We start from the raw sequence: 144,179 nt of genomic DNA, 5'->3' as shown, positions 1-144,179 counted from the left end.
CCGAATGTGCACATTTTCAGCTGACCTCCTAGGTAAGTAAACAGGATCATTTTGTTTGTTTACAAACTGCTGGACAACGAATGTTTTCTCTTCAGAGAAAACCAAATTCGGCAGTTCATCACTTTCGGCCAAGCGAAGCAGATTAAGTTCGTAAATGGGTCACGGCAACTCCCCTTTATCGGTGTTTGGATGATATTAGCGTCATTATTCAACGGAATTGTTTCAAATTTCGTATTTGATTTTTGGAATGGGTACTACAACCTATGACAAAAAAATTAAAAATTCGTGTAGCCTCTACATAACGGTATCTCCTAACATTCGATATTTTTATGGTATTAGAGACATTATACACCGGAATTGTTTAATTGTTTGTATTTAAAGTTCGTAACGGATACTACAGCCTAATACAGAGAATTGGCTGTCCAGGTCCACGTCTTCGTATATCCCCCATATAATGGTACCTCCCGATATTCGATATTTTGATGATTTTAGTTACACTATTCATTTTTTTCAAGTTTCGCATTTGAATATTGTAATGGCTTATGACAAAAGTCGCCTATGCAGGTCCAGGTCGTCGTATATACCCTAATATAACGGCTACATTCGGAATTTTTAAGATTTTAACGGTTTTATTATTGTTACTTTTTTTGAAAATGTCCAAATTCGTTCCAAATGGTGGAGGGTATTTAAAGCTCGGCCAGTCCGAACTTACAGCTTTTTTACTTGTTTCTGTTTTCAATTTGAAACCTTAATCATTAGTTATGCTATCTAAAAGTTCTAAATTTCAAAAAGAAAATAACTTAGAATTGGACTGCGGTCGTGATAAAAATATTTTTAAGAAATATTTTTGATACTTATATGAATCAGGAACAGATTTTGGAAAGGGTCTTCTTGGATCTTTTAGAACTGTTTTTGAAGGACTGGGTTTGTGTATTTTTGAAGGGATAATTGTGGATGCTTGATATAGGTTATAAAGTGACTAGGTGTGGGTCTTTTAGTACTGTTATTGAAGGTCACAGCGAGGATCTTTCAGGACTATTTTTTATTGAAGTAGTTTTTAAAGTACATATTAAGTATAACAATTTCTTAAACGCCAGGAATTCATATATACAGGTTGAGATGAAAAAACTGCAACTTTAAGAACCTACAAAGCAGCAGAAAAAAAAACAGACTCAAAAGAGCTAAAGAGTTGCTTCGCTTGACCGTAAGTGGTGAACTGCAGTTTGTAAACAAACAAAATGATCTTGCTTACTTGTCAAAGAGGTCAGCTGAAAATGTGCACCTTCGGTTGGCCACCAGAACTCAAGCGCCACCCATGGTGATGGTGTGGGCTGCCATAACAGCCGATGGTTGCTCTCAGCTCGTATTAATCGACCGTGGCATCCGAATAAATGCAGAATATTCCGGAATATTCTGGAGGGTGTATTAAAGCCTTGGGCACGCCGTCTAAAGAGACGCCCTTGTTGTCTCCCTCGAGGGTTAAAATTTTCGGCCAACATATTAAATGTATTTTTATTTGCAATATTGCCGAATTACTACATACCTAAAATGCACCAATTTCAAGGAATCTTACTTCGCAAATTTCCAAAAGTGTGAAAAAGTGGAGCTAAATCGTTCCTCTTTTTGACATAGTACCTATGCAAGGGACATTTAATCATATTTAACATAAAATTTATCCAGTTTTTTTAGTTTGAATATAGATTCACGTTTTGGTCTTATCTGATCTTACATAAATATACCCCTGATTTTAATGATTGCAGGGGTTTCTGTGAAGTAATAAAGATGTTTGCAAAAATGAAGAAAACTAAACATCATGTATAGCGTGCGAATTTCTTTCTGAGAAAAGCTTTGCGAAAGCTTTGACTTTTGAATGCATGTAATAGAGTTTGCGCCCAAGAGCATATCCTGAAAACGAAAGCTTTTCACATTGAAACCTACTGACACATTTGGTCAGTTAACAGATAAGCATACAGTTCCTTTAAAGCTGTACAACAAACAAGTTTATATTATTAAAGGTAGGTCCTGAACAAGTGTAGCTACGTGTGTGTGTTTGTGTGTGTGAAGAACAAAAGTGAAAATAGAATGGAAGTTACTATATAAAAATGCAATAATAATTAAGATTATCTTAAAAACCATACAAAATAACAGAGAAATAATATATTCTGTAAAAGTTATAATAAAACCTATGGAAACAAACAAATTTCTTGGAAGTTTCTGAGTTGCAAGTTACGAGCGAAGTAAAAAAAGAACATTGTGTGTGTATCCTTAGTTTTTCCATTTCTTCATGTGGAGTATACACATGACCCTATTGCACTGAAATTAGACTAATGTAAAGAGTTTTTTTATGCAAACAAGGAAATGTCCTTTGTGTGAATGCAAACCAGAAATTAGTTAATTTTTGCCATGTAATCTACTCAAGATTTTTTCTTAAGTGCTGACCCTTTATCTTTTTGTGTGAAAAGGACATAACATTGGATTGCCCTTTGCATTTCCTTTATTCTTAGATTCACAAATTTAACATTGAACTTGGAAATGAAATGAAAATTGCATTGTTGGAAGAAATTTACAAATATGCATATTACATGTGTCCAAACAGACAAACACACATACACTAAAAATAGAATACATTTCAGAGGTGTATGCAAAATGCGTGTGTGTGTCGATGTGTACTACAAACTCATTGTCTATTGTTCACCGTTCACCATTCACCTTTTGCTTGATTTCCATTTGGTCTTCAGATTTACATTGGTTTTTTTTTATTCCTTCTTTTAGATTGCTTTGCCGGTTGTCTGCCTGCCATAATTCTGAGGACCACTTAAAAGGCCCTTCTGCTGCCTCCCTCTCGCTTGCTCGGTGTGGGTTAAGTACCCTGTAGACTGTGCGACAATGGCCTGTCCTTACTTTCGCCGTGCCGATTCACTGTCACGCCAACCATCAGTGGTTACAGAACCTTCAGGCAATTGGACCTTGGAAGATGAGGAACAATCCGGTGATGCTCTGACGCTGACTCATTTGCAAATGGCAATACAGCTGTTGACAGCGCCATCGGTAAAATTCAATGAGAAAATCATGGATCTGAATTGTGTTACAAATTGCACTGTATTTATTTGCAGAATGAAGATTTAAATACTGCCGTAACAGCACTTATACTGAAGTATCGCAAAAACTGGCCAAATATATCCAAGCTGTAAGTATAACTCGACAATTTAAATCAGACCTAAGCAAAATTGAGATATTTTGATATTTTTTTCGAGTTGCACCGGGCCGAATTTTGAATACCCTCCACCATTAGGAACGAATTAGGAAAATTTCAAATTTGTTTAGAATTTCAGACAATTCCGTTGAAATATGTGGCTAAAATCATAAAAAATGCATAATATCGGAGGATACAGTTATATGGGAGCTATACGATATAGTCAACTTATCTACATAATTATCTTCCAGGGAATAAAGTAGTCAGAAGGAACTCCTTGTGTGGATTTTTCAGACAATTTCATTGGAAAATGTGGCTAAGATCATCAAAATACCGAATATCGGGGGGTACCATTATATTTAGGACATAGGATATCGTGGACCTATATAGACAATTCCCTTTTAGGGGATAAAGTACTCACAAGGAACTTCTTGCGTGGATTTGCAGACAATTCTATTGGAAAATGTAGCTAAAATCATCAAAATACCTAATATCGGGGGGTACCGTTATACGGGGGCTATACGGACGGACGGACGGACAGGGTTAAATCGTCATAGAATTTTACGCCGATCAAGAATATTTATATATACCTAGTTAGGTCTAAAATTATTATTTCGATGAGTTACAAATGGAATGGCGAACTTAATATACCCTCCTTACTATGTATGGTGGAGGGAATAAAAATTGGAAAATACCTTCAAAATATCGAAAATATTGTGATTCCGCTATGAGCGTATAAAACAATATAATATTTAGGGATGTTACAAACGGAATGACCAAGGTGGAGGGTATAATAATTTAATCAAAAATTTTGAAGATTGGTCCACACATAACGATACCCTCCGACTTAAAGAAAGAATTACAGACGATATGACTGAAATTCGACATCTGGTGTTCTTAATGTGTCATTTCTTCTTGATGTCATTGCAAAATAATGTTAATATGGGTTCACAATTTGTTATAGCTCCCATAAAAGCCAACCCCCGATTTTAAATCTTTGGAGGATACTTAACATATTTTTAATAGATTTTGATGACATTTAACATTCATGATTGGAATAGGGTAACAAATTGATGAAGCTAAAATTGTCGACATTGAACGTGTTTTGGATATAGCTCCTATAGATCGTACCCCGAAAAAAATGGCATAATTTAATGTTTGAACTTTTTTAAACAAATGCACATTCCCTCCTTTGGGTTAAATGCGGTTTAAAATTAAAAAAAAATATGTTTGCATGACTAGAGTTAACATTTTTATACCCTACACCACAAGGTGGTCAGGGTATTATGTCTTTGTGCATTTGTTTGTAACAGGCAAAAGAAAACGAGATAGACTCATAGTTCCTTTTGATGATCTGCATAGACTCACATTCTGAGTCGATTTATGCATGTCCTTCCGCCCGTCTGTCCGTCTGTCCATGTATTTTTGTAAACAAAGTACAGTTCGCATTTATTGCCCTATTCAGATGAAATTTTGCACAAATCATTTGTTTGGCCCAAGGACGAACCCTATTGAAATTTGAGATAATCGGTAAAAATTTAGATATAGCTCCCATATATATCTTCGTCCGATTTGCCTTTTATTGTCACCAAACGTATAATATCAGCCCGTATAGTATGCAAATTTGCACGTACGATCAGATTGGACCTGAAAATAAGTATGCCAAAGTTGATCGAAATCGGTTCAGATATAGCTATAGCTCCTATATATATTGTTCATCCGATTTGTTATTTTTGTCCTCCGCAGCCGTAATATGCACTCTGTAACAACAATATTTGGGGAAATTTATCAAATACACCTCAGAAATACATTTGCTAAATTTTATCGAGATCGGTTCAGATTTGGATATAGCTCCCATATATAACTTCGTCCGATTTACCTTGGATTGCGCACCAAACGTATCACTTACGACCGAATTGAGTCTAGAAGCTAGTATGTCAAATTTGGTGAAGATCGGTTCAGATATAGCTTTAGCTCCCATATATACTGTTCATCCGATTTGTCATATTTGTTACCCACAACCGTAATATGCACTCCTTAACAACGATATTCAGGGAAATATATCAAATACAGCTCAGAAATATCTTTGCCAAATTTTATCGAGATCGGTTCCGATTTGGATATAGCTCCCATGTATATTTTTATCCGATTTCAAATTAGTTGTGCACCAAATGGGCAATACAAGTCCGAATTTCAAAGATACAAATGCTTCGGCATATTTAGTTCTTTGAACTTTAAATAATAATTATAATCATAGCGTTTATGATTGAATTCTCCCATAAAAACTTTTAATTGTTATGCGTAGCTCTACTAAATTAGCAAAGTGGTGTAAGGTATCATAAAGTCGGCCCCGCCCGACTTTAAGATTTTCTTTACTGGTTTGTGTTGAGGTTTTTCATATTTGTCACGGTTTCGGGCCACTGTGCAGTCTTCTCTTTATCCACTTTAGATTTCGCTATTGTCCTCATCCAAAAAAAAAAACCTTTTTTTTGTCAACCATGTGGTCCATATTCTCAATTGTTCTAATCTTGGAGAGTGTGAGGTTAGAAGACAATACTATGACAGTCATGTGTTCCAGTGAAATTTGCGGAAATAAGATTTTGCATTTTTGTGCCTAGTCTTACTTTAAAAGGAAAATAAGCTAATCCCCCAATTTTTGGACTTTCAACTCAATTCCTTACACAAAAATCACATTTAGTACTTTTTAGTATATATTTCCAAAACCACATCTCAAGTCAACAAACTAACAGTGATGCTAATGCCAAATTTTAGATTCCAAGTAGTATCCAAATTTAATACTACTCAGTACCTTTCGTGCACATAAGTACAAATTTCTGCTCTACATACCCCAATCCTACAGTCCAGCATTAATTTTATTTCCAAATTTTAGTATTCAGCTCTATCAATTCATCCAAATCCAAATTGTACCAAATTTAATACATTTTAGTACATATAAGTACAAATTTTCAAAACTAACTCCATATGCCAATCCTACACTCCGGCAATAATTTTAATAATTTTATTTAATAATTTTATTTCCAAATTTCAGGATATTGGTACATCCAAATCCCAATTGTAGCAAATTTGGTACTCTTTATAAGAACAAATTTCCATACCTACCAACATCATACAATTCAATTTCAGGATTCCAACTCTACCGGTTCTCCCAAAATTTAAATCGTACCAAATTTAGTACAATTTAATACACAAAAGTACGAATTTCCAAAACTTCCTGCATTCCACATTGCAATAGTAAACTAATATCCAATTTTCAGAAGCTTTATCCCTTCTGTCAAAATTACAATTGTACACACAAGTATGAATTTCAAAACTACAAACGTACTTTAGCATTCTGCAGCTCTATCGGTTCACCTAAATCCAAATTGTACCAAATTTAGTACCATTTAGTACTTTTCGTACAAACAGGAATGTATAGGAATATATCATTTGATACGGCCAAAACCTAACTGATCGAAATAACGGTTTTAGACCATAGGTTCTTTAGACCAAATACGTTTCTAAACATTTGGAGTCGATCTAGGGTTGTTCATCTCTCTGTCTGTCTGGCTAGCTGGTGCGAACGAGAACTCTCGTAGGGAGTATCTGATTTGCTCCAAACTTGGTACATCGAAATATTATTGTCAAACTTAGACCGAGTTCGGAGATGGGTAACATCGGTCATTCCTTCTGATGCTTCTCCCCCAAAAGGTCAACATTTTGCATAACTATGATTCTTATAAAATCTGAAATATGGGTCCGATTGTCTATAAGTTTCGCGCATCTCAATATTTTTATTGCAAGAGGTATCGGTGTAATCCTTCTGGTAATTCCCCAAATGTAATCTCTCATATAATGCGAAATTAGCACCCCATTCTCTTCAATTTGTACACATCTCAATGTTTTTTTTACAAATCTTGTGTGAAGATGGGATACATCGGTCTACACCTTCTGGTACCTTCACCACAAAGGGTCACAATTTTTAATATTCATATTTCTCATATCTTGCGAAGCAATTCAGCGATGCTTTTCAAACTTGGTGAATCTTAATATCTCCTAACCAGAGATCTTACGTGAATGTGGAATATATTGGCCAACTCCTTCTGGCACCTCCCCCGCAAAAGTTCATCACTTTTATTATCATTTATTTACATAAAATTGGAAATAAATTTTTGTTTTTCTTTCAATTTTGGCACATTCCAATATTTTGATCAGTATCAGATGAAGTGAGAAAACTTCAATCCGCTATAAATGGTGTCTCCCGCATATTTCCACATTTTACAAAAATTATCACATTTTTCATAAAATAGCACTTGTAATATTTTTATCAGACTTAGGTATGATACGAAATGGATAATATTGTCCTACTCCTTCGGAGCCACACCCATAAAGGATCCACAGTTTTAGCAGTCATAACGCAAAGCTGATAGTTCACATCCATTGGAAGGACCGGCTGATACTTTTTAATTTGTTAATAATACAGATAATGCAGACAATATTATAGCAATTGCAGACTTTTGATTTTCATTCCATTTTTGCCTTTATCATCAATTCCGATCTTCGCGGATATCAGATTCAAACCATTAGTCGACTTCGATTTGTCATTTATCGAGTTCTATCAACAAATAATCTTATCTCACTTCTAAAGTTGCACAAGTTGTGTATTTTCTGTCAAATTTAAAATGTCCTTCTTTTTCCAGGCGAATTGATTTGGAGACCCTAAAGACCTATCCCAACTACGACTACCTGGCTGATATTCAGGAAATCCTTTTGGAAATGGATGAATCCAGTGCCAGTGAAATTCTTGTATTGCTTGGCGAAGAGTTGATAACGTCATGCTGCACGGGTATTATAGAGAGGGCTTTCAGATGTTTGGGTACTGAACTGCAGGAATTTTTGGGTTCATTGGACGGGGTCTATGATGTGCTGAAATTTCAAGAGGTAAGGTATACAGTTATTGGTTTTAGGATAAAATAAATACATTTCTTATAATTTCAGGACGATGATAGCAGTGACACGGGCTTCGTGTGTGCCGGTGATGGTGAATTGATATTTACCTCAGAACGTCCCGTCATTGCCTGGCTTTTGTTGGGTTCGCTGAAAGCTCTCACCAGAATTCTCTTCAATGTCCAGGTCAATATAAAAATTGAACCTGTTGAGGGTGATAATCGCCGTTATCGCTATCTGTTCTCGCTGGCCAAGGATGGCCATGCCCGTGAGATGCGTGTCGTAAGTAAATCTGTGGAGGGACCAGTACAGCGTAGTAATTCGACCAATGCCTCGGATTTGACCATGAATTCCAGTACATTTTGTAAGGCATTCCCATGGCATTTTATTATGAATGAGGACTTGGAATTGGTGCAATTGGGTAAGTGAACGAGGTCCACATATTTCTGATATTTTTTAATATTACATTTGTTTTGGTAGGTCGTGGTTTCAGTAAGCTTTACAAACCCTACATGGCGGAGTTCGGCTGCCACGCCACCACTTATTTTGATTTTAAGCGACCCAAAGGTCTGACTCTTAAATTTCGGGATATAGTGCGCCGCACCTGCACCCCCTTTTTGATTGCCCTGAAAAGTCCTCCGGATGTCCAGGAATTTACAGCCAAGGTAAGCTTAAGCAAAGAAAGGTGTGAAATTTTTAATATTTGAATATTTTCTCTCCTTCCAGGGTCTTGAGATCAAGGGTCAAATGGTCCATTGTCCCGAATCCAATTCATTGCTCTTTATGGGTTCACCTTTCCTTGATGGCTTGGATGGTTTGACATGCAATGGCCTTTTCATTTCCGATATTCCATTGCACGATGCCACTCGTGAGGTAATACTAGTGGGTGAACAGGCCCGTGCCCAAGATGGTCTTCGACGACGCATGGACAAATTGAAAAGCTCCATTGAGGAAGCCAACGCCGCCGTCACCAAGGAGCGTAAGAAAAACGTCAGCCTCTTGCATTTGATTTTCCCAGCGGAGATTGCCGAACGTCTGTGGTTGGGCGCCAGCATTGATGCCAAAACCTATCCAGATGTCACTATACTCTTCAGTGACATTGTGGGCTTTACCAGCATCTGTTCCAGGGCCACACCATTCATGGTCATCAATATGTTGGAGAGCTTGTACAAGGATTTCGATGAGTTTTGTGATATGTTCGATGTCTACAAAGTGGAGACTATTGGTGATGCCTACTGTGTGGCCAGTGGCTTACATCGGGCCTCGATCTACGATGCCCACAAGGTGGCTTGGATGGCTTTGAAAATGATTGATGCCTGTTCCAAACACATTACCCATGATGGCGAACAAATCAAGATGCGTATTGGCCTGCATACTGGAACCGTGTTGGCTGGTGTTGTGGGTCGAAAAATGCCACGTTATTGTCTGTTTGGTCACAATGTTACCATTGCCAATAAGTTTGAGTCCAGCAGTGAGGCCTGTCGGATCAATGTTAGTCCCACGACCAGGGAGTGAGTAAAAGCTATAAAGTAACCACTAGAGTGAAATTAATATCTTCTGTTTTCTTCCAGATGGCTCATAAAATATCCTGGCTATGAATTCGATTTGAAGGCACGAGATCCCTCCTTCTTGCCCAAGGAGTTCCACAATGCCGACAATGGTACCTGTTATTTCATGGATCACTATCGTCACTTTTCCATGGATGAGAGCTTGCCGTTGGATGACCATATTACAGCAGCCATGAAATCCATACAAACCCCAGCAACTGAAACTTAAGTGGAGAACATGGAGACAAGCGAATAGATTATAAATAATGGACATTGAGAATACGATTACCCACAGTCCATATTTACTCAATTTTAAATGTTTAGCGTGATTTGCAAAGGAAATCTGAACTTAAAAGAAGATTGTTGTTTAATTTAATCTAAAATAAAATAGAAATTTATTCAATAAACCTAAATACATTGGATGTTTTGTCTAATATTCCCGTGACACTTCATCTCTTCGTTGGCTGACATATGGAAATTCGGGACTGTATTTCTTTAGACATGTCTGCAATTCAAATACTTCATCTTTTAGATTGTTTTCATGATAGTTGCCATTGGCATGATGGACACACATTTTAATCACTTGTCTGCTGTCTTCATTATTCACCTGGGCTTCCTCATAGCTTAAAATTATTTCAGATTCCTAAATTTAAAAAAAAAAAGTGAAAATAATCTAATTTGTTTACTAGTTTAATTGGAACATTGAATACTTACATCAATTCTCCCATAGCCATCCAAATAATGATAATTCTGAAATAGGCATTCCAATTTACTTTTGTAATGTCCCAAAAAGCTAATTTCAGGTGATTGGGAATTCTCAGTTACAGTTTCCACACCTTCTTCAATGGAATCGCAGAACTCCGACGCGGATTGCCCAATTGATTTGGAAGGCTACACATAATGAAAAAGACTGTTAGTTTTGAATCCCATATAAAAAATTAACATCTCAAATCTATCCATTAAAAGCATAATCGTACCACATTAGTAGGTTTTAGTACTTTTCGTACACTTAAAGTTAGAATATCCTAAAAACACACATATGTATTTGCTATACCAATGACCACTCATACCCAGTTAGAGAATTCCAGCCCCATCCGTCTCTTAAAACGGAGTTGTTTGATATACGAAGTTTTTTTTTTTTTTTTTTTAAATGTGTACTAAGTTTGGGAACTGCACTTAATGCTACTAAATGTAGAACACTTAAATTTTAAAATTTTGTAGTGGGGTCCTGTTTGTGGTAGGTTCTTGATAAAAATATAGTTTTGAAACTTTGTACTACAAGTGCACGAAAAGTACGTAATAGTATAATATTTCGTAGAATTTCGTATTGGGTAAACATATAGTGCTTGCAATTTGAAATGTTGTATTAGGGTCGCTGCTTATGGGTATCCTGGGCATATCGGGGTGGATTTGGAAGTATCGTACGAAATAGTACTTGATTTGGTTTTTGTGGATGAGATAGAGATAAAATTCTGAAATGTGAATTTAGATGACTCTTGTTTCTAAATGGGTCCTATATTGGTACGAAAAGTACTAAATTGGGTATTGAGTGAAGATATAGAGCTGTATCTGTGGTTGAGGTCTAGAGGGGATTTTTTAAATATGTACTAGAATTTTTTAAAAAGTACTAAATGATCTAAGATGGAGGGATGTAAAGTGTGAATGGATAGAGCTGAAATCTTGATATTTAGTATTGAGGTCACTCTTGGTTTCTAAGGTTTAGATATTGGTACGTTAACATAGTTTTGGACAGAAAAATTGGATCATCTCCTGTAAACTTTAAAATGAAAGATATTGAAGACTTTTTGGTATAAGAGGTAAACATTTACCTATTATTCTTTCCGAAAAAGGAAAACCTTGAATCATATATATATATATATATATATATATATATATATATATATATATATATATATATATATATATATATATACATTTTGAGTTCTAAGAATGCCTCACACTGTTGGAACGAATCTAAAAGTTTAAGGTAGATTTTTCGCTGACGAAGTAGCGGGCACTTGCTAGTCTCATACTATTCTTCGTGAGTCCTAATTTGATATTTAAGGATTTCAGGATAGAAAATTATTTTACGAAATTAGTCATTTAATTCGTGTTCGCATAGCTTCCATGTAGCCAATTTAAGATATTTTGAAGGTTTCAAAAGCATTTTCGAGAATTTAAATCATTTTATAACAAAATTATTAAAAAAAAAATAATTTTTTTTTTTTTTTTTTTTTTTTTTTTTTTTTTAAACAACGTTGGTTTATTAGTGGAGAACGGTGGTAATCTTTACCAGGTGGTAAGGCAAGGAATACCTAGGTTTCGGAAAGAGCCACCAATCCTCATCAGTTCCCTTATTTTTTTGTCTGGGGTATTCTCCCCAGGAGTTATTTTTAAATAACTCCTAGGACAAAAAAAAATTTTATTTATCCAAGTGACGAGATCGTATCGAACCAAAGAATTAAATAAAACTAAAATTCTTTGGAAAATCTTCTAAATTTTACAACCGCACTTATAAACATTTACATCTTTTAGAACGAGGTGCTGGAGGTGCTAGAAGGAGTTAACCGACATTTTCCATCTCCGAACTCGATCTAAGTTGAATAATAATATTTCGATGTACCAAGTTTTGATCAAATCAGATATTCCCTTCAAGAGTTATTGCATGCACCAACCAGGCTGACAGACGGCAATTAATGTCATAAGCGATTACAATATTTAAATGCTAAAATCATCAAAATACCGAAATATAGGGAAGCACAGACAAATTTCTGTCATAGGATGTAGTAACCATTACGAACTTCAAATACTATATTTCAAACAATTCCGGTGGATAATGTCGCTAAAATTATCAAAATACCGAAAATCGGGAGGTACCCTTATATGGGGGCTATACGAAGGTGTGGAACTACATGGCCCATTTTTAATACCACAATTCCTGCAGAAATAATATACATTTGAGTAACACTTTATCAACCTACTTCATTTCCTTCGAAAGCTAAAGTAATTTCCAACGGACGGACGGACGGGCATCCCTAGGAGTCTAAGATGTATGTTTCAAGGTGTGACGGAATGAAAAACTTAATATACCCTCCATACTACGGTGGAGAGTATAATAGTAAATTTTTGGTACCACCTGTACTTTTCATACCATCCCTGAGGGCATTGTCGTTCCATAGTAACTCCTCCAAATACCCTCTTTAGACCCTACAAAATATATATAATTCTGATCAGCATAAAATTCTAAGTAGATTAAGCGTTGTATGTCGGTATGCTGTAACGACGTCATCTTTAGAACAATTTGAGCAGAGTTGTCAATTTCGTTACTTGATCATGTCGGTCCACATAGCTGCATCTCCCGATAAAATTTGGTATGTAGGGTAATGGGATCTACCTCCTAGGATAGAAGATTGTATACATTGTTCCCCATTTTTCCACAGTTCGGTATTCTGATGACTTTATCTAAATTATGAGTCTACATTATTATAGTATATCCGCCAAATAGCTCTACCGCTGAATATTCGGCATTTTGATGTTTTTAGACACACCTTCTAACGGATTTCTTTAAAATTCGATATTTTTAGTTCGTTATGGGTTCCACCTTCCGTAGCGGAATATTGTCTATGTTTGTCCATGTTTTCTTATTACACCCATATGACGATATCTCTCGATATTCATGCTTTGATAATTGTTTCGAACTTAATTCGTTCGTTCGCAATAAATGGCAATCCCTATAGCAGTGAATTGTATATGTAGTTTCATGTTTGGGTATAGGCCCAGAACATGGTCAGGGAAATTCTTTTCAGGTATATTAAAGATATCATTATAAGGAGCTTACTTCTTTCGAATTCCATGTACTATTCTGACCGAATGTAAACTCAAACAGTTCCAAACAATGTGAACGGTATTCCATTAGTTTGTGATAGGTATCAGCACAGTTGCCACTCAACGGTTCATCAAACTTAAATTTGTCCATGCACTTTTCCTCAAAGGCCTCATCGATGTCGTCCCATAAATCCAAGAATTTGTTGCTCTAAAAAAAAGATATATATATATATATATATATATATATATATATATATAAATATATATATATAATAATAGAATAAACGTAACGTATCTAAAATCCTCGACTTACGTCCAGACCTCGCGTTGATAAATTCATCAAGCCCATTTTATAGAGAAAACACTGTAAGAAACACTGGGTGTCGTGAGTGTTGGTAAAATTATGAAAATCCGCCTGAGGATATGTTTGTAAGCAACGCAGGCGGGCAAAGCGTTTTAGAGATTCGGGTAAACTAAAGTCTTTGCTTATATTCTGCAAGGGGAGTAAAAAAGGGGGTATACATTTATTCAATCCATGAAAATATATATTGTTTTTCTTACCGAAAATCCATCATAATCTGTATCCCCACATGAGGCTTTCGCACTTATTAATATAATTATTTGGAAAAACACCAATTTATAAATATTCATTGTGTATTATTGAAAACAATGATTCACATTAATTACTTTTAACAATAATTTAAATGGCATTGCTCAAAAAACGTACCCCAACACGTCGGGCAATAAACATTTTTTCTTTAAAATGTAGAAGTTATATTCAACAATGGTTACGAAGTACTGGGTCAACTTTTTTTATTCAGATAAGAACTCTCTGCCAAGACCAAAGAGTTTTTTTTTTTTTAAATAACTGTTGAAGAGCACAGCCATGCAAGAGAGCCAGCGAACTCATATTGAATTGATATTGTTATCAAATGATACGTTACGTTTATTCTATTATTATTTTGTGTAATAAATTTATAGTGGAAGGGACGGACACAGTGGTTGTTGAGGGCCATAAAATGTAAATAAATTTCAAATGTGTATGATATCGGGGTTCATTTTTAAAATAGAACATTTTTTCGCAACTACACTCGGTATTACACAAATATTTAAATATGTAGAATTTTGTCAAAATTACAATGTTCAACACAAAAAAAAGCTGTAAGTTCGGCCGTTGATTACCCACCATCATTTGATACAAATTTGGCAATTTTCAAAAAAAAAAAAAAAAAAACATTAATAATTCTGTCTTAAAAATACCGAATGTAGCCATATATTAGGGTCTATACGACGACGTGGGCCTGCGAAGGCAATTTTTGCACAAGCTATTACAATATTCAAATGCGAAACTTGAAAAAAATCTGTTTATAATGTAGCTAAAATCATCAAAATACCGAAGTACCACGGGGGTTATAAAACGTGGACCTGCACAGACAATTTTCTGTCATAGGCTGTAGTATCCATTACGAACTTCAAATGCGAAATTTAAAATAGTTCTGGTAAATAATGTCGCTAAAATCATCAAAATACCGAACATCGGGGGTTCCGTTATGTGGGGGTTACACAAAGACGTGAACCTACATGGCTCATTTTCTGTCTTAGGCTGTAGTATTCATTACGAACTTCAAATACGGAATTTGAAATAGTTCCGATAAATAATGTCGCTAAAATCATCTAAATTCCGAATATCGGGGGGTTCCGTTATGTAGGGGCTACAGGAAGACTTGAACCTACATGGCCCATTTTCCCTTTTATACTGTAGTATCTATTACGAACTGCAAATACCAATTTTGAAACGATTCCGGTAAATAATATCGCTAAAATCATCAAAATACCAAATATCGGGAGGTACCGTTAAATGGGGGCTATACGAAGTCGTGGATCTACATGACCCATTTTCAATACCAAAAATCCTGCAGACATAATACATATTTGAGTAAAATCTTATCAACCTACTTCAATTCGTTCGGAAGCTAGAGTGATTTCCACAGACGGACAGATGGACGGACATCGCTAAATCGACATAGAATTTTATGCTGATCAAGAATATATATATATACTTTGTGGGGTCTAAAATGTATATTTCAAGGTGTTACAAACGGAATGACAAACTTAATATACCCTCCATACTATGGTGGAGGGTACAAAAAACCGAAAAAACTCGGCATATTATGACGATACGTCTAAGTGACCTAAATAGAGGGTAAGTTCCCCCGCCTTCCACATATTCTTAAAATATTCAGATTAACCGTTTCTGCAGTAGGTAAAGGTGGAAATGAACATATATGGGGAGAGCTGACAAAACTGGAACCAACTTCAAACTGCTGTCATTTCTAAGCCGACTGCTGTTAAAATTATTCCAGTGATAGCTCATTATATTGTTTACAAGCGTACCAAAGCATTTTAATGAGAATTTTCCTGAAAAAAAAAAAAAATATTCGTGATGGAATTCAAGCGTGATAGAGTGATTTCTTTATATTTGGCTGGAAAACCACAAGTGGCTATCGTTAGAGCACTCCAGCATTTAAATGTGAATAAATCGTTTGTGTCTCGTACCATCGCTCGTTACCGTGATACTGGTAGCGTAGCTCGACGTCAAGGAAGTGGACGGAAGGCAACAGCAACATCAACAGAAATGGTTCGAAATGTAAAGAAGCGACTTGATCGAAACCCATGTCGCAGTGGCTGAAAAATGGCTCGTGAGCTGAACAAATCGCAGTATTCCATTCGGCAAATATTGAAAAATGAGCTCGGGGTAAAGCCATTGAAATTCAAAAAAGTGCAAGAACCTACACCGCAACAGAAAGAAAATAGACTCAAAAGAGCTAAAGAATTGCTTCGCTTGGCCGAATGTGGTGATGAGGAAACATTCGTTGTCCAGCAATTTGTAGACAAACAAAATGATCGTGTTTACATGCCAAAGAGGTCAGCTGAATATGTGCACCTTCTGATTGCCAACCCAGAACTCAAGCGCCGGCCATGGTGATGGTGTGGGCCGCCATAACAGCCGATGGTCGCTCTCCGCTCATATTCATCAACCATGGTATCAGAATAAATGTCGAATATTATCGCGAAAATATTCTGGAGGAAGTATTAAAGCCTTGGGCTCGCAAACATTTTGGCTGCAGACATTTGACATTCCAACAGGACTCAGCACCAAAATTAGGTTCCTCGCTTTATTTCCAGCGCACTATGGTCACCAAAATCTCCGGATATCAATCCGTTGGACTATTGTGACTGGAGCATTTTGGAATGCAAGGTTGGCATTAAAAAATACCAAAGTGTCGATCACCTCAAGCAAGCGCTTCGCCGGGAATGGGCCAATATACCGCAGAGCAACATTCGGACAGCGTGTGATGGTTTCATTAGCCGTTTGAAGGCCATAATTCGTGCCGAAATTGACCAATTCGAACAAATCTAAACTTATTCTAAAATTTGATGCTATTTCCGACATTTTTTGCTTTCATTCAATAAAATTTAAAAAAAAAAAATAACAATTATGGCGTTTGACTTTATTGCAGTTTTTTATCTCAACCTGTATACATCCCCTTTTAATACGAGATCTAATGTTGTTAAAATATTGGTATTTGTAATGTGTGTGGATGTGTGATCACCGAGTACTTATAGGATTGTAATCACTCTATCTTCCAAATGAAATGGAGGTAGGGGATTGAAATTCTATTAACATCTGTCTAATTCGGAACAAAAATGTTCGAAGAAAATATTTATCTGCACAGAAAGAATAATCAGATTTTGCTCCAACTTTGCAAATCCCAATATTTGCATCAGTGCTAGATCAGGTGCTATAATGGACGATGTCGGTCCACATTTCACAATTTTAAGTAACTTTAACTCTTATAAAATGTCATGTATGAGTCCGATTGTCTCCAACTTACACACATCACAATATTTTTATTAACCCAAGGTCTGGTGTGAAGATGAAATATATTCTTCTTCTGGTACCTCCCCCACAAAGGGTCAAAAAACTCGAAATTAACATCTGATTTCAACCAGACTTGGCACATATCAATATTTCTATCAATACAATTAAGTTATAAAGAAGGAAGAGATCGACCATACCTTCTGGTACGTCCCCCACAAAGGTTTAAAGATATGAATAACCAAAACGATTTTAAACCGCTTTGAATAACCCCTGTTAACTCCCCCACAAGGTGTCAACAATTTGCACATTTATAACCCTTATAACTTGGGAAACATGTCTGTGATTCTCTTTATTCTAAGTATATCTAAATATTTCATTTAACCAGAGATCTGTTGCGAATATGCAATATTTCGACCCACTCCTTCTGGTGCCTCCGCCACAAGGGATCAACATTTTTAATTATTATAACTCTCATGGTAAGGGAGGATATAGTTATTTTCTTCAAATGCGGAATATGGCCCAATATTTCTGACAACCATAGATGGAATGGAAATATTGGATATTTCGGTCCAATCCTCCGCAAGTTAAAATAATTGATTCACAACTAATTATATAAAAAAAAAATAAGGAAATTGTTAATGAAGTAGTACATTTCCCACAAAAGTTCAACATTTTCAAAAAATATAAGTCGATATGGTCCAAACTTGCCAGGTGGCAATATTAATATGAGACTCATAAATGAGCATACTCTGGAAGTGTACATCTGTCGGCAAAACCGACTGATACTTTCTAACTGTTTTCCTTAAGTTTATAAATTTCAATTTCAAACAGTCCATAATTTTTATCTCAACGTCCTCTCAATTGTAAATGTTAGTAATTTACACACTCGACTTTTTTTAGCGCCTCTGTTTGATCAGAGAACATCAACAAACATTTTTCTTTATCAAAACATTGTAGATATGACTAATGGAAGAAAACAAACGACAACTATCTAAAAAAGTGCCTATGTTCAAAGTCCTACAGCTAGAGTAGCTTTGGCAAAACTATCAAGAGCGGCAAGTATGCTGAAAAGGGCACTTATTGTGTTTTCATTGCAGTTTCATATAAAATTCATACCAAATTTTACATGAACATTTTCAACAAAAAGTCTTCAAAATATTTGATATTTGAAGTCTACGGAGGTGTATATTAGTAAAGCCATTACACAATGCATCCACATCTAAATTTTCTGTCCAAAACTATTTTAACGCTCTGTATGTAAACCATAGAAACCAACGGTGACCTAAACATTAAATTTTAGAATTTCAACACCACTCCGTCAGCGATTCTCATTTCAAAATTTAGGAACTCCGGCTCCACCGATTTATCAAAAGTCCAATGTGTCCGAAATTTATTACACATCGTACACTCCCACTGGAATCTAAATTCCATATATTAAAATTCCACCCCTGTTCGTTCGTCCAAATACAAATTGTACTTTATTTTTACGTACATAAAGTATGAAGTAATTCATGCCTAAACAAGTGATCACGAATAATAGCTAAAATCGCTGAAAACTCAACATTTAAGGAGTTATGGTCATTTTAAAATATTCAATAATTCATTCCTAAAAAAGTGATAACAAATAATAGCTAAAAACGCCGAAAACTCAACATTTATGGAGTTATGGCCATTTTAAAATATTCAATAATTCATTCCTAAAAAAGTGATCACAAATAATAGCTAAAATCTCTGAAAACTCAATATTTACAGAGTTATGGCCATTTTAAAATATTCAATAATTCATGCTTAAAAAATGATCACAAATAAAAGCTAAAAACGCTGAAAACTCAATATTTAAGGAGTTATGGTCATTTTAAAATATTCAATAACAAATAATAGCTAAAAACGCTGAAAACTCAATATTTAAGGAGTTATGGCCATTTTAAGTGTTTAAGTGTTCACAAATAATACCTAAAAACGCTGAAAACTCAATATTTACAGAGTTATGGCCATTTTAAAATATTCAATAATTCATACCTAAAAAAGTGATCACAAATAATGGCTAAAAACGCTGAAAACTCAATATTTAAGGAAAAAGTGCCTAAAAAGTGATCACAAATAATAGCTAAAAACGCTACAAACTCAATATTTAAGGAGTTTTGGCCATTTAAAAATATTTAATAATTCATGCCTAAAAAAGTGATCACAAATAATAGCTAAAAACGCTGAAAACTCAATATTTAAGGAGTTATGGCCATTTTAAAATATTCAATAATTCATTACCTAAAAAAGTGATCACAAATAATAGCTAAAAACGCTGAAAACTCAATATTTAAGGAGCTATGGCCATTTTAAAGTATGGAATAATTCATGCCTAAAAAAGTGATCACAAATAATAGCCAAAAACGCTGAAAACTCAATATTTAAGGAGTTATGGCCATTGAGTTATGGACATTTTAACGTATGGAATAATTCATGCCTAAAAAAGTGATCACAAATAATAGCTAAAAACGCTGAAAACTCAATATTTAAGGAGTTATGGCCATATTAAAATATTCAATAACTCATGCCTAAAAAAGTGATCACTAATAATAGCCAAAAACGCTGAAAACTCAATATTTAAGGAGTTATGACCATTTTAAAGTATGGTATAATTCATGCCTTAAAAAGTGATCACAAATAATAGCTAAAAACGCTGAAAACTCAATATTTAAGGAGTTAGGGCCATTTTAAAATATTCAATAATTCATGCCTTAAAAAGTGATCACAAATAATAGCTAAAAACGCTGAAAGCTCAATACTTAAGGAGTTATGGTCATTTTAAAGTATGGTATAATTCATGCCTTAAAAAGTGATCACAAATAATAGCTAAAAACGCTGAAAACTCAATATTTAAGGAGTTATGGCCATTTTAAAATATTCAATAATTCATGCCTAAAAAATGATCACAAATAATAGCTAAAAACGCTGAAAACTCAATATTTAAGGACTTATGGCCATTTTAAACAAGTAAGCAAAGGCTACAGTCGAGCGGGGCCGACCGTTGAATATCCTACAACACTACAATAAACGATACAGTTTATATAGGCGAGATACTCGAAAGAATTCCACAAGATATTGTGACAAATAATAAAAGAAAACCATCAGGTTTCGTTCTCTAATTTTCGAATAATAGCAACTTAAACTAATTTGCCCATTTCCAATTTATTGGTAGATGTTGCACGTAAATGGTCTTCCTAGATCTGGAACCAATATTTCTCAAAGACCCATAATCTCTCAGAAGTGGCAAAAGATTAACATTTATTATTGGTTTTTGACTGAAACGCATCTATATGAGATACAGACATTTGACTATATTCTTCAATGAAATCAGCGTTAACGAAATAGTCAGAAGTGCGTCTTTCCTGTATTTGTGAATTGTCCAAGAAGTCACCGTAATGGACATTTTCGTATTTTGTCGACAAAAGTTGGCAAACTATTTCACACAGTGAATATTTTTGGATGGCCATCCAAAATTGCTTGGCTTTTGCAATGTCCGGTAACCCCCATACAAATATGCCTGAGGATCTGGCGATAATTACGACCGGCTGACAATTTTGCAGTTTTTTTGGTCCATTTCAACCCCTAAATATATGGCGATCATCTCCAAAAAGAGTAGGCTTCTATTCTGACCCTCATCTTATCCCCATGCAAAATTTTGTAAGGATCGGGCCATAAATGCGATCTGTATATGATATATTGATATCCTAACTACTTAGTTTTGTTAGCTGTAGAAATATTACCAAATGTGTAATTCAAAATGAAAATATGCCAAAAATATGACAAAATTGAAAAAACATGAGAAAATTTACAAAATCAATATTTTCATCTTTAGAGAGATGTTTTTTATGCGATATTTTAGGCGTTTTTTCTTTCCTGCCAAGAGGCCATTCTGAATTAATGAGAACTGTCGAAATCAGTTCAGCATATCTTCTTTGATAGACATATATATCGCACATATTTTGCTATATATTCGATTTGTTGGATCTTAACATCAATGTAAAGATCAGAAGTAACCTTGTCATGGCTTTGTGGTTTCGCCGGGATTTAAAATATTCGCGGTTTAATGAAAAATTTTGAATTTTTTCAACAAAAAAGATATGGTCTATTTTAGCCGCTAATTATTATCCGATGACCATCCAAATTGGTAGGCTTCTTCCCCGTCCTAAACTCTAGCTACATGCGAAATTCCGCGTCGATTGGTCTATAATTGCGACCTGTATAGCTACTGCAAAATACGACATTTTTTCAGTATTTGGTCCATTTCAACCCCTAAACATTTGGCGATCATCTCCAAAAGAAATAGGGTTCTATTCTGACCTTAACCCCACCTACATTTTAAATTTCGTGAAGATCGGGCCATAATTGCGACCTGTAGAGTGATTACAAATTAACATGGACAGACGGACAGACGGACGGACGGACATACATAGCTAGATCGACTCAGCTCGGCGAGCTAGGAAGATCCATATATACTTTCCTATATGGGAAACCAATATTTCGAGGTGTTACATAAATTCTGGCCCAATCAAACTTATAATACCCCCAACACATAGTGTTGTAGGGTATAAATATTCAATAATGCATGCCTAAAAAAGCGATCACAAAAATAGCTTAAAACGCTGAAAACTCAATATTTAGGGAGCTATGGCCATTTCAAATTATGGTATAATTCATGCCTCATGATCACAAATAATAGCTAAAAACGCTGAAAGCTCAATACTTAAGGAGTTATGGCCATTTTAAAGTATGGTATAATTCATCCCTTAAAAAGTGATCACAAATAATAGCTAAAAACGCTGAAAACTCAATATTTAAGGAGTTATGGCCATATTAAAATATTCAATAATTCATGCCTAAAAAATAATCACAAATTATAGCTAAAAACGCTGAAAACTCAATATTTAAGGAGTTATGGCCATTTTAAAGTACGGCCTTAAAAAGTGATCACAAATAATAGCTAAAAACGCTGAAAACTCAATATTTACAGAGTTATGGCCATTTTAAAATATTCAATAATTCATGCTTAAAAAAGTGATCACAAATAATAGCTAAAAACGCTGAAAACTCAATATTTAAGGAGTTATGGCCATTTTAAAATATTCAATAATTCATGCCTAAAAAAGTGATCACAAATAATAGCTAAAAACGCTGAAAACTCAATATTTACAGAGTTATGGCCATTTTAAAATATTCAATAATTCATGCCTAAAAAAGTGATCACAAATAATAGCTAAAAACGCTGAAAACTCAATATTTAAGGAGTTATGGCCATTTTAAAGTATGGAATAATTCATGCCTAGAAAAGTGATCACAAATAATAGCTAAAAACGCTGAAAACTCAATATTTAAGGAGTTATGGCCATTTTAAAGTATGGAATAATTCATGCCTAGAAAAGTGATCACAAATAATAGCTAAAAACGCTGAAAACTCAATATTAAAGGAGTTATGACCATTTTAAAATATTCAATAATTCATGCCTAGAAAAGTGATCACAAATAATAGCTAAAAACGCTGAAAACTCAATATTTAAGGAGTTATGGCCATTATAAAATATTCAATAATTCATGCTTAAAAAAGTGATCACAAATAATAGCTAAAAACGCTGAAAACTCAATATTTAAGGAGTTATGGCCATTTTAAAGTATGGAATAATTCATGCCTAGAAAAGAGATCACAAATAATAGCTAAAAACGGTGAAAACTCAATATTAAAGGAGTTATGACCATTTTAAAATATTCAATAATTCATGCCTAAAAAAGTGATCACAAATAATAGCTAAAAAGACTGAAAACTCAATATTTAGGGAGTTATTGTCATTTTCAAATATTCAATTATTTATGCCTAAAAAAGTGATCACAAATAATAGCTAAACAAGCTAAGAGTTTGCTCCAACTTTGCAAATCCTAATACTTCCATCGGTGCTAGGTCAGCTGCGAAAATGGGCAATATCGGTTCTTTCCATCAAGTATCTCCCCCACAAAGGGAATTATAATCAGAATTGTAATTATAGCTCTTATAAAATTGGATGCAAGAGTCTGATTATCCTCAAATTACATACATCACAATACTTTTATTAAACCAAGGTCTGATATGAAGATGGGACATATCAGTACACTCCTCCTGGTACCTCACCACAAAGGATCAACATTTTGATTATCCATGAAGATCATAAAATTCGAAATTAACATCCGATTCTACTCAGACCTGGCACATCTCAAAGTTTCTATCAATACATGATCTGTTATAAAGATGGTAGAGATCGGACCATTCCTTCTGTTATCTCCCCCAAAAAGGGTCAAACCGGAGATGAATATTTATGGTATCGCATACCATACCAATATTTTTATATGTATTAGATGAAGTATGAAAGTGGAATAATTCGGTCGACTGTACCATAACTGGTACATATCTCATATAGGGTAAAGGAGGTAAAATCAGGTACGTTGCAATATTTATATCATACTTATTCAGGTCCAATACGGTACGGCCAATTCCTTTGGCACCTATTCCATAGAGGGACAACATTTTGAATAATCATAACAGAAGTCAAAATTGGCTGAGCTATACATTTGACGGAAAACCACCTGTAATTATATAAAATATGATATGAAAGCAAATCCAGAGATCGACAATTCCGTTAAATTATATTTAAAAAAACCATAAACCTCATATAATTTTCTTAATGTATACCGGGTGATATAAAAAAACTGCAACCAATTTCAGACTGCTGTCATTTCCAAGCCACTCATCCGACAGCTTTTAAAATTATTCCAGTGATAGCTTATTATATTGTGTACAAGCGTACAAAAGCATTTGGTGAGAATTTGCCGGAAAAAAATATTCGCAATAGAATTCAAGCGTGATGGTGTGATTTCTTTTTTTGGCTAGGACTCCAGCATTTAAATGTGGATAAATTTTTGGTGTCTTGTATCATCGCTCATTGCCGTGATACTGGTAGCGTAGCCCGACGTCAAGGATGTGGGCAGAAGAAAACAGCAACATCAGCAGAAATGCTTCGAAAAGTAAAGAAGCGACTTGATCGAAATCCGCGTCGCAGTGGCCGAAAAATGACTCGTGAGCTGAACATATCGCAATATTCCATTCCGCAAATATTGAAAAATGAGTTCGGGCTAAAGCCATTTAAATTCCAAAAAGTGCAAGAACTTACACCGCAACAGAAGGAAAATAGACTCAAAAGAGCTAAAGAGTTGCTTCGCTTGGCCGAAAGTGGTGAACTGCCGAATTTGGTTTTCTCCGATGAGAAAACATTCGTGGTCCAGCAGTTTTTAAGCAAACAAAATTATCGTGTTTAATTGCCAAAGAGGTCATCTGAAAATGTGCACCTTCGGTTGGCCACCAGAACTTAAGCGCCGGCCATGGTGATGGTATGGGTCGCCATAACAACCGACGGTCGCTCTCCGCTCATATTAATCGACTTTGGCATCAGAATAAATGCCGAATGTTATCGCGAAAATATTCTGGAGTGTGAATTAAAGCCTTGGGCACGCAAACATTTTGGCCGCAGACTTTGGACATTCCAACAGGACTTACAAAATGAGGTTCCTCGCTTCATTTCCAGCACACAATGGCCACTAAAATTTCCGGATACCAATCCGTTGGACTATTGTGTCTGGAGTATTTTGAAAACAAGGTTGGCGCTAAGAAATAACAAAGTGTCGATCACCTCAAGCTAGCGTTTCGCCGGGAATGGGCCAAAATACCGCAGAGCAACATTCGGGCGGCGTGTGACGGTTTCATTGGCCATGACGATTGAAGACTATAATTTGTGCCAAAGGTGGCTAATTCGAACAAATCTAAACTTATTCTAAAATTTGATGCTATTTCCGACATTTTTTTGCTTTCATTCAATAAAATTTAAAAAAAGTAAAAATTACGGCGTTTAACTTTGTAACAGATTTTTTATCTCACCCTGCTGGTTTGCTTTTTCGAAATTTTAATTAAATCAAAAATTTCAAAATTACATTTAGAATAGCATTTTTTCTATCGCATTCTCTCTCAAATCTTCTTATAAGCAAAGAGCCTTAAATCAACTGGCCATCTTTATATTAGAAACCCATTTAAATATAAATCATCCACTCCACATTTTAAAGCTTGCTTAACCATTTATTTACTTGTGCTTTTTAAAAAATAATTAAAAAACATATATATAATAATATTCCACAGTTAGTCTTAGTGTTCTTAGTTTACTTGGTTTGTTTATGAATTAAATTAAAATATTTGGCAAATGAATTGGCGCACATCGGTCACAGAAAGTTTGATGAAGTTTTCAAAATATGGAAATTTAGAATGATCGCCTATATAGATGGAATTGCTGTTCTTGATATATGTGCGTTTTTAAAAAATCTGCAATTGACTGGATTGGATGGTGGTTTTGTCAGGCAGTTATGTAAAAAAATGTTTTGGTCTTTTTTTCGACAATCATTCGAAATAGCCATATTTTGAAAACTAAACCCCACCCGTAAACAATGTGACGCATTCATTATTTTTAATTAAAGATGTATAAACTATAGTTTCCCATAAAAAATCTAATGTATTCTAGATGTATATATATATAACCCAGTGACTCTTTTTTTAAGATATTCATTTTATTTAGGCCTGTTTCGACAATTGTTCTTGACGTTTCTTAATGTAGGTTTTGACTTTTTGGCCAACTTCACTGTCCATAAGACACTTATGAACCTCATAGACATGAACATCATTCTCCTTATCGGCCTTGGGGTATTTGGCAACACAATCATCGGCCAATTTCTTGACATCACTCTCTTCCATGTCCATTTTGAATTGTTTGGCAATACGATCGGGATGCCAACCTTGGTGGGTGCAGAAGATGTCCATCTTCACGGAGGTGCACATCAAGTATTTGCGTACAGCTTCCTCATTGGGGAAATCGAAAGATTTCATGTGATTCATTTGCTCCTCGGTCAGGGGAACTTCTTCCAAGCAAGCAGCGCGGATGGTTTTGATTTCATCGGCGGTCTTGGGTGTCCAATCGTCGGCCGAGACCTGCAAAAAAAAATTAGTTAAGAAATTTTGAAGAAATATATTACTGAGTTTGCTTTAAATATAATTTTATTTCAGAAGAAAAAAAAATTTATGAAACTTCGGAAAGATTTTCTAAAAAAGAAACATAAAATGCAAAAATAAGATATTTTTATTTAGATTTATGATACGGTCCATATACTTTAATGTTCGAAGTTTATTTCTTCTAAATATAGACCGGGACTACACCTCCTCAAATGATCCATTCGCTTAGTGCAATTTTGACATACTTTGGTCAACATTTTTGTCAGATTTTGACCAGATAAAGCGGGCTTGTCCATATAGACATTAAGTTTAATATATCCCCACAAAGATACAAATTCGCACGATCTAGGAGGCCGATAAGTGTATTTTTACACGTACTATGTATACTACGTCACGTCCGTATTGGGTTATCCCCGACGTCAAGTTTTTTTTTTTTTTTTTTTTTTCTCATATTTTCTATTCAACTTCAATAATTTTTATACCCTACAACACTATGTGTTGGGGGTATTATAAGTTTGATTGGGCCAAAAATTATGTAACACCTCGAAATATTGGTTTCCCACATAGGAAAGTATATATGGATCTTCCTAGCTCGCCGAGCTGAGTCGATCTAGCTATGTATGTCCGTCCGTCCGTCTGTCCATGTTAATTTGTAATCACTCTACAGGTCGCAATTATGGCCCGATCTTCACGAAATTTAGAATGTAGGTGGGGCTTGGACCAGAATAGAACCCTATTGCTTTTGGAGATGATCGCCAAATGTTTAGGGGTTGAAATGGACCAAATACTGAAAAAATGTCGGATTTTGCAGTAGCTATACAGGTCGCAATTATAGACCAATCGCATGTAGATAGAGTTTAGTGCGGGGAAGAAGCCTACTAATTTGGGTGGTCATCGGATAATATTTAGCGGCTAAAATATACCATATCATTTTCATCATCATGTTGAAAAAAAAATCAAAATTATTCATTAAACCGTGAATATTTTAAATCCCGGCGAAATCACAAAGCCATCAAAAGGTTACTTCTGACCTTTACATTGATGTTATTATCCAACAAATCGGATATATAGCAAAATATGTGCGATATATATGTCTATCAAAGGAGATATGCTTGAAGAATCTCTTATATATCGAGAACGGCTGAACTGATTTCGACAGTTCTCATTAATTCAGAATGGCCTCTTGGCAGGAAAGAAAAAACGTCTAAAAAATCGCATAAAAATATCTCTCTAAAGATGAAAATATTGATTTTGTAAATTTTTCTCATATTTTTTTCAATTTTGTCATATTTTTGGCATATTTTCATTTTGAATTAAACATTTTGTAATATTTCTACAGCTAACAAAACTAAGTAGTTAGGATATCATATACAGATCTCATTTATGGCCCGATCCTTACGAAATTTTGCATGGGGATAAGATGAGGGTCAGAATAGAAGTCTACTCTTTTTGGAGATGATCGCCATATATTTAGGGGTTGAAATGGACCAACAACTGCAAAATTGTCGGCAGGTCGTAATTATCGCCCGATCCTCACGCACATTTGAATGGGGGTTACCGCACATTGCAAAAGCCAAGCAGTTTTGAATGGCCATCCAAAAATATTCAATGTGTGAAGGAGTTTGCCAACTTTTGTAGACAAAACACGAAAATGTCTATTCCAGTGACTTTTTGGAGAATTCACAAATACAGGAAAGACGCACTTCTGACTATTTCGTTAAGCTGATTTCGTTGAAGAATATAGTCAAATGTCTGTATCTCATATAGATGCGTTTCAGTCAAAAACCAATAATAAATGTTAATCTTTTGCCACTTCTGAGAGATTATAGGTCTTTGGGAAAAATTGGTTCCAGATCTAGGAAGACCATTTACATCTACCAATAAATTGGATATGAGCAAATTGGTTTAAGTTGCTATTATTCGAAAATTAGAGAACGAAACCTGATGGTTTTCTTTTATTTTTTGTCACAATATCTTTTGGAATTCTTTCGAGTATCTCGCCTATATAAACTGTATCGTTTATTGTAGTGTTGTAGGGTATTCAACGGTCGACCCCGCTCGACTGTAGCCTTTGCTTACTTGTTGATATTTGAGATCTTTTAATGCAAAACCTCTCCCCGGTGTGTGAAAAATTTCCACATAAGAGCAAGAAAGGGGTTTTGAATTCCCAGACTGAATGTTGGTTTATATCGAGGTTATACAAAAAAAAAAAAAAAAAAAAAAATAACCGACATGACTGGTTTTTTGAACCAATTGGAGTAATGTTGGAAAATATATTAGCTATTCGGATCAAAACGAATTAAGATAGGAAGCTACAATTTTTCACTGCCATGTTAAGTTCGCACGGAACCCCCCCGATATTCGCTATTTTGATGATTTTAGCCACATTTTTTTTTTTTTCAATTTCAAATTGTCTAAAAATCCGCAAAAGGAGTTCCTTTCGAGTACTTTACGACCTGGAAGAATTATCTATAAAGGTCCATGACAATGTATACCTCATATAACGATACCTCCCTATACATTGGTGTGTATGATGGTTGGTATTACAAATGAGATATATCGGTCCACATTTTGGGATAGCCCCCTTATAACGGTATCTCCCGATATTCGGTATTTTGATAGTTTGAACCACATAATTTCACCAATTTGTACAAAAATTGGTATTTGTAGTACTTTATGGGTTCTAGCTCTAGTGGCGGAATATTGTAGGTCGACATATTCGTATAGCCCCCGTATAATAGATCTCCCGATATTCGGTATTTTAATGATTTTTCTAAATTTTCCACAGGTTTTTTTTTTGTTGTTTGTAATGGCTTCCAGCTTCAGTGACAGAACATTGGCTATATAGGTCCACGTTTTTGTATAGCCCCCCATATAAAACGGTACCTCCCGACATTCGGTATTTTTCCACGGATTTGCCTAAAAATTGGTATTTGTTGTTCGTTATGGTTCTAGCTCCGTTGGCGGAACATTGTATATGCGGCTCCACGTTTTCGTTTAGCCTCCATATAATTGTACACCCCAAAATTCGGTATTTTGAAGGTTTAGCCCACATTTTTCTACGGAGTTGTCTAAAAGATGGGATTGGTAGATCCAGTGGTAGAACATTGAAAACCTAGGTCTATGTTTTCCTATAGCGCACATATAACTGTTCCATTGGATATTCGGCATTTTGACGATTTAAGCCACATTTTCTAATAGATTTGTGTGAAATTTGGTAGTAGTGCTTCAAAATGGGTTCTACAGCCGGCGTCAAAACATTGCCATATTCGTCCTAGTCAAACTAGTTACATTTATCAACGAAATTATGTAAAATTTGGCATTTAAAACTCGCAATAGATAACAAACGTTGTAGTATAAAATTGTCTTGTCGTATTAGTATGGCCCCCAAATAACGGCTCCAACCGATCTTCTGGAGGTTGTACATTAAAGTGGAACACGTTTGAGTCTAGATACTCTTGTATAAAAATGTTTTCTTTACCCAATGATCTTTTCACGTGTTTTTCAAAATACATGATTCGAAATAAATGCACTAAAATACTGTAACTCAGAAGTTAATGCATCGTTTATACATATAAACTCTGGTATTGACCTTTCAAATGTAGTTTACAGAAACATAATCGAGTTCGATGATGGGCAATACAGGTCCACTCCTTCTGGTCCAAAAAAGGTCAAAATTTTCACAGAAAATAATTATTAAATTATCCGATTACCGATTATCTTCAAATTTCACACATCCCAATATTTTTTTTCCAACACAAGATATGGTGTGAAGACGGAGGTATCCCCCTAAAACGTATCAAAATTTTGAACAATTATATCACAAGTAAATATGGAATAAAAATGCAATACAACACAAGTAAATATGGAATATATCGGACCACGCCTTCTGGTACCTCCCCCAGAAAGGGTCAACATTTTGGCTGCTTATACCCTCATAACATGCGATCTCCTTAAACAAAGCCACTCTGCGATTTTCTTTAAACAAATTATGTCTCAATTTGTGGCCAAACTCGAGATTAAATGAAAATAGGGAATTTTTCGATCCTCTCCTTTTGACACACGCTTATGGTGAGGGGTAGTTGCTTAAAATTTGGAAATAAGTCAATTGTCATAAAATTGCAAATAATTATTCGTAGAAATCTTGTAATTCCGCACAATGCAATAACTTTATCTTTATTGCCTCTTATAGTGTAAAAGAGGAACTTATTAGCCTATTCTTTCAGGTACAAAATTTTGAATCACTGCACTAATAACACTAATAACACAAAATAATTTAAAATAATCCATTAAAAACAATGATTACCTCTCAAGAATTTACCTGTTTTTCAAGAGCCTTTATTTTAAAAACAATTAAGCAAAGGCTATAGTCGTGCGGGGCCGACGATGTGATACCCTACAACACCACAATATGTTAGAATTCCTCCTTATGTCTAAATCCATTTTGGAAGACTTGACTTTTGGAATTATGTCATAGAGCAGTGCCCAGATATAACGCTTAGCTTTTTGACCAGGGACATTTGTCCAATATTTACGCACTCCGTCATGTTGTGATCCATTTTACAGCTAAATATAATCCAATGGTCATCCAAAATGCCAGACTTCTTCCCTGCCCTTTACTCTTTTCTTATTCAAAATTTCGTGTGAATTGTAACTTTTTTCTGTTTTTGGCTCATTTGAACTACTAAATATTTTTCGTTCATCTCCAAAAGCAATAGGCCGAATTAGCATAAAAAAGCCAGAAGTTCGTCTTTTGTGTATTTCGGATATCGTCTGTAACTAATGTTGTTATTTTTTTTTCACACAAAAGCAGTGGTCCATTCTACCCGCTGTCCTAAACTCTAACTTCATGCGAGATTTCATGCGAGTGTTGACTTTTGGAATTATGCCATAGAGTAGTGCCCAGATATACCACTTAGCTTTTTGACCGGGGACATTTGTCCAATATTTACGCACTCCGTCGTGTTGTGGTCTATTGTTCAGCTAAATATAATCCAATGGTCATCCAAAATGCTAGACTTCTTCCCTGCCCTTTACTCTTTTCTCATGCAAAATTTCGTGTGGATTGCAAAATTTTTCTGTCATTTGAACTACTAAATATTTTCCGATCATCTCCAAAAGCAATAGGCCGAATCAGCATAAATAGCCAAAAGTTCGCCTTTTGTGTATTTCGGATATCGTCTGTAACTAATGTTGGTATTTTTTTCACACAAAAGCAGTGGTCCATTCTACTCGCTGTCCAAAACTCTAACTTCATGCGAGATTTCGTGTCCTTTGCTTTCTATTTGTGACCTTTATAACGGCTGCAAAATCAGCGATATTTTTAGTTGTTGGTCCATTTCAACCCATAAATATATTGCGGACATCTTGGAAAACAATAGGACTAGCCCTTCTGTGCCTAACCCTACCTTGTGAAGAATCGGACGATAATTGCAATCTGTATATAACAACCTCAATCTGTATTGAAAGGTGAAAAAATATTATAAAATATACACTTTAATATTATAAGTCAAATTGAAAAAATCGCATGCGATAAAAAATATTAAAAAATAAAAAAATGTCACAAAATACTACAAAATCTATATTAACATCATTATTGGCAACTTTTTATTCGATTTTTTTTAGATTTTATGCTTTTATGCCAAGACGACATTCTGAATTAACAAAATTTGTCAAAATCGGTCCAACCATTCTTGAGCTATAAGAATTCTAGCTAACATCCCCTTCCTTTGTATATATACATTGAATATATTTCGATATATATCCGATAAATTTAGTACCGTCATCTACATAACAGTCAGAATTGACCTGTTCTTTTATTTGTGATTTCGCCAGGATAAAAAATATTCGCGGTTTAATGGAAAATTTGACTTTAATTTAACACAAAGGTTATGGTCAATTTCACCTACTAAATATTATCCGATGACCATCAAAATTGGAAGGTTACTGCCCAGCCCTAAGCTCTAGCAACATGCAAACTTCCGCGTCGATTGGTCTATAATTTTGCAAATGCAAAATCAGGAAATTTTTTAGTTTTGGTCCATTTCGACCCCTAAATTTTATTCAATCATCTCCAAAAACAATAAGGTTCTATTCTGACCCTATCCCCACTTCCATTTTCAATTTCGTGATGATCGGGCCATAATTGCGACCTGTAGAGTGATTACAAATTAACATGGACAGACGGAATGACGGATATACATAGCTAGATCGACTCAGCTCGGCGAGATAGGAAGATCGATATATACTTTCCAGTGTGGGAAAATAATATTTCGTGGGGTTACATAATTTTTGGCCCAATCAAACCCCAATAAAAATGCATTTGCTTGACGACAAGGGTCTTTCAATTGCTCTCTTCGAGGTTCTTGAATCTTGCAAGAATACCCACTTATTAATAGGAAAGTTCAGCGGTGTCAACTTTTTTAAATTCTTTGACTTTTATAAAAATCTTACACAGATCATTCACTTATTTCACATTGACTTTTATTTTCTTTTTTTCAATTTCTTTTGTGAATTATATTTTTATGCGTTTTCTATTTTTTTTTTGTCATTGTTCTCACTTACACAGGCAACAATGGCCAACAAAGCCAAAAATAATTTCATTGTGTCTTCAAAATCTTCTGCACTTTCACTCTCGAACTATAACCGTGGCGTTGAATGGTTCCCAATCAACTGATTTAATTCGGAATTGAAGAAATGCTATATAAGCATTTATTCTCCTCATCTACCCCCTGACATTCACACATACATACCCACAGACACACATGCAGAGGCCAGAGACATGTGGTGTACTTTGTTGGTTGACGTTTAAGCTGCAGCCGAGTCTTAAGCTGATAAGACAGAGATCTGAACCTTTTGTGTCATCTTATCTGTGCAAATACGTTTGGTTTTCATTTTTTGTTTTCTTGAGGAGACCTAGCGATAGTTGGTGATAAGCCGGGATACATATTTATTTATTTTTTCTATTATTTGCATTGGATTGCTGTTGTTTGTGTGTTTGTTTTGCTTGGTCTCCCGGTTCTAGGTTTATAAATATTACTGGGAATAGACATAATTTTAAGGATGATGATTTTTTCGAAATGATTGACATTTGCTTGTTGAAATGAAATGAAAACAAAAAACATACAACCTCTGATAAGCATAATCCAACACATAACCTTTGAGGTTGACATAATCATGTTAAACAAAGTATTTGCAGCAATTGTGTGATAAGTTTCTCGAGATATTCAATATTTTGGTACCAATTTTTAAAACTGATAATGAGACATAGTTCTTAGCATGAATAAAAATTACATTTTGAGTTGAAGGGACGATTGGGAAGAGTTCTTAATAACATGGTGGAATCTTAACTCAAACACAACTGAGAAAAAAGGTAACAATTTAGAAATAGAGAGTAAAAATTGGCTTGTCGAAAAATATAAACCCATAGGCTATGATCATTTGTATACGTATATGTGTATATACTAACCGCATTCGATCAAAAATTATGGTTCGTATTTTTTACAATATATAATAAAGCAGTAAATGTTCTTAAAAATATACAAGCCTTAAGAAAAACAAGTTAAAAAGCAGTACGTTCGGCCGGACCGAACTTTCAATACCCTCCACCATTTGAACGAATTTGGAAATTTTCAAAAAATAAAATCCGTTAAAAATTCCGGTAAAATCTTAAAAATACCGAATATAGCCGTTATATTGAGGTCTATACGACGTGGACCTACATAGGAATTGTTGTCATAAGCCATTACCATATTCAAATTCGAAACTTCAAATAAACGGTGAATAATATAGCTAAAATCATCAAAATACCGTACATAGGGAGGTACCGTTACATCTGAGCAATACGAAGACCTGGACCAGCATAAACAATTTTCTGTCACAGGCTATAGCATACATAACGAACTTCAAATACGACATCTCAAAAAATTTCGGTGGGTATTGTACCTATCGAATATAGGGAGGTACTGATATATGGGGCCTATACGAAGACCTGTACCTGCATAGACAATTTTCTGACACAGACTGTAATTTCCATTACGAACTCTAAATACGTAATTTGAAACAATTCCGTTAAATAATGACGCTAAAATCATCAAAATACCGAATTTTGGGAGTTACCGTTATATGGGGGCTATACGAAGACGTGGACCTGCACAGACAATTTTCTTTCTAAGGCTGTAGTATCCATTTCGAACTTTAAATACAAAATTTTAAATAATTCCGATGAATAATGTCGCTAAAATCATCAAAATACCCAATATCGGGAGGTATCGTTGTATGGGGGCTATACGAAGACGTGGACCTGCACAGATAATTTTCTGTTCTAGGCTGTAGTATCCATTTCGAACTTCAAATACGAAAATTGAGACAATTCCGGTGAATAATGTCGCTAAAATCATCAAAATACCGAATATCGGGAGGTACCATTATATGGGGGAATATGAAAACGTGGACCTACATGGCCCATTTACGAACATAACCTGCCTACTGGAAAAATAAACACGTGTGGAAAATTTTTGCCTTCTATCTCGATTTGTTCGAAAGATAGCTTGATTACAACAGACAGACAGACGGACATCTCTAAATCGACATAGAACTTTACGCTGATAAAGAATATATATACTTTGTTGGGCCTTATTTGAGTATTTCGAGGAGTTACAAACGGAATGACAAAGTTAATATACCCTCCATAGTATGATGGAGGGTTTAGAAATATTATTATTTGAATAAGTGACAAGGTCAATTTCTACAATCCCAAAGTTTAAATACTGCTACCGAATTTCAAACTAATACCGAGAGTTACTTTTATGCGGGAAATAAACGGAAACATGGAGCGATTTATTCAGTCCCATAAAAATATCTGATATAACTTGCTTATAACCATTTAGGTGGAACCTTTGAAGGTTAAAGTACTTACCACAGGCGGAGTTATGGGCATGTTTAAATCTTCTGCTTACGAATATATATATAGATATACTCCGTGTGTAAAAATTAATTTTTTTCACGAGATTGTTGAAAACTCTCAAAAAAATTCTGATTTTGGCTACGACATCTTTAAAATATCCCGGATTTAAACTGACATAACCTGCGAAGGGCTTGAAATATTTTAAACTATAATTTGCCAGGAAGTCCTTGAAAATATTTTAAGTTAAACCCCAACATTTGTATGTATCCGGGAAGTCCTCAGCAAAGTCCAGAATTACTGAAATAAAAGCTAGATATGTAAAACAAGTAAGCAAAGGCCAAAATACTGCAGAGCGACATTCGGACAGCGTGTGACGGTTTCATAGGACGTTTGAAGGCCATAATTCGTGCCAAAGGTGACCAATTCGAACAAATCTATACTTATTCTAAGATTTTATGCTAGTTCCGACATTTTTGCTTTCATTTAATAAAATTAAAAAACAAGTAAGCTGCTTCTATAGTCGTGCGGGGCCGACTATGTGATACCCTACAAAACTACAATATGTTAGAAGCCTCCTTATGTCCAAATTCATTTTGGAAGATATCTCTTTTGATATTATATCACGGAGAAGTCCCCAGATATTACCCGTAGCATTTTGACATTTGCCCAATATTTATGCACTCCGTCATGCTGTTAGATGTTGTGCTCCATTTTACAGCTGAATATAACCCAATGGTCATCCAAAATCCCTATTCTTAACTCTCTTCTCAGGCGTGTCGATTGGCTTCAATTGTGGGACAGGAAATGTTTTCTGCTTTTGCAAGAGGCTCCTCAGTATCTCCAAATTTGAACTCGTCTATATGATTTGCTTGTCTACGATATCTGACTATATTCATCAACAAAATCAGCAAAAAAAATTCAGAAGTTCGCCTTTGTGTATTTTGTATATCGCCTGTAAGTAATGGTGGTATGTTTTCAAACACAAAAGTAGTGGTCCATTCTACCCGCTGTCCTAAACTCTAACTTCATGCGAGATTTCATACCTTTTGGTTTCTATTTGTGACCTTTATAACGGCTGCAAAATCAGGAACATTTTTAGCTGTTGGTCCATTTCAACCCGTAAATATATTGCGGACATCTTTGAAAACAATAGGCCTAGCCCTTCTGAGCCTTACCCTACCTTTGTGAAAATTTTCGTGGGGATCGGAAAATAATTGCAATTCGTATTACAGCCTATGTTGTAAGGTAAAAAAATATTACAATATGTACACTTCAATATTATAAGTCAAATTGAAAAAATAGCATGCGATAAAAATATGAAAAAAATAAGAAAATATCACTAAATACTACAAAATCTATGTTAACATCATTATTGGCAACTTTTTATGCGATTTTGTAGATTTTATTCTTTTATGCCAAGAGGGCATTGTGAATTGACAAAATTTGTCAAAATAGGTCCAGCCATTTTTGAGATATAAGCATTCTAGCTAACATACCCTTCTTTTTTATATATATTACGCTATATACAGGGCGAGATGAAAAAACTGCAACCAACTTCAGACTGCTGTCATTTCTAAGCCTCTCGTCCGACAGCTTTTAAAATTAGTCCAGTGATAGCTCATTATATTGTTTACAATCGTACAAACGCATTTTGGTGAAAATTTTCCAGAAAAAAAATTATTCGTGATGGAATTCATGCGTGATAGTGTGATTTCTTTATATATGGAAAACCACAAGTGGCTATCGATCGAGCATTCAGTATTTAAATGTGAATAACTGTTTTCTGTCTCGTACCATCGCTCGTTACCGTGATACTGATAGCATAGCCCGACGTCATGGAAGTGGACGGAAGAAAACAGCAACATCAGCAGAAATGGTTCGAATAGTAAAGAAGCGACTTGATCGAAATCCGCGTCGCAGTGGCCGAAAAATGGCTCGTGAGCTGAACATATCGCAATATTCCAAATATTGAAAAATGAGCTCAAGGTAAAGCCATTGAAACTCCAAAAAGTGCAAAAACTTACACCGCAACAGAAAGAAAATGGACTCTAAAGAGCTAAAGAGTTGCTTCGCTTGGCCAAAAGTGGTGAACGTCCGAATTTGGGTTTCTCCGATGAGAAAACATTCGTTGTCCAGTAGTTTGTAAAACAAACAAAATGATCGTGTTTACTTGCCAAAGAGGTCAGCTGAAAATGTGCACCTTCGGTTGGCCACCTGAACTGAATCGCCGGCCATGGTGATGGTGTGGGCCGCCATAACTGCCGATGGTCGCTCTCCGCTCGTATTAATAGACCGTGGCATCAGAATAAATGCCGAATATTATTGCAAAAATATTCTGGAGGGTGTATTAAACCTTGGGCACGCAACAATTTTGGCCGAAGACCTTGGACATTCCAACAGGATTCACCACCATCGCACTCAGCACGCGCCACCCAAGAATGGTTACAAAATGAGGTTCCTCGCTTCATTTCCAACGCACAATGTGCATCAAAATCTCCGGATACCAATACGTTAGACTATTGTGAAAAATACCAAAGTGTCGATAACCTCAATCAAGCACTTCGCCGGAAATGGGCCAAAATACCGCAGAGCAACATTCGGGCATCGTGTGGGAGTTTGAAGGCCAAGAGACGTGTCAAAGGTGACCAACTCAAACAAATCTAAACTTATTCTCATTCAATAAAATTTAAAAAATAAATGTAACAAGTTAAAAAGCAGTAAGTTCGGCCGGGCCAAACTTTGAATACCCTCCACCATTTGGAACGAATTTGGAAATTTTAAAAAAAAATAAATCCTTAAAAAATTCTGTTAAAATTTAAAAATACCGAATATTGCCGTCATATTGGTGTCTATACGACGTGGAACTACATAGGCATTCTTTGCCATTAGCCATATCAAATTCGAAACTTGAAATAAACAGTGAATAATGTAGCTAAAATCATCAAAATTTCGTATATAGGGAGGTACTATTATATCGGAGCAGTGCGAAGACCTGAACCAGAATAGACAATTTTCTGTCACAGGTAATAGCATCCATTACTAATGTCAAATGCGATATCTCAAACAATTTTGATGGTATTGTACCTAAACTCGTCAAAATACCGAATATAGGGAGGTACTGATATATGGGGCCTATACGAAGACCTGGACCTGCATAGACAACTTTCTGTCATACATACAGCCTCCCTTTGGATACTACAGCCTCCCTTTTGAACTTGAAATACCAAATTTGAAACAATTCCGGTGAATAATGTCGCTTAAATCATCAAAATACGGAATATCGGGAGGTACCGTTATATGGGGGTTATACGAAAACGTGGACCTGCACTGACAATTTTCTGTCTTAGGCTGTAGTAAAATAATGTCGCTAAAATCATCAAAATACCGACTATCGGAGGGAACCGTTATATCGGGGCTGTACGAAGACGTGGACCTGCACATACAATTTTCTGTCATAGTCTGTAGTACCCATTATGAACTTCAAATCCGAAATTTGAAACAATTCCGGTAAATAATGTCGCTAAAATCATCAAAATATCGACTATCAGAGGGTACTGATATATGGGGCCTATACGAAGACCTGGACCTGCATAAACATTTTTCTGTCACAGACTGTAGTTCCCATTACGAACTCTAAATACGTAGTTTGAAACAATGCCGGTGAATAATGTCGCTAAAATCATCAAAATACCGAATATAGGGAGGTACCGTTATATGGGGGTTATACGAAGACGTGAACCTGCCCAGATAATTTTCTGTCATAGGCTGTAGCATCCATTACGAATCTCAAATACCAAATTTGAAGCAATTCCGGTGAATAATGTCGCTAAAATCATCAAAATACCAAATATCGGGAGGTACCGTTATATGGGGGCTATACGAAGACGTGGACCTGCCCAGATAATTTTCTGTCATAGGCTGTGGTATCCATTTCGAACTTCAAATACCCAAGTTGAAACAATTCCGGTGAATAATGTCGCTAAAATTATCAAAATACCGAATATCGGGAGGTAACGTTTTTTGGGGGCAATATGAAAACGTGGACCTACATGGCCCATTTACGAACTTAACATGTCTACTGGAAAAAAAACCACGTGTGCAAAATTTTAGCCTTCTATCTCAATTCGTTCGAAAGATAGCGTGATTACAACAGACAGACGGACAGACAGACATACAGACAGACGGACATGGCTAAATCGACTTAGAATTTGACGCTGATCAAGAATATATATACTTTGTTGGGTCTAACATGAGTATTTCGAGGAGTTACAAACGGAATGACAAAGTTAATATACCCTCTATAGTATGGTGGAGGGTATAAAAAATATGGCGTTTGACTTTGTTGCAGTTTTTTTTATCTCACCCTGTACAATAAGACAAAATGTTTCCTACTGACACTTGTATCTGGTATAAAATCAGACACATACAACCTTCATAAAATGTGACGCATTTCAAGACTATTTGCATAAAATCTCAATAATAATTGAAATTAAAACGCAATATTATTCTCACACGACCCACAATAATATACCACGCACTAATTGATAAGTTGATGTTGACTTCATCGGATTTTCATTATTTTCCTACATAATTATTTATTCTAACTTTTTTTTTTCTTTTTTTCGTAAAATGTAAAAAAAATATTTTGAAAATTATGTTGGTCTCTCATTTTTAACATCACCATCCGCATTATTTCCTTCTTTCAAGCACTTGGCGACATGGTAGACCATTTCATACTCCGATTTAATTTCCTTGTATTTATTAACACAATCTACCACCATGTTGCGATTATGCAACCGATTCATCTTATCTAAAGCGTAGAGTAATCTCTCCGTATCGAATCCCTTTTCCGTGGTATAGAAATTCATGCCTTTAGCTGTGCATATAATATACGCTATCAAATCTGGATGATAATGTACTAAACCTAGCAGCAAATCAGCTTTACTTTCATCGGTCAGTGGATTTGATTCGGCACACTGATCTTGTATCGCCCCAGGGTCTTTGGGATACCAATCATGTTCGTTAGCGAGGACCTTTAAGAGTGCAAATATATTTATTAAGAAATAATTACGAAGAAAATACAAATAATTATACCTGGGTGAAAATAATTCCGATCAGTATGAAAAATGATTTATTCATTGTATCAACGGCTTGATTGAAAATATTACTGATTATTTACAGATGGAGAGTGTTGTTTTTATATTAAAGACCTTTAACCTTAAACATCTATTACTATAGATGCATTAGAGGCGGGCAAAAAAAAATTAAATGCGCTTGAAGAATGATAGCCACACTTTCTAACACAAATAAAAATATTATGGGAGCCGGAACCGCGAAACGTTGAAAAAGAACTGCTCATGAGTCGAAGGGGCTCGAAAATATGGGATGTTCGTTATTCGAACTGAATGAATATGAAAAGTACAAATGGCATGGAAATCTGAAATCCGATACGAAAATTACTAAAAGCTGCTAGATAAGGTATATATAAATATATGTACTTTACCATTATTAGAGAGATTTTTGGAAATTCGCAAAAAAAACTCACACAAATATTCAAAAAAAAAAAAAAATCACCTGAAGAGGTGAACCGGTGTATTTCATTTGCACCAGAAAATAGGTTAGTTTTCATTCACTCGGGAGTGAAACTTGCTCGCGAGTGTAATTGATTGAAGAATGAGAGTTTTATACAGAGTTAACTCTCTCTGTTTGAAAAGGTAGATTGGGAGCCTTTCGCTTAAAATAAAATGAGAGTGAAGCAAGTAAAAAAGCTGTAAGTTCGGCCAACCGAACTTTGAATGCCCCCCACCATTTGGTACAAATTTGGCAATTTAAAAAAAAAATATAATTCCCTTCAAATTCTGTTAAAATCTTGAAAATACCGAATGTAGCCGTATATTAGGGCTTATACGACGACGTGGATCTGCATAGGCAAATTTTGTCACAAGCTATTACAATATTCAAATGCGAAACTTGAAAAAAACATGTGCTTATAATGTAGCAAGAATCAGCAAAATACCCAATATAGGGAGGTACCATGGGGGTTATAAAACGTGGACCTGCACAAACAATTTTCTGGAACAGGCTGCAGTATCTATTACGAACTTCAAATACAAAATGTGAAATAATTCCGGTACATAATGTCGCTAAAATGATCAAAATACCGAATATCGGGGATTCCGTTATACGGGGGCTATACGAAGACGTGGACCTGCGCAGACAATTTTCTGTCATAGGATGTAGTATTCATTACGAAATTCATATAACAAAATTTGAAATAGTTCCGGTAAAAAAATCATGGAAATACCGAATATCGGGAGGTACCGTTATATGGGGGCAGTACGAAGACGTGGACCCACACAGACAATTTTCTGTCACAGGCTGTAGTATCCATTACGAACTTCAAATTCTAAATTTGAAATAGTTTCGGTAAATAATGTCTCTAAAATCATCAAAATAGTGCATATCAGGAGGTACCGTTATATGGGGGCTATACGTAGATGAGGACCTACTTGGCCCATTTGGTTCATCCAATGCAATGTATTCAGTTGTTAGTACCCTTTTGATACGCATTCGGATAACCCATCCTTGCCATATGCCTGCCCATTAAGAGGGGTCTCGTTCAAAATTTGAAGATTCTAGGCCGTTTCTGGTCGTTGATTCTATATCAGACAGTCAGTTATTTCACCACTCTTTTATACCCTCCTCCATGGGGGGAGGAGGGCGTTTGTAACACCACGAAATATACATTTTAGACTTCAAAAAGTGCATGTATTCTTGATCAGCACAAAATTCTCGACATAGCGATGTCTGTTCGTCTGTCTGCCGTCCGTCCGTCTGTGTAAATCACCATAGCTTCCCAACGAATTGAAGTAGGTTGATAAAATTTTACTCAGATGTGTGTTAGGTCTGCAGGACATTTGGTATGGCCATATAACTGTTCCGACAGATTTAAGGGTTTTGCTGCTTTAGCCACAAATTTGCTATAAATTAGCCGCGTGTGTTCCTTGCAACGTAGGTCCAAATTTTGATACAGTTCCCATATAACTTTACCTCCAAATATTCGGTATTTTGATGATTTGTGTCACACTTTTCACCGGAAATGCAATGCATAATTTGCAATTTGAAGTTCCTAATGGCTACTATATCCTATGACAGAAAATTGGATATGTAGGTCCACGTATTTGTATAGCCCCATATATCACGGTACCCCTTCTATATTCAGTATTTTGATGATTTTAGCTACTTTGTTCACTGGAATTGATTCAAAGTTCGTATTTTAAGTTCGTAACGGCTGCTACAAAATGTGACCGAAAACTGCATATGCAGGTCGGTCCAGGTTTTTGTATAGCCACCATATAACTGTACCTTCAGATATTCGATATTTTGATGATTTTAGCGACATTATTCATTGGAATTATTTCAAATTTCGTATATTATGTTCATAATAGGTACTACAGCCTATGACAGAAAATTGCATATACAGACCCAGGTCTTCGGATGGTGCCCACATAGTGTTACCTCCCTATTTACCGCATTATGAGAATTTTAGCTGCATTATTCACCAACATTATTTCAAGTTTCGTATTTGAATATCGTAATGTCCAATGAAGGAAATTCCATTTTCAGGTCCTCGTCTTCGTATAGGCATTCGGTATTATTATGATTTTTGAAGATTTTTTTTAACGTTTTTTTTTGAAATTTACAAATTTCTTCAAAATGGTGGAGGGTATTCAAAGTTCGGCCCGGCCGAGCTGTTCAAAAAAATTTCAGGATTTTTTTTAGAAAGAATAAAACATCCTTTAAAAAGATTATAGGTCATACCACGATATGGTATGATCCTCACATGAACGTATCGCCTGATTTGAGGTATTTCCGGGTTCATGGCCACATTTTTTAATTGATTTGATCCTTATTTGACATCTTGGTGGCAAATCTCTTCACAGAAAAATTTCAATGTTGATCAATAATTCGTAGTACGTATAGGAACCTCCTGATGTTAACTATTTCAAGTGTCTGACCACATTTTCCAATCGATGCGTATTCAGGCTACTTTGGGGGTAGAGAACCATCATAGAGACAAATTGCAATATACGTACATATTTTGGTATTGTCTCCCATATAACAGGTACACCGATATATAGTGATTATAATCGATTGGCAGACAAGAAGATGGACATTGCTTAATCGCCATTTTTACTATAATCAAAAACATAGATGCACAATTTGAGGTTATATGGTAATGGGTATGGAAGGGTATATAAATTTGACCATTCTGAAATTATACTGCCCTCAATTATGAGGTGCACAAAACCATCTTCTAAAACTCAATTTGTTGCTCATTTGAATCGGAAATGTTGCTAAGCCCATTACAATACTAAACAGTAAGATAGCTGTGAATTCGGCCGGGATGAACTTTGAATACCCTCCACCCATTTATAACGAATTTGGAAATTTTGAAAAAGATAAAATCCGTTAAAAATTCTGTTAAAATCTTAGGGTCTATACGACGACGTGGACCTTCATAGGCCACTTTTGTCAAAAGCCATAAAAATACTCAAATGCGAAACTAGATCTGTTTATAATGTCGCTAAAATCATCAAAATACACAATATCGGGAGGTACCGTTATATGGGGGCTATAAGAAAACGTGGAACTGCAAAGACAATTTTCTGTAATAGGCTGTAGTATCCATTACATCAAATAGCAAATTTGAAACAATTCCGGTGAATAATGTCGCTAAAATCATAAAAATACCAACTATCGGGAGGAACCGTTAAGTGGTAACTATATCATACCGTGGACCTACATGACCCATTTTCAATATCAAAAGTCCTGCAGACATAATACACATTTGAGTAAAATTTTATCAACCTACTTCTTTTCGTTCGGAAGCTAGAGTGATTTCAACAGACGAACGGACAGAGCTAAATAGACATAGAATTTTCACCCTCCATACTATGGTGGAGGGTATAAAAATTGAGCTTAGTTCTTAAATGGGGCTACTATAAACATTTGCTATATAATTTCTACTAGATGTGCTATATCAGTTAGATTTCTAACTCTTTAATTAAAACCTATGGGTAAAAAATGGGATCAGGTTCGTTAAAATCTCAGTCAAGTTATTATTTGAAATAAAAATTGTTCCACTTATATTAGCCAGATTATGTAAATTATTATGCTTAAAAAAAATGTCTTAAAGACTAAAACTAAGTCCCGGCCAGTTAGTAATTTATACAATTTATTATTTTTTATGAAGCTCAACAAACAATTTCAATGTTTTTCCCCGGAAACATTTTTATCTTCAATGCACTTGGCTACATTAAACACCTTTGTTTCTTCCGGACTAACATCCTTATTCTTCTTGACACACTCTTCGACAGCGTTGCGATTATGTAAAAGATCCATTTTCTCTAAGGCATATATCAATCTATTCGCATCGAATCCATTCTCCGTAGTATAGAAATTCATGAACTTGGCAGTGCACAGGAAGAAAGCGATTAAATCTGGGTGGGCATGGATAACACCTTTCTCCAGATCATTTCGACTTTCTTCCGTAAGTGGATTTTCTTCTCGGCATTTTTCATGCACTGCTACAGGATTTTTGGGATACCAATCATGCGGGTCATCGGCAAGGGCCTTTGAGAAAGACAGTTAAAATAACAATTTCGAAATAGATTAAGGCGAAAAGCAAAATAAATACCTGTGAGAGAATTACACCTAAAATAATAGCACCAATTATTTTGTTCATATTGAAAAAAAAAAATGTCTTGGTCCGAACGGATTTGTGTAGTTACAGATTGAAACTAGTCGTGGTCCAGTCTTTTGTAAGCATTTTATATAGCCTTTTTTACACAAATTGATTGAGATTATATGACATTGCATTTTTTGTTTAGATCCCAGCAGATAAGAAAATTTAGCATTATAGTGATTAGCAAACAAGTAAAAAATCTATAAGTTCGGCAGGGGCGAACTTGGAATACTCTCCACCACTTGGAACGATTTTGGCAATTCTCAAAAAAAAATAAAATCTGTTAAAATCTTAAAAATATCGAATGTAGCTGTTATATTAGAGTCTATACGACGACATAGACCTGCATAGGTAACTTTTGTCATAAGTCATTACAATATTCAAATTCGAAACTAACTAGTATCCATTTCGAACTTCAAATACAAAATTTTTTAACAATTCTGAAGAATAATATCGCTAAAATCGTAAAAATATCGAATATCGGGAGGTACACTTATATGGGGGCTATACGAAGACATGGACCTGCACAGACAAACTCCTATCATAGGCTGTAGCATCCATTACGAACTTCAAATGCCAAATTTGAAACAATTCCGGTGAATAATGTCGCTAAAATAATCGAATATCGGGAGGTACCGTTATATGGGGGCTATACGAAGGCGTGGAGCTGCACATACAATTTTCTGTCTTAGGCTGTAGCATCCATTACGAACATCAAGAACCAAATTTGAAAGAATTCCGGTGAATAATGTCGGTAAAATCAACAAAATACCGAATATCGGGAGGTAACATTATATGGGGGCTATACGAAGACATGGACCTGCACAGAAAATCTCCTATCATAGGCTGTAGCATCCATTACGAACATCAAGAACCAAATTTGAAAGAATTCCGATGAATAATGTCGCTAAAATCAACAAAGTACCGAATATCGGGAGGTGCCGTTATATAGGGGGTTATGCGAAGACGTGGTCCTGCACATACAATTTTCTGTCTTAGGCTGTAGTATCCATTTCGAACTTCAAATACAAAATTTGAAACAATACTGATGAATATTTTCGCTAAAATCATCAAAATACCGAATATCGGGTGGTACCGTATATGGCCCATTTTAAATACCAAAAGTCCTGCAGACATAATATACATTTGAGTAAAATTTTATCAATCTACTTCAATTCGTTCGGAAGCTAGAGTGATTTCCACAGACGGATAGATGGACGGACATCGCTAAATCGACATAGAATTTTATGCTGATCAATAATTAATATACTTTGTTGGGTCTAAAATGTATATTTCGAGGTGCTACAAACGGAATCACAAACTTAATAAATCCTCCATACTATGGTGGAGGGTTTAAAAATATATACGTATGTATTTCCTTCCTTAAATATTTTCCGTTGTAAAATAATCGCAACATTTCATTATCATCAGTTGTCATTGACGTCCGTTTGGCTAAACACATTCCGTGTCATGAACAAAATAATCTGTATTTTCATAGCTCTTATTTTAACAAAGGTATTTACAGTTTTTAAATTTTTAAAAGTTTTCCACAAATAAACCATAACCATATTGAAGGCCCTTGCCGATGATGACCATGATTGGTATCCCAAAGACCCAGCAGCTGCACAACACAAGTGCAATGATGTCCTGAGCGCTGAAACCAAATTTAATCTAATGAAAGGTGTAATTCACAATAGTCCCGAAGTATCCGGCTTGTTTATGTGTACCGCCAAGGCTTTGAACATTTATACATCCGAAAATGGATTCGATACGGCTAGACTGATATATGCCTTAGAGAAAATGAATCGTTTACACAATCGCAGTGCTGTCGAAGAGTGTGTACGCAGGAATCTAGATGTCAAACCCGAAGGAACTAAAGTCTTCAATGTGGCCAAGTGTGTTGAAGATGAAAACGTTTTGGTGGAGAAAGTGAAATATGGAGTGGAACGGAAAATTATTGAAAAGTTTTAGTGGAAAAATAAAATATGATTCTTGACTATTTCTTTTGAGTTTTCTTAAACAATTAATATAAATTTCAAAGGACGATTCAATATTATTGAAATTTGTTTTTCAGTCTCATGTTTGTTCTATCTGTCTTCTATTGACGGACAATTTTACGCAGACCTGCTGTACCAAGAAGACCTTTTTATACCCTCCACCTTGAAAAAGGGGGTATATTAACTTTATCATTCCGTTTGTAACATCCCAAAATATTCGTCCTAGGCCCCATAAAATATATTTATTATTGACTTAAAACTCGAAGTCAATTTAACGATGTCCTTCTCTATGTCCGCCTGCCTGTCTCTCTGTCCGTATGTCTATTGAAATCGCCATACATCCAACATTATTTGATGTAGAGCTTCAAAATTTGGCAGAACAATTTGTATTGTGTCTAGGATGGTTGGTATCGAAAATGAGATATACGTTTTGGTACAGCCGCCATATAACGGTACCTCCCGATATTCGGTACTTAGATGATTTTCGCCACATTTTTTCACGGATTTGTATAAAAATTGGTATTTGTATTTCGCAATGGGTTCTAGCTCCGGTGGAGGAACATAGTATATATAGGTCCATATTTTGGTATAGCCCCCATATAACGGTACCTCCCGATAGCCGGTGTTTTGATGATTTTTGCTACATTTTGCCATGGATTTGTACAAAAATTGGAATTTGTAGGTTGTAATGGGTTCCTGAGGAGGAACATAATATGTATAGGTTCACATTTTCGTATAGCCCTACATAGTGATATCTCCGGATATTCAGTATATTGAGAATTTTTGCCACATTTTTTTTGAAATTTGCAGTTCATAATTGGTTTTAGCTCCGGCGACAGAACATTTAGGTCCACGTTTTCCTATAGCGCACATATAACGATGCGCACATATAATCCTAATTATTTGCATATAAATGTTGGTGTTTAGGTGTGATACACGGCTGGGGTTTTAGGTACTCGAATTGTATGTCAAACGAATACAGCTACAACTCTGACATTTCGAATGAGACTCGCTGTAGGCACTAAATTTGGCTTAAAGGCCCTAAATTTGAAATTGTGACAGTATAGAGCTCAAAACTTGATGATTCATGGTATTGGGATTTATTTAAGGAGGAGTTTTAGAAATATGTACTAACTATTTTGAACTAAACTTGAAACCATTAAGTTTTGAGTGAACGAACTGAGCTGTAAATTTGAAATGTTGGTACTGGGTTTACTGCTGGTGGGTAGTATTGAAATACAAAATGGTACTAATTTGGTATTGGGTAATCGAATAGTGCTTTAAATCTGAAAATTTTCATTAGGCTCACCATTAGTGTGCATGGTTGACATTTGTAGGTGTTTTTTTGAAATACGTGCTGAAAAGTTCAAAAAGTACTACAATTGGTATTTCGTGAAAGGCATAGGGTTAGTAATCTAAAAGTTGGTATTACGATCACTTTTTGTGCTGTGGGGCTGATATATGAAAATGGATTTGGAAATACAAAATATAAATTATGAAAAGTACTACATCATATTATAGTTGGTATTTGGGGAAGGGATAGGGATGGAAATTTTGAATTAGGGTCTTTAATTTTTTTGGATTTTTTATAGAATTCGAACAATAAGTATACCAAAAGTACTTAAATGTATTACATTTGATAGCATTTTGCATTATGAGAACGAATAGAGCTAAAATTGCACAGTAAGATTGAATTAGGACGAATTTTTGGAAATGTGTACTGTATAGTGTATGAAAAGTACAGAATTTGGTACAGAGTGTAGGAATCGGGGTGACATTATGAATTTTGGTATAAGGGTCAAGGTGGGTGTGTAGGATTAAGATAATACAAATAATGGTGTACGAAAAGTACTAAATAGTACTATATTTGGTATAAAGTAAAAGTTTACAAATTACAATACAGTGAGTGAAACTGTTATATGGGTGCTATGCCAATTGGAGGACCGTAATCGCATTTTTTTTTTAGAGAAGAAAATAGTACAATAGAGAATTTTCAAAAACCCCAAATGTGAAATTTCAGCTGATTTGGTTTGGGAGGTATATGGGGGCTATAACAGTTAGTGGACCTGAATTAATTTTTGCAAGCAGAGACTACAAATGCAAAGTTTCAGCTGATTTGATTGGAAATTGTAGCAGAAACATTCAAAATACCGAATATGTATCATCAGCCTGCATATAATATATTTGGGGTATCCGACGAATATTTCTAGGTGTAATTTTTTACACTTCCACCATGTGAAAACTCTATTTATTTTTATGAATATATTTTTAGAGAAGATTGGATCCGATACATCTAAAATACCGAAAATCTATTATATTGGGTTATAGCAAAAAGAAGACAAACATTGAATATTTCTTTAGAAAAAGAACCTGAAGTATCAAATTACAGCTGATTTAGTTGGAAATTGGGAGTAAATCTTTAAAAATGCCGAAAATCAGGATGTACCTTTATATTGGGGTTATACCTTAAAATCCCGAAAATCAAAAGGCATCTTTATATTTTTGGGAGGAGAATATTTAACTATTTATTTTAACTAAGATTTGTTTCGAAATTTGGACAAATATAAATATATAAATCCCATATACCGAAAAAGTCAACATGTTAGAGGCGAACTATACTAAAAAGTTGGCCTCCACTAATCAAATAGAGATGAATAAAAATCTTTCATATATATCGAGCAAAATGTTCACAACAAAATAATGGGTATAACAGCACCCTAACCCCTTGTTTAAATATAAGCATGTCAAAAGAAATAAGTACTTCCCAACTATGGAGGATATATTAAGTTCGTCATTATCGTTTGTAACTCATCGAAATAATAATTTGGACCTGACAAAATATATATTCTTGATCAGCGTAAAATTCTACAACAATTTAGCCCTGTCCGTTCGTACGTCTGTTGTAATCACGCTAGAGTTAAAACGAATTAAGATAGGAAACAAAAATTTTGCACAGATTAGTATTTTATCTGCAGACAGAGCAAGTTCGAAGATGAGCTATATCGGTCTACGATATCGTATAGCTCTCTTATAACGGTACACCGCCTCTCTCCCCTTAATTTCGTATTTTGATGATTTGACACAAGGAGTTCTTTGTGAGTACTTTACCCCTGCAAGAGAATTGTTATCGATATTGCATAACCCTCACATAACGGCACAACCCGATATGCGGTATTTTGATTATTGTAGCCAATTTTTTCAATGGAATCGTATTAAAATCCTCACAGGGAGTTTTTTCTGTCTAATTTACCACCTGCAATAAAATTGTCTATAAAGGTCCAAAATATCGTATAGCCCCATATAACGTAATTCTCCGATATTTGGTATTTTTATGATTTTAGCTACATTTTGACCGGAATTGTTTCAAATTTCGTATTTAAAGCTCGTAATGGGTACTACAGCCTATGACAAAATATTGTGTATGCAGGTCCACGACTTTGTATAGCCCTCATATGACGATGCCCTCCGATATTCGGTATTTTGATAATATTATTCACCGGAGTTGTTTTAAATTTCGTATTTGAAACTCGTAAGCTCGAGCACCACAACCTATGACGGGAAATTCAGGAAGCTCCCATTAGCGAGTTTCCTTTGAGTGGTATTTTTCGACAAATTTTTTTTGGAAATTTTTTCTTCCAAAATGGCGGAGGGTATTAAAATTTCGTCCGGCCGAACTTAGTTACTTTTTTACTTGTTCATTTTTGGTTTGGTGGATTTTTTAGGAATAAATAATTATTTCAGTTTGCAAGTTGACTGCCAATTTTTTATTGGGTAGGATTTCAGAGTTGATTCCGTAAAAACTCCCACAACGACTACTCTAGTATTTCGAATAGACTTGGTATTTGTTAATGACATTTACTGGGTTTTCCCTAAACAATTCTTAAGTTGTCAGCTAGTGTCGATTAACTATAAGGACTGATAACAATTTCAATTCGTGGAATAAACATATGTAAAGATTGTTAGAGATCAAAGGTCCCCCATATAAATATGGCTGTCAATAAAATCACATTATTATTTGCATTTTAGTCTTCCTGTAAAATACAAGCAATGTTTAAACTAATTCTGTTATCATTTGTATGCCTACATCTAATGCAGGTATGTTCTTTGTAGTTTTTATAAATTTCTCAAAAAAAGCTTTACGTTTTACCTTATTTTTCTTCCAAATCAAAGGTCTATGCTGGTCAAAACGATTGGTATCCCACAAACGCTTATAGTATCCTACAACAATGCAAGGAGGAACATAAGTTACCGGAAGCCGTAATCGATGACATTGATCATGGTCGCATCGAAGATAGTCCAACTTTTCGGCAACTGGTTTTGTGTGCCTCAAAAGGCTTTAATGTTTATACGAGTGAAAATGGTTATAATGCAGATCGTTTGGCATATGCTCTATATCGAATCGGTATGAATCGTACATGTCGTCGTCAATTGGTGGGACAATGTGTTACGAAGTATAAGGATATTAAGCCAGAGGATGAAATGGTATTCCATATTATCAAATGTATCCTTGAGAAGGAAGTTAGTCCGGAAGTGGTTGAAAAGGATGGTCCTCCATCCGAATGGAAGGGATGTGATATAAATGCATAATAATTTCTTGTGTGAAAAACTAAAATAAACTAATTTGAAAATTTTGCATCGTGTTGGTAGAAAGCTAATTATAATGGAGTTGTACCAAGTCAAAAAATTCTACAAAATCACTCCTCATAAAGTTAGGCCCGAGAATTCATCAAAAATCTAAATCTTAACGATATGTCCAGATTTTAAACACATTTTAGATGTAAAGCTGTACTTCATGCAAGTTTATGCGATATTCCCTGCAAACCATCATATAATCATATTTTACAAGACGTCGCCAAAGAGAAGAAATCTCAATATTCATTATATATTGAAAAAATGTTTGCATCGATGTTACTAATGTAGCCTGCATAGACAATTTTCTGACATAGGATGAAGGAGCCATTACGAACTTTAAGTACGAAATTTGAAACAATTCCGGTTATTATTGTACCTAAAATCGTCAAAATACCGAATACAGGGAGCACAGATAAGTTTTTTTCATAGACTGCAGTACCCATAACGAACTTCAAATACAACATTTGAGACGATTCCGGTGAAAAATCATCAAAATACCGATTATAGGGAGGTACCGTTATATGGAGACTATACGACATACACAATTTTTATACCCCCCACCATAGTATGGAGGGTATACTAACTTTGTCATTCCGTTTGAAACTCCTCGAAATACTCATGTCAGACCCAACAAAGTATACATATTCATGATCAGCGTAAAATTCTTAGTCGACTTAGCGACGTCCGTCTATCTCTTTGTTGTAATCACGCTATCTTTCGAATGAATTGAGTACAAGGCTAAAATTTTGCACACATGTTTATTTTGCCAGTAGGCAGGTTAAGTTTCTTAAATGGGCCATGTAGGTCCACGTTTTCATATAGTCCCCATATAACAATACATTCCTATATTCGATATTTTGACGATTTTAGCGATATTATTTACCGGAATTGTTTCAAATTTAATATTTGAAGTTCGAAATGAATACTACAACCTAATACAGAAAATTGTCTGTGCAGGTCCACGTCATCATACAGCCCCCATACGGTACCTCCCTATATTCGGTATTTTGATGATTTTAGCGACATTATTCACCGGAATTGTTTCAAATTTTTTATTTGAAATTCGTAGTATCCATTACGAAAGACAGAAAATTGTCTGTGCAGGTCCACGTCTTCGTATGGCCCCCATATAACGGTACCTCTTAATATGCAGTATTTTGATGATATTAGCGTCATTATTCACCGGAGAAGTTTCAAACTACATATTTAGATTTTGTAATGGGAACTACTATCTGTAACAGAAAATTGTCTGTGCAGGTCCACGTCTTCGTATAGCCCCCATATAACGGTACCTCCTAATATTCGGTATTTTAATACTCTTAGCGTCATTAGTCACCGGAGTAGTTTCAAATTATGTATTTAGAGTTCGTAATGGAAACTACAGTCTGTAACAGAAAATTGTCTTTGCAGGTCCAGGTCTTCGTATTGCTCCGATATAAAGCTTCCTCCCTATATATTTGATGATTTTAGCTACATTATTCACAGTTTATTTCAAGTTTCGAATTAGAATATGGTAACGGCTTATGACAAACAATGCCTATGTAAGTCCACGTCGTATAGACCCCTCTTCCAGGGGGTAAAGTACTTAGAAGGAACTCCTAGTGTGGATTTTCATAGAATGACATGCCACCATTTACTAATAAAAAAGAAAGGATCATTCGAGTTTGTGCAAACTTTGGAACTTCCAAAATTGTTATTAACACAAATTTTATATGATGAATGGATACAACTGGCCAATCATTCGAGTACCTTCGCACAATACGGCAAAATGTAGAGTAACCATGAAGCTCGAAAAAATGCTAATTGAGCATCGGATCACTTACAAACTCGGCACATCTCAACTTCTAACTCTCAAATCTTGGGAAGCAGGTCAACAATTTGTATACCCTACAACACTATGTGTTGGGGGTATTATAAGTTTTATTGGTCCAAAAATTATGTAACACCTCGAAATATTGGTTTCCCACATAGGAAAGTATATATGGATCTTCCTATCTCGCCAAGCTCACGAAAATTGAAATGGAGGTGGGGTTAAGGTCAGAATAGAACCCTATTTCTTTTGGAGATGATCGCAAAATATTTAGGGGTTAAAATGAACCAAAAACTGAAAAATTTCCTGGTTTTACAGTTGCTCTGCAGGTCACAATTATATACCAATCGAAGCGGAAGTTAGCATGGGGCTAGAGCTTAGGGCTGGCCAGAAGCCTTCCCATTTTGATGGTCATCGGGTAGTATTTAGTGGGTGAAATAAGTCACAATATTTGTGTTAAATAAAAGTCAAATTTTCATTAAACCGCGAATATTTTTAATCCCGGCGAAATCACAAATAGACGAACAGGTCAATTCTTACCGTTAGGTAGATGCCGACTGTAAATATATCGGATATATATATAGCGGACTATGTACAATGACAATGTATACAAAGGAAGGGGATGTTAGCTAGAATGCTTATATCTCAAGAATGGCTGGTCCGATTTTGACATATTTTGTAAATTCAGAATGCCCTCTTGGCATAAAAGAATAAAATCTAAAAAAAATCGCATAAAAAGATGCCAATAATGATATTAATACATATTTTGTAGTATTTTGTGACATATTTTTATTTTTTCAAATTTTTTATCGCATGCGATTTTTTTCAATTTGACTTAATATTGAAGAATATTTATTGAAATACTTTTTCGACTTACAACACAGGTTGGGGTTATTATATTCAGATTGAAGTTATCATCCGATCCTCACAAATATTTTCACAAGGGTAGGATTAGGCTCAGAAGGGCTAAGCCCATCTGTTTTCAAAGATGTCCGCAATATATTTAGGGGTTGAAATGAACCAAAAACAGAAAAATTTCCTGATCACACAATTGAGGCCAATCGACATGCCTGAGAAGAGATTTAAGGACAGGGAAGAATTCTACCATTTTGTATGACCACTGGATTATATTTAGCTGTAAAATGAACCACAACTAACAGCACGAAGTAGTGCGTATTGGGCAAATGTCCCTGGTCAAAATACTACGGGTAATGTCTGGGCAGGGCTCCGTGACATAATTTCAAAAGCGAAATCTTCAAAAATGGATTTGGACATAAGGGGCTTCTAACATATTTTAGTGTTGTAGGGTATCACATGGTCGGCCCTGCACGACTATAGCCTTTGCTTACTTGTTTTAACTTTGTTTATCACAACATTATTCCCAACCAGAGATCTTATTTGAATTATTTAGGCATTGTTATTTGATTTATCAAGTTTTTTTTCCAAACACATAATATTTTTTCAAGGATTTAAATGAATTCACTTTATGTCCCATCCCTAACAAATGAGAGCATTTATCGAAAAAATAAATTATGACATTTAAAAATTAAAAATAGAAAAATTTAATGAAATTTTAAAAATTTTTGGGAAGACTGAAAATTATGAATGAAAACTACAATGTTGAATGGCGTATGTACATTCAAACGAAAGTACATTTTGTTTTCTCTCTCATTCGAGGTACGCATTTTATCCACGAGTTGAAATTTCCACAGAAAACTGCAAACAAAAGAGGCAATATTTTCAAAAACTTTGTATCGGCAGAAAAAATGTTTGACAAGTGTCTCTCCAGCAAAATTTAAAAATAGAAAAATACAAAAATATGTTCAAAATGTCAACATTTACACAAAAAGTTGAAAACGTGAATGAAAATTATAAAATTAATGATATAATAAATCTTTGGGAGAAAAACAATCATTTCTTCTATTCATATTAGTGAGAATTTCATGTATTTTTTTATAAATTCCCATTAAAATCAACAAACAAAATTTTTGAAAAAAGGAATTATTTTACTATGAATTACGAATCGTGCCGTATGAACGGGTTAATTCGTGTACATAATTCTGAGAGCGAACAACGTTGTTCGGTTTCCAATGGAAACATGCTATTACACATTCCACAGATAAATTCAGCAAAATCACTCTGTGTTCATACATTTTCCGGGAGCTCCTTCGAATATGCATTCCAACGTTAGATACATAAAATCTTCATGATTACCATTTACACTGTGCTCCTTATGATTCCCCAGACATTCACGCACCAAATCCAATTCGCATTCTAAATGCAGACTTCTATACAAACTATATGCCATACGTTCCGGTTCCAAATCTTCATCCGGCGAGTAAACATTTTGTCCATTGGCAACACAAAGCAAGAGGGATTTCATGTTGGGTGCATCGGTGAGCTTAAAATTGCGAATATCCGCTTTGGCTTCAGCACTAATGGGATATTGTTGCATACACTCCTTCTCGATGTCCGTGGGATTTTCTGGATACCAATCGGGTCGGTTAGCAAGAACCTGGAATAATAGAATTTATTTGAGCGTCAGCTTAAAATCAACTAAAATTGTGATCATACTAGTACCCCAGTTGAGAATAGAAACACGATTAAAATTTTATGCATTGTTGCTTCCAATAGTCGTTGAACTTGAAGTCTGTGTTGGTTGGGAAATATCATGACTGTTTTATAGTCGGTTAAAATGTTTTTAATATTAATTTATTTAAAACTGATAATTGTACAAATTATATTATTTAATTAAATATTATTTTAAAAAGTGTGGTTTGGGATGAGTATGTCTAATTGTTACATAATTATTAATAAGCTTCCTAAAAATTGGACATTGTCGCAATGTAATTAAAACTTGTTACGAAATATTTGAAATAATTGTGAAAATAATTCTACCTATACAGTGTATTTTATGGGAATCCCAGTGTGATAAATTTGGCAAAAAATAGTAATGCTATGGATATCAGAACATTTTACACCATCTACCTCTACGTGTATCAAAGTAAAATTAAATAATGAAAACGAGTAAAATATGTTAACTTAACATAATCAGCTCAAATTGCGAAACCAATATTATCATCTAATTTGATTGGAAATTATGGCAGAAACCTTCAAAATACCGAAAATCTGGAGGTACCGTTACATGGGGGGCTTTACCTATTAGTGAATCTACATCGAACATTTTTTGCAAGGAGAGATCAGACCTACCGAGAATCTCAATTGACAAGTTTCATCTAAATTGGTTGGAAATTGTGGCAGAAATCTTCAAAATATCGAAAATCAGGAGGTATCGTAAATATGGAGGCAATACCTAAACATGGACCAATATAACCCATTTTCAATACCAATCAAACTGCCAAATTTCAAATATTGCGGACTCTACCTTGATTTCAACAGACAGATCATATAATTTTATTCTGATCAGGAATGTATATACTTTTTTAGATCTTCAAAGAATATTTTGAGGTGTTGCAAACGGAATAACAAATTTAATATACCCTTCATCGTATGGTGGAAGGTATAAAAATTACAAAAAAATAAAAGAGATGACAAGATGTGATAATATTATTCTTATATTGCCTTTTTTTATGCGATTTTGATCCTCTTCTGCCAACAGATCATTCCGAATCGGTGAGAATTATCGCAATCATTCCTGATTTCTTTTTATACCCTCCACCAAAAAAGGTATGGAGGGTATATTAACTTTGTCATTCCGTTTGTAACTCATCGAAATAATCATTTTAGACCCACCAAATTATATATATTCTTGATCAGCGTAAAATTCTAAGACGATTTAGCCCTGTCCGTCCGTCTGTCCGTCTGTCCGTCTGTCCGTCTGTTGTAATCACGCTACAGTCTAAACGAATTAAGATAGGAAGCTAAAATTTTGCACAGATCTCTCTTTTGTCTGCAGGCAGGTCAAGTTCGAAGATGGGCTATATCGGTCCACGATATCGTATAGCCCCCATATAACGGTACCCCCCGATATTCGGTATTTTGATGATTTTACCCACATTTTTCAACGGAATTGTCTGAAAATCCACACAAGGAGTTCCTTGTGGGTACTTTATGCCTCGGCAGAGAATTGTCTATATAGGTCCACGATATCGTATAGCCCCCATGTAAGGGTACCCCCGATATTCGGTATTTTGATGATTTTACCCACATTTTTCAACGGAATTGTCTGAAAATCCACACAAGGAGTTCCTTGTGGGTACTTTATACCTCGGCAGAGAATTATCTATATAGGTCCACAATATCGTATAGCCCCCATATAACGGTACCCCCCGATATTCGGTATTTTGTGATTTGACCCACATTTTTCAACGGAATTGTCTGAAAATCCACACAAGGAGATCCTTGTGGGTACTTTATACCTCGGCAGAGAATTATCTATATAGGTCCACAATATCGTATAGCCCCCATATAACGGTACCCCCCGATATTCGGTATTTTGATGATTTTACCCATATTTTTCAACGGAATTGTCTGAAAATCCACACAAGGAGTTCCTTGTGGGTACTTTATAACTCGGCAGAGAATTATCTATGTAGGTGCACAATATCGTATAGCCCCCATATAACGGTATCCCCCGATATTCGGTATTTTGATGATTTTACCCACATTTTTCAACGGAATTGTCTGAAAATCCACACAAGGAGCTCCTTGTGGGTACTTTATACCTCGGCAGAGAATTATCTATATAGGTGCACAATATCGTATAGCCCCCATATAACGGTACCCCCGATATTTGGTATTTTGATGATTTTACCCACATTTTTCAACGGAATTGTCTGAAAATCCACAAAAGAGTCCCTTGTGGGCATTTTACCTCCTCAAAATGAAATGCCTATATAGGTCCACGATATCGTATATCCCCCATATAACGGTACCTCCCGATATTCGGTATTTTATGATTTGACCCACATTTTTCATCGAAATTGTCTGAAAATCCACACAAGGAGTTCCTTGTGGGTACTTTATACCTCGGCAGAGAATTATCTATATAGATCCACGATATTGTATAGCCCTCATATAACGGTACCCCCGATATTCGGTATTTTGATGTTTTTAGCCATATTTTTCAACGGAATGGTCACAAGGGGTTCTTTGTACACAAGGGGTTCTTTGTGAGCACTTTACCCACCGACAGAGAATCATCTATATAGGTCCACAATATCGTATAGCCCCCATATAACGGTACTCCCCTATATTCGGTATTTTGATGATTTTAGCCACTTTTTCCGATGGAATTATCTGAAAATCCATACAAGGAGTTCCTTGTGAGTACTTTACACGCAGACATAGATTTGTCTTTATAGGTCCACAATATCGTATATCCCCCCATATATCGGCACCTTCCTATATTAGATATTTTAAAGATTTTAAAAGAATTTTTATTGGATTTTATATTTTTGAAAATTTTCTAATTCGTTCCAAATGGTGGAGGGTATTCAAAGTTCGGCCCGGCCGAACTTACTGCTTTTTTACTTGTTTATATATAAAGGGTGTTTTTATGAGGTTTTTTATACCATCCAACATTTATAGTATGGAGGGTATATTAAGTTCGTCATTTCGTTTGTAACTCATCGATATATTTATTCTTGATCGGCGTAAAATTCTAAGACGATTTAGCCCTGCCCGTCCGTCTGTTGTAATCACGCTAGAGTCAAAATGAATTAAAATAGAAAGCTAAAATTTTGCACAGATTAGTATTTTGTATGCAGGCAGGTCAAGTTCGAAGATGGGCTATATCGGTCCACGATATCGCATAAACCCCATATAACGGTATCCCCCCCCCCACATTCGGTATTTTGATGATTTTAGGCAATTTTTTTAATTTTTTGATGATATTAGCAACATTATTCAGCGAAATCGATTTAAATTTGATGAAGACATTATTCAACGGAATTGTTTCAAATTTCGTATTTGAAGTTCGGAATCGATACTACAGCCTTTGACAAAAAATTACTTATGCAGGTCCACGTCTTTGTATATCTCCCACATAACGATTTTCATTTAAGTAATATTTTTCGAAGGTTTTTTTTTTTGAATTTTTTCAAGATCCTTCAAAATTATGGAGGGTATGAAAAGTTCGCCCCGGCCGATCTTAGCTGTTTTTTACCTGTTTTTAATATAATTCACTCTGTTTTGACAGTGGTCAAGTGACGTAATAAATAAAATAAATAATCGCGTAGACAGGTTCTCATCTTTGTATGGCGCTTCTATTACGATACCTCCCTATATATTCGGTATTTTTATGATTTTAGATTTCGTAACTGAAGGTCGTAATGGGTTCTAAAGCCTATGACAAAAACTTACTTATGAAGGAAAACGTCTTCGTATAATTGCATTATTTGAAATTTTTGAAGTTCCTTCAAAATGGTGGTGTGTATTAAAATTCCTGACCGAACTCAACTTCCAATTTACTTGTTTTACCTCAAAATTCTCTTCAGTGATGAGGCGAATTTTTGGTTGAATTGATATGTCAACAAGCTAAATTTGGAGCAAAGATAATCCACACGTCGTTCAAGAATTACCAATGCATCCCGATACATGTGCTTTTTGCTGCGGTATATGGACAGTGGAATCATCGGTCCTCATTTCTTTAAAAAAAACGTTGTGGTGAATGAAAATCGATACAGAATCATGAATGGTGTCACTTGTCATACTGCTGACGCAACAATGGGCTTCTTGATAGAAAATTTTAACGACGATATTATTTCGAGAAATGGACCATAGAATTGGCTTCCGTGTTCGACTGAATTGACGTCACGCGATTATTCTTTATGAGGATACCTGAAATCACTAGATTACGTGGATAAACCAGTAGTCATTTACGTTTTCGAAACCAATATTCAACGTGTCATTGCAGAAATACGCCCTCGAATACTTGAAAGTTTGGTCGAAATTTAAGCCCCCCAGAATGGCCATATGCCCGAAATTATATTTAAATGTTAAACGAAAAGAAATTATGTTCCAAACACATTTTTTCTTGACGATAGTTTTATTTAAATTTAAAATCAGCAACCCGTTAGAAAAACACCCTTTATATTAAAAAGTACGCGTGGCCACTACTTAGGGTTGGAGGCAGCATTCTGGTATACTTATTTTCAAACCGATATCTTAAATATTTTTGGAAATTACAAGAATTTTAATGTTTCGTGGTCAATGGTTCGTTCCATAAAAACCTAAGTTAAAGAATAACGAACATTTGTAAAAAAATATTAAAATCAGTCTAGCCGTTCTCCAACCAACCCCATTAAAGGTGAACGGTTTGAATAATCATAAGGCAAGTCAAAATATATTTATGGCGGTAAAACCGACTGAATCTTTTAAACTTCTTTAATTATTTTTTAATATCTTGAAATTTCATGGTTAAGGTACTAATATAAATAGATCGACAATGTGCGTCTTCGAAGAAGACCTAAGTTTGGCAAAAGTATGTCATGATATGTCAAATTTAATACTTCCTACGAGAATTATGGTGCGCTTCAGTCTGATAAACAACCGGAGGACTTACATAGAGATTAAAGCTTAACTTCGGATTTAAGCTTGAACTTCACATTTTGGATTCTCATTAGTTATGCTTTCTGCTCCCACTGAAGATTCGAAGCTCCTCTCTTGACAAAAATATTCTAATACTTCCATATGGAATATGGAAATAATATATCGGCAATATATGAAAAACATTGTGTGCTAAGGTCAAAAGTTCAGTTTTAATAAAATGCATAACCATTGATTATGAATTTGATTATTAGAAGATAAGGATAAGGCAGCTCAATTTTAATTCAGTTACACCAGAACAGACACACACCTGATAAGAGCTGGCTATAAATGAAAATGTAACGCATAAGAAACATTAGTTTCATTGCAATCTTGTCGATAGTTACAACAACGCGGAAATATATAAAAAATGAATAAATTAAGTATTGTCTTAATCATTTCCTGCTTCGCGGTGGTAAGAAATGAGAAAAACGCAATTAAAAACAGCAAACAATAAATACAATTCCTTTTCAGATTTTTGCCGAGCGCCCCGATTGGTATCCCAAAGATGAACTAGCAGTGGAAGCCAAATGTCGAGAGGAAAACTCCATTAGCCCAGAACTCATGACAAAAATATGGTCCAGTCGGATTGAAGATACTCCACAAGTACGCAACTATGTAATGTGCTTAGGCCACAATAAGAATTTTTACAATTCCGAAATGGGCTTTAAAGCTGACCGTTTATTGGTGATCATGAAAGAAAGAGCAAACATGGATTGTAAGCCAGGATTTGTTGAAGGATGCGCAGAGGAGGGCAAAGATATAGAACCTGAGGATGCCATGCTCTTCAAAATAATCAAATGTGTTATCGTTGGTGGAGAAGAAAATTGTAAGAAGGCTGAATAATAACAATAAAAATATAATTAAATTGAAAATGGATTTTGTATTTTGTTTATATGACATGATTTTGATTTTGTTTATATGACATGTTCCATTATGGTCGAATGGTCGAATTAAATGGAATATTCAGCGAATTGAGTTTAATATGATTGCTTCGTCAGATCAGACACCCGAATAAACTGTTTAGGAAATAAAGAGCTTCCCACATTATTATACTCTACATCACACTGGAAACAGGATTACGTTATTGTACATTCAGAGTCGATTTATCGATGTCCGTCCGTCTGTCTGTCCATATATTTTTGTAAACAAAGTACAGGTTGCATTTATTGTCCGATCGAATTGCAAATTTTCAAAAACCATTTTTTTGGCCTAAGGTTTGCTTTTGAAATGGCTTCAATCGGTCTATAATTTAGATATAACTCTCATATAAATGGATTTTGGCACATACACGGAATTCAGTCTAGAAGCAATTCGTTAAATTTGATGAAAATCGTTACAGGTGTAACTATAGATTTCAAATAAAAGTTTCGAGCGATTTCGTGTTTATGCTCTCACATCCGTAATATGTACTTCACAATAATTATATTTGGTACCAGATATCAGATACAGCTTAGAAATCTCTTTGCTAAATGTGTTAAAGATCGGTTTGGATTTGGATATTGTGGGTGAGATAAAAAAAAACTGCAACCAACTTCAAACTGATGTCATTTTTAAGCCACTCGTCTGACAACTATTAAAATTATTCCAGTGACAGCTTATTATATTGTTTACAAGCTTTCAAAAGCATTTTGGTGAGAATGTTCCAGAAAAAAAGTTAATCGTGCATCACAGTGGCCGAAAAATGGATCGTGAGCTGAACATATCGCAATTTTTCATTCGCCAAATATTGAAAAATGAGCTCGGGGTAAAGCCATTAAAATTCCAAAAAGTGCCAGAACTTACACCGCAACAGAAAGAAAATAAATCCAAAAGAGCTAAAGAGTAAGAGTAAGAGAAAACATTCGTTGTCCAGCAGTTTGTAAACAAACAGAGTGATCGTGTTTACTTGCACAAGAGGTCAGCTGAAAATGTGCACCTTCGTTTGGCCACCAGAACTCTAGCTTAGGCCATGGTGATGGTGTGGGTCGCCATAACAGCCGATGGTCGCTCTCCCTTCGCTATCGCTTAATCGTCTGTTGCACCAGAATAAATGCCGAATATTATTGAGAAAAATACTGAAGGGTGTATTAAAGCCTTGGGCACGCAAACATTTTGGCCGCAGACATTGATCATTCCAATAGGACTCAGCACCATTGCACTCAGCACGCGCCACCCAAGAATTGTCACAAAATTAGGTTTCTCGCTTTATTTCCAGCGCACAATGGCCACCAAAATCTCCGGATACCAATCCGTTGGACCTTTGTGTCTGAAGCATTTTCGAAAGCAAGATTGGCACTAAAAAATGCCAAAGTGTCGATCATCTCAAGCAAGCGCTTCGCCGGGAATGGGCCAAAATACCGCAGAGCAACATTCGGCCAGCGTGTGACGGTTTCATTGGCCGTTTGAAGGCCATAATTCGTGCCAAAGGTTACCAATTCGAACTAATGTTAACTTATTCTAAAATTTGATGCTATTTCCGATATTTTTTGCTTTCAATCAATAAAATTTAAACAAGTAAAAAAGCAGTAAGTTCGACCGGGCCGAACTTTGAATACCCTCCACCATTTGGGACGAATTAGGAACAAGTAAAAAAGCAGTAAGTTCGGACGGGCCGTACTTTGAATACCCTCCGCCATTTGGGACGAATTAGGAAATTAAAAAAAATAAAATCCATTAAACATTCTCTTAAAATCTTAAAAATACCTAATATCGGAAGTTGTCGATATATGAGGGATATACAATATTGTGGACCTATATAGACTTTTCTTTTTCGGGGGGTAAAAATTCAAAATGTGGCTAAAATTAAAAAATTCTCTGTCAGGTGGTAAAGTACTCATAAATTACCCCTTGTGTACAATTTCAGGCAATTCCATTGAAAAATGTGGCTAAAATCATCAAAATACCGATTATGGGGGGGTACCGTTATATGGGGTACAGCCCCCATATCGTGGACCGATATATCCCATTTTCGAATTTGACCTGACTGCAGACAAAAGACATATCTGTGCAAAATTTTAGCTTCCTATCTTAATTCATTTTGACTGTAGCGTGATTTCAACTGACGGACAGACGGATAGGGCTAAATTGGGTCTAAAATTATTATTTCTATGAGTTACAAACGGAGTGACGAGCTTAATATACCCTCCATACTATGTATGGTGGAGGGTATAATAAAATGTAAAAATTATGGCGTTTGACATTGTTGCAGTTTTTATCTCACCCTGTAGTTCCTCATGCATACTTCTTCATGAAAGAAGAAATGAAATGGGAAGAAATGAGTCGATATAGGCCAAATCTGGTACGTTGTAATATTTATATCAGGTCAGATACGAAATGAACAATATTGGCATACTTCTTCGGCACTTCCACCAATAAAGTGTCCACAGTTGTTTTTGTACTAAAATAACTCTCAATAACTTCGTGGCATATGTTGTTTTATTTTGACGAAATACTGAGAGAGGTGGACGTGTGGTCCGTCCGCAGTCTTGGTTAATTATATCCTTTAGTCATTCTGAATTCATCTATGCCCCCGGCTATCGGAATACATCCAAGCCGATAGAAAAGCAAGAATTTCCTCCGAATAATTATTAGCCGACTTTACCCAAGCCAGGGTTTTATCATAGTTTATTTGCGTTACATTTTTTCTGGGGAAATTATTCAATTTTCTTACAATTTTCCTCAATGTCTGGGGCAACACATTTCATGATATTCAACATCATGGCATCATCTGGCTCAATATCTTTGGCTGCAATTATACACCCCTCAATAAATTCCAGCTCCGATTTTTTTGGTTCGATTTTTATACCCTACAACACTATGTGTTGAGGGTATTATAAGTTTGATTGGGCCAAAAATTATGTAACACCACGAAATATTGATTTCCCACATAGGAAAGTATATATGGATCTTCCTAGCTCGCCGAGCTGAGTCGATCTAGCTATGTATGTCCGTCCGTCCGTCTGTCCGTCTGTCCGTCTGTCCGTCTGTCCATGTTAATTTGTAATCACTCTACAGGTCGCAATTATGGCCCGATCTTCACGAAATTTAAAATGTAGGTGGGGATAAGGTCAGAATAGAACCCTATTTCTTTTGGAGAGGGTTGCATAATATTTAGGGGTTGAAATGGACCAAAAACTGAAAAATTTGATGATTTTGCAGTTGCTCTACAGGGCGCAATTATAGACCAATCGACGCGGAATTTCGCATGTAGCTAGAGTTTAGGGCGGGGAAGAGGCCTACCAATTTGGGTGGTCATCGGATAATATTTAGCGAGTAAAATAGACCATATCTTTTTTGTTGAAAAAATTCAAAATTTTTCATTAAACCGCGAATATTTTAAATCGCGGCGAAATCACAAAGCCATGACAAGGTTACTCCTGATCTTTACATTGATGTTAACATCCAACAAAGCGGATATATAGCAAAATATGTGCGATATATATGTCTACCAAAGAAGATATGCTTGAAAGATGTCTTATATGTCAAGAACGGCTGAGCTGATTTCGACAGTTCTCATTAATTCAGAATGGCCTCTTGGCAGGAAAGAAAAAACGTCTAAAAAAATCGCATAAAAACATCTCTCTAAAGATGAAAATATTGATTTTTTAAAATTTCCTCATATTTTTTCAATTTTGTCATATTTTTGGCATATTTTCATTTTGAATTAAACATTTGGTAATATTTCTACAGCTAACAAAACTAAGTAGTTAGGATATCAGGATATCATATACAGATCGCATTTATGGCCCGATCCTTACGAAATTTTGCATGGGGATAAGATGAGGGTCAGAATAGAAGCCTACTCTTTTTGGAGATGATCGCCATATATTTAGGGGTTGAAATGGACCAAAAAAAAAACTGCAAAATTGTCAACAGGTCGTAATTTTCGCCCGATCCTCACGCACATTTGAATGGGGGTTACGGGCATTGCAAAAGCCAAGCAGTTTTGGATGGCCATCCAAAAATATTCAATGTGTGAAATAGTTTGCCAACTTTTGTAGACTAAATACGAAAATGTCCATTCCAGTGACTTTTTGGAGAATTCACAAATACAGGAAAGACGCACTTCTGACTATTTCGTTGAAGAATGTCTGTATCTCATATAGATGCGTTTCAGTCAAAAACCAATAATAAATGTTAATCTTTTGCAACTTCTGAGAGGTTATAGGTCTTTGGGAAATATTGGTTCCAGATCTAGGAAGACCATTTATGTGCAACATCTTCCAATAAATTGGAAATGAACAAATTAGTTTAAGTTGCTATTATTCGAAAATTAAAGAACGAAACCTGCTGGTTTTCTTTTATTATTTGTCACAATATCTTGTGGAATTCTTTCGAGTATCTCACCTATATAAACTATATCGTTTATTATAGTGTTGTAGGGTATTCAACGGTCGGCCCCGCTCGACTGTAGCCTTTGCTTACTTGTTCATAATAAAATTATCGGAATTAAAAATATTCTTGTTGATCGCAAGGCATAACAAAAATTTGCGTATTTCTGGAGTGTCGTCAATTTGATTTGCCCATATTTTCGTCATGGCGCCCGGTGCAAGGGAGTTTTCTTCACAGCATTTGTCTTCGATTGCTGGCTGATCTTCGGGGTACCAATCAGGAAGTTCCGCGAATATCTAAAGAGATAAATGATTTGTGGTTTTACAATGGTATGAACTGATATATATATATATATATATATATATATATATATATATATATATATATATATATATATATATACATATATATATTGTCTTGTAATAATAAAATCTGCTATCAGTTCTTCTTCTGTAGTTGCAATTGGCACAGTTAAGCTTTTGAACTCTTGGCTATTACAAATTATTACCGACAAACAATAACGTTCACGTCCATCTGTCTGGGCATGTTAATTGGAAATGCAATTACAGTCGCAATGAGGGCCCGATCCTCACGAAACTTTTCAGAAATGTCTGGGCATGTTAATTGGAAATGCAATTACAGGTCGCAATGAGGGCCCGATCCTCACGAAACTTTTCAGAAATGGGCCATAAGTTTTGCAAATTTTGGATGAAGGAGTCAGATAAGGCTGGGATTTTTAAAATTCGTATAGAACGGTACGAAAAGTATTAAAAGGTACAAAATATGGTACTTTTGCATTTCAGAATGCAGTAGAGCTAAATATCATGACGCCGTAGATGTACCAATGGATTGTTGGAAATTCGCGCTAAAAGTATGCAAAAAGTACTAAAATGTACTACATTTGGTACAACTTCGTATCATGTCAACTGTTAGAGTTCAAAACTTGAAATTTGGAATGGAAATCAAGGCTGAGGCGATGCATGGAGGTAGTTATGAAAGTGTATAACCGTTTACGAAAAAGCATGAATAGTACTAAACGGTACTAAATTTAGTACAATTTGAATTTAGAGGAACGGATGGAGCTTAAATCCTGAAATTTGAAATTAACATTACTGGGGGAAAATAGGATTGGGACATTTCAGAAATGTGTACTTTCGTACACGTAAAGTACTTAATGGTACTAAATTTAGTACAATTTAAATTTAGAGGAACGGTTAGGGCTGGAATCCTGAAATTTGGAATTAACATTATTAGTACATAGTAATATTATTGTCAAACTTAGATCGAGTTCGGAGTGGACCGATATATCCCATCTTCACACCGGCCCTTTATTAGTAGAAATAATGGGATGTGTAAAATATGAAGAAAGCCGGATGCTTATTTCGAATTTTAACATAGTTTTTGTTATTCAAAACGTCGACCCCTTTTGGGGGAGGTACCAAAAGGCATGGTCCGATCTCTAACATATTTATAGCAGATCTTCTGTTGATAAAAAATATTGTCGGAATGGAATCGGATGTTAATTTCGCGTTTTATGGATATTCAAAATGTTGACTCTTTGTGGGGGAGGTACCAGAAGGAATGGACCGATATATTCCATTTTATCACCAGACCTTGACTTAATAAAAATATACAACCATTTTGCAACAACAAAATACTACGGTATCCCGAACAAACAAGCCACACTGTTCTATTAATAGACAAGGCACGGTCGACGAAGGGGTTTTTGTTGTAACAGACAAAACCAACTTACATGGTTATGCTACTTCGTTCAGGCTGAACGAAAGCATAACAAGTGGAGAAAGATGTAAATGTTTATAAGTGCGGTTGTAAGATTTAGAAGACTTTCCAAGAGAATTTTAGTTTTATTTAATTCTTTGGTTCCTCTTCTATTGAGCTTACGATCTCGTCACTTGGGTAAAAAATGTTTTTTGTCATAGAAGTTATTTTTAAAATAACTTCTGGGGAGAATATCCCAGACAAAAACAAGGGAACTGATGAGGATTGGTGGCTCTTTCCGAAACCTAGGTATTCCCTGCCTTACCCCCTGGTAAACATTACCATCGTTCTCCACTAATAAACAAACGTTGTTTTTATGAAAACAACAATAAAGGGATAAAGCCAGACCATTTTGCAACAACAAAATACTACGGTATCCCGAACAAACAAGCCACACTGTTCTAAAATATACAACCGCATTTTATAAGAGTTGTAACTATTCAAAATGTTGACCCTTTCGGGGGGAAGTATTTGATGAAGTGGACCGATTATGTCCATTTTTGCACCTCACCTAGCATTTGCAAAGTTGGAGCTAAATCGGAATATCCTTTCTTTCTGTGTAGTAAATTTTTTCTCTGAAAATTTCGACCTTATGTGAAGAAGTAATCAGTAGAAGTAGACCGATACTGCTAATCTACGAACTTGATTTAAGTTTGATAATAATATTACCATGTTCCAAGTTTGGACCAAATCGGATAGTCCTTTTGAGTGTTATCATGCGCAGACGGACGGACAGACATTGCTAGGTGGGCTTTTTACTGACGAAGTAGCGGGCACATGCTAGTTTGATATATAATTATATAGTAACATGTACTACTTCAGTTAGATTTATTAAAATTGTGAACGTTATCGATGATAAAATGTCTAGTACTTTTCCGCAAAAAATAAATAAGAATAGCAACATTGTAAGAGAAAAGAGTTCAACTGATAATGCAAGACAAAAGACTAAACGGCTTAAATAACTTCGCGTTACAAGAGAACAGATGCCAGTTCATGTCTGGAAATGAATCCTGATAAGAGGTGCATATAAATGGAAATGCAGTTTAAAAGAGGCTTTAGTTTTCTTGCAATCCCGGTTGATCTTAACAGTAACTCGGAAAAGACAATAAAAATGAATACCTTGAGTTGTGTGCTGATACTGATTTGCTGTTCTGCAATGGTAAGAATTGAAAAAAAGAAAACATACCGATATAATATACATATCAAAGCTTATACTTGTTTAGATCTTTGCTGAACGTCCGGATTGGTATCCGCAAGATATACCAGCAATCGAAATCAAATGCCGAGAAGAAAACTCTATTAAAACTGACATCATGGCGAAAGAATGGTCTAATCAAATTGAAGACACTCCAAAACTACGTAAATTGATGTTATGCCTTGCCCGCAAAAAGAATATTTTCAATTCCGAAATGGGTTTTAAGGCCGATCGGTTTCAGATTATTTTGAAAGATCGAAAAAAGGTGGATTGCAAGCTGGAATTTATGGAAGAGTGTGTAAATGGTGCTAAAGACATAAAACCAGATGATGTCATGATAATGAATATAATGAAATGTTTTGTACCAGGCATGGAGGAAAATTGTAAGAAAATTGAATAATTTTCCAAGAAAAATAAAAAAAAATTAAATTCGTCTTGAGGTGATATGCTCAAGGATTTTTCGTGTTTAACTAAATGTAGGACTAAATGCATTTCGATTTATTTAAAGTTTTTTTGGTCAACAATATATGCCATGTGCTCGTCTTCGGTATACCAGTAATATTGGCAAACGTTTGAGGCAGTATTTGTGTTTTTATAACCTTTACTGATCTGTAGAGAAGTTATTACAAGTCCCCAAAAGTTTGTAAAACCAAGAATACTGAACCTATTATTTTCTTGTGACTCCTCTTACAAGGTTAGATGCTGTTGTTTTTACGTCTTCCTATATAAGATTGTATTAGGCCTTGCTATATTTTTATACCCTCGGCCATATGGCTAAAGAGGATTTGATATGGCCAAAATGTGCCTCACCAAAATTATAGTTTTAGACCCTAGGTCCCTTTGTACCAAATCCGTTTCAGTACATTTGGAATCGAACTAGGGGTGTCCCTCCGTCCGTCTGTCTGGCTGGAATTTACTGTATAGAACAAGAAAGGATGAAGAATCCCAATATTTGTATTAGTGCAATGTCAAGTGCGAAAATAGACGATATAAACCCACTCCATCATGTACCTCCCCCACAAAGGGCTAAAATTTTGAATAACAAATTAAATAGTATCAGTCGGTTTTGCCGAGAGATGTATACCCCCAGCCTTAAGTTATGATTATTCTAACTGTTGACCCTTTATGGGGGAGGTTCCGAAGCAGTTGACCAATATTGTCCAATTCGTATATGACCTAAGTATGATATGAAGATGTCATATTTGGACTAATCCCAGATTTTTGGAAAATGTGGAAATATGCGTGAGGTACCAGATATAGCGGACCGAAATATTCCACTTCATCTAATACAAATAAAAACATTGGTAGTGCAAAATTTAAAGGAATTGGAACATTTATACCCAATTTTATACGAAATCATATATTCCGATTAATTACATATTTATATCAGATTTCTGGCTTAATATTTAGATATAGCAAGTTGCATAGAATCGCTGACTTGTTTCGCAATTATGACAGATATAAGTCTTGGAAATTGTGATCCTTTGAGGTTGAGGTACCAGAACGGGTTTCCTAATCATCTTTACATCAGATTTTGCGTTAGCACAAATGTTTGGATGTGTTAAATTTGAAGACACTTGGGTGCTTAATTCGCTTTTTATGAGCGTTTTGTTTTTCAAAATTTTGAGCCCATTTTTTGGTGGAAGTACTAGAAAAAGCTCGCCGATATATCCCATCTTCACACCAGATGTTGTATTAGTAGATGTAATGGGATGTGTGAAATATAGAGACAAGCGGATCCTCATTTCGGATTTTATGATCGTTTTGGTTATTTAAAATGTTGAACCTTTTTGGGGGAGGTACCAGAAGGAGTGGACCGATACTCCATCTTCACACCAGACTTCAGGTTATTACTAATATTGTAATGCATGTAATTTGAAGACAATCGGAATCTTAAATCACACTTGATACAAGTTCTAATAATTCAAAATTGTTGACCCTTTGTGGGGGAGGTACTTGATGGAATGAACCGATATTTTTCATTTTCGCACCTGACCTAGGGTGCGTTAACAGAACGGGTTGCCAGATATCTATCATCTTCACTTCAGATTTTGTGTTAGCAAAAATGTTTGAACGTGTTAAATAAGAAGAGAGTTGGATAATTATTTCGCGTTTTATAAGCGTTTTGTTTTCCAAAATTTTGAGCCCATTTTTGGGGGTAGTACTAGAAAGAGCTCGTCGATATATCCCATCTTCACAACAGATCTTGAATTAGTAGATGTAATGGGGTGTGTGAAATATGACGACAACCGGATTTTTACTTCGGATTTTATTATCGTTTCGTTATTCAAAACTTTGACCCTTTGTGGGGGAGGTAACAGAAGGAGTGGACGAAACTCCATCTTCACACCAGACTTCGGGTTATTACTAATATTGTAATGCGTGTAATTTGAAGACAACATCACATTTTGTAAGAGTTATAATTATTCAAAATTTTGACCCTTTGTTGGGAGGTATTTGATGGAGTGGACCGATATTGCCCATTTTCGCTCCTAACCTAGCACTGCAGCAAATATTAGGATTTGCAAAGTTGGAGCAAAATCCGATTATCTTTCCTCTTTCGGTGCCGAAAAATTGTTATTGAAAATTGCGACCTTTTTTGGGCGTGAAGTGGACCGATATAGCCCATCTCCGAAGTTGATCTAAGTTTGGTAATAATATTACGATGTACAAAGTTTTGACCAAATCGGACGAACATTGCTAGATCGACTCCAAATGTCCTAAAAAGGTTTTTGTCCCAAGAGACTTAGACCCAAAACCGTTATTTCGATGAGACATGTTTTGGTCGTATCAAATGATATAGCCATATAGCTGAGGGTATAATTAAACACGTTTCCATTCTAGGTCAAAATCTTCCTTAATATTTAATTTTTTGGAAAAGTTTCAAAGGGAGAAAAATTCTAGATCAGATTTTAATGTGAGTCTCTGAACAAAATAAATGTTTATGCATAATATATACCATAAGAAAATATAATAACTTTAGGTCTATAAAAAAACCTTCGTAATTTTCGACGAATTCGGCCCTTTTTTAAAAACGCTGCAGGGTTTCTTATAATTTCACTGTCCAAAGACAATCTGTGCTGTGGAAAATTGCAATGAATTATATAGGGCACGGTTGGTAGATCAAAAAACCAAAAGATTGCCGGCTTCTTAGGCTAAGGTTTAAAAGAGAGATAATTGACCTAAGAGACCATAATCGACCAAAGAGACTTGGCCAAAACGATTCCATAATTTTGAGATATATTTTGCAACATTTAATATATAGCTTTGACAATTTATGGAGTGCTTTTGATTACTTAAAAGTCATTTAAGAAATGCTGCATGTTATGCTCCTTATATAAGGTAAAATTATTTTTTACACATTGTCGCTTAGGCAAAGACATTATATACCTAAAATGTAAAAAAAATTTAGGATTCTAAATCCATCTCTATCTCGAAATTCTAAATCAAAAAATTTAGAAAAAGTTGAATATTCCTTCTCTATCCAGGTTACTTTGTGATGTAAAATTTCATAACGTCGTGTCTTCCACAAATACCAATTTTTAGATATATTCGTGGGAAAATGTGGCAAAAATCATCAAAATACCAAATATCGGGAGGTATCGCTATATAGGGCTATACAAAACCATGGACCTATACATACAATATTTCGCCAACGGAGCTAGAACTCATTATGAGCAACAAATTCCAATTTTTAGACAAATCCGTGATAAAATGTGGCAAAAACCCTCAAAATACCGAATATCGGAAGATATCGTTAAATGGAGGCTATACCAAAGCGTGGACCTATACATACAATGTTTCGGCGCACGATCTAGGACCCATTATGACCTACAAATACCAATTTGCTGACAAATCCGTGCCGAAGTGTGGTAAAAATCATCAAATATCGAATATCGGGAGGTACCGTTATATGGGGACTATACCAAAACGTGGACCTATACACCCAAAGTTTCGCCACCGGAGCTAGAACCCATTATGACCAACAAATATCAATTTTTAGACAAATCCATGAAAAAATGTGGCAAAAATCATCAAAATACCGAATATCGGAAGGTACCGTTATATGGGGGTATACCAAAGCGTGGACCTATACATGCAAAGTTTCGCCACCGGAGCTAGAAACCATTATGACCAACAAATACCAATTTTCAGACAAATCCGTGGAAAAGTGTGGCAAAAATCATCAAAATACCGAATATCGGGATGTACCGTTATATGGGGGCCATACCAAAACGTGGACCTATATATCTAATTTTCAATACCAACCATCCTAGACACAATAAAAATTATTCTGCTAAATTTTGACGCTCTACGTTAAATAATGTGGGCTGTATCGTGATTTCAACAGACGGACAGACAGACGGACATATGAATATATATACATTATGGGATCTACGACGAATATTTAGGGATTTTACAGACGGAATGAACTCGTTATTATTTATTTTAAATACTGGAAATCTGAAGATGCCGTTATATGAAGGCTGTACATTAACCCATATATTCAATTTTAAATACCAAACATTTGACCCTTTTAATGACTGTACAAAATTTCCAAATTCTACTTTCAATAACGAAAGCTCTTGCTGTAGGTTCCAGATAAACACAACGAATCTCAATACATTTCATCAATACATATCAATCAAAATTTTATTTGAATTCCCATTCTAATCGAAATCATTCAATTTTCTTACAATTTTCTTTTAGGCCATCAACTATGCATTTCATGATATTAAATATCATGGCATCGTCGGGTTTTATGTCTTTGGCTCCCATTTCACATCCTTCAACAAATTCCAGTTTACAATCCATCTTGGCTCTTTCTTTCATGATAATCTGTAAACGATCGGCTTTAAAGCCCATATCGGAATTGAAAACATTCTTATTTTCGGCTAGACATAGTAAAAATTTGCGTATTTCTGGAGTGTCGTCAATCTGATGAGACCATATTTTTGTCATGGTGTCCGAAGTAATGGAGTTTTCATCACGGCATTTGGCTTCGATTGCTGGCTCATCTTGAGGATACCAATCGGGAAGTTCCGCGGAGACCTTAATGTGTAGTACATGAATTGTTAGGTGCAGTTTTTTGGATTATTTTCATTTTCTCCCCGTTCTTACCATTGCCAAACAGCAAATCAGCACCACAAAACAAAATTTATTCATTGTTCTTGTCGTTTTCTCGTTACTAATGTAAATATTAACAGGATCGAAAGAAAACTATTTCTTGTAAAACACATTTTCCCTATTTATAGGCCATTTTTATCAGCATTCATTTCTAGACATCAACTGACATCTGTTCTAACGTAACCCAAAGTTAACTGAGCCGTTTAGTCGTTTGTTTTGCAATCATAAATTTTGCTATCAGTTGTTCTGCATTTGTTGAAATTAGCACTGCAAAACTTTTGAACTCTTTTCAATTACACTGTGCAACATAAAAAAAAATTTTAAAAACAAGTAAGCAAAGGCTACAGTCGTGCGGGGCCGACCATGTGATACCCTACAAAACTACAATATATTAGAAGCCCCTTTATGTCCAAATCCATTTTGGAAGATTTCGCTTGTTATATTATGTCCGGAAGCTCTGCCCAAATATTACCCTTAGCATTTTGAACAGGGACATTTGCCCTATATTTACGCACTCCGTCGTGCTGTTAGTTGTTGTGGTCCATTTTACAGCTAAATATAATTCAATGGTCATCCAAAATTCTAAAATTCTTCCCTGTCCTTAACTCTCCTCTCAGGGGTATCGATTGGCTTCTATTGTGTGAACAGGAAATTTTTTTCTGTTTTTGGTCCATTTCAACCCTAAATATATAGCGGACATCTTTGAAAACAATAGGCCTAGCCCTTCTGACACTTGTGAAAATGTTCGTGAGGAACGTGTGTTGTAAGGAACGTGTGTTGTAAGGTGAGAAAATATTACAAAATGTACATTTCAATATAAAAATATGAAATAATAAACAAAATGTCACAATCATTATTGGCATCTTTTTATGCGATTTTTTAGATTTTATCCTTTTATGCCAAGAGGGCATTCTGAATTGACAAAATTTGTCAAAATCGGTCTAGCTATTCTTGAGATATAAGCATTCTAGCTAACATCCCCTTCCTTTGTACATACACATTGTATATATTTCGCTATAAATATCCGATATATTTACTATCGGCATCTACGTTACGGTCAGAATTGATCTTTCCGTCTATTCGCGATTTCGCCGGGATTAAAAATGTTCGCGGTCAATGGAATATTTGACTTTTATTTAACAGAAATGATATGGTCTATTTCACCCACTAAATATTACCCGATGACCATCAAAATTGGAAGACTTCTGACCAGCCCTAAGGTCAAGCCCCCTACTAAATTCGATTGGAATATAATTGCGACCTGTAGAGCAACTGCAAAATCAGAAAATTTTTCAGTATTTGGTCCATTTCAACCCCTAAATATTATGCGGTCATCTCCAAAAACAACAGGGTTCTACTCTGGCCCTAACCCTACCTCCATTTTTCAATTTCGTGAGGATTGGGCCATAATTGCGACTTGTAGAGTGATTACAAATTAACATGGATAGACGGACGGACGGACATACATAGCTAGATCGACTCAGCTCGGCGAGATAGGAAGATCTATATATGTGGGAAATCAATATGTCGAGGTATTACATAATTTTTGGCCAAAAAAAACTTATAATAGCCCCAACACATAGTGTTGTAGGGTATAATAATTTTAAGGAGCGGACCGAATTTTTTATACCCTCCACCACTATGTTTATCGAAGCAAATTGAATTAATTGGAAAGAGAAAAGAACAAATTTATTTAGAATTTCAATTAGTTTTAATTAAAATATACAACAACTCAAACCAAAATTTAATTGGAAATTGTAGCAGAAACCTTAAAAATTACCGTAATTGGAAGGTACATTTATATTGGGGGTTTTACCAATTAGTGGAAGTTAATCGAACCATTTTCGCAAGAAGAAAACATTTCAGTAACTCCAAATGTCAAGCTTAAACTAATTTGGTTGGAAATTATGGCAGAAACCTTCAAAACACCGAAAAAAGGGAGGTTCCGTCATATGGGGGCAAGTAGTGGACCTGTAGCGAATATTTTTTACAGGGAGAGAACAGACCTACCAAGACCTCAAAATGTAAAGTCTCAGTTGATTTGGTTGGAAATTGTGGAAGAAGCCTTCAAAATACCCAAAAATCTGGAGTTAACGTTATATGGGGTCTATATATCTAAACGTGGACCAATACAGCCCATTTTTCGAAACCAGCCTACCAGCCTACATATAATATAAAGCTTTATGTCAAATTTCGAACCTCTAGATTAAATATTGTGAATCTATCGCGATTTCCACAGACAGAGAGATATACAGACGGACATCGCCAAATCCGCTTATTCTGATCAGGAATATATATATATTTTTGGGTCTCCGACGAATATTTTGATAAATCCAGAGGGTATAAAAACATAGATGAGTAGTATTTCGCTATATTCCAATTTTCAATGCCATTTCCTTAGGTCATTACAAGCTCAACTCGGAAGAGAAAATTATCAAAAATCCAGCAACAAATGACCTTCGCCAACAGAGCAAATATTTCAAATATGAAAAACTTTGTCGATTAAGAAAATGAAGCTAAAAATATATGACCCGTGTACTGGCGTTTTGAAAGTTTTCATAACAATCTAACCTAAGTAAGAGGGGGGAGGATTTTGATCATTTTGGATCCTTCTTCACCAATATTACTGATAACAATACGAGGATTATTTTGCTCGAAAATATTAGCACTAGTCACATTAGGATTTTAGACCTATTTCGGAATTTAGTTATAAGTTATGTTTGTCATCCTTGCATATTAGGTACACATTTTCTTCCAGTATAACTAGTTCATAGTGGTAAGGGTATTATGTCTTTCTGCATATGTTTATAACATGAAAAAGGAAGTGAGATAGACTTATATTTTATGAAGATCTTCATAGAATAACTTTATGAATCGATTTGTGCATGTCAATCCGTCTGTGCATCCGTCAATTCTTGTGAACAAAATGCAGGTCGCATTTATTGGTGATAATCGGATCGGATATTGAAATTGGTGATAATCGAATCAGATTTAGATATAGCTTCCATATATATTCAACTGATTTCGGTTAATTGTGCACCAAATGGCCAACATCGAATTCGGAAAAAATCGTTTCAGATATAGCTATAGCTCCCATATATATGTTTCATTTGATGTTTAAGTCCCCCGTAGAAAGACGTTTGGTATCAGATACAGCCCAGAAATACCTCTGGAAAATTGTATCAAAATCGCTTCAGACTTGGATATAGATCCCATATATATCCTTAATCCAATTTCACGTTTACTGTGCAAATAATGGCTAATATCAGCCCAAATGGAGTGAATTTCGGGACGTACGTTTCCCTTTGGTGGAACTCGGATCCGATACATTATTTTTTTATTATTATCCTTCTCGAAGTGGTATCATGCTATAGAGTGCAATGTTATTTGGTATAAAAGATTAAAATGTCTCCGTCAAATTTAGTGAAAATCGTTGCCTCCCCCATATTACCAAACTAGAACTGCTCTATACCCAAATATTAATAGGTTGTATGATCTACTTCAAACAAATTATTTTGTTACGGGAGCTCCACTAAATATGCATATTGGTGTAGGGTATCGTATAGTCGGCCCAAATATTGGGATGTGCCAAATTTGAGGAGAATCGGATTTTATTTATTTCGCATTTTATGAGTGTTATAATTATTCCAAATTGACCGGTTGTAGGGATGGTATCAGAACTAGAGATCAAATATATCTTCGTACAACATCTTGTGTTAATAAAAATAAATATGTGTGAAATTTGGATACAATCGGACTCTTATTTTACCTTTTATAAGATTTAAAATTATTCCAAATTTTGAACCTTTGTGAGGGAGGTGTCAGAAGGAGTGGGTTCGTATCTAACATGTACATAGCAGACCTTATGCCAATAGAATTATTGAGATGTGCCGAGATTGAAAGGAATCGAATGCTCATTTTGTGTTTTACGAGCTTCGTGGCTATTTAAAATGATGATCTGTTATGGGGGAGGTACCAGAAAGAGTGGACCGACCTTCACACCAGATCTTGTGCTGATATAAATATTGAGATGTGCGAAATTTGGAGACAACCGAATTCTTATTTCACATTTTATTAGAGTTATAATTATTCCAAAGGTAGACCCTTGGTGGGGGAGGTACTAGATTGAGTGGGCCGATATTGCTCATTTTCGCACTATGGTTAGCACTGATTAAAATGTTAGAATTGGCTTAGTAGGCACAAAATTAGATGATTCCTTCTTCTTCTATAAGCCATTTTTTTTTTCTTTCGAAGGAGGGGACCGATATTGCCCATCTCCGAACTCAATATAATTTTGATAATAATATTGCAATGTGTCAATTTCGGGTCAAATCGGATACTCCCTTCTAGAGTTATCGTGCGCACCAGCCGAACGGACGGACATCCCCCGATCGACTCCATGTGCCCTGAAACGGATTTTTTCCAAAAAGACCCAGGGTATAAAATCGTTACTGCGATGAGGCACGTTTTGGTCGTATCAAATGATATATACCCTCTGTAGCCATATAGCTGGGAGTATAGAAAATTGTTGATATGGGACCACATTTTGACTTTATATATGCCATGGTGGAGGGTATCAAAAGTTCGGCCCTTACTACTTTTTTACTTGTTCTTACAGAGGACGTGAATATGATTTAAAACGAATCTTTTCAAGAAAACTTTGATTTTCCAAATAGGAGTTCCCGTTTGAAACTCCTCGAAATATTAATTTTAAGCCGAAAAAGGAAAAATATTTTTGATCAGCGTAAAATTCTAAGTCGATGTAACCATGTACCTCAGTCTGTTGTAGTCACGCTAGAGTTCAAAGAAAGCTAATGTTTTGCATAGAGCTTTCCTTTATCTGCAGGCAGTTCAAGTTCGGAGATGAGCTATTTCGGTCAACGTTTTCGTATAACACCCATATATATGTTCTTCTCCATAATCGATATTTTGATGATTTTTAGCATTAGTTTCTAGCGGAATTGCTTAAAATTCGGTAAATTTTAAAATCCGGCTCTGCCTAAAGTGGCAGAAATGTGTGTTACCCCGCCCACAATAAATGAGTATGGCAAAATTTACCCCAAATAACCTGAAGCGGATTTCATTAAAGAGGTCTCAGAGGTCTAATAACCTTATTTCAATTCGGCACATTTTCAATTGACTCAAATAACTAAAGCATCAAATGATAATTTGGCGATTTGAGGGATCAAACGGACAAACATTAGGGGTGACAAAACAAAACATTTAACAAAAATTCAATGATAAGGTGTTCTATAAAAACCCGATGACACATTCTCCTGAGCACAGTGATTGGTATTTGGAGTATAATTCAAGATGTTTAAAATAATAATTACAATTTGTTTGTTTTCATTGGTAAGCTATTGCAAAAAGGAGAAATTAAATATGGACCCAATTTTAAATTCTTTAAAACCAGGTCTTTGCCGAACGTCCCGATTGGTATCCGGAAAATCCCCAAGAAATCGAAGCGGAGTGTATGAAAAAGTATAACGTTGATGCCGAAACGATTGCCAAAATTCGTGCCTTCCAACTTGAGGATACACCCACAGTTCGGTCCGTGTTGTTTTGCAGTGCTGTTGGTAAAAATGTCTATCGGCCCGAAAGTGGTTTTGATCCAGAACGTTTTGCTGTTGGTCTAAAGTATGGACTGAATGTTGATTGTAATGTCGATTTCATTCGTAATTGTGCCAACAAGTACAACGATATTGAGTCTCAGGAGGGAAAATATTTCCATTTCTTTAAATGTGTTTTTGATGACATTAAGGGAAATTGTAAGAAAATTGAATGAAGTTATGGAAATTGTTAATTTTTTAATTTTGAAAGCAATAAAAATAATGAAATAAATTTTAAAATTCAAATAAAAAAATTGGAAATTGTCGAATTTTTTAGAGCCATAAAAATATTCAAACAAAAAAATTAAAAAAAAATAAATTATAAACATCGATGAAATAAAAATAAACCCAAAGATTTGATACCGAATTTATTCAGGTATGTTTGGCCATGGATACTTCTATATAATTCGTGAAAGAAATAGTCTGAATTTTTATCACCTTCTTTGACTCATCGAATAAATCTGCTGATAACAAGTTAGCTGTGGTTGTTCCAAAAAATAATACCTCAGCCACACCTAGTCTGCATTTTAATGTGAGAAAGCATAGATTTCTGCCATGTTTAAGATTCTCAGCATTGCCTTGCTTTGTGTGACAGCAGTAAGCCCAAATCAGACAATCATCTAGATAAAAATCCTATGAAATCCTTATCAATTACAGATTTTTGTCCAGGAGTTACCATGGAACCCTGCGAATTCCAATGAAATCGAAGCAAAATGTCGTGAACAATATCCCCTCGCTGATGAAATGATTGCCAATGAAAATGGCCATTTGAAGGTGAAACATAATCCCACATTTCGCTCATACTTATTCTGCACTGCTATGGGTAAAAATCTTTACAGCCCGGAGGTTGGTTTTATCGCTGAACGTCTGGCTTATGAAATACAAAATACCTATAAATATAATTGTCCTCTGAACCTGATTCAAGATTGCATTGATAATAGCTATGAAGATTCATATTCGGAAGACATTATCTATTTTAATATAATGAAATGTATATTGGAAAATGCCTTTGAGGAGTGTGAACGTGTTTGAAGGAGAAAATAAAAAATAAAATAAAATATTTCATAATGGTTTTATTTTCCTGGCGGTCTCATCAATGCCCAGCCAAAACGCCTAAAGCGACTTTAATTTGAAATCGGATGTAATTATTGGTATACTGGCAAAATCAAGCGGATTATGACAATAGAGCTAAAAAAAGACATGCGTATCGTAATAACAAAAATTTCTGCATTGATACTTCATCCTGAAAATGAAGTGTAAAGGAAGAATTTGCCACGGAAGCAAACACAAAATTTTCACTTTCAGTACATAAATTTAGAATAGAATATTTCTTCCTTTGACAATTTTCGCCCAAAACGAAATTTTGTGTAGAATATTTCTTCCTTTGACAATTTTCGCCCAAAACGAAATTTTTTGTTACTTTCAGGCGTCAACTCGAAGAAAGTCAGAAAAAAAATTGATTAAAAAATTACAGAATATTATCGAGTTTTCTTGGGACATTGATGCAAATACAAAAATTACAACCAACTTCAGACTGCTCTCATTTCTAAGCCACTCATCCGATAGCTGTTAAAATTATTCCAGTGAAAGCCCATTATATTGTTTACAAGCGTACAAAAGCTTTTTGGTGAGAATTGTCCAGAAAAAAGTTATTCTTGATGGAATTCAAGCGTGATAGTGTGATTTCTTTATATTTGGCTGGAAAACCACAAGTGGCTATCGTTAGAGCAATCCAGAATTTAAAAGTGAATAAATATTTTGTGTCTCGTACCATCGCTCGTTAGCGTGATACGGGTAGCGTGATACGTCAAGGATGGTTCGAAAAGCATAAAAGCGACTTCATCGAAACCCGCGTCGCAGTAGCCGAAAATTGGCTCGAGCTGAACATATCGCAATATTCGGGGTAAAGCCATTGAAATTCCAAAAAGTGCAAGAACTTACGGCGCAACAGAAATAAAATAGGCTCAAAAGAGCTAAGGGCTTGCTTTGCTTGGCCGAAAGTGGTGAACTGCCGAATTTGGTTTTCTCCGATGAGAAAACATTCGTTGTCCAGCAGATTGTAAACAAACAAAATGATTGTGTTTATTTGCCAAAGAGGCCAGCTAAAAATGTGCACATTCTGTTGACCACCAGAACTCAAGCGCCGCCATTGTGATGGTATGGGCCGCCGATAGTCGCTCTCCGCTCGTATTAATCGACAGTGGCATCAGAATAAATGCCGAATATTATCACGAAAATAGCCTTGGACACGCAAACATTTTGGCCGCAGACCTTAGACTTTCCAACAGGCCTCATCTCACTCAGCACGCGCCACCCAGGAATGGTTACAAAATGAGGTTCCTCGCTTCATTTCCACCGCACAATTGCCACCAAAATCTCCGGATACCAATCCGTTGTACTATTGTGTCTGGAGTATTTTGAAAAGCATGGTTGGCACTAAAAAATACCAAAGTGTCGATCACCTTAAGCAAGCGCTTTGCCGGGAATGGGCCAAAATACCGCAGAGCAACATTCGGGCAGCGTGTGGCGGTTTCATTGGCCGTTGGAAGGCCATAATTCGTGTCAAATGTAATGCTAGTTCCGACATTTTATGCTTTCATTCAATAAATTAAAAAAATTAAAAAATTATGGCGTTTGACTTTGTAGCAGTTTTTTATCTCACCCTGAACAGGTTTCATCCGATTTGGTGTTTAAGTCCGTCACATTCGTAGTATGCACCCCACAAGAATGATGTTTGGTATCAGATATTAGATACAGCCCAGAAATACCTCTTCCAAATTGTATCAAGATCGGTTCACGTTTTAGATATAGCTCCCATATATATCTTCAACCGATTTCGGGTTAATTGTGCGTAAAAAGGCCAATATCAATTCAAAAGTCCCGAGTTTTAGCACATCCGACCGAATTCAATATAGAAACAAGTACATCGAGTTCGGAGAAAATCGGTTCAGATATAGCTATAGCTCCCATATATAGGTTTCATCAGAGATGGTTTTTAAGTAATATGTATTCGACAACAATGATAATTGGTATCAGATCTCAGATACAGCCCTGAAATACCTCGGCTAAATTGTATCAAGATCGATTAAGATTTGGATAAGCTCCCATATATATCTTCAACCGATTTCGGCTTAATTGTACACCAAATAGCTAATATCACGACCAACCAAATTCAATCTAGAAGTATGTCCTTCATATATATGTTCCATCCGATTTGGTTTTTAAATCCCTCACATTCGTAATATACATTCGACAGCAATGATATTTGGTACCCGATATCTTATAGAGCTAGGAAATACATTTGCCAAATTTTATCTTGAACGGCTAAATCCTTAATCCGATTTCTGGTTTATTGTGCACTAAATGGCTAATATCAGCCCAAATGGAGTGAATTTCGGGACGTACGTTTTCATTTTGTGGAACTTGGCTCAGATATATATTTTGTTTATATAATCCTTCTCGAAGTGATATAATGCACTCTATAGCAATGTTAAATTGGTATATAAGGTTGAAATGTCTCCGTCAAATTTAGTGAAAATCGATTCAGAATTGGATATGCTTCCGCTATTAGTTCCATCTGAAACAAAATTACAACTGCTCTAAAGCTAAATGTTGATAGTTGTTATGATCCACTTCAAATAAACTAAGTAAGCAAAGTGGTGAAGGGTATCATCGTCGGTCCCGCCCGGCTTGTAACTTTTTCTTACTGGTTTTAATATATACGAGTTCCTGATTTAGACTTTTGAAGTCTTCTAGGACATATAGTAGAATCTCAATACAAATAATTTCATATTATTTCAAAAGGTCCCTTTGTTGACTCGCTGAGGGTTAAAATCGTCGACCAAAATATTTCTCGTATTTTTATCTGAAATATTGCCACGTATTTTGGGGAATCTTAGTCCGAATATGTGTGAAAAAGAACGAAAGAGGGTGAACTTGCCTCTATTTAGGAGACCCCAAAAAGTATGTATATTCTCGGTCAGAATAAAATTCTAAGGCGATTTAGCGATGTCCATCTGTCTATCCATCTGCCTGTCTGTTGAAATCACGTAGAGTCCACATTTTCCAACAGAATTGTCTGAAAATCCACACAAGGAGTTGTTTCTGAGTACTTGACCATAGAAGAGAAATGTTTATATAAATAGGTCCACTATATCGTATGGCCCCCATATAATAGTACCTCCCTATATTCGGTATTTTTATGATTTTAGGCAACGGAATTGTCTGAAAATCCATACAAGGAGTTTTATCTGAGTAATATACCCCCTGGAAGATTATTGCCTATAAAGGTCCACGATGTTGTATATCCCCCATATAACGGTAGCTCCCGATATTCGGTATTTTGATGATTTTAGCAACATTGTTCAAGTTCTTTCCAAGCTCTTTACTCCACGATATCGTATAACCCACATACAACGGTACCCCCGATATTCGATATTTTGATGATTTTAGCGACATGAGTTGTTTTAAATTTCGTATTTAGAGTTCGTAATGGGAACTGCAGCCTCTGACTAAAAATTGTCTATGCAGTTCCAGGTCTTCATATAGGCCCCATATATCAGTACCTCCCTATATTTAGTATTTTGATGATTTTAGCTACATTATTCACCGGATTTTTTTTTATTCTTTTAATTTTCGTATTTGAATATTGTAGTGGCTTATGACAAAAGTGGCCTATGCAGGTCCACTTCTTCGTGTAGTCCCCAATATAACGGCTATGTTCAGTATTTTTAAGATTTTAACAGAATTTTTAATGGATGTTATCTTTTTGAAATTTTCCAAACTCGCACCAAATAATATTCAAAGTTTCGCCCAGCCGAACTTACTGCTGTTTTACTTGTAACTTGTTTAGTTAGCCGTTTATTTCCTCTTTCTTTCTCACATTAAAATTTGGACTAGATGTTGCTGAGATATTTTTTTTTCGTGGAACAACCGCAGTTTATTTGTTATTAGCAGACTAATTACATGAATCAAATAAGGTGATAAAAATCCGGACTATTTCCTTCACGAACTACATAGAAGACTCTATGGCAAAAATGTATATTTATTTTAAAATTTATTTGCAAATTTTTACTGCCCCAATAAAATTTGACATCTTTCGAATATTTATTGATTTTTTTCGCAATTTCCCTCAATACCACCAAAAACACATTTAAAGAAATCAAAAAATTTCCCTTCTTGCGACTCTACGTCATTATACCTGTGGGCACAGTTACTGAGGAAATCCACATTACAGTCAATATTCAAACCATACTTTAGACCGAGTGCCAAACGTTCTGGATCAAATCCACTTTCAGGCCGATATACATTTTTCCCCACAGCAATGCAGAACACCAGCGAACGCACTATGGGTGTATCCTCAAGTTGAAAGGAGCGAATTTTGGCAATCGTTTCGGCATTAACGTTATACTTTTTCATACATTCAGTTTCAATTTCTAGGGGATTTTCCGGATACCAATCGGGACGATTGGCAAAAACCTGGATTTTAACAACTTGGTATTATGAGCAAAATATTTAATTTATCGTTTTCTAGCTTACCAATGAGATGAAGAAAATTCAAATAATTATTTTAAACATTTTGAACAATACCTCCAATGTCAATCACTGCACTCAAGAGAATATCTCATTGTGTTTTTATAGAAATTCTTATCATTATTTTTTTCATTTTCTTATTTTGTTTTGTCATCCAACATTTTTGTCTACTTGACCCCTCGAATCGCCTCACTATAAATATATGGTTATTAGTGGATCAAAAATTAAAATAAGGTTCTTAGACTTCCCATATATGGTAGGATGAAATCAGTTTCAGGTAATTTGGAGTCTATGTTACCATGAACATCTGTAAAACACGTGTCTCTGATTTAGATTAAATTATGCACCTCATAATATTCTATCGGCAATTTTTTACTCCTGCAATTTTAGTTCTTTTCCACGTTTAATACCCAAGACTCAAACACGACTCTTTTACACACCACATCGAAAGAGAGAGAGAGAGAGTATTACCTTAAAATTCGTCAGGTTTCTGTGAGAAATTGATTGCATTTCCATGCGTGGCCGATCTCTGACTATAATGCACTCCATCTGAAAAATAAAAATGCCTACCAAAAGTCCTAATTCTGCAATTTTTTACTCCTACCATTTTAATTATTTTCCACTTTTAATACCCAAGGCTCAAACACGACTCTTTTACGCACATCATCGAAAGAGAGAGTATTACGATAAAGTTCCTCAGGTTTCTGTGAGAAATTAATTGCATTTCCATGCGCTGTCGATCCCTGACTACCATGCACTTCATATGATGCTTCGACATATAAATGAAAGTCAATTAAACTTACGCCTAAAAGTATGCTTTAAATATTCAAATAAAACTTAATTATAAAACTACTATTAATAAATAAATTCGACCTCCAATGTATTCAGTATCTGTCCATTTCTTTGCATAGCAAACCAGTTTGGCTATAACATTAGGCTTCGTATGGTGGGAGGCTTAAAATAATTTGACTTGGCCTGACTTATTATTTTTTATATATCAACATAGCAAATAAGTTTAGCAGTGCTATTGTGTATATTGTCATAGAAAGATTGGGAACCCCTGGCCGTTTTATAAAACCCGTAGTAGTAGTTGAATTTCAAGTTTTGTATCTGAGTTTTTTTCTTTCGAAAACAAAACAATAGCTGCAGACATGTGAATGGCTTAAAATACCATAACCACTTCGCATTGTCTTTAGTCTACATTTGTATGCCGCAGAGATCAAACTTCAAAGCTCGTTCAAAATGAAAAATTGTGCCGTTCTATTAGTATTCTGTTTTGGTATGATTGCAATATGCCAGGTGTATGCAGAAATTTTAGATTTGGGTAAAACGCCCAAATGGTATCCCCGTGATGGCCCCGAAATTGAGGCCGAGTGCATGGAAGATCATTCAACAAGTGCAGCTACCATTGCTGAAATTAAGAAGTTCGAAATAAAAAATACTCCCGAAGTGCGTGCATATCTTTTGTGTTTCCTCACGGAGACCAATGTCTATCGCCCCGCGAAGGGACCAGAAATCAAACGCATTGCATGGTCCCTGAAGGAAAGTTTCAATTTGAATAAATGTGATTTGGATATGATACGCGACTGTGTGGAAGAACACCAGTCGGATGAACTAAAAGATTATGCCTATTTCAAGATCATCAAATGTGCCTATGAAAAGGCCCCCGCCAGATGTTTGCAGAAAATTGAAAAATAGTTAACATAATAATTGCATTTTACATTTTTGTACATATATACATATACACATACATGTCTATGAATGGTGGCTGTATCAGCCATAATAAAAGAATTAATAAATATTTAGAGATAGGAATATGTTCAACATCTCATAATACAATTTTTTATTGAATTTAATTTATTTTCAAAGGTCGAAAACATCATACGGTGCTCTACGTCATTTGTAAGACACAAACACCGATCTGAATATTTGGTGGAGGTATTTCCGGTACCAACTTTATGTAACAATACTTAGTGTCAGAAATGTGTGGTTATAAGTTACTTGTAATAAGGTATTCGTAGATATTTGATAACCCCCAAGGCAAAATCAACTAAGAATGCGGAGATATTAAAATCGGTGTACTTAAAGGTGGGTGGGAACTTAGATGAACCATACGGTTTACTAGGGTGGACCTTACGAAACAAATTCAAATAGTGAGCATATAAAAGTAAACAAGCGAAAAGCCATTTTGAAGAAACTTGAAAAATGTCCAAAAAATTCCGTCGAAAACTACCGCTCAAAGGAAAACCGTTTTATGCAGACCACACGAAAATATGGTCCTGCAAAATATTTTTTTTTTGTACCACCCTCTTTGATCTTTAAATACCAAATTTGAAACGATTCTGGTAAATAACATGTGGACTCTATGAAGATGTGGTCCTGCACAGAAAGTTTTCCATTATAGGTTGTAGTATCCATTACGAACTTCAATGCGATTTAAGCAATTCCGGTTAATAATGTCCCTAAAATCATTAAAATACCGATAAGCGGGAGACATTGAACTACATACGCGATTTTTTGTAATAGCTTTTGTCGTAGGCTGTAGTACCCATTACTTTAAATACGAAATTTGAAAATGTCGCTAAAGTCATCAAAATACCGAATATCGGGGGTACCGTTGTATGGGGCCTATATGATATCATAGACCTATATAGACAATTCTCTTTCAGGGATCAAGTACTCACAAAAAACTCCTCAGACAATTTCATTGAAAAATGTTGTTAAAAACATCGACGACATACGATATCGTGGACCAATACAGACCATCTTGACCTGCCTTCAGATAACTTAAACTTGACCTGCCTTTTTACAAAAGACTGATTCGTACAACATTTTAGCTCCCTGTTATTTTCACTCTAGCGTGATTACAACAAACGGACGGGCGCATAGGACCAAATTGTCTTTGGATATTACGCTGATCAAGAATATATATACATTTTGAGTTCTAAGTTATTATTTTGATTAGTTAGAATGGTGAACTTAATATACCCTCCATATTATGTATGGGAGGTTATAAAAGCGTTAAGTTGGACGGACCGAAATTTTAATACCCTCAAAAAAAAGGGATTTAATTGACGAACGAGCTTGACATCGACAAAATATCAAATATAGAGCGAATATTTTTCTATGGGGGCCATATGTAAAAAATGATCCATATTAACTAGGTTTACTAGAGAGTTAGTTACCACTGTGTTAATTTTTTCAATAATTACAAGAAAATTCCATCAGATTATGAAAGTAGAGTTAAAAATAGAAGGCAAGTAAACAGGCGTTCTGAAGGTTTACATCACAAAGTAACCTGCATAGAGGGAACACACATTTGTTGAAAGGTATATAGAATCTTCTGAAAAATTACAGATAACAGTGCGAGATTTATTTAGGTCAAAAAATTAACCCTCAAACGAGTCCCAAATTTCTGCAAAATTTTGCCATACAATTCTACTCCCAAAATGCATCATTTTAAATTTTATACCGCGAGCGGCAAAATTATCCCTAATCATATTTCACTATCAGTCCCCAAAGAAAAGAAATCTCTATGTATATTATATATATTATATATATATTATATATCAAAAAAAAAAAATCCATCAATTTTGCAAAAAATTTAAAATTTATCCTGTGTCCAAATTTTCCTCGGTCTTTTTCGGATAATGATCATTTTTGATTTATAAAACCCTTTTTTATTTTTCATTCGTTACAAATTTTTCTTATAATTTCACTGTCCAATAACCAGTCAGTGTTGTAAAATATTTCATGTGGATTTGATTTGTAGATCAAACCAGGTACAATGAAGAGAAGGTAGACCAACTTTGAAAAATTGCAAGTATAGAGGTCTACCTGTTTGGCTTGTTATGTCAGAATTACTAACAAAACAATAAAAAATAAAACAACTTGTTGCATTTATTTTGAATAAAGAATTTGAAACCGCGATAACTGAATGAAAGGTCAACATTTCTTCTCAAAATCATGTACTATATATCTCTAAAGGATTATTTTGCTACAAAAACTCTAGATTTTGTCGATGTACACGTTGAAATAAACATTTTGAAAACACCCGAATTTGAATGTTTTCTAAACAATTTTTTTGTTATTGTAAAGAAAACACATACATAAACAAATAAAGATGACATATTAAGTCAAGAAAATAAGAAAAAATTAAAATCATATGGCCATACCTTGATATCATTGTACCATGGATCAAACCCCCAAAAGAGTTTCGGTTTCTTATAATAAACTTTTTGTAAGGCCTTAAAGCCGAAGAGACCTCAGTATTTTCAGATATATTTCGCAACATTTAATATAGAAATTCATAGAGAGCCTCTAATTACTCCCTGAATCACTGGTTAAAAAACTGAGCCATGTTGGTCCGCTGTTTGGTATATTGATTGGTTACAACAGACGAACGGACAGCCCAAAATCAATTCTATTTTCCCTGATCCTAATTTGATCCGAATAACCTAATTGTAGCTGAAGGGGTTAAGAAATCAAATGTGGTACAGGGTATTATGTCTTTGTGATTTTGTTAGTAACAAACAGCTAAAGCTAAACCATATAAATTTGCAATTTATGCCATTTCCATTTGAAAACCCCCCTGTAGTTTGCTAACAAATACCGATATATGTTGAGTACAAAATGTATAAAATCAGCCCAAAGTGTATGAAGTTTGGCACATTCGACGTAATTTAGCTTGGAATAAATTAAAGTATTCTGTAAATTATAAAATTCATTCTATTCTCGGTTTATTCGGACCCGGCCTTGGGCCGAGCTTCTCCCGCCTTTGGACAAAAACTCTCACCTTTCGAACAAAATGTAAGCATTCCAAGCCAAAGTTCTAGGTGAAAGTTCGATCGTGATTTCAAGGGACAACCGTGTCCAAAAAGAATTTTTCGCTGATTTTAGGTGTATTTCAAGATGTTACAAACTGGTGAACCAAATCAATATACTCATTATTAAAACGCGGTGGGTATAAAAATTAAAAAGGACAACCAATCGACCAACTATTTGTGGGGAAATATAAATATACATGAGTGGTGAAATAATGCAAAATGATGCAGCGCCATCTATATGTTAATAATAATTATTATGGTTGGTGGCGTTACTTTATTGCCATGCCGAATATAATTATTGCCTTTTTAAGGTTTGTGTATAAGAATGTAAAAATTTATTCGCATTGCCAACCCAGCTTAATATTACAGTATCGTTTTATAAAATTAGGAAAAGGTTAATAATGAAATTCATTCTAATAATTTATAACCTCAGACAAATTTGAAAACAGTTTTGTTTAGCGAATATTGGATATGAAAAATTCCCAAACATTTTAATTAACCTGAGAACTTCGGCAAGAAGGTTCATTTATTGAAAAGGATACTTTGAAATTTCATTAAATCGAAGAATCTTTATATACCAAAAGGCGAGTTCCAAACTAAATGTAGAAGACCAGTTATAGTAGAGTAAACATCGTTCTTTTCATGACATTATTAAGATTTTGTCTATTCTATTCTGTGGCTACAATGTAGTACAGAATATTTTGCTTTGTATGTTTGTCATTCCTGTTGTAACTCCACGAAATAATCATATTCTTGGGAATTGAAAAAGGGTCAATATAGATTAAGGTTTTGGTAACGGTTCCGTCTGATCAACGCCATTTCTCAGGTTTTAATCTCAATTTTTTACCGAATTTGGTGTGGATCATAAGCTCGTATTCTAAGTAAACGGAAACCCCCTTGTCCCGATATTCGGTATGATTTAAGTCACATGATGGTGTTTGCAGTACCGCCTTCTCTGGCATACAACTGTGTGTAGAGGTTCACTTTTTCGTAGTCACCATTTAAAATTGAGAAATTTGAAGATTAAGAACATAATTTTTAATGTTATTTAAAATTTGATATTTCGAGTTCGGAATGGGTATTACCTACCACGACAAGAAATTATTTATCCGTATAGACCCCATTTAACGGAAGCTGCGTTATTTGGTGGCTTGGTCACATTTATCCATAGATTCGTATGATATCTGGTATTTTAAGTTCTAGCAAATTGGCTATAGTGGTCTACGTTTTCATATAGCCCCCACTTAACGGAGCCTCCAACTCAATTCTCATCTTTTTTGGTGGTGGTATTCCACTTTTACAATTTCTCAAATGTGTGATATTGATTCTTCGTAGTGGAAGTACCAGATGGGATGGACCGGTGAGTCCCATATTCAAACCAGATCTAATGTATGAAGAATTACTCACTCTAGATATATAGGTTGGTCTACAAAAAAATATATCTGTTACTATCACATATATTTGGACCCTGTTTTAATTTTCAATATATCTTGGATCACATTTAATGTAAACTTCAAGACGTAACATTGGTCCAGGGCTACACGAAATTATAAATTTTTTTGATATTTTCTAACCGGTTTGCTTGCATTTTACATTTTTTTTAAATTTTATTGAATTAAAGCAAAAAATGTCGGAAATAGCATTAAATTTTAGAATAAGTTTAGATTTGTTCGAATTGGTCACCTTTTGCACGAATTATGGCCTTCAAACGGTCAATGAAACATACGCATCATCACAAACATCGCACGCTGCCGAATGTTGCTTGCGGTATTTTGGCCCATTCCCGGCGAAGCGCGTGTTTAAGGTGATCGACACTTTTGTATTTTTTAGTGCAAACCTTGCTTTCCAAAATACTAAAGACACAATAGCCCAACAGATTGGTATCTGGAGATTTTGGTGGCCATTGTGCTCTGGAAATGAAGCGAGGAACCTCATTTTGTAACCATTCTTCGGTGGGGCGTGCTAAGTGCGATGGTGCTGAGTTCTGTTGGAATGTCCAAGGTCTGCGGCCAAAATGTTTGTGTGCCCAAGGCTTTAATATAACCTCCACACCTAATGACACGGTCGATTAATACAAGTGGAGAGCTACCATCGGCTGTTATGACGGCCCACACCATCGCCATGGCCGGCGCTTGAGTTCTGGTGGCCACATTTTCAGCTAACCTCTTTGGCAAGTAGGCACAATCATTTTGTTTGTTTACAAACTGCTGGACAACGAAACCTAATTCGGCCGTTCACCACTTTCGGCCAAGCGAAGAACTCTTTAGCTCTTTGGAGTCTATTTTCTTTCTGTTGCGGTTTTAGTTCTTGCACTGTTTGAAATTTCAATGGCTTTACCCCGAGCTCATTTTTCAATATTTGCCGAATGAAATATTGCGATATGTTCAGCTCACGATCCATTTTTCGGCCACTGCGACGCGGGTTTCCACCAATTCGATTCTTTACTTTTCGAGCCATTTCTACTGATGTTGCTGTTTCCTTCCGCCCACTTCCTTGACGTCGGGCTACGCAGAACACAGAAGATTTATTCAGATTTAAATGCTGGAGTGCTCTAACGATAGACACTTGTCGTTTTCCAGCCAAATATAAAGAAATCTCACTATCATGCTTGAACTCCATCACGAATAACTTTTTTTCTTCAAAATTCTCACCAAATGGTTTTTGTACGCTTGTTAACAATATAATGAGCTGTCACTGGAATGGAGCTGTCGGACGAGTGGGTTAGAAATGACAGCAGTCTGAAGTTGGTTGCAGGTTTTTCATTTCTTCCTATACAATCACATATGACATCGCGACATATTCGTGCAATATAACAAATTGACAAAAATTCCAAATTTTAACTAATCGAATTGAAACACTGTGTTACATATGCCACCTTTCCGGCAACTTGCCTCTCTGCCAGTTGTTCTGCCCTAATTGATAATTGTTGTAATTGTACCCCATTATTAATAATTTAATTATATTCCATAACAATAACCATAATGGAGAACCCTTCTCCAGGTTTCTCGATTTTTTTCCTTTACTCATATTTATCGTAACACACTTACAAACAAACAAACCAGAAAAAAAGGAAACTTCATTGTGTCAATATATCGGTGTGAAATGTCGAGGGTTCATGACCGAAATGTTTACATTGTTTTTACCAAAGCGATACTTCAGCCATGTATCCGTTTGCCTTGCTTACCGGCCGATGGTATCGGAAACAGTGTTTACACTTCGGCCGAACAATGGCTGTTCGTCACTGATTAGCATCTCAATTGCAACAGGAGTCGTGGACGTTTAGCAATTGGCGTTGCCGGTAATCGGAAACTGTTATTTGGCAATTTTGTAGTCAAGTTTCTCGTTGGCTGGATGGCAGGAAATTTTGTAGCAAACACCCCTCTTGACAAAAAAGAAAAGGTTGTTTTGTTGCTGTTTTTTGGTTTGAACTGATGAAGTGACACAATTGGTCACAATGTTGTTGCTGTTTTTTCGATTTGTTTTTGTTAAGAGTGTTAGGATTATGATTACTCTCTCACATTGCAGTGCCTTTTAATTACCCTCGTTATGTTATTATACTTTGTATTGTTATTATACTTTTGTTACAGATTTCATTTTTTCCCATTCATATTTGGCCATTTGCTGAGTTTCATATTTCTTTCAAGAGGAAGACAGTGCCCCACTTATTCCTATGGGAACATGTTATGAAATACATTAGCATTTTTTCGGATATTTATATGACAATATTCTACGATTTTTATGATAAACTGTTGGATTTCCTTGTGAGGATAAAAACGGGCACATGTCCTTTGTAATATGAGTTTGTCATTGGAATTTCCTTTTCATTGTGGGGGGCTTAGTAGTACGTTCCTTTATTTTCTTCCTTTTTACGCACTTTAATTCCAATTGATACGGATATCAATAATCGATACTGTTTTCTACAGATTTTATTAATTTGAAGGTGTTACTAATCGATCCACTTAGATTTAGATTAAAGACGAATGTTATTCTCAATACTTTATTTGAGTATCTGATTTCAGTAAAGGTATTTTAATATGTAGAACGACAAAAGAAATGTGAAATGAAAATGAAGATAATCGCTTAATACATTAAAAACTACACCTTGCCAAGTTCATTGAAGAAGAAAATGTTAGTAAACTCGACGAAAAAGTATTTGTAGCTAAAGTCTTTAAGGAAAAAAGGAGAGCAGATGGGTCTGCTGTACCACCTTTTAAATACAGGGTGGGATGTAAAAACTTCAACCAACTTCAGACTGCTGTCATTTCTAAGCCACTCGTCCGACAACTGTTAAAATTATACCTGTGACAGCTCATTATATAGTTTACAAGCGTACAAAAACATTTTGGTGAGAATTTTCCAGAAAAAAAGCTACTCGAAAACCACAAGTGGCTATCGTTAGAACACCCCAGCATTTAAATGTGAATAAATATATTTTGTCTCGTACCAGTGTTCGTTGCCATTATACTGGTAGCGTAGCCCGACGTCAAGGAAGTGGACGGAAGAAAACAACAACATCAGCAGAAATGGTTCGAAAAAAAAAGAAGCGACTCGGGTTAAAGCCATTGAAATTCCAAAAAGTGCAAGAACTTACACCGCAACAGAAAGAAAATAGACTCAAAAGAGCTAAAGAGTTGCCACGCTTGGCCGAAAGTGGTGAAATGCCGAATTTGGTTTTCCCCGATGAGAAAACATTCATTGTCCAGCAGTTGGTAAACAAACAAAATGATCGTGTTTACTTGCCAAAGAGGTCAGCTGAAAATGTGCACCTTCGTTTGGCCACCAGAACTCAGGCCATGGTGATGGTGTGGGTCGCCATAACAGCCGATGGTTGCTCTCCACTCGTATTAATCGACCGTGGCATCAGAATAAATGCCGAATATTATCGCGAAAATATTCTGGAGGGTGTATTAAAGCCTTGAGCACGCAAAAATTTTGGCCCCAGACCTTGGACATTCCAACAGAACTCAGCACCATCGCACTCAGCACGCGCCACCCAACAATGGTTACAAATTGAGGTTCCTCGCTTCATTTCCAGCGCATAATGGCCACCAGAATCTTCGGATACCGATCCGTTGGACTATTGTGTCTGGAGTATTTTGGAAAGCAAAGTTGGCACTAAAAAATACCAAAGTGTTGATCACCTCAGGCAAGTGTTTCGCCGGGAATGGGCCAAAATACCGCAGCGCAACATTCGGGCAGCGTGTGATGGTTTTATTGACCGTTTGAAGGCTATAATTCGTGTCAAAGGTAACCAATTCGAACAAATCTAAACTTAATCTAAAATGTGTTGCTATTTCCGAAATTTTTTTTGCTTTCATTCAATAAAACTTAAAAAAAAATGTAAAAATTATGGCGTTTGACTTTATTGCAATTTTTTTATCTCACCCTGTATATTCAACCGATTTTGGGGTAATTTGGTGCACAAATAGCCAATATCAGTCCAAATGTCCTGAATTTTGGTACATCCGACCGAATTCAGTCTAAAAGCAAGTACATCAGATTTGGAGAAAATCGATTCAGATATAGTTATAGCTCCCGTACATATGTTTTATCCGATTTGGTGTTTAAGTCCCTTACATTCGTTATATGCATTCGACAGCAATGATATTTAGTACCGTATATTTTTTAGAGCTCGGAAATACCTTTGCCAAATTTTATTGTATATATCCTTAATCCGATTTCAGGTTTAATGTGCAAATAATAGCTAATACCAGCCCAAGTCGAGTGAATTTCGGGTCGTACGTTTTCACTTGGTGGAACTCGGCTCTGATACATATTTTTTTTTTTATTTAATCCTTCTTGAAGTGATATCATGCACTCTACAGCCATTTGGCTGGCATTTATTTGGTAAGAAATATAAAAATATCTCCGTCAAATTTAGTGAAAATCGATTAAGAATTGGATAACCTTCCCATATATATTAGTTCGCCCTGAAGCGAAATTTTAACTACTCTAAAGCCAAATGTTGATAGGTGGTATGATCTACTTCAAATTAAGTCTTTTGCTACAGAAGCTCTAGTAAATGTTCAAAGTGGTGTAGGTATCATATTGTCGGCCCCGCCCGACTTTTGACTTTTTCTTTTTTTTTTTTTTCAAGTAGTGTTTTGTTTTTCGTAATATTGCAGAATGTGTGCCAAAATTGAGAAAAATGGTCGCATTTGGGGTACAAAACCGATGGACCCAAACCGAAAATGAGCAAGGAGTGACCGTTACGTCATCAGACCCTGTTGCACAGCTCAGGCGAACTAAGCTCGAATTTCTAAACAAAAACAGAATATTATTTGGTGGAACCTTCAGATTATCTCTTTCTTTAGATCAAACACTGAAGCCAGTGCAATTCTCAACACAATGTCGTATTATGCGAATCTTTTTTTTTTTTTTTTTAAATTCACGACTCCAAATTCTTCGTAATCTCTTTCAAACATAATCCCACCATACTTGACTGTTCCGTAGTATTAGAATTATAATATTATATACCATGAATCTCTTTTATGCGCTTATTGTATACCAGTACTTAATAAGCAGTTATCACCCGTTATTACTTCCATATGTCAAAAGTGGCATTCAACGAAGAATCATTTACGTACTCATATTTCATACTTGCGTACACATGTATAGTTTGCTGTCACCGTAATGACACAAACCTGACCTTTAAATGCCTAGAGGGATATACTCATGAAATGGCAACAACAACAAATGACAACAACTGTTGTAATTATATTAGCGAAAAGCAACAAACAAAAAAGGAGGAATCCTTTGGAAACCATTTTCCAGCTGTGAATTTTATTTGATTTTTATTAGATTCTCTGTTGCAAATCTAAGGGTTGCCATTACCAACGGTGGTTGAGGCGGTGGGAAGGGGGGTTGGTTTGGTTTGTTACAATGATGAGTGTTTAGAAAATGAATATTAAAAATAAAAATTTCATAAAATCTTTTTTTAATTAAATGAAGCCTTGGCACTTTTTTTGTTTTGTGGGAATTATTCTATTTCGGTGATAAAGAAATCGAAAATTAATAACTTTTCGTAAAATAATTTTTTTTGAGTTGAAAATGAAAAATTCTCCAGAAAATGTGACCGCCTCTATAAAACGGAAGGACATTATAAATTGCTCATTCCGTTTGCAAAATCTCACAATACAGGGTGAGATGAAAAAACTGCAACCAACTTCAGACTGCTGTCATTTCTAATCCACTCGTCAGATATCTATTAAAATTATTCCAGTGACAGCTCATTATATTGTTTTCAAGTGTAAAAAAGCATTTTGGTGAGAATTTTCCAGGAAAAAAAGTTATTCGTGATGGAATTCAAGCGTGATAGTGTGATTTCTTTATATTTGGCTGGAAAACCACAAGTGGCTATCGCTACAACACTCCAAAATTTAAATGTGAATAAATCTTTTGTGTCTCGTACCATCGCTCGTTACCGTGCTACTAGTAGCGTAGCACGACATCGAGGAAGTGAACGGAAGAAAACAGCAACATCAGCAGAAAAGCTTCGAAAAGTAAAGAAGCGACATGATCGAAACCCGCGTCACAGTGGCCGAAAAATTACTCGCAAGCTGAACATATCGCAATAATCCATTCGGCAAATATTGAAAAATGAGCTCGGGGTAAAGCCATTGAAATTTCAAAAAGTGCAAGAACTTACACTTCAACAAAAAGAAAATAGACTCAAAAGACTTAGAGTTGCTTCGCTAGGCCGAAAGTGGTGAACTGCCGAATTTGGTTTTCTCCGATGAGAAAACCTTGGTTGTGAAGCAGTTTGTAAACAAACAAAATGAGCGTGTTTACTTGCCAAAGAGGTCAGCTGAAAATGTGCACCTTCGGTTGGCCACCAGTACTCAAGCGCCGGCCATGGTGATGGTGTGGGCCGCCATAACAGCCGATAGTCGCTCTCCGCTCGTATTAATCGTAGCATCACAATAAATGCCGAATATTATCGCGACCTTCGACATTCTGAGCGCCATAACACTCAGCACTCGCCACCCAGGAATGGCGAGGTTTCTCGCATCATTTCCAGCGCAAAATGACCACCAAAATCAGTGGATACCAATCCGTGGGACTACTGTGTCTGAAGTATTTTGGAAAGCAAGGTTGGCACTAAAAAATACCAAAGTGTCGATCACCTCAAGCAAGCGCTTCGCCGGGTATGGTCCAAAAAACCGCAGAGCAACATTCGACCAGCGTGTGACGGTTTCATTGGCCATTTGAAGGCCATAATTCTTTCCAAAGGTGACCAATTCGAAAAAATCTAAACTTATTCTAAAATTTGATACTATTTCCGACATTTTTCGTTTTCATTCAATAAAATTCAAAAAAAAAAAAAATTAAAAATTATGGCGCTTGACTTTGTTGCAGTTTTTTATCTCACCCTGTAATTGTTATTATGTATTTATAAGATCCACAGAAGATATTCTATTGATAGTATCCCTTCACTGATTTTCAATCTAGATAAGACATGAAGATTTGATCTTTTATTTTTGATGGGTTGGGGTTGTAAGTTATGTGTTTGTTTCCAACTTATAAGCAGATGTGTATATTAGGGCCTCCAGTAGAATAATCCATACAAAAATTATACAATATTTCCAAAAAAAATAAAAAGCTGCGAAGTTCGGTTGAGCCCCCACCATTTGGAAGGAACTCGTAAAATGTTAAGAAAATATTGTCGAAAATGCTGTTTAAATTAGCGTTATTTGGAGGCTATACAAAGTCGAGGAACTGCATATGCACACATAGGCTGCAGTACCCATTAGGACCTTTAAATACGAAATTAAAACAATTCCTTTGAATAATGTCGCTAGTATGACAAAAATGACGAAAAAAGGAGATGCTCTCATATGTGAGATATACGAATACGTGGACCTGCATATACAATATTCTGTCATTGAAATTTAAAACAGTTCCCATAAAATCATCAAAATCCCGAATATCGGGAGGTATCGTTATACGGCGAAGGTATGGAGTTTGATACGCAAATTTTCGTCATAGTCTGTAGTATACATTACCAACTTTAAATACGAAATTTCAGTAAATTGAATCCAATATCATGAAAATACCGGCTATTGGAAGGTACCGTTATATAGGGGCTTTACGAACTGAACCTGCCTACAGACAAAAAATGATAATTTTTGCGACATTATTCAATATTTATTCATTATTCAAATTTGGTATTTGAAGTTCGAAATGGATACTCCAGCCTAAGACAAGAAATTGTCTTTGCAGGTCCACGTCTTCGTATAGCCCCCCCCCCCCTATTACGGTACCTCCCAATTTTCGGTATTTTTGATGATTTTAGCGACATTATTCATCGGAGTAGTTTCAAATTACGTATTTAGAGTTCGTAATGGGAACTATAGTCTGTGACAGAAAAGGTCTTCGTATAGGACCCATATATCAGTACCTCCCTATATTCGGTATTTTGACGATTTTAGGTACAATACGCACAGAAATTGTTTAAGATGTCGTATTTGAAGTTTGTAATGGATGCTACAGCTTTTAAAAGAAAATTGTCTATGCAGGTCCAGGTCTTCATATAGCTCCGATATAACGGTATCTCCATATATACGGTATTTTGATGATTTTATCTACATTTCCAAATTCGTTCCAAATGATGGAGGGTATTCAAAGTTCGACCCGGCCGAACTTACTGATTTTTAACTTTTTACATTTTGCGATTTTCTTAAAAACTATAGGCCTAACTCAATATTTCAAACTTTCGTAAAGATCGGGTAATAATCACGACGGGTGATTACAATTTAACATGGCTAAACGCGTGGACGAAAACAAACGGGTAAATCAACTCAGTTTGGCGAGATAATAAGATCTATATATAACGAAAGCGTACTACCTATAAACGTGTTTCAGAAGGTGTTTAATAAATACAAAATCTATATAACGAGGTTTATCAATGTCGATTATAAATAATATTTTACCCATGGACGACCCGTAGACGTTATTCTACCTATAGAGGTCTTGTTTAATATATATAGATATTCTCGATTACGAGAATACCTATAGCAGATCTTCTATATGTATTTTACCTACATTGAAGTGAAATTATTCAGAGAAACTTGTCCTTTTTCTGGAACCTGTACCCCTCCATTACAACTACAATAAAGTATCGGAAAACAGATTGAAACTCTTAATATTATGTGAAGAATTGAAAGCGTAATTGGGGTTAAAGACGACATTAATATGATATCACAATTTGAGCCTTGAACAAATAAATAAAGTCAAATCACAAATCATTCCCACGGTTGTTGAAATACAAAAACCAAAAAAAAAAAAAGAAAGAAATCCCCCATAGCTGTGAAAACAACAACTGCAACTAATAAAACAACAATATTAATTTAAAGATTCCATAGCGCACAAAGAAATGGCAACACAAAATACCAAATATAGCCCAGAAAAGCAAACAAGCAAACATAACCAAGGATGTTAATGTTGTTATCCTTATTCTCATGGTTACAAAACGAAATCAACATTCAAAAGCATCACTTTTCGAAATCCTCGGCAAATAAGCAGGTGTAACAAGGGTGATGATGATGGTGGTGGTAGCTGGTGGCCTGACTGACTGACTGACTGACAGACTGACAGACAAACTGGTTGTTGAATGCCACAAAGAAACATACCTTTGCGCGAATTGAGAAACATAAACGAAATCTATGCCCATTTCAGGTTGTTAATTTTGAACATGCCCCAAGTGGAATGAGTTCAGAGTTCATTTGATATTTATCTTTGAACCGCAGAAAAACAAACATTTCATTTCAGCCAAAAGAATAAAATATAGACACAAAAGAAACAAACAGCGGAGATGCCAAAGGAGCCACCGAAAATGGCGTGGCTGATGGATGGACGGACGGATTCGTAACAGACTCAAACAAGGCCCGCCTAGCAATCAAAACCATACCGCAAATACTTTGTATTTTGCTTGCCAGTCTATTTGTCTGTTTTAAATAACTATTCGACATTTTTTTTCCTCTAACGAGGATGCCAATTTTTCCATCAAATGATGAGCCACTCTCACTCAGTCGCGGTGCATTGCAAATTCTAAAGAAATCGTTTCAACCTGATTGTGTGTCAGTCAAAAACTGTTTTCTTTGTAGAATTTACACAAAATAGAATTCACAAAAGGATTCAATTCCATTAACTAAACAGTAGAAGAAAACCACAATGAAAACGCCAAGTGTGGAAAAGTATCAATTACCCTTTGCCATGAATGCCATTCAAGGAGATTTAATTTCTCTCCATTGAGTCGCATGAGAATTTTCGCAAGACAATGCAACTGAAAATGTTGCAATGTCAGGAGTTATGACGCAATAACATCATTATACAATATTAAGCCGATAGTCAAGTGTTCTCACAATCATTATTATTTGGTTTTTGGGAACAGGCTTGTCATGTTTCAAATGTCAGGTGTAAAGGGTAATGGATATCCATCACAGATCGTAAAAATGATGATGAGAACAATAAAATGTAATGCAATAAAGCCGCAATCATTTTAGCTATTTTGCGCATCAATATTATAGAAATGAATCTTAAAGGGTAATAACGGCGGCTCCTTTAAGAAAATTGAAACGGGTATAGATCTGTAAATTCAGTAACAGGCAGATATGGAAACAAGCTGTAAAACCTGGAAGTACGGACAACTTTACAACCCCAGTACGTATATTTAAATATGAGATTGAACTGTGTAAACCGATGAGGAAAAAGCACCCCTTGGTGACTCACTCAAGGATTAACACGCTTAAAAGTATCAGTTAGTTTTGCCCAGAAATGTACGGATGAGATAAAAAAAGTAAAAAAGCTGTAAATTCGACCAAGCCGAACTTTGAATACCCTCCACCATTTGGTACAATTTTGGCAATTTTCCAAAAAATAAAATCCGTTAAAAATTTTGTTTAAATCTTAAAAATACCTAATTTAGCCGTATATTAGGTTCTATACGACGACGTGGACCTGCATAGGCAACTTTTGTCATAAGCCATTACAATATTCAAATGCGAAACGTAAAAAAAATCGGTTTAAAATGTTGCTAAAATCATTAAAATACCGAATATAGGTAGGTACCATGGGGGGTTATAAAACGTGAACTTGCACAGACAATTTTCTGGTATAGGTTGTAGTATCTATTACGAACTTCAAATAACAAATTTGAAAAAGAAAATTATGGTGAACAATGTCGCTAAAATCATCGAAATACCGAACATCGGGAGGTACCTTTATATGGGAGCTATACGAAGACGTGGAACTGTACAGACAATTTTCTGGCATAGGTTGTAGTATCCATTACGAACTTCAAATACGAAATTTGAAACAATTCCGGCAAATAATGCCGCTAAAATCATCAAAATACTGAATAATGGGGGGGTACCGTTATATGGGGACTATACGAAGACGTGGACCTGCACAGACAAATTTCTGTCATAGGCTGTAGTATTCATTACCAAATTTGAAATAGTTCCGGTAAATGTCTCCAAAATCATTAAAATTACCAATATCGGGAGGTACTGAATCAATTCCGGTAAATAATGTCGCTAAAATCATCAAAATACCGCATATCGGGAGGTACCGTTATATGGGGGCTATACGAAGACGTGGGCCTACATGGCCCATTTTTAATACCAAACACATTTGAGTAAATTTTTATCAACTTACTTCATTTCGTTCGGAAGCTAAAGTCATTTCCACAGACGAATAGACGGACAGACGGACGGACAATGCTAAATCGACATAGAATTTTATGCTGCTCAATAATATATATACTTTGTGGGGTCTAAAATGTATATTTGGAGGTGTTACAAACGGAATGATAAACTTAATATACCCTCCATACTATGGTGGAGGGTATAAAAATGCAACAAAGTCAAACGCCATAATTTTTACATTTTTTTTAGATTTTATGAATGAAAGCAAAAAATGTCGGAAAAAGCATCAAATTTTAGAATAAGTTTAGATTTGTTCGAATTAGTCATCTTTGGCACGAATTATGGCCTTCAAACGGCCAATGAAACCGTCACACGCTGCCCGAATGTTGCTCTGCGGTTTTTTGGCCCAAAACCCGTCGAAGCGCTTGCTTGAGGTGATCGACACTTTTGTATTTTTTAGTGCCAACCTTGCTTTCCAAAATACTACAGACACAATAGTCCAACGGATTGGTATCCGGAGGTATTTGGTGGCCATTGTGTGCTGGAAATGAAGCGAGGAACCACATTTTGTAACCATTCTTGGGTGGCGCGTGCTGAGTGCGATAGTGCAGAGTCCTGTTAGAATGTCCAAGGTCTGCGGCCAAAATGTTGGCGTGCCCATGGCTTTAATACACTCTCCAGCATATTTTCGCGATAATATTGGGCACCATCACCATGGCCGGCGCTTGAGTTCTGGTGGCCAATCGAAGGTTCACATTTTCATCTGACTTTGGCAAGTAAACACGATCATTTTGTTTGTTTACAAACTGCTGGACAACGAACATTTTCTCATCGGAGAAAACCGAATTCGGCAGTTCACCACTTTCGGCCGAGCGAAGCAACTCTTTAGCTCTTTTGAGTCTATTTTCTTTCTATTGCGTCTTCACCCCGACCTCGAATGCCGACGTCCGACGACGATTGCCGAATGGAATATTGTGTTATGTTCAGCTCACGAGCCATTTTTCGGCCACTGCGACGCGGGCTGATCAAACAATTTCTGCTGATGTTGCTGTTCTCTTCCGTCCACTTTTTTGACGTCGGGTTACGCTACCAATATCACGCTAACGAGCAATGATACGAGACACAAACGATTTATTCACATTTAAATGCTGGAGCCACTTGTGGTTTTCCAGCCAAATATAAAGAAATCACACTATCACGCTTGAATTCCATCACGAAGAACTTTTTTCTGGAAAATTCTTACCAAAATGCTTTTGCTCGTTTGTCAACAATATAATGGGCTGTCACTGCAATAATATTAACAGCTGTCGGAGTAGTGGCTTAGAAATGACAGCAGTCTGAAGTTGGTTGCAGTTTTGTCATCTCACCCTGCATACCCTCAGCCAATGTTCGACTATTTAAATATATGACTTCTGTAATGATTATTCCAATTGTTGACCCTCTATGAAATAGGTTCCGAAGGCATGGACCAATATTTTCCATTTCGTATTTGACATAATTTAGTATGATATACATTTTGCGACGCGCCAGGTTCAAAATCTTGAACCCTATTGTGGGGCATGTACCAGAAGAAATGGTCCGGTCTCTACCATCTTTATAACAGATATTGTGTTGATGGAAATATTGAGATGTACCAAGTCTGGAATGGAATCGTATACTGATTTCGCGTTTTATGAGCATCATGGATATTTGATATTTGGATCCTTTGTGCGGGAGGTTCCAGAAGGCTTAAAACCTCGGCTTAAAAAAATATAGTTATGTGGGTAATTTGAAGAAAATCGGTCTCTTACGAGAGCATCGCATTTTAAAAGAGTTATAATCATTATTCCCCCTTGTGGGGGAGGTACAAGAAGGAGTGGGATGATGCATCCCATCTCTACAGCTGATATTGTGTTAGTAGAAATATTGGGATGTGTGAAATAAGAAAAAACCGGATGCTTCTTTTGGATTTTATAATCGTTTTGGTTATTCAAAACTTGACCCTTTGTGGGGAAGGTACCAGAAGGAATGGTCCGATCTCTACCACCTATATAACAAATCTTGTGTTGATAGAAATATTGAGATGTATCAAGTTTAAATGGAATCGGATGCTAATTTGGGGTTTTATCAGTTTCATGGATATTCAAAATTTTGACCAATTGTGGGGAAGGTACCAGAAGGAGTTGACCGATATATCCCATCTTCACATCCGACCTTGGGTAAATAAAAATATTGTGATGTGTGTAATTTGAAGACTATCGGGCTTTTGCATTACAATTTTATAAGAGTTATAACTATTCAAAATTTCGACCGTTTGTGGGGGAGGTATTTTATGAAGAGGAGCGATAATGTCCATTTTGGCACCTTACCTAAAACTCATGGAAATAAATGGGATTATTCTTTCTCTTTCAGTACAGTAGAATATGTTTATGAAAATTTCTAGGGAGGAACGAGAAACAGTGGGCCGATATTGCGCATCTCTGAACTTGATATAAGTTTGATAATACAGGGTTGCCCATATTCGACGAACCTTTGGGCCTTTTGGGCCCATTCCAATCGACGAGGCTTGTCCGCAGGTAACATTCTTTGCGTCAATTGAATTTTGTACGGGAACAAATGCAAATCAATGCGAATAATCCGTTGTAAAGTGGACCGAGCCATGCCCAACTGCTGAGAATGGCGTTTTTGGGATGTTCTTGGGGACCTCTCAACACTGGCTCGTACGGCAGCGATATTCTCGGCCGATCGCCTTGGTCGACTTTTATATGGCCTCTTCGGATTAGAAAGAGCCTTACCAGTCGAAAATGTTCCGTATAAACGCTTAATGGTGTTCTTAGAAGGCGCACTTCTCACATTTTTTAATGTTTTGTGAGTTTTCACAATTGACTTCTTCTGTTGAATGTAAATTTCAACTATTTCAGAGCGCTCGCGTGGCGTGTATTGGTTCATGGTAAAAATCTGCTTGGACTGACGCTTCAAACGTTATGATTATTCCAATAGTTGACCCTCTTGAAATAGGTTCCGAAGGCATGGACCAATATTTTCCACTTCTTATCGGACATAATTAAATATGATATAAATGTTGCGACGCGCCAGGTTCAAAATCTTGAACCCTATTGTGGGGCAGGTACCAGAAGAAATGGTCCGGTAGTTATGTGGGTAATTTGAAGAAAATCGGTCTCTTACGAGAGCATCGCATTTTAAAAGAGTTATAATCTTGTGGGGGAGGTACCAGAAGCAGTGGTATTGTGTTGGTAGAAATAATGGGATGTGTGAAATAAGAAGAAAACTTTAAGCTTAATTTTGATTTTATAATCGTTTTGGTTATTCAAAACTTTGACCCTTTGTGGGGCAGGTACGAGAAGAAGTGGTCCGATTTCTACCATTATTATAACAGATCTTGCGTTGATAGAAATATTGAGATGTACCAAGCCTTAATAGAATCGGATGTTAATTTCGAGTTTTATCATTTTCATGGATATTCAAAATTTTGACCCTTTGAGGAGAAGGTACCAGAAGGAGTTGACCAATATGGAATATATTGGGTTAAAAAAATATTGTGATGTGTGTAATTTGAAGACAATCGGGCTTTTACATCGCAATTTTATAAGAGTTATAATTATTCAAAATTTCGACCGTTTGTGGGGGAGGTATTTAATGAAGTGGAGCGATAAACTAAAACTCCTGAAAATAATTGGATGTTCAAAGTTGAAGCAAAATGGGATTATTCTTTCTCTTTCAGTACAGTAGAATGTGTTTATGAAAATTTCTAGGGGAGGAAACAGAAACAGTGGATCGATATTGCGCATCTCTGAACTTGATATAAATTTGATAATAATGTTACGATATACCAAGTTTAGACCAAATCGGATACTCCTTTCGAGAGTCATCGTGCACACTAGCCAGATAGACGGACGGACGAACATCGCTAGATCGACTCCAAATTTCCTGAAACGGATTTGGTCCAAAGAAACCTAGGGTATATTTCGATGAGGCATGCTTTGTAGGTATCAAACGATATATACCCTCTCCAGTGGCTGAGGGTAAAAAAACGACGATTTAAAACACCCTAGAAATGTGAAAAACTCTGTAATAAAGGAGACATGGCCAAATAATGCGCCTAAATGCGAAAAACTCAATAATAAAGGAGCTATTGCCAAAATAAGAAAATGAAATATGAAAAACTAAATAATAAAGGAGTTATGGCCACAATATTACCCTAAATGCGAAAAACTCAATAATAAAGGAGTTATGGCAAAACTAAGAAAAAGAACGATTTAAAACACTCTAAAAATGCGAAAAACACAATAATGAAGGAGTTATGGCCAAAATAAGAAAATGTAATGTTCAATGTTTATAAACAACCATTTAAAACAATTAAAATGCGAAAAACTCAAGAATAAAGGAGTTATGTCCAAAATAAAAAAATTGAATTAAAAATCTATATGGAAGTACTGTATTTCAAGTCTTACGCCCACCTTGCCTACATGACATCCGATATATCTGCTACAAAGAATAATAAAAATAATAAGTTTTATTTCTTAAAATCTGAACATGTTCCAAATGAGGGGTACTGGGGTAATTTACTCATTTCAAATATTTTTCCAAATCAAAATTGACATATTCATCTTTGTTTACACAAATGCCCGGACGTCAAACACTTTTTCCGGCCACACATCTGTGTCAAAGACACGATGTTTAGTGGGGGGCAGACAGTTCGGCTTCCTTTACTTTGTTATTAATTGGCATTCCGCCTTTCCATGTCATCTTCGTCATCTCCAACGACGATGGTGGTCGTCGTCGGGCTCATCATTATAAGAATAACATCAAATTTGAGTGACAAACAATCCACAGCGAACCACTTAAGATATGAAAAGAAAACACCAAAAAACAACAACATGCCACTTCGGCGGCTTGCATTGAAAACCAAACTGAATAACTACTTTGGAAACTGAAATCTCAATATTGAAAGTATTGGTAGTAAGTAGCTGGTGTTGTTGTTCCTCGCTTGCTGCAACATGGTAGCATTTTATGCAAATTAGTTGAAGTGACAATTATGAGTTTATGTTTTTTCGTTTTGTGGTTTCCTTCAATCAATGCACTGAGTGTGGATTTCAAGTGCAGTGGGTGTTCGAAGTGTCAAATATAACCCAAGATGACACTTCATTGATGGTAAAACCCCTAAGACGTGTATGTTGTTTAGACGCAGCAACCATCTAAAAATTGTGGTTATGGGAAATGAAAATGTACTAAATGCAGATTTAATAATTAATTTGCTGTCTTTAGTCAAATAGACAATAACACATTCCCACTGGAACATTTAACAAAGAGATAGGTTTGTCAACTCACACCCTTCCGATCATATATATACAAAGAAATTGTCAAACATAATATATTCAGAAATACTTCATAAAAAACAACGAAAGTAACCATTATTTTAAATTTTTTTTAAGTTTTAACCTCTACTGATTTATATTGCTAAATAAAGTCTGAATCAGTAAGCCATACACTTCCCCATTCAGAAAAGACATTCATTTAAGAGGTGCTACTGAATGCCAAGATCATGAGACACCAACTGTTAACAAACAAGTGACATTGTCATATGCATCGAAAATCATGTTCCTACAGGTATGCCTGATGGATGTGGTAAGATTTTAAATTTGTGGTTCGTAAATGGACACCTCTAACAAGTGTCCAAATTTTAATTAATTATACCCTCAGCCATATGGCTACAGAGGGTATATATCATTAGATACGGTCAAAACGTGTCTAGTCGAAATAACGGTTTTAGACCCTACGTCCTTTCTGACCAAATCCGTTTCAGAACATTTGGAGTCGATCTAGCCATGTCCGTAATATTTTTGTCAAACTTAGATCGAGTTCGGAGATGGGCAATATCGGTCCACTTCTGCTGGTACCTTTCCCACAAAAGGTAGAAATTTTCTAAACATTTATTTTTTGTACAGAAAGAGAAAGGATAATCCGATTCGGCTCCAACTTTGCAAATCCAAATATTTGCGTCAGTGCTAGGTCAGGTGTGAAAAGAGACAATATCAGTACACTCCATCAAGTACCTCTACTACAAATGGTCATAATTTTGAATAATTACAACTCTTATAAAAGGTGATGTAAGAATCCGATTGTCTTGAAATTTCATACATCTCAATATTTATATTAACCCAAGGTCTGGTGTTAAGATGGACAATATCGGTCCACTCCTTCTGGCACCTCACCCACAAAAGATCGAAATTTTCAAAAAATATATTCTTTGCAGAATGCGAAGCAATAATCTAATTTTGCAAATCGTCATATTTGCACAAGTTCTAGGTCGCGTGTAATTACAACTCTCATAAAATCTGATGTAAGAGTCCGATTGTCCTCAAATTTCACATATCCTACTATTTTGATGAACACAAAATCTGGTTGTAACACGGAATATATCGGTCCACTCCTTCTGATACCTCCCCCACAAACGCTCAAAATTTTGAATATCCATGAAGTTCATAAAAAGCGAAATCAACATCCGATTTCATTCCAGACATGGTACAACAGAGTATCAGGTGTTACAGTTATATGAGGCTATACGAAAACGTGGACTTCTATGGCCATTGTCTGCTAAAGAAGACGGTGTATATTAAGAGTACCAAATACCAATTTTTATATAATTCTGTTTAAAATTGTACCTAAAATCGTAAAAATACCTAGAGATAAATTTATGTGAGGACTATACGAAAATGTGGACCTCTATAGTAAATTATTTAGCAGAATAGGTGGTACCTCTAACGAATTCCAAATATCAAGGTTGAGATAATTCTGTTGAAAAAATTATCAAAATAGCGTTATATAGGAGCCATGCGTAGACGTGGATTCGCTGCATAGAACATTTTTGTCATGGAAGGTAGTATCCATTACGAACTTCATATACCGAATCTTAAACAATTTTGGTGAAAAGTACGACATAAATCATCAAAATACCGAATTTCAAAACATAGACTTTAGTGGACAGTTATATTCGAGGATGTTTCGTATATACCGGAAAAAAATTGTGACAAAAACAACCAAACCCCCTAAAACCTGCCTGCACAGCTGTATGGGGCCTATACCAAAACTTGGAGCCGTGACAAAACTGCAACAGACTTCAGACTGCTGTCATTTCTAAGCCACTCGTCCGACAGCTGTTAAAATTATTCCAGTGACTCATTATATTGTTTACAAGCGTACAAAAGTATTTTGGTAAGAATTTTCCAGAAAAATTGTTATTCGTGATGAAATTCAAGCGTGATAGTGTGATTTCTTTATACAGTCTGAGATAAAAAACCGCACCAAAATCAAACGCCATAATTGTTAACGCCATTTTTTTTTAAATTTTATTGAATGAAAGCAAATAAATGTCGGAAATAGCATCAAATTTTAGAATAAGTTTAGATTTTTGCGAATTGGTCACCTTCGGAGCGAATTATGGCCTTCGAACGGCCAATGAAACCGTCACACACGCTTGAGGTGATCGACACTTTGGTATTTTTTAGTGCCAACCCTGCTTTTAAATATTCCAGACACAATAGTCCAACGGACTGGTATCCGGAGATTTGGCTGAGTGCAATGTTGCTGAGTCCAGTTGGAATGTCCAAGGTCTGCGGCCAAATTGTTTGCGTGCCCTTTAATACATACTCCACAATATTTTCGCGATAATATTCGGCATTTATTCTGATGCCACTGTCGATTAATACGAGCGGAGAGCGATCATCGGCTGTTATGGCGGCCCACACCATCGCCATGGCCGGCGCTTGAATTCTGGTGGCCAACCGAAGGTGCACATTTTCAGCTGACCTCTTTGGCAAGTAAACACGATCATTTTGTTTGTTTTCAAACTGCTCGACAACGAATGTTTTCTCATCGGAGAAAACTAAATTCGACAGTTCACCACTTTCGGCCAAGCGAAGAAACTCTTTAGCTCTTTTGAGTCTATTCTCTTTCAGTTGCGGTGTAAGTTCTTGCCCTTTTTGGAATTTCAATGGCTTTACCCCGAGCTCATTTTTCAATATTTGCCGAATGGAATATTGCGATATGTTCAACTCACGAGTTATTTTTCGGCTACTGCGTCGCGTTTCGATTAAGTCGCTTCTTTAATTTTCGAACCATTTCCGCTGATGTTGCCTTTTTTCTTCCGTCCACTTCCTTGACGTAACCAGCGATGGTATGAGACGCAACAGATTTATTCACATTTTAATGCTGGAGTTCTCTAACGATAGCCTCTTGTGGTTTTCCAGCCAAAGATATCACACTATCACGCTTGAATTCCATCACGAATAACTTTTTTTCTGGAAAATTCTCACCAAAATGCTTTTGTATGCTTGTAAACAGTATAATGGGCTCTGGTTGCAGTTTTTTAATTTCACCCTGTATAGCTCCAAGTTTTAGTATAGGCCCCATATAGCTGTGCTGGCAGGTTCAAGTGTGTTTGTTTGTTTTTGTCACAATTTTTTTCCAGTATGTACGAAACATCCTTGAATAGAACTGTCCACAAAGGTCCATGTTTTGGAATTCGGTATTTTGATGATTTGTGTCACACTTTTCACCAAAATTGTTTAAGATTCGGTATATGGAGTTCGTAATAAATATTACCTTCCATGACAAAAATGTTCTATGCAGATCCACGTCTTCGCATACCTCTTATATAACGATATTTTGATAATTTTTTCAACAGAATTATCTCAAATTTGGTATTTGGAGTTCGTTAAAGGCATCACCTATTCTGCTAAATAATTGAGGTCCACGTTTTCGTATAGTCCTCACATAATGTATCTCCAGCTTTTTTTTATGATTTTAGCTACACTTTTAAACATAATTATATAAAACTTGGCATTTGGAGCTCTTAATATACACCGTCTTCTTTGGCAGACAATGGACATAGAAGTCCACAGACGTGGATCTGCATAGAACATTTTTGTCATGGAAGGTAATATTTATTACGAACTCCATATACCGAATCTTAAACAATTTTGGTGAAAAGTGTGACACAAATCATCAAAATACCGAATTCCAAAACATGGACCTTTGTGGACAGTTCTATTCAAGGATGTTTCGTACATACTGGAAAAAAATTGTGACAAAAACAAACAAACACACTTGAACCTGCCAGCACAGCTATATGGGGCCTATACTAAAACTTGGAGCTATACAGGGTGAAATTAAAAAACTGCAACCAGAGCCCATTATACTGTTTACAAGCATACAAAAGCATTTTGGTGAGAATTTTCCAGAAAAAAAGTTATTCGTGATGGAATTCAAGCGTGATAGTGTGATATCTTTGGCTGGAAAACCACAAGAGGCTATCGTTAGAGAACTCCAGCATTAAAATGTGAATAAATCTGTTGCGTCTCATACCATCGCTGGTTACGTCAAGGAAGTGGACGGAAGAAAAAAGGCAACATCAGCGGAAATGGTTCGAAAATTAAAGAAGCGACTTAATCGAAACGCGACGCAGTAGCCGAAAAATAACTCGTGAGTTGAACATATCGCAATATTCCATTCGGCAAATATTGAAAAATGAGCTCGGGGTAAAGCCATTGAAATTCCAAAAAGGGCAAGAACTTACACCGCAACTGAAAGAGAATAGACTCAAAAGAGCTAAAGAGTTTCTTCGCTTGGCCGAAAGTGGTGAACTGTCGAATTTAGTTTTCTCCGATGAGAAAACATTCGTTGTCGAGCAGTTTGAAAACAAACAAAATGATCGTGTTTACTTGCCAAAGAGGTCAGCTGAAAATGTGCACCTTCGGTTGGCCACCAGAATTCAAGCGCCGGCCATGGCGATGGTGTGGGCCGCCATAACAGCCGATGATCGCTCTCCGCTCGTATTAATCGACAGTGGCATCAGAATAAATGCCGAATATTATCGCGAAAATATTGTGGAGTATGTATTAAAGGGCACGCAAACAATTTGGCCGCAGACCTTGGACATTCCAACTGGACTCAGCAACATTGCACTCAGCCAAATCTCCGGATACCAGTCCGTTGGACTATTGTGTCTGGAATATTTAAAAGCAGGGTTGGCACTAAAAAATACCAAAGTGTCGATCACCTCAAGCGTGTGTGACGGTTTCATTGGCCGTTCGAAGGCCATAATTCGCTCCGAAGGTGACCAATTCGCAAAAATCTAAACTTATTCTAAAATTTGATGCTATTTCCGACATTTATTTGCTTTCATTCAATAAAATTTAAAAAAAAATGGCGTTAACAATTATGGCGTTTGATTTTGGTGCGGTTTTTTATCTCAGACTGTATAAAGAAATCACACTATCACGCTTGAATTTCATCACGAATAACAATTTTTCTGGAAAATTCTTACCAAATACTTTTGTACGCTTGTAAACAATATAATGAGTCACTGGAATAATTTTAACAGCTGTCGGACGAGTGGCTTAGAAATGACAGCAGTCTGAAGTCTGTTGCAGTTTTGTCACGGCTCCAAGTTTTGGTATAGGCCCCATACAGCTGTGCAGGCAGGTTTTAGGGGGTTTGGTTGTTTTTGTCACAATTTTTTTCCGGTATATACGAAACATCCTCGAATATAACTGTCCACTAAAGTCTATGTTTTGAAATTCGGTATTTTGATGATTTATGTCGTACTTTTCACCAAAATTGTTTAAGATTCGGTATATGAAGTTCGTAATGGATACTACCTTCCATGACAAAAATGTTCTATGCAGCGAATCCACGTCTACGCATGGCTCCTATATAACGCTATTTTGATAATTTTTTCAACAGAATTATCTCAACCTTGATATTTGGAATTCGTTAGAGGTACCACCTATTCTGCTAAATAATTTACTATAGAGGTCCACATTTTCGTATAGTCCTCACATAAATTTATCTCTAGGTATTTTTACGATTTTAGGTACAATTTTAAACAGAATTATATAAAAATTGGTATTTGGTACTCTTAATATACACCGTCTTCTTTAGCAGACAATGGCCATAGAAGTCCACGTTTTCGTATAGCCTCATATAACTGTAACACCTGATACTCTGTTGTACCATGTCTGGAATGAAATCGGATGTTGATTTCGCTTTTTATGAACTTCATGGATATTCAAAATTTTGAGCGTTTGTGGGGGAGGTATCAGAAGGAGTGGACCGATATATTCCGTGTTACAACCAGATTTTGTGTTCATCAAAATAGTAGGATATGTGAAATTTGAGGACAATCGGACTCTTACATCAGATTTTATGAGAGTTGTAATTACACGGGACCTAGAACTTGTGCAAATATGACGATTTGCAAAATTAGATTATTGCTTCGCATTCTGCAAAGAATATATTTTTTGAAAATTTCGATCTTTTGTGGGTGAGGTGCCAGAAGGAGTGAACCGATATTGTCCATCTTAACACCAGACCTTGGGTTAATATAAATATTGGGATGTGTGAAATTTGAAGACAATCGGATTCTTACTCCACCTTTTATAAGAGTTGTAATTATTCAAAATTATGACCATTTGTAGTAGAGGTACTTGATGGATATATATATATGTGTAGCATATCAAAGCTTGCCGGATTAAGTCTGTTTTTGCTGATTTTGTACGTAAACAAGAAAAAATCGTTCATCTGGGGGGCTTGAAAAAATCAGGATCTGAGAAGCTGTCCATGCTTAACGTGAGACTGTTTGCTGCTGTTTTTCTTCCAAAATGAGGTTGGATATGATTCTTGATTTTTTTAGACCTGAATTGGATTATATTGATCTGTGCAGCGTTAATTTTCAAAAATAAAGCAAAGAAACATTGCTCTTTCGTATTAGTTATAGAGATCTTGTGATTTAATGACTTGCTCTTCCTCTTCTTTTGGGACCACATGGAAGATTTACAGCCCAGCTTCTAGGTAAAACCTAAAAATTAATTTTATAGACTAAGCAGGATATACATATGATGAAAAGGACATGCCATCAAGGATATTCGAGGTAGCTATTTGGGGGACATGCTTTTTATACACCCACTCAGTAAATAACGAAAGTACAGCTTAATATAGAAGAAAAGTATACCTCTTCCATTTTTTTAATTTTCCGATTTAGGATTCCTTGGAATTCGTTAATTTTCGGTGTATAGAATCTTCGCCTATATTACTGATAACCATCCGAGTATTGTTTTGGTCAACGAATTTAATCCTCAAGCGAGCAAGCAAAGGGGTATTTTCGGTCCTTTTTATACCCTCCACCATACTATGGAGGGTATATTAACTTTGTCATTCCGTTTGTAACTACTTGAAATGCTCATGCCGTCTGTCTGTTGGAATCAAGCTATCTTTCGAACGAATTGAGATAGAAGGCTAAAACTTTGCACACATGTTTATTTTGCCAGTAGGTAGGTTCGTAAATAGGACATGTAGGTCCACGTTTTCATATACCCCCCATATACCTGTACCTCCCGATATTCGGTATTTTGATGATTTTGGCGATGTTATTCACCGGAATTGTTTCAAATTTGGCATTTGAAGTTCGAAATGGATACTACAGCCTAAGACAGAAAATTATCTGTGTAGGTCCACGCCTTCGTATAGCCCCCATATACCGGTACCTCCCGATATTCGGTATTTTGATAATTTTAGCGACATTATTTGGACAAATTTAGTATTTGAAGTTCGTAATGGATACTACAGCCTATGACAGAAAATTTTCTGTGCAGGTCTACGTCTTCGTATAGCCCCCATATAACGGTACCTCCCAATATTCGGGATTTTGATGATCTTAGCGTCATATTTCACCGGAGTAGTTTCAAATTACGTATTGAGAGTTCGTATACGGCTATATTCGCTATTTGTAAGATTTTAACAGAATTTTTAACGGATTTTATTTTTTGAACATTTCCAAATTCGTTTCAAATGGTGGAGGGTATTCAAAGTTCGGACCGGCCGAACTTACTGCTTTTTAACTTGTTCTAAGTCGCATTAGACACATTTGTCACGCTGACATGGTGTGAAGATGGAATATATGGAATATCTCCTTCTGGTACCTCCCCACAGAGGGTTTGTATAATCGAAACGATCATAAGCGAAGTAAGCATTCGATTCTCTTCAAATTTCACGTATCTCAATATTATATTTTACACAAGATCTGGTGTGAAGATGATAGATATGGGCCCACTTCTTCTGGTACCTTCCCCACAAAGGGTAACAATTTTAAATAATTATATATCTCTCGTAACTTGCGAAACAGGACAACGATTCTATTCAAACTTGGCATATCTAAACATTTCTCTCAACCAGAGATTTGATCTGAATGTGGAATACGGCTCACTTCTTCTCGTACCTCCCCCGCAAAAATCTTCTTCATATTATACCCTCCACCATACTATGGAGGGTATATGAATTTTGTCATTCCGTTTGTAACTCCTCGAACGAATTGAGATAGAAGGCTAAAATTTTGCACACATGTATATTTTGCCAGTAGGCAGTTTGTAAATGGGGCATGTAGGTCCACGTTATCATATATCCCACATATAACGGTACCTCCCGATATTCGGTATTTTGATGATTTTAGCGACGTTATTCACCGGAATTGTTTCAAATTTGGCATTTGAAGTTCGAAATGGATACTACAGCCTAAGACAGAAAATTGTTTATGCAGGTCCACGTCTTCGTATAGCCCCTATATAACGGCACCTCCAGATATTCGGTATTTTGATGATTTTAGCGACATTATTCACCGGAATTGTGTCAAATTTGGTATTTGAAGTTCGCAATGAATGCTAAATACTAATACAGAAAATTGTTTGTGCAGGTCCACGCCTTCGTATAGCCCCCATATAACGGTACCTCCCGATAATCGGTATTTTGATGACTGTAGCTACATTATTCACCGATTTTTTTCTAAGTTTCGCATTTGAATATTGTAATGGCTTATGAAAAAAATTACCTATGCTGGTGTATGTCGTCGTATTGACCCTGATGTAATGGCTACATTCGGTATTTCTAAGATTTTAACGGATTTTATAGTTTTTGAGAATTGCCAAAGAGTATTTGATTTTCTTAAATTTTGTACATCCCAACATTTTTACCGGTATTCGGTCCACGATATCTGATAACTCTCGAATAATTAATTTTTTTTTTTTTTTTTTGTAATATCACATACCTCGTATAAAGTGAAGGAGTATTCGGGCACAATATTTATTCTGCCGCCCTTTCTCTTGTATGCAAGGCTATGTATTTTAATTAATTTGTAATAATAACTTTTTTTCTCAACAAACATATTCTTCAAGGCTTACCTGTACAATATCCCAAGTCCAACAAATAACCAGTAACTCTTTTTAACAGCCAATTTTGCCCGTCTCATGCAATCATCCAAGTGGAGGATATGTCATCAAAAAAAAGTACCAGCACTTTAACGTTTGCTACTTTTGGCTCTTTTGTTTCGAACATTTTTCAACAACAACAACAGTTTGTGTTCATGTTCGATGTCGTTGTCCCTTGTTTACTTTACGAAATGCCACAACTTGAAGATATCAAATGATCATCGATTACTTGTAAACGTCTGTTTTTTATTTGCTTGTTCGGTAGGTAGTGGTAGACAGACAGTGAATGGATTGCAGAGGGCTGTACATCTTCAACGGCTCTTGCATTGCTGTAGGCCACTGAGAGTGACATCAGTTAACTCATCTTCAAACACAACACAAAAAAATTGAAATCTGTTTTAATTGAAACCTGTAAAATAAAAAAAAATAAGACAACAAAACCAAAAAAAAAAATATTATTTAACTACAGAAGCAGTAACCAAACCGTTTTAAGTTAAAATGTTAACAAATATTTGTTGTTCATTGGCCACGACAGTGGCAATGGTTGACAATGACAACACGAACAACAACAGCGGTAATGATTTTTTGTATTTCTTTTGATTCAATTTTCGAAAATTTTTGGATGTCCACTGCTCATTTTTTTTTATTTGGCTCTGCAAGTAGCCACAAAAATTTTATAAAAAAAACTATGTTTTTAAGTATATTTACTTTTTAATTTTGTTTTTCTTCAAATAAATTGATTCATCACAATTTTGACTACCGGTTTTTTTTTTCATTGAAATGAATTATTGTGAAAACAGAAGTTTTTTTGATTACAACAGCAAATTGCGAAGTTATTGGGAATCAATTGAAATTTATGTCACTGCTTCGAGCATTTCTCACGACAGACACGTTTCAGGCAGTGCATTAAAGGCAAGTCAAAAAGCAGTTAAGATCAGCCGGGCTCAAATTTTTATGCTCAAATAAGAACTGATGGGCTATACAAAGACGTGGGCCTGCATGGACAACCGTCATAAGTTGTAGTACCCATTACGAACTTTAAATACGAAATTTGAAACAATTCCTGTGAACACTGACACTAAAATCATCAAAATACCAAGTATCGGGAGTATCGTTATATTGGGGGTATGCGATATCGTGGACCTACACAGACAATTCTATTCCAGCGGTAAAAGTCCTCAGAAGGAACTCTTAGTGTAGATTTTCAGACAATTCCATTGAAATATTTCGCAGCAATCTTAAAAATACCGATTACCGGGAGGTACGATATAGTGCACCTATATAGACAATTCGCTTTCCGAAGGCAAAGTAACCAAAGTACTACTTATGCTCAAATAAGAACTGGTGTCATAAGTTGTAGTACCCATTACGAACTTTAAATACGAAATTTGAAACAATTCCTGTGAACACTGACGCTAAAATCATCAAAATACCAAGTATCGGGGGTATCGTTGTATTGGGGGGTATGCGGTAACGTGGGCCTACAAAGATAATTCTATTCTAGGGGCTAAAGTCCTCAGAAGGAGCTCCTAGTGTGGATTTTCAGACAATTCCATTGAAATATTTCGCAGCAATCATTAAAATACCGAGGAGGTACAATATAGTGCACCTATATAGACAATTCTCATCCCGAGGCAAAGTACTCAGAGGGAACTCCTTTTCAGACAATTCCATAGAAAACAAGTAAAATCTGTAAGTTCGGCCGGGCCGAACTTTGAATACCCTCCACCATTTGAACGATTTAGACAATTTTCAAGAACAATAAAATCCGCTAAATTCTTAGAAATACCAAATGCAGCCGTTATATTAGAGTCAATAGGACGACATGGTCCTGCAAGATAGTTTTTTTTCATAAGCCATTACATAAGTTCAGCCGGGCCGAATTTTTAATACCTTCCACCAATTTTGGCAATTTCCAAAAAAAAAAAAAAAAAAAAACCGTTAAAAATTCTGTTAAAATCTTAAAAATACCGAATGCTTATACGACGACGTGGACCTGCATAGGCAACTTTTGCCATAAGTTATTACAATATTTAAATGCGAAACTTGAAGAAAAATCTGTTTATAATGTAGCTAAAATCATCAAAATACAGAATATGGAGGTACCGTTATATGGGGGCTATACGAAGACGTGGACCTGCACAGACAATTTTCTGGCATGGGCTGAAGTATCCATTTCGAACTTCACATGCGAAATTTGAAACAATCCCGGTAAATAATGTCGCTAAAATCATCAAAATACCGAATATCGGAGGGTATGGTATATGAGGGCTATACGAAGACGTGGACCTACATGGCTCATTTTTTGACTTAGGATGTATTATCCATTATGAAGTTCAAATACCAAATTTGAAACGATTCCGGTAAACTATGTCGCTAAAAGCATCAAAATACCGAATATCGGGGGGTACCGCTATGTGGAGCTGCACGAAGACGTGGACCTGCACAGACAATTTTCTGTCTTAGGCTGTAGTATCCATTACGAACTTCAAATGTCAAATTTGAAACAATTCCGGTGAATAATGTCGCTAAAATCATAAAAAAACCAAATATCGGGAGGTACCGTTATATGGGGGCTATACGAAGACGTGGACCTGCACAGACAATTTTCTGTCCTAGGCTGTAGTATCCATTTCGAACTTCAAATGCCAAATTTGAAACAATTCCGGTAAATAATGTCGCTAAAATCATCAAAATACCGAATATCGAGAGGTACCGTTATATTTACAAACTTAACCTGCCTACTGTCAAAATATACATGTGTGCAAAATTTTAGCCTTCTATCTCAATTCGTTCGAAAGATAGCGTGATTACAACAGACAGACGGACAGACAGACAGATGGACATGGCTAAATCGTCTTAGAATTTTATGCTGATCAAGAACATATACACTTTGTTGGGTCTGACATGAGTATTTCGAGGAGTTACAAACGGAATAACAAAATTAATATACCCTCCGTAGTATGGTGGAGGGTATAAAAATTTGCTAAAATCATCAAATTACTGAATATCGGGTAGTACAGTTATATGGGTGATGTACGATATCGTAGACCTATATCGACAATTATTTTCTAGGGGGTCAAGTACTTACAAAGAACTCCTTGTGTAGAATTGCAGATATTTCCATTGAAAAATGTGGCTAAAATCGTCAAAATAACAAAAGATCGAGGGGTACGGTTATATTGTGACTATACCATATCGTGGACCGATATAGCTTATCTTCGAACTTGGTCTGTCTGCAAATAAATGACTGATCTGTGAAAAAATTAAGCTTCCTGTCTTAATTCGTTTTGACTCTAGCGTGATTACAACAGACGGACGGACAGGGCTAAATCGTCATAGAACTTTATGCTGATCAAGAATATACAGGGTGAGATGAAAAAACTGCAACCAACTTTAGACTGCTGTCATATCTAAGCCACTCGTCCGACAGTTGTTAAACTTATTCCAGTGACAGCTCATTATATTGTTTAAAGGAGTACAAAAGCATTTTGGTGGGAATTTTCCCGAAAAAAAGTTATTCGTGACGGAATTCAAGCGTGATAGTGAGATTTCTTTATATTTGGCTGGAAAACCACAAATGGCTATGATTAGAGCACTCCAGCATTTAAATGTGAATAAAGCGTTTGTGTCTCGTACCATCTCTCATTACCATGATACTGGTAGCGTAGCCCGACGTCAAGGAAGTGGACGGAAGAGAACAGCAACATCAGAAGAAATGGTTCGAAAAGTAAAGAAGTTACTTGATCGAAACCCCCGTCGCAGTGGCCGAAAAATGGCTCGTGAGCTGAACATATCGCAATATTCTATTCGGCAAATGACGCCGGGCTAAAGCCAAATTTCAAAAAGTGCAAGAACTTACACCACAAAATTAAGAAAATAGGCTAAAAAGAGCTAAAGAGTTGCTTCGCTTGGCCGAAAGTGGTGAACTGCCGAATTTGGTTTTTTTTTGATGAGATAACATTCGTTGTCCAGCAGTATGTAAACAAACAAAATGATCGTGTTTACTTGCCAAAGAGGTCAGCTGAAAATGTGCACCTTCGATGGGCCACCAGAACTCAAGCGCCGGCCATGATAATAGAGTGGGCCGCCATAACAGCCGGTGGTCGCTCTCCGCTTGTATTAATCGACCGTGGCTTCAGAATAAATGCCGAATATTATAGCGAAAATATTCTGGAGGTTGTATTAAAGCTTGGGGACGCAATCAATTTGGCCGCAGACCTTGGACATTCCAACAGGACTCAGCACCATCGCACTCAGCATGCGCCACCCAAGAATGGTTACAAAACGAAGTTCCTCGCTTCATTTCCAGCGCACAATGGCCGGATACCAATCCGTTGGACTATTGTGTTTCGAGTGTTTTGCAAAGCAATGTTGGCACTAAAAAATACCAAAGTGTCGATCACCTCAAGCAAGCGCTTCGCCGGGAATGGGCCAAAATACCGCAGAGTAACATTCGGCGTCGTGTGACTGTTTCATGGGCCGTTTGAAGGCCATAATTCGTGCCAAAGGTGACCATTTCAAACAAATCTAAACTTATTCCAAAATTTGATGCTATTTCCGACATTTTTTGCTTTCATTCAATAAAATTAAAAAAAAAATGTAAAAATTATGGCATTTGACTTTGTTGCAGTTTTTCTGTCTTACCCTGTATTTATTTTGCTCCGATACGAAATTGACAATACTGGTCCATTCCTTTGAGGGTCAACAATTTGAATAATCATAACTGAAGTCAAAATATATTTAAATAATTGAACATTGGCTGAGGGTGTACAACTGTCGGCAAAACCGACCGATATTTATATCCTACAACACCATGTGTTGTGGGTATTATAATTTTGATTGGGCCAAAAATTATGTAACACCTCGAAATATTGGTTTCCCACATAGGAAAGTATATATGGATCTTCCTATCTCGCCGAGCTGAGTTGATCTAGCTATGTATGTCCGTCTGTCCATGTTAATTTGTAATCAATCTACAGGTCACAATAATGGCCCGATCGTAACGAAATTGAAAATGGAGGTGGGGTTATGGTCAGAATAGGACCCTTTTGCTTTTGGAGATGATCGTAAAATAATTAGGGGTTGAAATGGACCAAAAACTGAAAAATTTCCTCATTTTGCAGTTGCTCTACAGGCCGCAATTATAAACCAATCAACACGAAATTTTGGATGGAGTTAGAGTTTAGGGCTGGGCAGAAGCCTACTAATTTGGACGGTCTTCGGACAATATTTAACGGGTAAAATAACTCATAACTTTTATGTTAAAAATTTCGAAAATTTCCACAAAACCGCGAATATTTTTAATCCCGACCAAATCACAAATTTTTTAGAAGATCACTACTGACCATTACAGTGATACTGATAGCCAACATATCGGATATGTAGCGATTTGAATTTGACTTACAATTTTGAATTTTAGGTTTTCAAAATTTTGTTCTACACCCTGCAACACTATTTTTTGAGGGTATTATGTACAGGTCACAATGATCGTCTGATCCAAACAAAATTTGGCATAGGGGTAGGGTTAGTTTCAGAATTAAAGCCTATTGTTTTTGAAGATGTAAATTTGGACAAAAAATTAAAATTTTCCTGATTTTTCAGATGCTATACAGGTCACAATTTAAAACCAATCGACACGGAATTTTGCATGAGGAGAGGTTAAGGAGCATGTCGAGCACTTAGGATGATCATTGGATTATATTTAATTTTAAATAGACCACAATTTTGGTGTGAAAATGTTTTGAATACCCAACAACACGACGTAGTAAGTAAATATTGGGCAAATGCCCCCGGTCAAATGCCTAAGGGTAACACCTGGGCAGGGCCCTATGAGATTATTTCGAAAACGAAATCTTTCAAAATGGATTTGAACATAAGGGGGCTTCTAACTTATTGTTGTGTTGTAGGGTATCACATGGCCGGCCCCGCACGACTGTAGCCTTTGCTTACTTATTTCCAATTATTTTTTTAAGTCTCACATTTTAAAACTTTTCCAATTCATGGCCATGTATTGAACTTTTTGGACAAAAAGACAACTTCCATAATATTTTTTGTAAAAATAGGTATTTAATATTGAAATTTGAACAATTGCCGATTTCATTTTTCAAAATTTCAGCAAATTTTACGGCTCATTGCCGAAATAAAATGTTATATTTCACTGTAAACATAAATAAATGTAAAAGTATAAACGTGCCCTAATAAGATCACACACTTTTCGCTCCTCCTCCTCCCCCGGCCACAGATGTTATTTTGATATGTCACAATTTGAAAAAAAAAAAAATAAATAAATAAAATGTGTCATAAACATACATCAATAGTCCTCGACATAATCCGGAGCCAAAAATATTTTAATTTAATTTGAAGTGCGAAAACGCCAACACGCCAAAAACACGCACGCACACCCCCACACGCACACACACACACAGAATGTCCTTCGTTTAAAAGTGTGAGAGTCGCCGGCTACGCATTAACAAAATTGTTTGTCAATTAATAGCTAACACAACGACCTCTGTCAAGTTTTGTTTTGTAAATGTCAAAGGACCCAGGCAAAGCTTCAAAATGAAAAAATTCTTCAAAATACGCCAATTTAATGTACAATAACCACAAAAATGATATTTCTTAAGTCCTGGTCTTCGAAGACAAACCACCATTGTCACCATCCTCGGATAATAATACAATACAAATTTCAGCGGATATTGTTTTATTTCCGGTTTAATATCACCGACACACAAAACATCTCTTGTATCACAGCTCAACCCACAACCGCCAGCCATTCCCCGTGAAATACCAAAAGATACCAGCAATCATACACCAGACCGCCAAGATTTCAACGTTGAGACAAAACTGGTGAAGTTAAGGCTAAGAGCGAGCATGGTCTTTGCAAAACAAGGAGGTCAAATATTTCAACCATTCCTCTCATTTGTCACCAGGCTGACAATTCTTGGGTAAACTGAACTCTGTTACGACTTTATATGCTACGTTTGCTTCTTGTCTTGTCCTGCCCTTCCCTGCCCATACTAGGCAGCCAGCCATATTCCTTCTTATCTGCTGCCTTTTGTTGAATTTCTCTGGAAATTATACAAAAAGATTCTTTGCCAAGATTCCAACGGTCTTTTGTCCTTTTGTTTCGCATTTCAATTCAAACACTCGCACGGTGTGTTGACAAGGCGGCCGCTAGTTACAGCACACCGTGGCGAGTGGGTAAATTAGGTGGTGGGATGGCTTGAGAGTTGCTAAAGACAATGCCAGAATTTGCATGTTGTACAAGTAACTAAAAGTGAATATCTGGTATTCGTAGCCTGTCGTCTTGCTCTCTCCTTGCCACACAGAACCTGTACATCCATGATATCCACGCTATCGTTTCTGTTTATCATCTATGTTATAATTTTGTAAGTGAATTTATTTTGGGAGGACGGCACAGTGGTCTCTGTTTGTGCCAGCGTAAAATTCTAAGACGATTTAGCCCTGTCCGTCCGTCCGTCTGTTGTAATCACGCTAGAGGCAGAACGAATTAAGATATGAAGCTAAATGGTTGCACAAATCAGTCTTTTGTCTGCAGTCAGGTCTAGTTCAAAGAAGAGCTATATCGATTTAAGATATCTTATAGCCACCCGATATTCGGTATTTTGATTTTAGCCAAATTTTTCAATGGAATTATCTGAAAATCCACAGCAGATCCTTCTAAGTAGTTTACCCTCTGGAAGACAATTGTCTATATATCATATAACCCCTATAAAACGGTACCCCCGATAATAAATATTTTGATGATTGCAACGATATTTCTTACCGGAATTCTTTCAAATATCAATTTAAAGTTCGTAATGGGTACTACAGCCTATGACCAAAAATGTGTAATGTGTACACGTCTTCGTATATTCCCATAGAACGATACCTCACAATACTCGGTATTTTGATGATCTTAGAGACATTATTAACCGGATAATTTCGTACGGAAAAGACGGAAAAGTTTCTATGTAGGTCCACATCTTCATATAGCAAACATATATCGGCCCCTCCATTTATTCGGAATTGTTTCAAATTTCATATTTGAAGTTCGTAATAGCTACTACATTCTACGACAAAAAATTACTTCATATTTCCCCCATAAAGCGATTTTCCTTTGAGTGGTATTTTTCGACGAAATTTTTTGGCAATTCTTAAAGTTCCTTCGAATTGGTGAAGGCTTTGAAAATTTCGAACTCCTTAGTGATTCGATCGAGGTTTAAATTAAAATTTTCTACCCAAATATTTGTATCAGTAATATACTGAAAATACTATATACCAAAGACTGGAGGGTTCCAAGGAGTCTTAATTTCAAAATTAAAAAAATATCGAAGAGTTAAAATTTAATTATTAACAAGTTTGAAGAAATCACTCGGTTTTCCGACTAATACAGGGTGAGATGAAAAAACTGCAACCAACTTCAGACTGCTGTCATTTCTAAACCACTCGTCCGACAGCTGTTAAAATTTTTCCAGTGACAGTTGATTACATTTTTTACAAGCGTACAAAAGCATTTTCCAGAAAAAAAAGTTATTCGTGATGGAGTTCAAGCGTGATAGTGTGATTTCTTTATATTTGGTTGGAAAACCACAAGCGGCTATCGCTAGAGCAATCCAGCATCGCTCGTTACCGTGATACTGGTAGCGTAACCCAACGTCAAGGAAGTGGAAGTGGAGAAAACAGCAACATCAGCAGAAATGGTTCAAAAAGTAAAGAAGCGACTTAATCGAAATCCGCGTCGCATTGGCCGAAAAATGGCTCGTGAGCTGAATATATCGCAATATTCCATTAGGCAAATATTGAAAAATGAACTCGGGGTAAAGCCATTGAAATTCCAAAAAGTGCAAAAACTTACACCGGAACAGAAAGAAAATAGACTCAAAAGAGCTAAAGAGTTGCTTCGCTTGGCCGAAAGTGGTGAACTGCCGAATTTGGTTTTCTCCGATGAGAAAACATTCGTTGTCCAGCAGTTTGTAAACAAACAAAATGATCGTGTATACTTGCCAAAGAGGTCGGCTGAAAATGTACACCTTCGGTTGGCCACTAGAACTCAAGCGCCGGCCATGCAGTTTTTTCATGTCACCCTGTATTGACCTTTTTGAATGTGTGTTATGACTTTGGAGCAGTTATAATTTTTGAATCAGATTTGGACTGATATTACATATTTGGTGCTCAATAATCATGAAATCGGATAAAGATATCGGGTGGAAGCTATATCCAGATCTGAACCAAACTCAATAAGATTTGGCAGAAGTATTTCTGAGGCGTATCTGATATCTAGAACCTGGTACGGACTGACATACATAAATCGACTCTGATTCTATGAGGAACCTCAAACATTCACCAGTTATCCCTGAAATTCATATAAAAGCATTCGAATAGTATGTATGGATTGACACACTTGATACAAATACATCAAAACTGTGAAAGCAACATGAGACCAAAAACTGAGGGACGGACCTGAATACCCGGATATTTGACCCAAAAATCCGGGTCCAAGAACTGGGTTAGACCGCTATTTAAGAAAGTCCAACACCATTTACGCGAAGCGAAGTTTCTTATACTAAAAATACCAATGTAATGGACAGTATGCGGCCTACCGGGTCCACAGCACATATCTCTGCAAAGGTTACAGTGTCAACTAAAATTTGAGATATTTTTTGTAAATTTTCTTATTTTTTTGGCCTTTTTCGACTTTGAGGAATTTTTTTTTTAAAAATCCGAACACAAAATTCGGTGGTTTTGATATAACTCCCGAACCGTGTTAAATAACCGATAATTATGTCTTTTGCGAACTCCAAATACCGAAATACCACAATTTGGTCCTATATAGATCGTTCTTTGGACCTCTATGGACAAAATGTAATACATCGGCTAGGAACATATCCCAACAATTTCATAATTCCGGTTGTAGGGTTATGTGGAAGCTATACCAACTCGCATTTTCAAAGCCAAAGGTGTTGTGCCCTCAGTCTCGTGGATAATTACTCTTAAAAAGTTTCAAGATAGGTCTAGATCTTCGTAACACTCCCTGCTGGAAGGGTACGCAGAATCCATTTATCCAATTCGGTGTGCGACGAAGTAGGTACAAAGGTATAAAATTTCTTCATTGAAATCTGCAAATCCACTCGAAAAACAATAATGATTTAGACCGAGCAATAATGATTTAGACCACTTCCGGAAGAAAATTATAAAAATTATAAAATTTTCCAAACATTATTGGTAAGGGTAAACCTCCACTTTTATAGGTTCTGACATTAAGTTTATATAAAGTTAATTTTAGGGAAATTAAAGATAACCTATTTTAAAATTGTCTTATGGTTGAGGGTTGTGCATCGTTGATACAATAAATAGATACGTTTGATTTTTGGATATATTTCAACATTTAAAAAAAATATATAAATGTCGAAAAAATAAACATTTTGCTTTTTCTAAATTTATTTGAACTAAATATGGTGAATCCACATTAAATTTTAGAGATCCCATTAACTATAAGTAAATTAATCATTGCATACTTTTGGAAAATTTATTATAAATCTATGATCGCAGCATGTAAAGTCAACGACGCAAAAGAAAATTCGGCTTTTATGCTTTTTAATAGCAAAACTCAAATATCTGGACTCAAAACCTGGACAATTATGCCTTGTGGCTATATTAGTCAGAGACTTATTTTCATCGAATAACTTTTACACATGCTGAAGATAATGAATCTTCAGTAACAGTAAATTATGTCCATAAAAATTATTAATATATTTGTTTTTATTTATTCTAAAAGGAAGATACGTATATTTCCCACAGAAATACCCACTTTTTTGTTGGGTTATAAACCTAACCTTAAACTCTTTAACTAAAACACTTACTTAATATATATTTATTTGGTATACATATGTACCCTTGTCTGACAAATTCTAAATTGTTGTGTGTCTTCTGTTGTTGTCTTCACCAGAGCGTGAAATTATATTTCAAATTGTTTTTCGTTTCTTATTTCGTTCAATTTCTTGTTCACAGTTTTTTTACAGTTTTGGTACAATCTTACAACTTTGGCAAAAGGACTTGTTTCGCTGTTGTTTCCTTTTTTCTTTCTATTTAGTTGCCAGCTTCATGTTACTCTCTGACTTGTCACATATAGATGTTATAAAATGTGCTGAAAGAGCGAATAACAAAGACAACAGTCAAAGGACAAGATTATGAGACAACTTTTAATGGAATTCTTAAAAAAGGTCTGGATATACGACGAAAGGCAGCGTTTATGAATTTGGGAAATTTAATTGAGAGCAGTATCTGAGTTGAGAAACAAACTCGAGCGGAGCAAAATTATGTTTCACTTCTTCAGTTTTGTTCTCTTGACAAGCTTCTGTTGTCTTCCTACTTGCTGGTTGAAACCGTGATATAGGTCGCAAGATTAGGGTTGAGCGTTGTATTTTCTAAGCTTGTATTTTCTATACATTGGGGGACGTTTTTGAATATCCGTCCTATAACTGTATTCGTTGTTATATGGCATTATTATTCGTTGTTAAATGGCGGTATTGGCAAATTTTAAGTATTTTCAAGATCCAAACCTACTTTCCAACAGACAATTTCCAAATTTTTTGAAATCTCAATGGTTGGAATTAATCTAAATCTTTGTAACACTCCCAGCCAGAATGGTACGCAGACTTTTGTTACACAATTTGGTGTACGACAAATTGTTGTTATTTCGATGATTTAAGCCAACCTATAAAAAATACTTATACTGGACCACGTCTTCGTATCTCCCTCATATAACGGCTTTCTTTTGGGATGTATTTTTCCACGAAATTTTTTGGGAATATCTCCAGTTCCTTCAAAATTGTGGTTATAATACATTTTATAAAATTCACCCTTTCATGGTCAGGAGGTCGTTGAACATTTTAAGAACACAATTCTTGGCATTTAAAAATTACAAAAAAAAATATAGGTCGAGTAATCTTCGAAAATGTATTCTGAAAGCAAAAATGAAAGCGCAAAAAAAAAAACAGAGAGATTTGTGTGGGAAATAAAAAATGGGTCAGAATTAAAGCCTATTGTTTTTGAAGATGTACATTTAGGAGTTTAAGTAGACCTAAAAAATTAAAATTTTTCTGATTTTACAATTAGCAATTGAAAACCAATCGACCAGAATTTTGCATGAGGAGAGAGGGAAGTAGTCTAGCATTTTTGCATCCATTGGATTTTTTTGTATTTTTGCCACAACTTTCGTGTGAAAATGTAACAACACGACAGAGTGCGTAAGTATTGTGCAAATGCCCCCGGTCACAAACCTAAGGGTATCATCTGGGCAGGGCTCATAACATTATTTCAAAAACGAAGTCTCCCAACATTTTGTAGGGTATTACATGATCGGTTTTTTTATCAAAAGATTTTTTATTAGAGAATAAGTGGGATGTTTTATACGATATCAACATGTATCAAGTTTACACAAAATCGGAAATTTCCTTTCTCGAGTAATCGTGCATACCAGACAGACAGACGGCCTCCAAAAGCCTTCAAACTGATATCGTCCAAAAAGAAATGGTGTCTTAAGCCATAATTCGCTGTGTCTGTAGCCAAAACCCAGGTATTCCCTGCCTTACCCCCTGGTAAACATTTCCATCGTTCTCCACTAATAAACAAACGTTGTTTTTATAAAAATTAACAACAATGCAACAATTAAACAATTTTCCCTATTTTTTTTAGGATAGATCCCAAATGTATGGAATTTTGAAAGTTTCATATTTTCTTTTTAATTAGCAGCGATTCTTTCCATTTACTTTTGAAAAAAAAATATTTGTGGTTCACATTTTAATTATACTCGACAAGAAGCCCTGATTTACATTTCCAATCGCTGTTATCGACCTTATAAAAATCTTTTCCGGAAAATCGAATAAGTGATGTTGAACACAGAAGCTACCTACCTTTGTGACTTTAAATATTTATAATTTATACTAAATTCTCTATTCTCTAAAAGTTTTTTGGCTGAAAAAAATATTTAACAAAACAAAAAACTTTCATAAACAAATTTTCAAAAACTTTTTTTAAAAAATGTCAGTAAACTATTTTCATTACTTCCATCTAAAACTAAAACTTCACACGCTCCTTAGTTTGGGTAATGCCCATTCAACTGTTGAAGAAAATAAATAAAATCCCTCTTAAGTATTACTAATACTTAAAAATAAGTTATATTTTCAAACAGTTTTTCGTTTTTATTGCTGCTATCATTGCTGCCTTGCTGGGCAATGGCCCACCCCGGGGGAGAAATCAAATGGCAAAAAATAAAGCAAATTGTGAAAAGAGACGAAATATTAACAATCACAAGTTTGGAGTAGCACACACCAACACACACATAAAGCAATATTGAATATAACAATAAAATCTCACCAATAAAGGAGTATCCCATCTACTCTCCAAATACTTGCAGTCCCACACAGCGTTGGAGCATATATACTACATAATATGCTATTTGTAGTTGTAATTGGGTGTTAATGGTTTGCTGAAATGAGTGTGAGAGAAATTGGAGTTTATATACCGTCATTCATACACACACACACACCCACACATCCATAGAACGACGTAACAGTTGCCATTTGTGTGCGACAAATTTGTTACAACCACAAATGGAGAAAGGAATGACTCTGGGAGTAATAACAGAGCAAATCCAATTAGAATCTCATCATGCGCCATGGTAACTGCTCTCATTTTTCAAGAGAGAGAGGGAGAATGAATGAGTAAATTTGTCAATACAATGAATGAAAAATTGTAATTTTTTCAACCAACTTCTCTGCCACTCTGCTTCCGTTAGTGTTTTGGGAGAGTTGCTTAGGCTCCACCCTCTCTTTGCCAAAACATGTCATGTCAGCTGCAATGAAACAGTAGGGCGGAGTTTTTCTCCTCTGTAGTGGTGGAGTAGTAGGCAACGTTGGCAGAATGAGCCGCAGCAGCAGCATACAATTTTAAACAAAGTATATGTTTTGTTGTTTTTTTCATCTTCTTCTTACTTTTGTTTTGTTCAAGAGTATTGGTAACAATTTATACAATATACAACAACGTAACATAGCATAGCATATAGACGACGAAGAAGAAGAGTGTGCGCTCAACTGTGTCAGTGAATACTTTCGTGTGGCCGTATGTGTGAGTTTCATTTTTTTTCAAGGATACACATAATATGTTTCAAATCATAGTTGAAACTTATTTCCTCTGCCTGCCAAGCCAACAAAAGAGGGTTGTTTTTCTATTCAAAGTAGCGCAGAGCTACGAAGTAAAAAACCAATTGAATCGACCCAAGACTACCGCTGAGAAGTAACTGACATTAAATTTGGAAATGTTGTAAACGAAACGAAAAAAAAAACTAAATTAAAACTCAATTGATCACAATTGTGGTACTTTATATAGCCGCAGGGGGGCATCCAAAAGGATTTACCCGAAAATTGCTTTTATTTGTTAAGTTTGCTCTTTGTTAAGGGCTTCGAAGAAATTTCGTTTGATTTCCTAGAATACATTGTGGTATAATTGTTATTTATTTCAATGAAAGTTTTTTTCCCGTCATGTTAATTATACCAATTGAAAAATGTAACGGTTATGTTAAAAAAAAAATACTTTTAAATTTGAAGGAAAAAAAATGGAAAATAAAGTTAATTTTAATACAGTTTGTGGTAAGAATGAAGCAGGAGAAAGGAATCGATTTTTATACTAGATTTAAGGTTCATAGAAATATTGAGATTTGCGAACGTTAAAAAGGCAGATTTTTTAAAATAATAAATTTTGAAGATTACTAATTTTGATATTTGTCCTTAGAGTAATACAAATAAAATTCCTAAATTATGGATTTATTTATTTTGATTTACATTTTTCAAAAATGTAATCCACCATTGGAAAATCATATATATATTTTACACCAGAACTAGTGTTGAAATCAGAAGTTTGAAGAAAATTCGCCTATCGCTTTTATTAGAGATATTATGATCCCCTTTTGGGGGGAGTTGCTATAGCGAGTGGCTCAATATTATAAATTTTCATATCTGATACAAAAATAAATATTTAAACCAAGTCCAATTCTTTCTCATAATTCCCAGAAGTGAGTTTATATTTTTGCGGAAATCTTAGTATATACGAGGGAATTGCATATCCAGACCACTTTTTGTTGATAAGGTTAAACTTCTCCACAGGAAATGCACCAAAAATGGCAAAACATAGGCATCTCAAAGGGAGTCCGGTTACCTCCTTGCGTATTTCCTCTATTTATACCAAGATTTAAGATTAACGAAAAATCATGTCGCACTTAAAGAGAGAAATTTCTGTTACATTATTGGGAAGTGAATTTTTTTTTTTTTCAATTCGATTGAGGTCTTCGCTTTCTAGGGGCAATTTTATTTATTTATTTGCTATTTTAGCGTCCATAAAGATGAGGCACAATAATTGAAAAGGCTTAGGATTATGAATAACGTTTTTTCGGTTCGATAGAATATAAATGTATTAATTTATCAGAAAAAAATAACAATCACAACATACTATGGCTCAGGCATATCAGATTTAATTACCAGCCATTTTAGAAAATTTGGATTGCAAAAAATTATTACCAAAAACAGCCCAAGCTATTCTTAATTACGAGCACTGTTTTGAGTCATTTAACATACATCGCTGTAAAGTTCGAACGTTGTTTTTTCAAAATGATACATATTAACTCAAAGTCAATTTTCTCCACGAACGAACAAAGCACAGATTTAAGTCAGCAGAGAAAGGAAAAAGTAGGATGTTGCAGACTTTTTTTATAGAATATGTTGTCAAGTTAGCAATTTTCAACTTAATTTAATAAAGGTATGACCCATATCTGAGTCAAGTTTGAGACGTACATATTACGGCTTTAGATAGCATTTAAAGACAGATAAAACATATATATTTGAAAGATTTACTTCTATCCTTATGTGCTAAATCTAATTAAATTTTTACGAATACTATGTATTTTGAGCTTATTTAGAGCTTTATGCAAATCGTAACCGGTTAAAATATTTGTTATTTTGGCGATTATAGCAGTAGGACTATTTATTACGTTTGTCATTCCGTTAATAAATTATCGAAATAATCATCACGTTAGAGTCGAAACGAATTAAGGCAACTAAAATTTTGCACATGTCAGCCTTTTGCCTGCTGGTTAGAAGATAGTCTATATAGGTCCACGATATCGTCAAGCCCCCATATAACGGTTTCTCCCGATAATCGGTTTGGTCATGATTTTAGCCGCATTTTTAAATGGATTAGTCTGGAATCCTATGTGTGATGAATCTTAAAAGTATTTGTTGTTAATAGCTCTACTATTGTATATAGCCCCCATATAACGGAACCCCAGCTATTCGGTATTTTATTGATTGTAGCCATATTTTTCAATGGAATTGTCTAAGATTCTGCAATTGGAGTTAATTTTAGGTACTTTACGAAAGAGAATGGTTGGTACACGATATCGTATGGCCCCCATACAACAGTACCTTCCTTCGATATTCGGTATTTTGGAGAGCATAACCATATTTTGCGATGGATCTGTCTGGAATCCGATATGTATAAATTGTGTAAATAGGCCGGAGATTTCATATAGCCCCATATATTCGGTATTTTCAGGATTTCGGTATTTTTTTCGTGGAATAGTCTTCCCCTAGTCGAAAATTGTCTATATAGGTTCACGTATTATCTCATCTCTATTTAATGTACCCCCTCGGTTTTCGACATTTTGATGGATTTAAACATTATATGGGTCATATATATATTTTTTTAAATTTCCATATTAAATGGATATCTTAGGACACATATATTGAAAATAAAAAAAAATAATAATAATTTCTGTCCTAATGGTGGAGAGTATCAAAAGTTCGGGGCCGCCAAGCTTATTCTTACTTGTTTTTTATTCGATATTTGAAACTCGCAAAAGTTAATAACCACTATATCAGAAAGCCGTTACCACTGACTTTACGACATTTTTAAGACTTTTTACTATCCTGACTATTATATTTTTAAAGGGTTTTTTGACCTCAAGTTCGACCCGGTCAAACGTAACGTGTTTTACTTGTTGTCTGTTAAGGTCTTTCAGCACGAACAATGCATATTCTTAAGAAAAAAAGACAGTAAAGAAAGGTGAAAAGTCGGACCGGCCGACTTCGTAATATCCTAGTTCGACTACATTTTTCGGAGGCATTTTTGTCTCGCGACTTTGAGGATATTTAAATTGAAACGTCGGAGCTAAAAATCTCCATAAAATTTTACAGAGGTATTTCTATGCTATAGCTGGCACCAAAATATAGCAATTTTGTGGAATGCATTTTACAGTTGTGAGGAACTTAAATACAAAATCGGATGAAACATATATAAGAGACCTGCAACTAAATCTGAAACAATTTTCACCAAATTTGACATTTGAATTTTGTCGTATGTGCAAAAATCCATTCTATTCGGGCTTATATTAACCATTAGGTGCACAAAAGCTTTAAATCGGATAAACATATATATGGGAGCAATATCCAGATCTGAACCTACCTCGATAAAATTTAATAAAGGAACTTATAAGCTGTATTTAATGCATTTTTCGAATATCGTTCTTATGGAGCGCATATTATGGGAGACAAAAAACGAATCTGATAAGTAATATGTATAGGAGCTGTAGCCATATCTGAACAGATTTTCACAAAATTTGACATACTTCCTTCTATGACTAATTTGGTCGCATGTGGCAAATTCCTATTATGTCACATTTGATGCACAAGAAAACATAAATCGCCTAAAGATATATATTGGAGCTACAACTGAGTTTTAACCATTCATCTCAAATTTCAATAGGGTTCGACCTTGTGCCAAACAAATTATTTGTGCAATTTCATCACGATCGGACAATAAATGTGACCAGTACTTTGTTTACAAAAGTACATGCACAGACGGACAAAGGAACGGATATTCATAAACCAACTCAGAATCTGTATCTGCTTACCTATTGCATGTTACAAACAAAAGCTCAAAGACATAATACCCCGAATAAAAGAGGCGCTTGGTGAAGATAAAAATATATTTTTATACCCTCCAACATTCTTTGTCATTCCGTTTGTAACTCCTCGAAATACTCATTTCAGACCCAACAAAGAATATACCTTCTTGATCAGCATAAAATTCTAAATCGATTTCGCGATGTCCGTCTGTCTGTCTGTCCGTCTGTATGTTGTAATCACGCTATTTTTCGAACAATTGAGATAGAAGGCTAACATTTTGCACAAATGTTTACTTTGCCAGTAGGCAGGTTAAGACCGTAAGTCCGTTAAGTCCGTATGTAGGTCCACGTTTTCATATTGCTCCCATATAACGGTACCTCCCGATATTCGGTATTTTGATGATTTTAGCTACATTATTTACCGGAATTGTTTCAAATTTGGTATTTGAAGTTCGCAATGGATACAACAGCCTATGACAGAAAATTGTCTGTGCAGGTCTACGTCTTCGTATAGCCCCCATATAACGGTAGCTCTCAATATTGGGTGTTTTGATGATTTTAGCGACATTATTTACCGAAATTATTTCAAATTTTGTATTTGAAATTCGTAATCGATACTACAGCTTATGACAGAATATTGTCTGTGCAGGTCCACGTTTTGTAATCCCCATGGTACCTCCCTATATTCTGTAGTTTGATGATTTTAGCTTCATTATAAACAGATTTATTTTTGAATTTTCGCATTTGAATATTGTAATAGCTTGTGACAAAAGTTGCCTATGCAGGTCCACGTCGTCTAAAGACCCTAATATAAGGCTACATTCGGTATTTTTAAGATTTTAACAGAATTTTTACTGGATTTTATTTTTTTTGATTGTTTAATTTGTACCAAATGGTGGAGGGTATTTAAAGTTCGGTCCGGCCGAACTTAGAGCCTTTTTAATTGTTTTTAAATAAAAACTATAAAATAATATTTATTTATCCACAATTAGACTTATTTCAAAACTCAAATCACCTCAACCTTTAATGCGACCATGACGAACCTACCAATTTTAGGATACCAGCGGTTTTAAGATCTGCAAACCTTAAAAAACGAAGTATCTATTCATTTCTATTTTACTTAAATTTTCAATAACAGATTTGATTCTGATTTCTAAAATAATATATGTACTATTTTATCAAATATATTTTTTATCCTCACAAAAAAATCGGTACGACGATAACTGTCACAAAATTTTGCAAATTTTAATTTTTATTTTTTTAAAATTAATAAAAGCTATACGTTTGTTTCTTTTTTCTTAATGTTTAAACAATTTCCAATTAGAATAAATTAAACTACATGTAATAGTAGATTTGCATTCGAAACTGTGAAATATGGAAGATGAGTCGAACCTTAAAATTCCTACTACTGAACCACTTGCGCTATGAGATCCCGATATAGCTTAAAACAGTTGGCGAACACGTATTTAGTATGGACTATATGATTTACATATCCTTCTATTCCAGAAAACAATTTCATTTAATAAAAAATAACGTATTTTCAGACTTGAATAAAATATGAAAGAGATTATTATTATGTATTTTTGTGCAAAAAAAAAAAAACATTTGAAAGCTTACAAACAAACCCAATGTATGTTTCTATATACATTTCAAAGTATCTAGGTATGTATGTATTTGAAACTATAACGGCTGTAGCAAATCTCAACAGCTTATGTAGCAACTACGTACACAGATACATACCCATATAAAAAACATAAATTTTTGCAACACAGTTTTATACATTGAAAATACTCTCACATTTGAAGAAATTTCTCAAAGACACAGAAATCACCTCCCATTTTCTATAGAAATCTCAAGTAAAGCTCTAAAGAAAAAAGAAACCCAATAAAAAAGAAGATATTTTGTATAACAAAAATTATATTCAATGTTGTTGGTAGGTAGAGTATATACAATTGCAACAATAACAAGAATAAAAACAACAACAACAGCAGCAGCACAAAAAGAAAGAAATACACAAACCGCCATAACAAATAACACGGGCACAGCACACATTACACCACGAAGTAAAAAAGACGACAGATGGCACACAAGAAACGTTTTTGGTTGGTTGGTTACGAGGCACACACACACGCCGCCAGTGTGGCCCACAAAACATACAAACACATACACGCACACACTTATGACCATACCCACACGGCCATTGCAAAAGAAACATGGAAACAATAATGAACGTGATACTGACGCAAGGCGCGCACACAGAAATACACACACAACCACACGAACACCACTTTGAAAGAGAATGGCAACATAGAGCAGCAGCCACAACATCAGTAGCAGAAGTAACAACCAACTTGGGAAACTTGGGGGCCATCTCAAGTTGGTGTATCGCAGTAGCAGAAGATGATGTTGGTGACACACTGACGGTAAGTAACATGAGCGGTGGGTATGATTTTTTCATTTCTTGTCACTGTAGGCAAATGAAGAAGCTTAGGCTCCCGTCATCATCATCATCGCCATTTGGCCAGTAGTCGTCAGCCATGCGAATAAAACGCACAATACAACCAAACCAATGGAAACGAAACAACAATAAGATCTTTTCAACAAAAGAGTTGGGTAAGCAACTGAAACAGAAAAAGAGAGAATCCACAACGACAACCACGACGACGCAAAAGTTGCTGATGAGTGGATGTCAAGCCAAACTAAATGAAGGCAAAATGAAACCAAATAACTGGCATTTTCTTCGAATTTTAAAAACTGTTAAAGATGCGAAAGTCCTCACGAGTCCTGGTAAGGCAACGATGGATGGGAGGATGTATGGAATAACTAAATATTTGGTTGGCCACGAATTGTTTTGCAAATTGAAATTGTATGTGTAAATATTAAGGATTCGTATTTTTGTTATTAATACGGAGAGGCTTTGTTTTATTTCGAAGAAAAAGTTTCAGTTGTACCATTGGGTTATGATCATTTAGCAGTGTGGGTCATTAAAATAGCATTTATTTCTGTATTGCAAATATATTGAGTAAATATAAAATATTTTTAAAGTATAAGAATTATCAGTCTACGCTCTAGGGGAATCGAGAAAATCCAAGTTATGGAATTAATTTTAGGCGAAACAAGGAAAACCAATTGCAACGAATTGGGCAATAACAAAATAAAAACTGTTAAAAAATTCTGTTAAAATCTTAAAAATAACGAATTTAGCCGTTATATTAGGGCTTATACGACGACGTGGACCTGCATGGGCAACTTTTGTCATAAGTCATTACAATATTCAAATGCAAAATTTGAAAAAAAATCGGTGAATAATGTCACTAAAGTCATCAAAATACAGAATATCGGGAGGTGCCGTTATATGGGGGCTATACGAAGACGTGGAACTGCACAGAAAATTTTCTGTCTTAGGCTGTAGTATCCATTACGAACATCAAGAACCAAATTTGAAAGAATTCCGGTGAATAATGTCGCTAAAATCAACAAAGTGCAGAATATCGGGAGGTACCGTTATATAGGGGGTTATACGAAGACGTGGACCTGCACATACAATTTTCTGTTCTTAGGCTGTAGTTTCCATTTCGAACTTCAAATACCAAATTTGAAACAATTCTGATGAATATTGTCGCTAAAATAATCAAAATATCGAATATCGGGAGGTACCGTACAAAGCCCATTTTAAATACCAAAAGTCCTGCAGACATAATACACATTTGAGTAAAATTTTATCAATCCACTTCATTTCGCTCGGAAGCTAGAGTGATTTCCACAGACGGACACAGGCGGATATCGCTAAATCGACATAGAATTTTATGATTATCTAAAATGCATATTTCGAGGTGTTACAAACGGAAAGACAAACTTATTATACACTCCATACTATGGTGGAGGGTATAAAAAAATTTTTAAAGGTAGTTGTGTCTGAAATTAGAGATTCAGAGAGCGCCTTGAAAATTTTCAAATTTACATAAAAGGTGAGATGAAAAAACTGCAACCGACTTCAGACTGCTGTCATTTCTAAGCCACTCGTCCGACAGCTGTTAAATGTGTTCCAGTGATAGCTCATTATATTGTTTACTAGCGTACAATAGCATTTTGGTGAGCATTTTCCAGAAAAAAAAGATATTCGTTGTGATATTTGGCTGGAAAACCACAAATGGCTATCGATAAAGCACTCCAGCATTTAAATGTGAATAAATCTTTTGTGTCTCGTACCATCGCTGGTTACCGTGATACTGGAAGTGGACGGAAGAAAACAGCAACATCAACAGAAATGGTTCGAAGAGTAAATAAGCGACTTGATCGAAACCTACGTCGCAATGGCCGAAAAATGGCTCGAGGACTGGACATATCGCAATTTTCCATTCGGCAAATATTGAAAAATGAGCTCGGGGTAAAGCCATTGAATTTCCAAGAAGTGCAAGAACTTACACCGCAACAGAAAGAAAATAGACTCAAAAGCGCTAAAGAGTTGCTTCGCTTGGCCGAAAGTGGGGAACTGCCGAATTCGGTTTTCTCCGATGTCCAGCAGTTTGTAAACAAACAAAATTATCTTGTTTACTTGCCAGAGAGGTCAGCTGAAAATGTGCACCTTCGGTTGGCCACCGGAACTCCATAACAGGCGATAGTTGCTCTCCGCTCGTATTAATTGACCGTGGCATCAGAATAAATGCCGAATATTATCGCGAAAATACTCTGAAAAAGTATAAAAGCCTCGGGCACGCAAACATTTTGGCCGCACACCTTGGACATTCCAAAAGGATTCAGCAACATCGCAACGTAATTGCAACATCGCAACGTAACAACGATATTCGGGGAAATATATCAAATGCAGCTCAGAAATACCGTAGCCAAATTTTATCGAGTTCAGAGTTAATTGTGCACCAAATGGGTAATATAAGCCCGAATTGAAACGGCACAAATGCCTCGGCTAGTTTAGTAGAAATCGATTCAGAGAGAGATATTCCTTTATTATTGTTCCGTTGGACTTATTTTAACTATAATCATAGTTGGTATGATTTAAATCTCACAAATATCTGAGACTCTACTAAAAATGCAAAGTGATGTAGGGTAAAGCTTCTGTTGGTGGGATGCCCTGTTGATGTATTCTACATGGTGGTCTAGGAACAATATTTTTGACCCAAACAAACTTCAATCTATTGTTGTAGGGCATAAAAATTAATCAAAAAGTCACAGAGAAGTTTTGCCTCGTCGGTCATTAGATCAGTGTTACTCGGTTATTGGCAATTATACTACCTTCAACCGTTTGTATAAACCTGATTCTCTACGGCCGATTTTATATCTCAAAATATTACACAAAAATTATAATTTGCCTTTGAAATATACTTTAAAATGGTTCAATTATAACTATTTCCGAATCCCTATACTTAATATAAAAAAAACTGTCAACAAGATTTTTAAATCCATAGCTAAATTCCAAGGGACTTTCTATGGATACTTAAAAACCCACGACTCGATATTAAGGACCTTATACCAAATATTTAACAATGTACGATGAAATATTAAATACCTATTAAAACAAGTAAGCAAAGGATATAGTCGTGTAGGGCCGACCATGTGATACCCTACAACACTACAATATGTTGAAAGCCCCCTTATGTCGAAATCCATTTTGGAAGGTTGCTTCTTTGAAGTGATGTCATAGATCCCCGCACCTTAGCTTTTTGACCGGGCGCATTTGCCCAATATTTACGCACTTCGTCGTGTTCTTAGGTTTTCAAAAGCATTTCACACGATAGTTGTGGTCCATTTTACAGCCAAATATAATCAAATAATCCAACTTCCTTCCTGTCTTTAACACTCTTCTATGAAAAATGCCGTGTCGATTGGTTTCCATTTGTAACCTGTAGAGAGGCTGCAAAATTAGGAAAATTTTAATTGTTGTGGTCCTTTGGAACCCCTAAATGTAAATCTTTAGGAACAATAGGCTTTAATTCTGACCCTAACCCTACCCACATTTTCAATTTCGTGAGGATCGGGATATAATTGAGACCTGTAACGTGATTACAAATTAACATTGACAGACGTACAGATGGACAGATGGACGGACAGACTTACATAGGTAGATCAACTCAGCTCGGTGAGATATTAAGATCCATATATACTTCCTTATGTGGGAAACCAATATTTCGAGGTGTTACATAATTTTTGGCGCAATCAAACTTATAATTACCTACTATTGTAGGGTATAAAAATATTCCGAATCTAGAATTTAGTATTAAGGCCTTTTAAAAAAGTCATCCAGCGAAGTGAAAAAAATTCAGATATTTTTAGAGAATTTAGCCTGAAAATTTCATTGTGTTGTCGTTTAAATTTCACCCATCCCGAAGTGATATTATGTTTGTCCGCGTCGGTGAACTCCAAGATTAAGTATCCCAAAATTTTTAAAAATCTTTAAAATTCATATTTAACTAAACTAAAAAGCGTTTATAGTACAATATTCGATATCAAAGTCTAAATATATATTTAACCAGTAAAGAAAGTCTTAAAGTCGGGCGGGGCCGACTTTATGATACCCCACACCACTTTGCTAATTTAGTAGAGCTCCACATAACAATTAAAAGTTTTTATGGGAGAATTCAATCATACACGCTATGATTATAATTATAATTTAAAGTTCAAAGGACTAAATATGCCGAAGCATTTGTATCTTTTAAATTCGGACTTGTATTGACCATTTGGTGCACAATTAATTTGAAATCGGATAAATATATATATATGGGAGCTATATCCAAATCTGAACCGATCTCGATAAAATTTGGCAAAGATATTTCTGAGCTGTATTTGATATATTTCCCTGAATATCGTTGTTACGGAGTGCATATTACGGTTGTGGGTAACAAATATAACAAATTTGACATACTAGCTTATAAACTCAATTCGGTCGTATGTGCCAAATTCCATCACATTTGGACAAATATTAGACGTTTGGTGCACAATAAAAGGTAAAGCGGCGGAAGTTATATATGGGAGCAGTATACATGGACAGACGGACGGACGGACATGCATAAATCGACTCAGAATGTGTTTCTATGCAGATCATCAAAAGGAACTATGGGTCTATCTCGTTTCCTTTTGCCTGTTACAAACAAATGCACAAAGACATAATACCCTGACCACCTTGTGGTGTAGGGTATAATGACCACCTTGTGGTGTAGGGTATAAAAATTGAAAAAATAACCTATCAATAAATTTTTAAAAATGATCTTTCAAGATACAGGAAATTCAAGAATATTTACGAACTTAATGGTTCTTGAAATTATTCTTAAAATTTTTTAATTGCAACTTCTATATTTCGCCGTAATATATTCTCAAATTTTTTTTTTTAAATTTCCCCTATACCTTAGTTATAAAATATTTTTTAAACTCCAAAATAGTTCCATTAGTCTAAAAGCAAATCCTAAAAATTCCATGATTACAACATCGATGGGTTTTGAAAATATGCCATTAAAATTTACGATTATTGTCCCGATAAGCCTCCGATATTGCCACCGATAATGTATTGTAAGACCTTCTAAATCTCGAAATTTTTAATCCCAAAAAACTTATTGCTACTTTTATGCCCACACATGTACGCCTACTTTTATATACAGTTCAAAAATATATAAATTCGAAAAGTTTTTTGCCTTCTTTCAACTGCGTGCGTGACAGCCAACAACCAACCACCAGTCAGTCGGTCGAAGCAACAATGATCGCAAGTCGTCTGTCTGGTGGCTGACATCGAGTCATTCGACTTGCCTTATTGTCTGGTAAATGCAAAACATTTATCCATTTCTGCTCTTTGTTCGTTCGTTGCTTCATTCATTCATTCATACGCCATCCATGGCTGGCTGGCTGGCTATCCTCACTTCCATACTTCACTCACTCACCATTCCAATATTTTTAATGTTGTTATGTGAACTCTTGTTCTCCTCAATGATGATGATATTCTTCATATTTTTAACAAGGGCATGAGTATGAGTTACGCACACACTCGCACACACACACTGTCGCACTCGCATACACTTAAGTAGTTCACATGTATAACATTTATTTTTTATATACACTGATTGTTACTTTCCTCGACAATGGCAACAACAACAACACCAACAACGACGACGACAACGGCAACAGCAACAATAATAACAGCCAACATCGGCAATGAGGACAACAAAAAACAGGAGCAAAGCCCATTTAAAATAAAGGCAGTTGTTTGGTTGGTTCATTTAGCCCTCCCCTCCAATGCTGCGACGGCACCACTGCGACGTCGGCAGAGAACTACGCCAAGGCAAGGCCAAGTCAGGCCAGAGCACAACAAAAACGTAATCAACCCCCATTTTATGGCTGCTCTGTTGTTGACGGCGGTGGTGGTGTTTTGATTTTATGTGTGTTGCGTTGTTGTTGTTGTTGCTCTTGTGTTTGGCATCTGAGAATTGTTACTCTGAGTTTTTGGTAGAGGGCCCTGAGGATGATGTTGATGGTTGGCTGGCAGGCAAGCTGACTGTTTGGTTGGTTGGTTCGTTGTTGTAGTTGAACGTTTCTTTTTTTTCTTTATGGGATTTGTTTGTAACCAACATCAACATTTAAGAAATTTGAATCAGTTGCAAACGAGTTCTCAGTGCGTTACGACGGCGACCGAAAATAATTGCGGTATCCAAAAAAATAACAAAAAATAAAAAAAAAGAAACTGAAAAAACAAGTAATAAATTGTAACAGCATTTTTAAATTGTTACAAATTTTAGAAACAACAACAAATTAAAATTTGTGGTGGATTACCGGAAAAAACACATAAATCATAAAACGAACGACCAACAAAAAAGTGGCTAACAAAGTTTACACACA

The 144,179-nt window shown here is 35.6% G+C and overlaps 12 protein-coding genes across 12 annotated transcripts; 7 read left to right on the top strand and 5 right to left on the bottom strand.

Moving 5' to 3' along the window:
- Positions 1-1,962: 1,962 nt before the first annotated feature.
- Positions 1,963-10,007, top strand: LOC101892131 (head-specific guanylate cyclase-like). The gene is made up of 8 exons (XM_059127660.1): positions 1,963-2,015; positions 2,773-3,048; positions 3,114-3,187; positions 7,891-8,131; positions 8,189-8,558; positions 8,618-8,802; positions 8,864-9,648; positions 9,709-10,007. The coding sequence occupies exons 2-8, from the start codon at positions 2,887-2,889 to the stop codon at positions 9,911-9,913; spliced, it is 2,022 nt and encodes a 673-aa protein (XP_058983643.1). The 5' UTR covers positions 1,963-2,015; positions 2,773-2,886; the 3' UTR covers positions 9,914-10,007.
- Positions 10,008-10,092: 85 nt separating this feature from the next.
- LOC131804620 (uncharacterized) lies at positions 10,093-14,299 on the bottom strand. The gene is made up of 5 exons (XM_059127661.1): positions 14,071-14,299; positions 13,823-14,002; positions 13,523-13,717; positions 10,399-10,575; positions 10,093-10,327 (listed from the first exon to the last, which is right to left on the bottom strand). The coding sequence occupies exons 1-5, from the start codon at positions 14,158-14,160 to the stop codon at positions 10,115-10,117; spliced, it is 855 nt and encodes a 284-aa protein (XP_058983644.1). The 5' UTR covers positions 14,161-14,299; the 3' UTR covers positions 10,093-10,114.
- Positions 14,300-26,002: 11,703 nt separating this feature from the next.
- Positions 26,003-33,174, bottom strand: LOC131804618 (uncharacterized). The gene is made up of 2 exons (XM_059127659.1): positions 33,027-33,174; positions 26,003-26,441 (listed from the first exon to the last, which is right to left on the bottom strand). The coding sequence occupies exons 1-2, from the start codon at positions 33,063-33,065 to the stop codon at positions 26,028-26,030; spliced, it is 453 nt and encodes a 150-aa protein (XP_058983642.1). The 5' UTR covers positions 33,066-33,174; the 3' UTR covers positions 26,003-26,027.
- A 6,762-nt stretch (positions 33,175-39,936) lies between these two features.
- Positions 39,937-40,569, bottom strand: LOC101896776 (uncharacterized). Its single transcript, XM_005187691.4, has 2 exons — positions 40,462-40,569; positions 39,937-40,400 (listed from the first exon to the last, which is right to left on the bottom strand). Exons 1-2 carry the CDS (start codon positions 40,504-40,506, stop codon positions 40,020-40,022), a joined length of 426 nt encoding a protein of 141 aa, XP_005187748.1. The 5' UTR covers positions 40,507-40,569; the 3' UTR covers positions 39,937-40,019.
- Positions 40,570-44,588: 4,019 nt separating this feature from the next.
- LOC101896945 (uncharacterized) lies at positions 44,589-45,174 on the bottom strand. The gene is made up of 2 exons (XM_011295934.3): positions 45,068-45,174; positions 44,589-45,003 (listed from the first exon to the last, which is right to left on the bottom strand). Exons 1-2 carry the CDS (start codon positions 45,113-45,115, stop codon positions 44,638-44,640), a joined length of 414 nt encoding a protein of 137 aa, XP_011294236.2. The 5' UTR covers positions 45,116-45,174; the 3' UTR covers positions 44,589-44,637.
- A 1,349-nt stretch (positions 45,175-46,523) lies between these two features.
- LOC101897255 (uncharacterized) lies at positions 46,524-47,109 on the top strand. The gene is made up of 2 exons (XM_020039782.2): positions 46,524-46,630; positions 46,691-47,109. Exons 1-2 carry the CDS (start codon positions 46,586-46,588, stop codon positions 47,084-47,086), a joined length of 441 nt encoding a protein of 146 aa, XP_019895341.1. The 5' UTR covers positions 46,524-46,585; the 3' UTR covers positions 47,087-47,109.
- Positions 47,110-51,100: 3,991 nt separating this feature from the next.
- Positions 51,101-51,745, top strand: LOC131804614 (uncharacterized). Its single transcript, XM_059127656.1, has 2 exons — positions 51,101-51,207; positions 51,283-51,745. The coding sequence occupies exons 1-2, from the start codon at positions 51,160-51,162 to the stop codon at positions 51,697-51,699; spliced, it is 465 nt and encodes a 154-aa protein (XP_058983639.1). The 5' UTR covers positions 51,101-51,159; the 3' UTR covers positions 51,700-51,745.
- Positions 51,746-61,408: 9,663 nt separating this feature from the next.
- LOC101896904 (uncharacterized) lies at positions 61,409-61,977 on the top strand. The gene is made up of 2 exons (XM_005192034.4): positions 61,409-61,517; positions 61,577-61,977. Exons 1-2 carry the CDS (start codon positions 61,473-61,475, stop codon positions 61,946-61,948), a joined length of 417 nt encoding a protein of 138 aa, XP_005192091.2. The 5' UTR covers positions 61,409-61,472; the 3' UTR covers positions 61,949-61,977.
- Positions 61,978-68,669: 6,692 nt separating this feature from the next.
- Positions 68,670-69,789, top strand: LOC105262424 (uncharacterized). Its single transcript, XM_011297425.3, has 2 exons — positions 68,670-69,353; positions 69,418-69,789. Exons 1-2 carry the CDS (start codon positions 69,225-69,227, stop codon positions 69,787-69,789), a joined length of 501 nt encoding a protein of 166 aa, XP_011295727.1. The 5' UTR covers positions 68,670-69,224.
- Positions 69,790-74,054: 4,265 nt separating this feature from the next.
- LOC101890456 (uncharacterized) lies at positions 74,055-74,606 on the bottom strand. The gene is made up of 2 exons (XM_005191116.4): positions 74,511-74,606; positions 74,055-74,441 (listed from the first exon to the last, which is right to left on the bottom strand). The coding sequence occupies exons 1-2, from the start codon at positions 74,553-74,555 to the stop codon at positions 74,070-74,072; spliced, it is 417 nt and encodes a 138-aa protein (XP_005191173.1). The 5' UTR covers positions 74,556-74,606; the 3' UTR covers positions 74,055-74,069.
- A 5,108-nt stretch (positions 74,607-79,714) lies between these two features.
- LOC131804615 (uncharacterized) lies at positions 79,715-80,341 on the top strand. Its single transcript, XM_059127657.1, has 2 exons — positions 79,715-79,868; positions 79,930-80,341. Exons 1-2 carry the CDS (start codon positions 79,830-79,832, stop codon positions 80,299-80,301), a joined length of 411 nt encoding a protein of 136 aa, XP_058983640.1. The 5' UTR covers positions 79,715-79,829; the 3' UTR covers positions 80,302-80,341.
- A 6,558-nt stretch (positions 80,342-86,899) lies between these two features.
- LOC101890625 (uncharacterized) lies at positions 86,900-87,355 on the top strand. Its single transcript, XM_005191117.1, has one exon. The coding sequence runs from the start codon at positions 86,900-86,902 to the stop codon at positions 87,353-87,355; it is 456 nt and encodes a 151-aa protein (XP_005191174.1).
- The last annotated feature ends 56,824 nt before the right edge of the window (positions 87,356-144,179 follow it).

The sequence above is a fragment of the Musca domestica genome, unplaced genomic scaffold (assembly GCF_030504385.1).
Source record: "Musca domestica strain aabys unplaced genomic scaffold, Musca_domestica.polishedcontigs.V.1.1 468, whole genome shotgun sequence".
Classification (NCBI taxonomy): domain Eukaryota; kingdom Metazoa; phylum Arthropoda; class Insecta; order Diptera; family Muscidae; genus Musca; species Musca domestica.
Note: the sequence above shows the minus strand (reverse complement) of the source record. Positions and strands in the feature narration are given on the sequence as shown.

Coding starts and splice junctions, on each gene's coding strand:
- LOC101896945 (XM_011295934.3), bottom strand. CDS start 45,115: ATGAACAAAATAATTGGTGCTATTATTTTAGGTGTAATTCTCTCACAG. Junction 45,004..45,067: donor TAGGTGTAATTCTCTCACAG/GTATTTATTTTG, acceptor TCTTTCTCAAAG/GCCCTTGCCGATGACCCGCA.
- LOC101897255 (XM_020039782.2), top strand. CDS start 46,586: ATGAACAAAATAATCTGTATTTTCATAGCTCTTATTTTAACAAAG. Junction 46,631..46,690: donor TAGCTCTTATTTTAACAAAG/GTATTTACAGTT, acceptor ACCATATTGAAG/GCCCTTGCCGATGATGACCA.
- LOC101890625 (XM_005191117.1), top strand. CDS start 86,900: ATGAAAAATTGTGCCGTTCTATTAGTATTCTGTTTTGGTATGATTGCA.
- LOC101892131 (XM_059127660.1), top strand. CDS start 2,887: ATGGCCTGTCCTTACTTTCGCCGTGCCGATTCACTGTCACGCCAACCA. Junction 3,188..7,890: donor TGGCCAAATATATCCAAGCT/GTAAGTATAACT, acceptor TTCTTTTTCCAG/GCGAATTGATTTGGAGACCC. Junction 8,803..8,863: donor TCCAGGAATTTACAGCCAAG/GTAAGCTTAAGC, acceptor CTCTCCTTCCAG/GGTCTTGAGATCAAGGGTCA.
- LOC101896776 (XM_005187691.4), bottom strand. CDS start 40,506: ATGAATAAATCATTTTTCATACTGATCGGAATTATTTTCACCCAG. Junction 40,401..40,461: donor TCGGAATTATTTTCACCCAG/GTATAATTATTT, acceptor GCACTCTTAAAG/GTCCTCGCTAACGAACATGA.
- LOC131804614 (XM_059127656.1), top strand. CDS start 51,160: ATGTTTAAACTAATTCTGTTATCATTTGTATGCCTACATCTAATGCAG. Junction 51,208..51,282: donor TATGCCTACATCTAATGCAG/GTATGTTCTTTG, acceptor TCCAAATCAAAG/GTCTATGCTGGTCAAAACGA.
- LOC131804620 (XM_059127661.1), bottom strand. CDS start 14,160: ATGAATATTTATAAATTGGTGTTTTTCCAAATAATTATATTAATAAGT. Junction 13,718..13,822: donor TATCAACGCGAGGTCTGGAC/GTAAGTCGAGGA, acceptor TCTTTTTTTTAG/AGCAACAAATTCTTGGATTT. Junction 10,576..13,522: donor GTACATGGAATTCGAAAGAA/GTAAGCTCCTTA, acceptor CATTATGTGTAG/CCTTCCAAATCAATTGGGCA.
- LOC101896904 (XM_005192034.4), top strand. CDS start 61,473: ATGAATAAATTAAGTATTGTCTTAATCATTTCCTGCTTCGCGGTG. Junction 61,518..61,576: donor TCATTTCCTGCTTCGCGGTG/GTAAGAAATGAG, acceptor ATTCCTTTTCAG/ATTTTTGCCGAGCGCCCCGA.
- LOC105262424 (XM_011297425.3), top strand. CDS start 69,225: ATGGAAATGCAGTTTAAAAGAGGCTTTAGTTTTCTTGCAATCCCGGTT. Junction 69,354..69,417: donor TGATTTGCTGTTCTGCAATG/GTAAGAATTGAA, acceptor ATACTTGTTTAG/ATCTTTGCTGAACGTCCGGA.
- LOC131804618 (XM_059127659.1), bottom strand. CDS start 33,065: ATGAAATTATTTTTGGCTTTGTTGGCCATTGTTGCCTGT. Junction 26,442..33,026: donor TGTTGGCCATTGTTGCCTGT/GTAAGTGAGAAC, acceptor TTTTTTTTGCAG/GTCTCGGCCGACGATTGGAC.
- LOC131804615 (XM_059127657.1), top strand. CDS start 79,830: ATGTTTAAAATAATAATTACAATTTGTTTGTTTTCATTG. Junction 79,869..79,929: donor CAATTTGTTTGTTTTCATTG/GTAAGCTATTGC, acceptor CTTTAAAACCAG/GTCTTTGCCGAACGTCCCGA.
- LOC101890456 (XM_005191116.4), bottom strand. CDS start 74,555: ATGAATAAATTTTGTTTTGTGGTGCTGATTTGCTGTTTGGCAATG. Junction 74,442..74,510: donor TGATTTGCTGTTTGGCAATG/GTAAGAACGGGG, acceptor CTACACATTAAG/GTCTCCGCGGAACTTCCCGA.